Source organism: Tiliqua scincoides, chromosome 1 (assembly GCF_035046505.1).
Source record: "Tiliqua scincoides isolate rTilSci1 chromosome 1, rTilSci1.hap2, whole genome shotgun sequence".
NCBI lineage: Eukaryota > Metazoa > Chordata > Lepidosauria > Squamata > Scincidae > Tiliqua > Tiliqua scincoides.
Window position 1 is genome coordinate 211443570 of NC_089821.1, and position 142497 is coordinate 211586066.

General features: G+C 43.5%; 1 protein-coding gene across 6 annotated transcripts; it reads left to right on the forward strand.

Annotated features, from left to right (window-relative positions):
• Positions 1–3055: 3055 nt before the first annotated feature.
• AIG1 (androgen induced 1) lies at positions 3056–105702 on the forward strand. 6 transcript variants are annotated; one of them, XM_066611254.1, is made up of 6 exons: positions 3068–3418; positions 31383–31538; positions 39985–40086; positions 91399–91514; positions 98321–98484; positions 104701–105702. In XM_066611254.1, exons 1-6 carry the CDS (start codon positions 3278–3280, stop codon positions 104736–104738), a joined length of 717 nt encoding a protein of 238 aa, XP_066467351.1. In that variant the 5' UTR covers positions 3068–3277; the 3' UTR covers positions 104739–105702. The 6 variants fall into 6 exon arrangements, with proteins under 6 accessions (XP_066467355.1, XP_066467356.1, XP_066467352.1 ...); XM_066611256.1 differs by lacking the exon at positions 3068–3418 and adding an exon at positions 30270–30350; XM_066611255.1 differs by lacking the exons at positions 91399–91514; positions 98321–98484; positions 104701–105702 and adding an exon at positions 77663–77824 and having other exon boundaries at positions 3061–3418.
• Positions 105703–142497: the final 36795 nt, after the last annotated feature.

Sequence of the window (142497 nt, forward strand, 5' to 3'; positions counted from 1 at the left end):
GATTGCGAGCATCCGGAAGTCTGACTTGGAAACCAATCGGAATGCTCATAGAGATAGGAAAAAACTAGAGTGACAGCTAACCTTACCTGGAGATAAAACATCCTAATGCCATTTAACGCTATTTGCCCCCTTCCCCTCCCTTAAATTGGAATTGAACAGAGTGGATCAGCGGAGAATACAGTGGAAAGATTCAGGATTTTTGCACAGCTGTGCTTTGGGGCTGAAGTGTGACAGCAAAAGCAGCAGAAGTTTCAAGCTCTTTCAGGGCTTGTTCCATGTGAAAAATAGTCCCAAGGCTACTATTGATATCACCATATTGGGGAAGGGCTGAAGGAGAGTGGCTCGATCAGCTTGGCAACGTAGTGCACACTGTCAGTTGTGCAGGTTATCAGGCTAGTTTGGCTCTTCAGCCAAAAATCCCTGATAAGTAGAGGTGTTTGGAAACGGTGTTGTTTACCTTTCTCAGAAGTCAGCTCATTGAGTTCAGTAAGACTTAGGATGTAAACCTCTTACTCACCAGAAACAAATACTTCTGCAGATAAGATACAAAACACCCCCCCCCCCTTTTTCAGGCTGCAATCAACGTTAAGGTCAATCATTGTTAATACTGTGCTTAGGTTGCAATCCTAGCCACACTTACCAGAGAGTAAGACCCTTTGACTATAATGGAGCTTACTTCTGAGTAGACATGCATAGGCTTGGGCTCTTGTACACTGTTTTTCTGCATTAAAAAAAAGGTGCCCAAAGCAGTACAAAAGTAAAACAAATGGTTGTCTTTGCTGCATGTCTACTCATGATAGTCAATGGGGCCCACTCCCAGGAAACTGTGGACAGGACTGGACACACCATGTATGTCTACTCAGACGTATACCCCCATTATAGTCAATGGGGTTTACTCCCAAGAAAGTGTGGATAGGACTGCAGCCTGACAGCCCAATCCTATGCATGTCTACTCAGAAGTGAGTCTTATCAGAGTCAATGGGGCTTACTCCCAGGAAAGGGTGGCTAGGACTGCAGCCTGACAGCCCAATCCTATGCATGTCTACTCACTTCTGAGTAGTCTTGGGTGGATGCCATCAGTAAGTCACCAGGTCCTGATGGCATCTACCCAAGAATTATTAAGGAATTGAAGAATGAAGTTGCTGATCTCTTGACTAAAATATGCAACTTGTCCCTAAAAACTGCCACAGTGCCAGAAGATTGGAGGATAGCAAATGTCATTCCAATCTTTAAAACAGGAAAGAGGGGGGACCTGGGAAACTATAGGCTGGTCAGCCTAACATCTATACCGGGTAAGATGGTGGAATGCCTTATCAAAGATAGAATCTCAAAACACATAGATGAACAAGCCTTGCTGAGAGAGAATCAGCATGGCTTCTGTAAGGATAAGTCTTGCCTCACAAACCCTTTAGAATTCTTTGAAAAGGTCAACAGCCATGTGGATGTGGGAGAACCCATGGAGATTATATTATCTGGACTTTCAGAAGGTGTACGACACGGTCCCTGACCAAAGGCTACTGAAAAAACTCCACAGTCAGGGAATTAGAGGGCAGGTCCTCTCCTGGATTGAGAACTAGTTGAAGGAAACAGAGAGTGGGTGTCAATGGGCAACTTTCACAATGGAGAGAGGTGAGAGTGGTGTGCCCCAAGGATCTGTCCTGGGACTGATGCTTTTCAACCTCTTCATAAATGACCTGAAGACAGGGTTGAGCAGTGAGATGGCTAAATTTGCAGGCGACACCAAACTTTTCTGAGTGGTGAAGACCAGAAGTGATTGTGAGGAGCTCCAGAAGGATCTCTCCAAACTGGCAGAATGGACAGCAAAATGGCAGATGCGCTTCAATGTCAGTAAGTGTAAAGTCATGCACATTGGGGCAAAAAATCAAAACTTCACATATAGGCTAATGGGTTCTGAGCCGTCTGTGACAGATCAGGAGAGAGATCTTGGGGTGGTGGTGGACAGGTCGATGAAAGTGTCGACCCAATGTGCGGCGGCAGTGAAGAAGGCCAATTCTATGCTTGGGATTATTAGGAAAGGTATTGAGAACAAAACGGCTAATATTATAATGCCGTTGTACAAATCTATGGTAAAGCCACACCTGGAGTATTGCGTCTAGTTCTTGTCACCACATCTCAGAAAGGACATAATGGAAATGGAAAAGTTGCAAAAGAGAGCAACTAAGATGATTACGGGGCTGGGGCACCTTCCTTATGAGGAAAGGCTACGGCGTTTGGGCCTCTTCAGCCTAGAAAAGAGATGCCTGAGGGGGACATGATCGAGACATACAAAGTTATGCACGGGAAGGATAAAGTGGTTAGAGGAATGCTCTTTACACTCTCACATAACACCAGAACCAGGGGACATCCACTAAAATTGAGTGTTGGGAGAGTTAGAACAGACAAAAGAAAATATTTCTTTACTCAGTGTGTGGTTGGTCTGTGGAACTCCTTGCCGCAGGATGTGGTGATGGCATCTGGCCTGGATGCCTTTAAAAGGGGATTGGACAAGTTTCTGGAGGAAAAATCCATTACGGGTTACAAGCCATGATGTGTATGTGCAACCTCCTGATTTTAGAAATGGGCTATGTCAGAATGCCAGAAGCAAGGGAGGGCACCAGGATGAGGTTATCTGGTGTGCTCCCTGGGGCATTTGGTGGGCCGCTGTGAGATACAGGAAGCTGGACTAGATGGGCCTGTGGCCTGATCCAGTGGGGCTGTTCTTATGTCTACTCAGACGTAGACCCCCTTTATAGTCAATGGGGCTTCCTCCCAGGAGAGTGTGGCTGGGATCGGAGCCTCAGAAAGATCCCAGCCAGCCCAAATGCTGCCTGCAGAGCAGCTGGTGCTCTGAAGTGTTCAACCTCTGACAAGAAATAATGGTCAGGTGAATCCACGGGGGGAAGGAAGCCTGACCTCCTGCTGCCTTTCTGGGTGCTGTGGGGCAGGGAGGGAGTTCTGCCAAGATCCCGGCTCTCCTTTCTTTCCCCCCACGTGTTCTTACGTGCACGGGAAGAAAGAGGAGGAGCAGAGCCAGCAGCGTCGGGTCAACCCGAGAGCCTGCACCGCGTGTGAGTCTAGGCGGCATCTCTGCTTCCAGGTCCCTAGAGAGCGCGAGGCGGTGCAGGAGGCGCGCGCCCTGCTGCTGCCGGTCCCCGCTCCTGGGAGGCGCGCGCCCGAGAACCCCCCGCGCGCCCCTCCGAGGCCCCGCCGGCGCTTGCCCCTCCAGCCGCCCCGGCGCTTGCAGCCGATTGCTACAGTAGCCTTGCAAAGTGGCAACATGGCGCTGGTGCCCTGCCAGGTGCTGCGCGTGGCCATCCTGCTGTCCTACTTCTCCATCCTGTGCAATTACAAGGCGCTTGACATGCCCGCGCACCAGACCTACGGAGGCAGCTGGAAATTCCTCACGTTCATTAACCTGGTAAGTCTCCTCCGCCTCCTTCTCTCGCTTGCAGCGCGGGGGCGCCCGTCCTTCCAGCGGCCTCCCCAGGCCTGGCTTCTCCTCCAGGGCATTCCTTTCCCCGGCTCGCCCCCCTCTGCAACCCCAGAAAGAGGCGACCTTGACAAGGGGCACGTCGTGCCCTCCTCATTCAAGGGGTTGCGCATCACTAGCTAGAGGAAGGAAGGAAAACTTCATGTACATAGCAGTACAGGTGTGTGCCACTTAACAAGGATGCCTTCTCTTATCCATGTTGTTAAGCGATTAGGTCATTAAGTGAACATTCAGGCCAATCTAGTGCCTTTGTTGTGTCAGCAGGCACTAGCTGGCTGCACAGGCTACTGCAAATAGACTGGAGCTTCTTTGCCTTAAGAGCCTCTTTGTTGTGTAAACAGACACTCCACAATTGCCTCATTAAGAGCATCTTTATTGTGCTTTGACCACCAAAATATATGCGGTCCATCGTTAAACAAACAGTTGTTAAGCGGCGCATGCCTGTATTAGAAATTATGTTGATATGAATATACATAATTCCTAATATAATCAGTTTTCATGGCCAGTAATGATCCAACCATTTAATATATCTTTGTTTGGGTGAGAAGACCATGGTTGGGTGAATTAGAATCCATTGCTGGACATTTTAACAAACTGTGGTCTTCTCATTCGTATAAAGATCTATTAAATTATATTAGGAATTATTAGTATTATTAGGCTCATACCATCACTAAGGGCCTAACACGACTGAATGGCTAATTCAGTTTGATTATTAGGAATAGAAACAGGCCTTTGCACACAAGGAGTATTTCTTCTGAAGATGTTTCTTTGTGGTTCAACCATCTCCACAAATAGGACAAAAAAAACTGCAGTGTAGAAAAATCTGTCGGAATTATTCATATTTTTTTTAATTTTCTTGGCATTTAAACTTGAATCCAAGACACACTTCCAAGAGCACAAATCCTACTTTGTACTCCTACCCACCAGTAAATGTGGAGGGTAGTCTTGCTGGAATCTTGTTCCTCAGTTTTTAAGTGTAGTTTGTTTTTTTTAAAGAATTGTTACTCCTGGACCCTCTTCATAATCACTGGCACGTAAGTGCCACAAAAGCACATGTTTTAAACTGTAGTTATTCTATCTTAATGGTTCTCAATGGTTCAGAGTACATTTTCACCCTCATGTTGCGAAAGGCTAAAAAATCACAGGTAACCTGCACCAGCATGGTTTCATTTAAAATCTGTTGAGCCTGAATAATAGTAGAGTTTAAATTAACCAAAACTACTCAGGGACTTTGACATTCAAACTCTAAATCCAGGTGTCTTTTAGCATGCAGATGCCTGTACAGTTCATCAGAGAGTGGCCACAACTGTGATCTTGGCACCTTGCTCAGCAAATTCACAGTGTGACATCAAAACAAAGATTGAGATAGGGAGATTCAGTAGGTGACAAAGGTATTTCAACATGTTTTCTACAATTTATTATTGTGACACACTCAGAGCGCAATCCTATCTGTGACTTCCACCAGCACAGTGGCCATTGTGCTGGCTGAAGGTGTCACAAATGTGCCATAAGGCTCTTCCTTTTATTTAAAGTTTTTTCTTTTATCTTGTCAGGGGTCGAGCCCTTGTCCGACCCCTGGCTGCAGGCCAGGGGCAGAACTGCTCGGCCACAGAGCTGCTGCTACCTCTGCCTCTCCAGCTGACCAGGCAAGATGCAGGGCAGCTGGGTGGGAGAAACTGCCCCCCTAGCTCACCTGACCAGAGCAGTGAGCAGGGCCAGGTTACCATTAACCACCAGAGAGGAGGGAAGTAGGCCAGGGTCCTGGCCCCTTTAAGCTTAGAGAGGGAGGAAGTGGAGGAGCTGAGGGTGTGGCTAGGTAGGATAAAAGCAAGGAAGTCTGTGATGACAGGCAGTTCTAAAGAGAGAAGGCAGGAGGCTGGAGCTCCTGCCTGAAGACCAAGGGTCTCAGGCCCTGCCTCCAGGGAGGAGGACAAGGGTGTTGTGAACCCCCTCCCCTTGGTTTGGTTTGGTTTGAGGCTTCCCCTGCAAGGAATGCCATGGAGGTGGACACCCCACCCAGGGGCCCCAAGAGGCCATCCAGCTGACCCTCGGCACCCTGCTCGTTGACCCCCAAAGACCCCCCCTTTAGGGGCACCCCACATATCTAATAGTCATTATGATGATGATGATGAATGTCATTACAATGTTTTGTCAAAACATCATTTGCGACTTCAGATGCATGTAATTTGCTTAATGCTAACTATTGTCCAGTGTGATGTTTCATTCACTGTTGATCAACATATAATAACTGAAGCAGCTCTCTTTTAATATAAACAGGAGTCTTGCTATTGATTGCAGCAGGAATTGTTGATGTATCATCTATTTTTTCTCAATTTGTTTATTTTTACTATTGTTCCAAGTATTAAATGAAGAGATCAATTTATGCCACTTGGAAAACATTATTGTAATTAAAAGTAACTGTTTTTCACTGAATTATGGACCATTGTTTGAGTACTCAAGGAGTTATACCTCCATCTTTTGTTCATGATGTAATCAAAAAGTGTCTGCTGACTGCATTATACTTAAAAAGTCATTGAGGTTGTTGACTGTAACTGCATTTATCTTTTGTCAATTTTAACCAATTTCTGTCCAGCCCATAGGTGTACACGTTTGATCCCTGTTGCAGATATGCAGTATTGGGCAGAAATGGCTTAAAGGGATCACCTTTCAATCCTGGCCACATCCACTTTAGATGAACATTCCCAAAGAATGCTTTTCTACCTGGCAAATTGGTAATATTCATGTACATATAAATTGATTATTCAGAGAAACAGTTCTGGAATAGAGGTATGGCCCCTAGTGCTCCTTCTCACTGTTAAGCCCTCTATCAGTAAGATCATGATGAAAACAAGTGTCTTACACCAAAGAAGAGGGAGAGAGAGAGATATCTATACCAGGGATGTCCAAAGTTTTTGGCAGGAGGGCCGTATCATCTCTCTGTGTCGGGGGCCGGGGGAAAAAAAGAATTAATTTACATTTAAAATTTGAATAAATTTACAAAAGTGTACATAAATTAATATACTAGAGGTGGAACTTATATGAATGAATGAAGGTCTTGCAATAGCTCAAGGCCTATAAAACGCCTTGCACAAAGCAAGGCTGGCCTTTCCTTTGCTGCTGCTACTGCATCACAGACGTGAAACAGCAAGCAGTGGAGGAAGCCCTCTTCCCACAGCTCATGCGAGTGGTCAAACAGTCGCCCTCACGCTGAGAGCAGCTGTGTCAGGCCAGTGCGGGCTCCAACAAACCTCCGGAGGGCCAGAGGCTCATTGGAGACTGGGGGCTCCTTGAGGGCCACATTGAGAGGCCCTGAGGGCCACATGTGGCCCCAGGGCTGGGGTTTGGGCATTCCTGATCTATACCATAGCTCAAGCCAGTACATGTTTACTCAGAAGTAAGGCCCATTGTGTTCAGTGGTCTTGCTTCCAGGAAAGTATGTTTACAACTGCAACCATAGTGAATTAAAAGTGTTGTTAAGCAACTGGGTAAAGAGGCATCCAAAAAGTAGTAGTTTGGTAGTGTTGGCTCTCTTGTGTTTTGCCAGGGGGAGAGCGATTGTGTCACTTCATTCAATCATTGCACCTGTTCCAGTGACTGTTTGCTGCTGTGTCTTTTTGATATAGATTGTGAATTCCTTTGGGATAGGGAAACTTCTTTTATTCTGTTTTAACTTCTTTGTTCACAGCAGTATATAAATATTCTTAACAATAATAATAAATGTTCAGTAAACATCAGGATCGCCAACTTTTGGGAGGCTCCCATTCCTTTAATGTCTGCACAACAAGCAAAAATTCAACAATGGAACCATATATGTGAAGACAGAAATGCTTAACATTGTAGTCCATAAAGTCATAGGAGCCTTGCCCAAAAAAGAGTCAGCAATCTAGTGAGTATAACCGCAATTTTGGAAACAAACAGTTGGATATGTTTTGAATTCCTGATTAGTAAACAGGAAACATGTTTTTTTTAAATGAGATTTACTAATATCCAGATGGCAATTACTTATATGAAACCCATCATTTGCCATCCTGTTAGTATTATTCAGGGTACAACTCTAGATAAACAAAGATCCAGAAAGAAATGATACGGGCAATTGAACATTGACTGCAGCGGTTTTCAAACTCTAGGGGAGAGTTAGAGCTGCTCTAAGTTCTTGCGGTGGGGGTGAAGCAGCGGGGGCGGGGGGAAGGCAATGGTGCTGTCCCCAGGATTGTGCCGCTCGGGGGCTGCAGGGGCTTGGGTCCACTTACCCCAGCGTCCTGCAGCCCCCCGGGGGTGCAGGGAGCCTGGCGCGACCTTCTGCAGGGCTCCCCACAGCTTTAGAAGTGAAAGTGGAGCGATTGCACTCCACTTCTGCTTTAGTGGAGGCAGGGCATGATCGCTCCACTTTTGCTTTCAAAGCTGGGGGGAGCCCTGCAGAAGGTTGCGCAGGGCTCCCTGCACCCCTGGGAGGCTGCAAGAGGCTCAGGTAAGTGGACCCAAGCCCCTGCAGCCCCCTTGAGCGGCGCGATCCTGGGGATCGCGCTGCTGCCTCCTCCCTGCCTCCAGGCTGCCCCCGCCCCTTAAGGTAAAAGTGGCCAGGGCCCACAGGCTGAGGTGTCACAACGCCCCAGTCTGAAAAGCCCTGATTTACTGGCTTTTACTTCCAGTGAATTGGCAGTTGAATTTAAGACTTGCAGGTTTATTTTAATTTTCCTCATGAATTTTACTTTTCTATCCATTTCTAGTCTTTGTGCACCATCTTGCCTAATAAAGACAACAGCAGTTTACTTCCAGTTTTGCTTCTGAGAATAGATGCTCATCAGTAATGAGGTTTCAATCTTTGGCACCTCACAGGCATACAGCTTAGGCACAACACTTTTGAAGAACACCGGTAATTTGCAGTCAGTGTGATATTGGCCAATATGGTTAGTTGCTGAGATACAGGCTTCTGAGCAAGTGGGCATAGGATCATATCCCAAAGCAGGGGATCATCACCCAAGCAGCTGCCTCACACACTTTCGCACCCATGCTCAGAGAAGCAAACAGATTTCAATTAAAAATATTACTATGTAATAAAAAAATAAAAAAGATTAAGTTGACCACCACTGGAGAGATGTATTGAATAGCTATTAGCATCCTCCTATACACACCTTCCCATGGGCAAGTCCCATTGAACTTCTTCCCTTTCACATCAACCCTGAGGGGGTCTTGGAGACAAGGAGTGACAGCACTTGTGATCCTGGCCCATGTGCCACCTGGTGCCAGGACTGCAGAATGCTGCCCCCTCCCCGAGATTGCTGTTCCTCTCCTTACCGTCATATCTGGTGCCTCACGTGGTGTCCTTTAGCTCTCCAAAAGCCTTCTGAAGCCTCCTGAGGGCCTATAAGCATTGCTTCTGGTTTTCATTGAAAAACCAGGAGTAATGTTTAACAACCGTCTGGAGGCCTCAGAAGGTTTTTGGAGGGGGAGAGGACACCATTCAAGGCTTCCCCTGCCCTCAGAAGGGCTCGGAGGGCAGTCTCACAGGTGTGGCACCAGTGGCGTAGCTAAGGAGGTGCAGGGTGTAGCAATCGCACCAGGCAACAAGCTTTAAGGGGGCAACAAACTTAGGCTGAATCCTGACACACAAAATTGTGAAAAAATTTGGTATGTACGAATAATACCATCATATATCATTGGAAAGGTAATTCAATGCAGAATGCAGTGAGACAAACCCCATTGGAATATCTGTGTTCTACCAAAAGTTATGTCCAATTAACCAGAAAATGAAAACACAACTACCTTATGGAACAAGAAGTGGATTTTCTAAACTCAAAACTGACCTACGAGACTGATTGTTCTGAGAGCCAATTAGATGTTGTTATGATACCGCATGGAATCAATAAGGTATTAATATGAGTCAGCTCTCATTTCCGTGTATCATAATGCAGCTATTCCTCCTAACTGGTAAAGAGGCACTTTTTCAGGTGGTATTCCTCTTATATTTAGCAGAGGAGAATAACCATCCCTCTTCACCCCAGCACAGTGTCTCTAACCTGTAAGGGACACACTTTTTATTTATTTACTTAATTAAATTTGATTTTGTCGTGGAGAGGTGGATACACAATCTTCTTTGATCCCAGGTAGCATATAGATGCCTTAGCTATGCCACTGGCTGTAGATGGCAAGTAGGTGGCAAATAGGAGCAAGTAGATGGCAAGCTGCTGGGGAGAGGAAGCAGGTTCCCTCCAAATTTTCACTTTTTAAAAAGCCTGGGTGTGACGTCACTTCCGGTTGCGACATTACTTCCGGGGCATCTTTTTGAGCTCTGCTCCAGGCTACACATTCATTAGCTACGCCACTGTGTGGCACCCTGAACCATTTGACCCCTTGACCCCCCTGCCCAGGATTGCTACTGAGTAACAGGACAATCCTAAATACACTTTTCAGGAGTAAGCCCGATTGAACTCTTCTGAGTAGGAATGCATAATATAAATGTTGGCAGCACCACCTTTCCACCCTTCTCTATCCAACATTGATGAGAGGGATTCCATTGGCTTCCTTCTCCAAGATTCAAACCAGACTCACAAACAAAAGATGCAAAAGCCGCTTTCGTTTCTGTCACTCCAATGCCATAAGCAACATGGAGGAGGCAATTGCCCTTTAAAACAAAAAACAAGAGGAGGACAAGGTCTGGGGAAGGAGGGCTCTGCCAGGAGATATTCTAGGATGCCATCTCACCTCCTCTGAGGACTCATGAATTACAGATATTGACAACCATGTGAGTTTTCCTAGCATGTATTCAAAACCCACATGTAAGATTCAGAAATCACAGAGTAAAAAGTGAAAAAGGTATTTAGTTTTTTCCATGAGAAAAAACACAGATAAGGAAACCAACATGGGTTTTGCATCCATATATGCAGTTATTCCATGGGAAATGCTGATTGTTTTTTACACATCTGGACTGCAAAAAATAATTATTTATTGCATTTCTGATCCATCTTTCTAAGTTACCAGTGGGCTGCAAAGCTAATGAAACTTCAGTCAGTTGAAATAATAAAGTCATATATAGTAAAGCCATTATAATCAGCAATTTCTGTAGTACATGTAGATGTAGTTGGTGCATTCTGCTGGAGTTCAGAGTTCCACAGGAAGTCATCTAAAAGGGCTGAAGGACTTCCCTTGTCTACTGGGTTATTGCAGAAATACTCATATATTAGGCATTTGTATCCAGTTTAGGAAGCAAGAATCAACACAAGGACACACATTGTGCCTTAATCTGAAAATGAAGACATTAAAACCAATCCAGTGCATGGATCCTTAGCAGCATGGAACCAAAGAATTGCACTGGCTTGTCAATTTTAGAGAGCTATACGTCATGCTACCCTCTTTATATTTTGATTCTAAACGTTCTGCACAACGAGTTTGCTTTGGTCACATTAAATCAGCCCTAAACCATTTGGCTTCATGCTGCCCTCCCCCAAACAGCATAGTTTTAAACATTTGACCATTGGTATTTTGATTTCATCTGCAGAAGGGATTTACTAATTTTAACAGCTCTTTTGGAAATTGTCTTTGAAAAGGAATTGGTTGGTTTTGGCGAATTGCCTCTTCCAGCGTGGCAGTGGCATACTATGTGTCTGCATGACTTTCCCAAACCTGGTAACGCTTTGTTCCTCCATATTATTTTCCTCAAATTGCCAGCGGTATCTGCTTCCTGAAGTGAACTAGATCACCATGATCCTACTTGAAAATATGCTGGTGCTGAAGTGTCTGGAAATTGGCTTATTCTGAATTTTTCTAGATTCAGTTTACATAAATAACAGAAAACAGAATCCTCAAATGACGGTGTTAAGATGAAAGGAATTTTTAAGCAAGCATAATAATAAAGTCCTTATGTATGCATGTGCTCTGTCCATTGTTTTATCTTCTGAGCTTTAACATGGCATGTACATACTAGTTAAATCTAATGGGGAAGCTAGTAAACTTCCGCAACCATTGCTTGAGTTTCTGTGCTACCATGGAGGGTCTGTAAACAGTCTAACTACTCACAGATGCTGTTGTCCATAACAAAATGTTAATAAAATACTGCTTCTGTGAGAACGTGAAAGGTCTATTTGGCTGGGAGACTTTTTTTTTTTGCACAGGATGTAAAGCAATAAAAGGTAAGTCCTATTAACAGAAAGTAAGAACAGGGGCATAGTTGCTCTATGTGGAGCTGTTTTGAAAACTGTTATTTATTTTACTCAGAAGTAAACCCATTGTGTTCAGTTAGGCTGTAATCCTATCTTATTCACCGGAAACACACACTTCTATTATTGGCCAGTGAGGCAAGGCTTGATAGTGACTGACTAGATAGAGAACTAACAGCCCAATCCTGAGTTTCCTGGTGCCTGCTGGAGCAGCGGTACCAAAGTAGCTGCTGCTGTATCCAGCAGTATCCTTCTGGCCTGACACAGAGTTCAGGATACGGTGGAGCAGAGCTCTGCCAATCCCACTCCCCTCCCACTCTGGTTCTTCCCCCCACCAACCCTAGTTTTCCCCTCCCCCTTCCCCTAGAGGCCACACCACCGCCCGCTGGTAGCACTTATCCCCAGCGGTGATACATTCTCTTCCTGCCAGCGCTGGGCCTCTTTGGGATTGGACCCTAAGGCAGAGAACAAGGGAGGCTGATGGAAGAGAACAGGGAAGAGTATGTTTTGGGGTTTTTTTTGCTCAGTTCTGTTAAGGACATTACGTAATCAAACACAACTAAGAAGGTGGGCTTTGAGCTGCTGTAGCACTGTTGGGAAAAAGACAGTCACCTGAATTTCCACTGGTAGGGAGTAACATCTTCAAAGTAATGTTTATGAATAAAAAACCTATATTATCTGACAGTGATGGGCGACAGTGACCTTGTGTGTAGAAAAAGAAGATAAGGAAGCTGTATATTGCTCAGAGTCAAGAGTAAATCAAGAAGAGTAAATCAGCCAGCTGGCTCCAATCATCTAAAGTACCCCTTCGCTCTCCTGGATAGCACCATTCAGTACCCTTTTCTACAAATGAGGAGAAGGGCCTAAAGTTCTAATTTTGATAAATTAGAAACCATATGCAGTGGCAGATGTACAGGACATTATTTGATGTTCATTTGACGAATAAAAACAAATTAAAACTCAATGTGTGAAAATATTTTTGACCTTTAATTTACTAGATATATCTATGATTGCTACTGCTGGAATGCACATGCATATTCAAAGCCTAAAATAAATTAATATATGTCTCTGGAGATACGTCTTTAAGAGCATCAATCCGAAAGGAAGCTGATATAGACTTCTGATGGCAAGGCTCCACCCACTTCAGCAAGTAATTGTAAACAGTCGGGAGACATGTGCAGGGTCTTAAATGGTGGCTTTTCTATGGGATCTGGAATGAAAGAAGTCTGGCAGAAGGAAATCTCTAGCTTGTGTTTTTGTATTCTGTTACCAAGTATTGTGATTCTTTTTTTAATAGTTGCAATTAGATGTTCACCCTGTTTGAGCAGCTGAAAGCTTCTGAGTGTACATCTCTTGCTGTATTCATTATTTATTTAAACACATGTTTCTCCTGCCTTTCCTCCTAAATAAATGCCCAAGGTGGTTCGCAACCATGGATTTTTAAAAATTGTATATTAAAATACAATATAAACCAGTGTTTCTCCAGCTGTGGGTCAGAACCCACTACGTGGGTCACTAACCAATTTCAGGTGGGTTCCCATTCATTTCAATATTTTATTTTTACTATATTTGAATTGATGCTACCATGGTATGTGACTGCATTTGGGGGAAATGATACAGATCTATACTTTTAACAGACTACTATGTACTATGGGCAGGAGGTCTGGTCTAGAGGGTTGAGCCTCCATTTGCCTGAAGATAACAACCGAAGGTCGCCAGTTCGAGGCCACTGGCACCTTGTGACCTTGAAGCAGCTGACAAGCTGAGCCGAGCTATTCCATCTGCTCTGAGCGTGGGAGGATGGAGGCCAGAATGTGCGGCCAGATCAAGAAAGAAACACCTGAATGTTGTGGTTTCTTGAAAGATAGAAACCTTCTTTCAAATTGTAAAAATCCCTACGGGGATTTAGATTGCCTGCCTATGTAAACCGCCTTGAATAAAGTCTAAGGAGAAATCTGAGGATCAAAAAAGGCGGTATAGAAATACCTGTATTATTGTTGTTGTTGTTGTTGTTGTTATTATTATAATATGCTTTTAACAACGATAGTAAATGGGACTTACTCCTGGGTAAATGTGGGTAGGATTGCAGCCTGGGATTGTTAAAAAATTTTCTGCTTGTTAATGGCACTTCTGGTCATGACATCACTTCCAGTGGGTCCCAACAGATTATCCATCTAAAAAGTGGATCCCAGTGCTAAGAACCATTGATATAAACAATGAAAATCAGGCAACCAATAAAAGACTCATAATAGTGGAGGCAGGTTAAAGCAATAAAGCACAATGAAAATGATCAAAACCAGCAACAGAGCACTGGGCAAAAAAAAAAAAAGATACTTTAGAAATAGTCATCATAGCACTGGCACAAGCAATGACTAATGGCCCAGTCCTGTCCCCTGTCAGTTCATAGCATGCAGATTGCATGCTGGGGGAGGGGGCGCCCCAGCAACCAGTGAGAGATAAATTTACTTCCCAATAGACACCTAATCTCCTATGGGTCTCCTCAGACCCATGCCAGCTATTCTGCTGGAATATGTCTGTAGAGAGGAAGGGGGTGTGTCAGGCTGCAAAAAAGGGGATAGCATCCCAGCACCTGTTGCTGGCACCAGGATCCACCACCGCCAGTTTGTGAACCACTCCTGCAATCCCCCAAACTGAACCATCCTCAGCCTACCCCCTTACCTATTCTGGCATGGGCTGGGTCCATCAGTGGCAGGCATGAGGAGTGCACCATTTAGGTGGTCAGGAGTTTACGACAGCAGGACGCAAGTTCTGCCCTTGTATTCATAGGACTGGGCTACAGAAAAATCTGAACTGGAAAAGCCAGATGAAACAGAAAAATCTTATAGCCCAATCCTATCTAAGACTAGTGCCAGCACATGTTCTGTCAGTGCAGGCTGCTGCAAAGCAGCCAAAAAGTGCTTTGTGGGAGGGCACTGTGACTGGTGGACATCAGGAGGTCTCTTGGAGCAGGTAAGTCTGGTCTAGGGGGTCGAACAGGGTGGGAGGGGTTGGAATGGGGAGATGGGGTGGAGGATAGATGAATCAGGCCTAGGAGGGGCAGGTTCGGCAGTGGCAGCACCCATCAAATCCAAACTCCCTTCCCAGGCCTGATCTACCTGCATGGGTCAATGCAGACTTGTGCCAGCGATATCGCTGGAGCAGGTCTGAGTTGACCCATAGCAGCTGCTGTGGCTTACCCCAGGGCAAGGGGACAAATGTCTCCTTTTCTCAAGAAGTCCTCCTAACTCAAACTCCCTCAGGCTGTGCAGGCATCGCTGCATCATCATTTGGGGATTTTGGAAGGAGTGTGCTATTAAGCCCCCACCAGAGGATTAACAGTGGGGTGCAGATCTCCAATTTGAAAGTGAGGTAATTCCAAAGATACTGGGGCTCCTTTACACAAACAGATGCTTTATAGTGGGTCCTACAGCTTGAACATCAGCAGCTAGGTTTGGTCTCCTGCATGGTTTCCATTGCTATTTTGGGAGAGGTACACAGATGGCTAGTGCTTCCCTGAACTGTGCTGTTAAAGCTGAATAGTTCTATCTTATGTACACGTATCCTATCCAACTTTTCCTATCCAACGTATCCTATCCAACTTTTCAGTGCTGATGCAGCTGTGATGCAGCTCTGAAGTCAGGGAACAAATGTTCCCTTACCTTGAGGGGGTCTCCGTGACTGCCCCCCCCACCTCACGATACAGTGCACACCCCATTGACATGGCTGCATCAGTGCTGGAAAGTTGGATAGGATTGGGCCCTCAGTGGCATACTCCTGAATTTTCCTCAGATTGATGTTTTGCAAATTACTGGCTTTCTGGTTTCTGAATTAAGCTCAACTGGAATCATTTGCAAACTGACTCCCTTCAGATCCAGTTAATTTTGAAAGTTAAATGATGATCTTTCTTGTCTATAGAACTGTTGGCTTATAGGAGTATCAAAATCTGCTTTGTACTTTCTGTATTCTGTCAGTCTGGAGGGCAGTGGAAGACCAAGGAATACATTGGCCACATGGTTGAAATGAGACCAAATAAAAATTGTTTGGGGAGAAAAATCTCTTACCTCATATTAAATTTCACCCCATGGCTTTGGACAGTAACAAGTTTGCACTTTATTTAATCCCATTCTAGGAATGTGATCCAGGGCCTCTATAAGACAGAGTTAAAAGTTGACTAACCTCAATAGCATGCCACATGTCTCAGAAAAAGTGCTCTTAAAAAACAAATTAAAATACTTTCTTTATATTTCCCAGTAAGGAATTGATTTTCATAGAAACATCTTGAAAAATGGCAGAATACCTTTCATTCCAATTACCTAAGAAAGTCTGTTTGTAATTTAGTTATACTTCTTTTAAAAATCTTATAAGCTTGCAATTGGAAAGTAAACGCAAAATAGATTGGAACATATATTATCCTGCAGGGCAGTCTAACGATAATTAAAATAAATCTCGATTTGCAATCAGAATGAGATGTATATGTTATTGCTTTGATGCCTAATAACTCCATAATATGGCAACAACACAGAACGAGACAACATATTTAGAATTTTGCCAGAATAATGATCTGATCCTTTCTGGGCATCCTGTCCTCTCTTTACCACACAACCATGTCATGGTTGCATTATAGGCCTGTTTTCCTTTCATATACAGAGCCTGGGACTCTTTCATATCGTGCTGTTCCATATGACTGTGATGTCTGCGTGAGTACAGTTGGACACAATGGCATCAGTAGGGTTCGCGTCACCCGGTGCGGGATGCCAGTGTGTCACACCCCCATGCAGTGGGTGGGGCAACACCCCAGGTGGTGGGCGTGGTGATGTACCATCACTCTGCCCCCACTGGTTTTTTGGCTGTACCTTTTGGTAGAACACATTCTGCATGAAATTACGCATTGATTGATATATAACAAGATGGTATTATTCCTCCAAACTGTGATTTTAATGATTTTGGTCACTAGTGGTGTCACGCGCACACCCCAGGTGTCAACTTACTAACACCTTATTGCAACAGTTCTCAATCTTTTAGCACTGGGACCCACTTTTTAGAATGACAGTCTGTCCAAGACCCACCAGAAGTGATGTCATGATGGAAGTGACATCATCAGGCAAATTAAAATAAATAAGTATAAATAATTAAAGTAAAACAAGTAATTAAATAAGCAGAAGCCAGTCCTTTTCCACCAAGTGAATTTCCTCTCTAGCCTGCCTGCAATAACACCCCCTCCCCCAAAATCAGTAAGGTTTTCAGCCCTGCCAAGTGCCCAGTTGAATTTAAGGACTTCTGTTTAAACCAGGTCATTGTCAGGATCCACCTGGCTTTGCAAGTCTCAAAAAGGTTCACCTTATCAGTTGAAGCCTCTGTTTTGATCCTTTTTAGTGTGTGTGTGGGGGGGGGGAGGCTACCTTTTGGAACACTTCTTTGACTGCAGGTGCATAGGATCAGGACCATTCAGGTAGCCTTGCACTATCCTTCATCTGATGTACCACACCAGCCAAGGCACGTTTGCTTACTCATGAGTAAATGCGACCGTGAGGCTTAGTTTCACTTTCCATAGGGCTCAATACATTCATCTGCTTGGAGGGAGGGACTTCCTTCTCAGGTGTTTTGGGGGGCTGCATTTATTGGATCAGGACCATTCTGGTGTCATTGGATTCCTCTCAGCCTGCCCTTTCTGATGGACTAAGGCATGTTTGCCCACTCACGAGTAAACGCGCGATACGGTTCACTTTCCATAGGGATCCATGCATTTTTTGTTCTCCAGATTTTTGACCATAACTTTTGATAGAAAGGAGATATTTCACTCTGTTTTTTTGCATTGCATTCCACTCGAAATTCCACATCTAACGGTATATAATATGTTGGGATTACTCCTAATCACCACAATTTTAGTGTGTCATCCCCCAGTGCACGTCACCCCCCCTGTGCGCATCACCCGGTGCAGCCCACACACCCCTAGCGACACTACTGGTCAGACATCGGTAGTCCAGAACCCCTCGTGGACACCAGAAATCAAATTTTAATCCCTATAAAAATAAAAAAGTGCCAAAATTGGGGTTCCTACTTTTTCACTGCCAAACCATGCTGTTTCCAAGCCTTTAGAGCAGTTTTTAGCACTAAGATCCACTGCTGGGTTGCATAAAGGTTTCTTCTCCACCCCAGAATGCATCGTGGAGAAGCAAGGATGCTTTGTGTGACCCGGAAGTGAGTCTCAGATCTAGAAGTTGCTATAGAATCTTGGAAATGGTGTGGTTTGGCCACAATACAGTAGGAAACCCAAGTTTTGTACTTTTTTTGTTTTAAAGGGATTTAAAATTGGACCCTAATATATGCTGGACCAGTGGTTCCCATACACTTAGCACTTTTTAAAAATGAGAACCTGTCAGGATCCACTGGAGGTGATGTCATGACTGGGTGACATCATCGAGCAAGAAAATTTGTAACAATCCTAGGCTGCTATCCTACCCACACTAACCCAGGAGTAAGTCCCATCTACTATCATTGTTAAAATAATATACATAGCAGCTTGTCAAAAGTACAGGTCTGTAACATTTCCCCAAATGCAGTCACATACCATGGGAACATCAAGTCTAATACATTAAAAATAAAATATTGAAATGAATGGGGACCCACCTGAAATTGGCTCATGACCCACCAAGTCAGTCCCAACCCACAACTTGAGAAACACTGTGCTGAACCCATGGATACTAGGGTCCCACTGTATCAAGTTTGTGTCACTGGAGTGCTCCTGGTTATTGGTTCTGGGGGCCCTTGGCATGAGAATGGATTTCATGGTATCCATGGCAACTGTGGCTCTATCTCAGTTAATTTCTGCCACAATGGATGTGGTGGGACCTAGTGTTTACTGCTGAGCATGTTGATGGTGATCTATGGGTGGAGAAAATTAAAAGAGCATTCTTTTGTCATGGTTTCAAAAAACTCATGACCAATCCAATGAAACATGTCAGAGGTCCTCTTAGGCCTGCTCTGTGGCAGTGAACTTAGCAAAGAAAGCTTTCTTCTCTGCCATTATTGCATCCACTGAAAATCATCCATCTAAATTGTTCTGGGTTGTTCAGAGTCTGCCCCATTTGGTCTCCTTGGGAGGGTCAAGGACAATTTGGTGTGCGAGGCATTTTGTGGGTAAAATTGCTCGCATCTGTCACAACTTGGAAATCATATTAAACAGATCCAGTCGATTTTCCTGTTTGTCCTTTATTATGAATTCTTTTCAGTTTTAACAACCTGAGGATATGGACAGGATCCTGTAGAGTGTGAGGCCATCTGCCTGCTTGCTTGACCCTTGCTTAGCATGACTCATTAGATTGGCCTGGGGGGAGTGGCCAAGGCGGGTTGTAAATTCATCTTTGAAGGAAGAGTAGTTCCAGTGATTTTGAAGTTGGCAGTGATCTGCCCCTTTGTGAAGAAATCCTAAGGAGACATTACTGTACTAGAGAATTACTGACTGATCCCAAACCTCTAATTTTTGGTCAAGAGGGTAGTGGCCTCTCAGCTCCAGGGTATCCTGGATGAAATTGGTTTTCTGTTCCCTACATGAAGGGAAAATGCTTGGTCACTGGTAGATTATTTACACCGGGGACTAGATGGGGAGTATGTCCCTTTTGGTCCTGGTGGACCTCTCAGCAGTGTTCTGCACCATTGAACATGGTGTCCTTTTAGGGTGGCTGGCTAGGTAGGAACTTGGAACCACAGTTTTACTGTTTCCATCAGTCCTTCCTGCTGTTAGATCACAGAAGGTGGAATCTGGGTGCTCCTACACCTGGCCTTTGGTTTGTGGGGTGCCACACGGGTCCATCTTGTCCATCATTTTGTTCCACATCTACATGAAACTACCAGGGGAAATAATCTAGGAGTTCAGAGTTGGGTACCATCAATATGTTTTTGATACCCAGCTTTATACCATCAAATTGTAGGGTGGCTGTAGAAGTCCTAGAGCAGAGGTTTTCAAAGTCCTACTTGGACTTTGGGAACACAGGAGTGTTTGCGAGGGTAGGGCCTGGGACAGGGGGGTGCCCCAATGGTGCTGCAGTGATAGCGACACTGCAGAAATCTAGGGGCTTTCCCCCTTACTGGGGGAGGGTCTGGGAAGCCCGCAGCCCCCTTTGCAGGCTTCCCCGATGCTGAAAATTTGGGGATTGGAGTTCACTTCTGGTTTTTGCACGAAAACTGGAAGTGCACTTTGATCCCCAAACGGAGCAATTTTTAGCATTAGAGAGGCCTGCGGAGGGGGCTTCAGGCTTCCTAGACTCTCCCCAAGGCCAGCAGGATCCCCCAGGTAAGGGGGAAAGCCCCTTGGTTCACATGATGCCATGATCACTATGGTGTTGTGGGAATACCCATTACTGGGCCACTCCCCTTAATGGGGAATGGCCCAGTTTTGTTTCTCAATGGAACTACCGTCCTAAAACATTTTCTGAGGATGGTTAGGGACTAGATAAGGGCCAAGAAGCTGAGATTAAATCCAGACAAAACAGAGATTCTCTTGATGTGAATTCTCTCTATGTGTAGATATTGGCTGCCAACCTGTTCTGAATTAGGTTACACTCCCTCTGCAGAAACAGATATGCCATTTGGGAAATGGTGGCAGAGAGTCTGTGAGAGGGGTGGATCTGGTGGCAATGGCATGCGCCAGATCCTGTCGCCTCCATCAGCAGTCTCCTCACCCCCTTTCTCTCCTCAGATTTGCAACAGCTATAGAGCTGGCACAGGTCTGAGGAGACCCATTGCATAGAGGTAGGCTTACAGTGGAGTAAGGGATTTCCCCTCCAAAGCCTCCTGATTGCCCCATCCCCTGATATAGCACGCTCTTTTTGGCACAGTTGCACCAGCAGGAGGGGAAAGGATAGGATTGGGCTCTCCATTTTGCATCTGAACCAGACCTGTGCTGTTAACGACAAAAAATGTCTAGCTCTTTATTAGTGCAGATAAAAGCTTTGTCTTATAATAACTACAATATCCATACCTTTATATGAGTGGTTTTCAGTCTGAACTGCAGTAAGTTCTTGTGGGGGTGGGGGGAAGCAGGGACACGATCCCCAGGATCTCGTTGCTAAGGAGGCTGCAGGAACTGGGATGCACTCACCAGTCCCTGCAGCAGCCTGTCGGGGGTGCGGGGAGCCCTACCTGACCTTCTGCAGGGCTCCCTGCAGCTGAAAAAGTGAAAGTGGAGCAATCGCACTCCGCTTCCACAAAACTGGAAGTGGAACACAATTGCTGCGCTTTCACTTTTTAAGCTGCGGGAAGCCCTGCAGACACTTGCGCCCCAGTTTGAAAAGCTCTTCTTTATATCATTCTACTGTTAGAGTGTGGTGGCAATACTGGGCCTTGACTTGCAGACAACAGATTGATGGATATTTCTTCTTTTTAAGCTGTATGAAGCAGCATTGTCCAGGAATGTTTGAGTGGGATGTGTCTTGACTGGAAGGAAGTCAGGTAGTTGACGCACTTGGATGGAATCTTTGAAATCTGCATGCTGGTGGCAGCTGTGTGTGGGAAGAATGACTTGAAGTGTGCTAAGGAGCAGGAGAAAGAGGAGGCTTGTTTACTGTGTGAGTGCCTTCACATAGCTATGGAGCCGAATAGAGCGACAATTTTGGGAAACAGGTTTCATGCCTCTTCTTAGAAGACCTCATTATTCTATATTAAGCTTAACTCTGTGTGTCTGTTCTAATGTGTTAAAAAGGACAATGCTAGGAAACACTTTCTCTAGAGAGTTTCATCTCCCAGATAGTGAGATCCTGTATTCATTTGGTTGCTTAATTTGTCCTATGCTTCTCCCCATAGTGGGATGAGTAAGGGAAGCAGTGTATAAGCCTGGGGGCAATCCTAGAAGGAAAAATGCTTTATGAACAAGCCCTTTTTCTTTTTCCAAAATCCTGAGTACAGGTGGGGTCTCGGTATCCATGTGGGAACTGTTCTCGGATTCCACACAGATAGCGAAAATTGCAGACAATTAAATCTACAATTGGCCCCTTTCTCCCTCTGAAGGGGATTGGAACTGTGCTCTAGTCCCCTCCGAAGGTCTTTCTGAAGCCCGCAGAAGCAGCCCGCATTCACCTGCTGTCTCTGCGGGCTTCAGAATGGCCTGGAGAGGGAAACGTCCAGTTTCCCTCGGGAAAGCAGAAGTGACTTTTTTGCCATATAAGGCATTTTGAGGCCCGGGGAAGCCCCATATAAGACATTCTGAGGCCCGGAGCTCAGGAAACCCTCAGGAAACTGGAAGTGTTTTTTGTCTCTCCAGGCTATTCTGAAACCTGCAGAGGCAGCTGGCAGACACACACTTCAGGCTTCAGAAAGCTCTCTGGAGGGGATTGGAGTGCAGCTCTGTCCCTTTCAGAGAGCTCAGGTGGAGCTGAGTCTGGCTCAACACGGATTCCTGGGGACCCGCATTGAGCCAGATCTGCGGATAAAGAATCCACAGATAAACAGGCTCGTGTAGTCTTAACATGAGATGAGGAGTTTATATTCATGAACATGAAAGGTGGAATACAAAATGTTTAAAATAATAAATAAATAAAACCCATGCAAACAATATACCTAATGGTGCAATGCAGCAGGTATGATTTTCTCATGGGGCATTTGAAGTATGATCATTTGCCAATGGATTTTTTTAGGAACACAAACAACAGTAGTGATGCTTGTGGTTATTCTGTTTCTGTTAAACAAATGTTTTATAGCATCATCCTTGACAGACGATTAGCATCAAGAGAGTCAAAGCCAGTCGTTACCTTGTATTTCTTCAGGACTAAGAGCCCAATCCTATCCAACTTTCCAGCACCGGTGCAGGGAACAAATGCTCTAATACCTAGAGGAGGCCTCTGTGACTACCTCCCCAACACAGGCAGCAGTGCATACCCCACAGACACAGCAGCACCGGCACTGGAAAATTGGATAGGATTGGGCTCTAACTAATTAAATAAATATATCAAAGTTTTACTTCCTGGAGCTATATAAAGAATTGATCAAAGACTTCAAGCTATCAAAAGCAAAATTTAAAAGTGCTTGTTTCTCTGTTGGGCAAAAACAACATCTTCAGAGTACTTCAAAGAAAATATGTTGCTGGAAGTGGTGTTAGAAAAAAAATTGCTGGCTTAATTAGTGGTAAACAATCATAGCAGAGGATAATGTTTAGTGGTTTAATAGTTTTGATGCATTGTAGTCCATAGTGCTTTGGGAGATTTCAAATATTTTATTGTCTTCCCAGATCCTCATAATAAGAAGGGTTTGAAAATTTAACTTCCTCAGTATTTCTTTCAGTTTCTAAAGTTGCTTTGATCCTAAGTCTCTGACATCAAAGTGATCTCCAGCTACATGGTTTCTTTGTTTTCCACCTGGTGGAGTTTTCTTAATTTTCTTGTTGTGTAGCTAGTGCAAACAGGATGCCATTGTTTTATCTATTTTTCATACATATTTCTGGCTGGTAGTTGATTAACCAGCATGTGGGGTTCTAATTGGGGGTAAGAGGAAGCATAGAAACACATTGACATGAAATTGCATGCTGGAGAAAGGAGTCAATAGCAGTCAACCTAGAAGAAGGGAGCCCTTTGCCTTCTGGGTGTGCGTCAGTGAGAGGCAACTGAGGTAGGAACTCTCTTGCAAAGTTCAGCTGGCACACTACTGGTGAATGGCCAATAGTTCCTCAGTGAGCATTATTGTATACATCTTCAGCTCCATTCCCAGTGGAGCTTTTAAAAGCAGACAATCATAGAAACAGAAAATAAACTGCAATTACAAGAATTAAGACAGCACCTAAAATATAAAAATCCTTAAAAGGAAAAATTTTTTAAAGTCTTCACCTACTGCTTGAAAAATTCTGTAACTACACTGGTACCAAGCAAGTTTCCCTAGGGGTTTCCATAAATGGAGAATCACCACCAAAAAGTTCTTTCTGTGTCACCATGGGCACCTGTGAGAGGGCCTCCACTAATAATCTTGATGCATGGGCAGGTTGATGTGGAAGTAAGCATTCTTTGGGTACTCAGGTCCCAAGCCACATATGGCTTTGAATAGCGCTCAGAAATTGAACCAGGAGTCAGTGAAGTTATCTGAAAACTGGCAAAATGTGTTCTTAACACACAGACCCAGTTAGTTCCATACAGCTGCCAAATTCTCTTCCAGAAATCTGTCCAAGGAGTTTGGGCAGATTTCTAGAAGAAAAGTCCATCACAGGTTACAAGCCAAGATGGATTTGTGCAACCTTCTGGTTTTACAAATAGGCTTCTTCAGAAGGCTATGTGCAAGGGAGCGCCACCAGGATGCAGGTCTCTTGTTATCTTGTGTGCTCCCAGAGGCATCTGGTGGGCCACTATGAGATACAGGAAGCTGGAATAGATGGGCCTTTGGCCTGATCCAGCAGGGCTCTTCTTATGTTCTTAAATTATTAACTACAATTTCTGGACAGTCTTCAAAGGCAGCCCTATGTACAGCCAATTATGGTAGTCAGTCCTGAAAGTTTCCAGAGTGTGAACAACAATGGGCAGGCCATCCTTGACCAGAGAGACCTCTGCTGGTGGATTCAGTTCATGCCATTCCATGCCACGAGAGAGCTGGTTCCAAGAGCATCCCCAAGCTGAAAATCTGATCCTTAATGAAGTGTAACCCCATCCAAACAAGCTGAAACCATCATCCTAAAAATAACAGTATACATGTTTCCCGTATGTGTGAACACTGTTTGTTAGCATGCAGGTAGGTGGTTTTTTGTGGCCACTGAACCTTTAGTGGTTGTATCTCCAGTGATCACAATGGAGAAAAGCCTAGGCAACAATTTTATTTTGAGGATACTTTTCATTATTGTGCTAAGGAACTTACATTTCTATCCATTGCAGATGGTTAGGCACACTCAAGCACTTTGATTTCAATGGGCATAGCTCTGGACAGGATTGGGGGTTATTAGAGTAACGTGCGCCAAAAAGGAGCCATGGGACAACATTATCAAAAGACCTGAGGTGAGAAGAAGCCATGTGTGAAGATAGTCCCAGTTTTCCTTCTCTGAGCAAGAAAGTCAAGCTTCTCTTCATAACCTTTTACTTACACACTTTCCCAATTTTTTTTTATTTTAAAGCTAGGAGTGAGTAGTTTTGTTGCTTTATTATTTTTTTTCTAGAAATAATACTATAATGACCTGGGGCCAGTGTCATCATTACTGCTCTGTTTTTGAGCTTTTCCTGCCAGTATATACTGCCGATATTGTGCCCCCACCCTGGTATTTCTTCCATTATGGTATCATATCTGTACCCAGTTGAGAATGAATTAAAAAAAACTATTTTGTCATAACTTTGTGATCAAATAGCATATGCAGTAGTCAGCAACAACAATTTTCAGAACAGGCTATTCTTCTACAACAAACAGATAGAAACAAATGATAGAGTATGCTGCTCTATAAATCTCAGGAAATTGGAGGTTCTGTCTGACTATAAAGTAACAATTTTTGCTCAGAGCCCATTCTGTATTTCTTTATATCCTGGGGTTGTATAAGGAAGGCACTTTTTTTTTTCTTTCTAAAATTACTTGTAAACCTTTGCAGGCAGCTTCCTGCTTGATCTTGAGGATTCTGGAAGACCTAACATTGCCCAGAGCAGTAGAGAATAAACTCTTGTACGTTCACTGGATATTCCACCCCTTCAGAGGAACAGAGCAAGGAAGAGTTGAAAATTAAGGGACTAGTGCTGGGAATGGAGGACAATATAGTAGGAGGGAACAGCACACATGCAGCAATTAATGACAGGCCTGCAGAGCCCTAGAAGAAACCAATCTTTCCAAGCTAAGCTTACAACTAGCCAGACTTATGCATTTTGGCAGGATCAAAGCCATTGTCTTAATCTTCTTTTACAATTTCTTGGATCTTCGTATCGATAATTTCATGCATCACTCTTTGTTTCATTATGTTTGTGTTTAAAACTATTATGACCAGCATTCCAGATGTATTGAGTCACCATTCTCAATCTTGTTACCTCTATTTACAAAACTCTGTTTCTCTTATATGTGTTCTCACAGATATTTATATGTGATTAAAGGCGCAATCCTAACCCCTTATGTCAGGTCTTTCCAGCACTGACATAAGGGCAATGCAGCTCCAAGGTAAGAGAACAAACATTTCCTTACTTTGAGGAGGCCTCTGTGAGTGACACCCAACTGCAGGATGCAGCACATGTCCCATTGGCACCGCTATGCCAGTGCTGGAAAGCACTGACATAATGGGTTAGGACTGCACCCTAAGTAAATGTTTCACTTTTTAAAAAAATCTTTCAAAGCAATTATTTTATAGGCAGCTATGTTTCAGAAATCATGATGGCACAATAGGTGGGTTTTGATCCTGCCAAAGGTTGGGCTGATCAATACATGTTTGTGCACAGTATATGAACAGTTCAGAAATAATGTTTGTTCAGGTCGAATTGGCTGGTGACCTTGATGGAATTTTGCTCCCCCCTGTAATATTCAACCTGGCTACCTTGCTATGTTAGCTGGAACTATTTACATGCATCACTGGGAAATATCTGTTATCTGCTTGTGGCATGCTGTGGCCTCTGTTCTGTGAGTTGATCATAGAGGTGGGGCTTGGAAAGTGAATGGTCCTGCCTTACAACTGAGATTTGAACTACAGTAGTTGGCTTTTTATTCTTTTCCAGTTTTATGATCCCCACATGTACATATACGTATTATATACTACAACCAAACCCAAGCAGTCTCCATAATATGGTAAAAACAATGGGAGTGCAATAAAAATTGCCCTACCCACCTATAATATGTGGGCACAATACAGTATGCTCTTCTACACTGAGAAGAGCCATAGTTCAGGGACAAAGCGCATATTTTGCATGCAAAGGTTTCTCTGTCTGAAACCTTGAAAATCCACTGCCAATCCGTATAGAATCTATAGATGATACTACAGCTAGATCAACTTGATATAAGACAGTTTTCATATATTCGAGGTAAATATTTACAGGTTTCGTATATTGAGAGGTAAAATAGTATCCCTTCCTCCACTCCAACCTTCCTGGGCTATTCCATGAAAGTCTTCTTCTATGTACACATTTATGTGATTTATCCATGAAGTAGTTCAGTGTCTTTTTGCAAAAACCTCTTGTAGTCATAACATGTTGATGTTACGCACGTCTTGCCACCATGATTATAGGTGAAGTTCTTCCTTTATTTATAAAGTATTAAAGAAGCTACTTGTCTTTGAATTAAATGTGTAGCATGCTTTGAGCATTATAGAAAGTTCACGCATGTGGAATGTATCTGCTACATATTAAGTTTTCACTAAGCTAATTTTATACAAATCGAACTCCCCCCCCCCTCCACATACACTAAGTAATTTGTTCAGAAAACATTAGGGGCTTTCCTCCCACTGGAAACCTGATCCTTAAGCCCAGTTTAGTTGAGACAGCTGCAATGCATGTCTTTCCCCCTACCAAACTAGCTATCCCAAATGTTATCTAGTCTGTTGCATGGCCTTTCTTACTGTTTGTTGAATGTTGGCACAGTGCCCAGGATATGTCACTGATCACATTTTGTAATAATGTGTGTAATATTAATTTTTAAGTAAAACTAATGGCATGGTCTGCCATGCTGAGTATGAGCCAAACAAAATTGAGAGTTAGAAAAGAAAAATATAAAAGTTGTAATCTAATAATATTATAAACATATATTTGCTGAATGGATGGTATAGATTTAATGAAATTATCCTGCCTTGTAAACAGGATATGAAAAGCAATAAAGGCAGATTTTGTATGAATGGCTGAACAGGAGGAAGGAATGGAATAGCAATTATTAAAAATGCACTTGCTCAGAGCTTTTTAAAATGAAAAGGTGCTACACAGTTTAGCAGGTGCCTAGGAAAGTGAACTTCATACATCTATTTTACAAGTGGCATTGGTTCACAAATAGTTACCAAGTGGTCACAAGTAGTTAAATTTTAATTTTAAGAGGGATGGTTTCCTTTATACCGCCCTCACAAAAATCACTAATTCACCCCTTGATGCAAAATCTAAAGGTCTACTCTGCTATCCTTCTCAACTTCTTGACTGCATCTGCTAGAGCTGATCACACACTGTTTTTTGGCTCTCTTCAACACTTAGGGTTGCGCCGCCTGCAATCCTATACACACTTTCCTGGCAATAAGCCCCACTGAACATTGGAACTTCCTTCTGAATAGACATGCATAAAATTCTGGTGTAATTTTCAGTGTAGTTTTCCCTTGAATTATGTGTAGAATCAAAATGCCTGATAGGAAATGTATTACATGCTGTGAGTTACCAGAGACAACTAGAAGGAAAATAACTGAATTTCAGCAGAGCCTTTGGCAAGCAAACACAGAGCTGCTAAATGTCAGAACCACTTAGTCATTCATGACTTATCCGAACCTAATACATTTGGACTTGATAGAACTGTGAAATGTTGTTCACTGACTGTCTGTGCTTTGCAGGTACAGTATACGGTTTGTTTCCAGTGAGAGCAGTTAAGTCAAGCACACGTCCAACAGTCAAAGAGACAAATAGTCTGACTTAAAATTTACTTGATAGTGTCTTCAACCACATTTACTGCTTAAGCTTAATATATGTTCACATCCCTACATCATGTCAGCAGATTGAAGAATGAATACAAGTAGTGCACAGAGGTGACAAGCAAAGTCATAACAGATAATCCGAGGGAATAAATCATATTCTGGTTGCTTCAAAGGAAAAAGCAGACTTGCGATCTGGCAGACTTGCAAGGTGAAGGTTATGTGATCTGGCAGGTTTTCAAGCAATTTGTTTTGCATGTTGATAGAACTTAATGCTTTTGCTGCCATTCCAGCTGCTGCCTGTTTTAGTAGATAGCATATTCCTCCACTCAAATCTGTCTTCTAAGATAGACATTGCTGTATATTTGTGTTCTCTCTAATGCCTGAAGTTTTATAGTAAATATCTATGTGTTATCACAGATGTTAATTGGAATCACACAACCATATTTGAACTAAATTTAAAGTGTATCAGTGGGCTATAACTTTGTGAAATTAACCTTAATGTTTTTTTTTTTAACACAAATATTCACAGTCATTTTATGATCAATTCACAACATCCAGCTTTTTCCAAGAACTGCTATCAGTTTCAATATCTAACCTGAGGCTTGTTAGTCCATTTTGTTTTAATGGACACTGACCAAGAGAAAAACCTTTAGGGCTATGCAGACATAGGCTAGGATCCAAGTATACCCTTCTGAATGCAGCAGCAGCTTCCATGCATGGAAGGAAAGTTGGACAAGCAGAACAGGTCCTTGCACAAGCACAACTTTTCTATTCACAAAAGGAGCTACCATGAACAGGGTCGTAAACTTGGGTCAAAGCATAATGTTTCACAGTCCATAGATAGAAACTAGTGATATCTAATTACGTGGTGAAATAATGCTGTTCTCTAACAATTTTCCTTCCACTTTTATAGATGCATTTAGCAACATAGATAGGAATTAGTAATCTAGAAAATGGTCCCTAGTATGCCACTTAAATGCGTTGTGGATTGGAATACTGATATTGTTACAATTCCACCATCCCCCCCCCTTCCTCTCTTGTGACCTTGTTGTAGCAGACTGGCTGATGGAGGCAAGCTCAGTTTATGATTGATTAGGAAAGGTACAACTTATACTCCCTTAGAGACTAGGTGTGTGAATTTTTTTTAGGTTATATTACTTGGGATAGATCTTATTTTCTTCTAGCTTGAAAATACCTCAGTACAGAAATGAAAACGCCTATTAGGTCATATCTCAAAATGTTGCCAATGCAGCATTATCCCCTGGTGCACATTCTACAGTGTTTTGTCCAATTTAACATTTAAAGGGATGTCATGACGCTTTCCACCACTTCCTACAGGATACCATTGCATATCCACTTCATAGTTAGGAAATATTTCCTAGTGATATATTAACATTTTCTTATTCTCAAATCAGTGATTATTTCTTCGAGTTCAACTATTACTTCCTTGGGTGCTCGTTTAGTGCATTGGACGTGTTGCCATATGATATTTAAGTCACGTCCATTTCCTTGGCCCACTGCAGATTTGATTTTGTATGCAAATGAGGAGTGTAACTTTCAGGAGCTCACCTATGTGTGTACTTCACCATCTCAGTTGACTTCAGGACAAGCTAGCAGGATTTTAATCACATAAATAGTGTGCAGGAAGCTGATTGGCATCACACCCACACTCCAGAAACAAAGCTCCCACTGGAGTCTATTGTCTTGGGTGGAAGAGATCTGGAATGTGGGGTAAGATTGAAGTCACCCCGCCCCATGGTTCAAATCCTCCATCCTTCTGCACACCCTGTTTACACAAAAAATAGCAAGTACAATGGTGTTACAGTCAGGTTTAGTTTGGCCATTACAGTGTATCCCTACTTAGAAGTAAATCTCACTGTACTATATTCAGTTGAGATTATGCACAGGGAAATGTGCATAAGATTACAACCCAAGAGCCCAATTCACAGTTGGGTGTGTTTTTAGTAACTATTTAGTGTGAATTTAATTGTGAAAACAACCTTCACAAATGTAGTCATCATTAAGTTACTGCAAAAAAACAACACAACTGTATGTTTCTTTTACATGTTCAGATGCTCAAGAAGGCCTCCTTATTCATCCGTGTAACCAGGTTTTTCATGCAAATTGCCTTTCTGTCTTCCACATTGCTGTACCCTAACATCTGAAGTTGAAACCGAACATCTAACTGGTTAAGCATAGTTATCTTAATCTAAGTGGGTGGTATTACAGAAAACCTGTTAATGGGTCTGCTTTGTCTTTGCCTGTTAAAAGAAGAATGGTGTTCAACTTTGCTGTAGTGGATTGACCTTATTAGGAGATCGCATGTATTTTATATGCTTGGGGAGCCACTAACTTAACTACAGACTTTGAGCCTAGGAAACTCAAATTTGTGTAAATTGTTTTTAGCAGATTTCACCAATTAATCCTAAGGTAGTCAGGGAATCTGTAACTTAGATAAATACCTGTTCTGATTGGAAAAGAGAGCCAGGGAAAACGGGATGGCATTTACGTAGTATCTCTCATCAGATAGATTGGCTATCAATTGACCGCAAACCATTATTAACTCAGACCCTGCTCAAGACCTTGTTATTTAGTTAGTGCAGATCTGAGTAGACCCCCCCCCCCCAGCCATGCCACAGAGTCTTATCCCTGGGTAACAATTGTTCCTTTACCCATCATAGGGTACCGTTTTGGTGCCATTGCATTGACGGGGGGGGGAAATAGATTTGGGCTGTAATCATATAATCAAAGGTTGACTGCACAACTCATGAATTTAAAAACAGCCCTAGTTCTGTCCTGTATTTTCCCAAGTTCTGTCCTGTATTTTCCCAAGTTTTACTTCTTCACTTTTGCACCATTGTGGTGTCTTGTTTGCACTTCCTCATTCCCATGTTGAAGAGTTTTCTGGTGTCTTCTGAATGCTGCTGCATACTCTTTCCTTGTGGTTTCCTTCCTGCCCTGTCTGTTGCATGGTGAGATTTCCCACACTGCACAATAATAACCCTTGGAATGTGGTTTGATATAACAAAATGTCTGATGGAACCACAGTATTCGACACACTTACAGATGTGCTCTGCAGTGATTTGTAGGCTTCCAATTTTTCTTAATCTACAATCAGGATGGAAGTTGGGAGATCCTGGCCATCTCCATCATCAGAATGAAGTATTGAGATTTGTATTGCATGTTGTACACTTCAAGTATTTATATATATTTAATGCAGGTTATTCAAGCAGTCTTTTTTGGGATCTGCGTATTGACTGACCTTTCCAGCCTTCTGACTAAGGGAAATGACAGCCAAGAGCATGAAAGGCAGCTAAGAAAACTCATTTCCCTCCGTGACTGGATGATGGCTGTCTTAGCTTTCCCTACTGGAGTTGTAAGTATTGGGCAAAATAATTACTTTTTCTTCTAGTTTGGTTCACTGTATTTTGTTTTTTATTTTGTAAGTTTGACTTAGACTTAATGAAATGGACTCAATGATTTTTACTGTATTCTTAATTTAATTTTTAAAAATATCTTATAATCATTTTCTCCCCCATAGCTTATATATCCTGGAAGAATGCGCCATTTACTTATTAGATTTCTAATGCCTTAGATTTGAAATTAAATATAATCACATTTATCTTTTTTTGGTCCAATCCTATCCTACCCCTGGGAAACATTAGCATACCACCAGGTACACCAAAGGAAAGACGTCCCCCTATTATGTCCATATAAATATAATGAGGCGGCAGGGAGAGGGATGGATATGTATTCCTCTCCCTGCTGCCTTGTTTCCAATCCATGATGGCAGCCATAGTAAACCTACCCTATCTGTCCCTTCAGCTAAAACAAAAAACGGGCCTAACTCACTTTTCAGAGTTTCCCTCTGAAGCACTTCAGTAATGCAGTGCGCTTCTGAGGGTCTTCTTCCCGGGTAACTACTCTTTAAATGGCAACCTTACTCCTCATCTAGGTCTTCTAATCCTATGCTTGCTTGTCTGAAAGCAAGCCTCATTCAATACAACAATACAACACAAGACGACTCCAGATGCAAGCAAACATACGTAGGATCAAGCTATGGCTATCACTGTCACTTCTACAAGGCCCCCCGAGTATGCTTTTCATTTCCCCTCCCCCCTCCCCATTTTCGATGAATATGTGAATATTGTTTCCAACTGCTACACCCTTCCTCTTCTGGGATCTTTGCCACCCTTAAGGCAAACTGGAAAGTATCTTTCTTCTTCCCAGTATACTGCCACCACAAATAATCACTAAACACACTGTTGCCCGTGATTTGCTTTATGGCTACATTTGCTTTACTGTGAACGGTGGTATGAAACGTAACCTGCCGTATTAGCAAGCTATCCTGTTTTGCCAAATTCCTGTTCCAAGCTTCATCTAGAGAACTTATGCTCACTTTATGTTAATTACCTCCCCTTTGTTCCCCAGCAATGACCCTAGTTCTTCACTGCAGCAGTGCTGAACCCCATCACCAGGGTAGTTCGCCTGTTCAATCTGCAGAGGTTCTCCTTCCTCCCCTCTCCCGCACCATTGCCTCCGATCACATGCTCCAGCCAGACCATTGTGTCATGAGGTTACAATCCTATACACTGGTGGTTTTCAAACTGGGGCATCATGATGCCCCAGCCTGGCCTCTGCCCCCTTAAGCGGCAGGGGCAGCGAGGAGGCAGGGAGAGGCAGTGATGCGATCCCAGGATCGCATTGCTAAGGGGAGCAGGGATTGTGTTGCTGATGGGGCTGCAGGACCTGGGATGCACTCACCAGTCCCTGCAGCAGCTGCCCTGGCGTGTGGGGAGCCCTGTGTGAGCGTCTTCTGGTTTTGCGGAAGTGGAGCACGATCGCTCCACTTTCACTTTTGGAACATCAGGGAGTCCTACAGACACTCGCACATGGCTCCCCGCACCCCAGGATGGCTGCTGCAGGGACTGGTGAGTGCATCCCACACCCTGCAGCCCCATTAGCAACATGGTCCTGGGGATAGCGTCGCTGCCTCCCTTCCGCCCCCTGAAGAACTTACAGTGGTGCAAACGCTCCATGAGAGTTTGAAAGCCGTTGCTATACTCACTTACTTGAGAGTAAATTCTGTTTTACCCAGTGGGGGTTAATTTTGACTAGATATGCATAAAATTGCACTTGGAGAGTTTGTTAATATAGGAAAGGATTTGTAAGTTAAATTTGTTTTAATAATAATTAACAGTTTTGAATTTCAACTCTCTCTGCTTTTTCTATAAAACACTAAGCAGTGTTTCTCAAACTGTGGGTTGGGATCCACTAGGTGGATCATGAGCCCATTTCAGGTGGGTCCCCATTCATTTCAATATTTAATTTTTAATATATTAGACTTGATGCTACCTTGGTATGTGACTGCATTTGGGGAAGTATTACGGATCTGTACTTTTAACAGACTACTAAGTCTATGCTTTAAATAATGATAATCAATGGGGCTTACTCCTGGGTAAGCATGGGTATGATTGCAGCCTAGAATTATTAAAACTCTTCCTAGTTGATGATAGTTGATAGTCATATGAGTTGATGATAGTTGATGATAGTTGATGAGTCATTACATCACTTCCAGTGGGTCTTGACAGATTCTCATTCTAAAAAGTGGATCCCAGTGCTAAAAGTTTGAGAACCAGTGGGCTAAAGCATTGACTCTGCCTGTTGCACAATCTAGGAGTCCAAAAATTGGGGGAGAAAGGAACTAACTGGTATAAGAATTGCATAAGCAGAATGTTACCATAAGAGTGACATGGATGATCAAATTCTCATATTTTTTAAAATCAGCTTCATTGCTCACAACAGCTCCATCTCCGGATGATTTGTCTGTTGTGTACAATGAAGATAAGATGGAATTCCATAAACCAAGAAAACAGAGTTGTGGTGGTGGGAGAGAGAAAGAGAGTGGTAGAGTGCAGACTGATGGAACTCTAGGCTTACTTCCCACCCACTCTTTCTTTTTACTCATCTCTCTGCTTTGCCTCTTGTTTTTGTTGTGCCTTATTACAGGAAGGGTCACCCCCTTCAAGAAAGGAAAGGGCAAATGCCTTCATCCCAATAGTGAAAAAAGCAATTGCTAGTCCCATGCTTACTTCCACAAAATCATGGAGTAAGCTAGTTGTGGCAACCCTGCAACAGATACAAGAAAGGGTTTTGCTTAATGTTGAAAATTTAAAACTGCCATAATACAGAGTCAGACCATTGGTCCTTCTAGCTTACTATTCACCCTGATCGGTAGCACCTCTCTTTAAGTTTCAGAAGGAGACTTTTTCAGCCTGAACATGCCAGTGAATGAATCATTGATCAGAGACCTTCTGCCTACAGCATGCGCTCTACACCTAAGCTACAATGTCATTCAAATCCATATAAAATTGGATGAATAGGTTAACAATGAAAGCAAGGCTTGGTAAATATCTTCACTACTTTAATTGGACATCATGTACACAGAAATGGAAAATTACAGTGGTACTGTTCACTGGTTGTGCCTTATGCACTCATCTTTGCTTTGATTTGCCGTATTGTTTCAAAAAGTCTTGCCTCTTCTACTTCTTGAATCACCAGTCGTTTCCTGATTTTCAACTCTTAGCAAGATGATAGTTTGTCATGTTGCTTTCCAAAGCTTTGAAGCAGGAGGAGGAAATGGAAAGATTTCTTCACCATGGAGGCAAAGCTGTGTTTGGTGGGTAGAATTTCAAGCACTGCTCATGCGGCTATGAAATTGGCTGGAATATTACGTTTCAGTTAGTTCTATCCATGCAAAGTATTTCCTAGGCACTATTTGTGGAGTGAGAAAAATGAAGATGGACCACAGTTGTGGATCTGAGCATTCTGTTCCTTCTGATATTAGAGTGTATTCACAGGAAATGCAGAAATTCACATTTTTACTATGCATGACTTGATGGTAATGACACAAACTCATGCAGTATTTCACAAGGCAGCATATTTCAAGAGCAGCTGGGCATGACCGTACAACTCCCTCACCTCATAAAGAAGAACTTGAGACACATGAATAGTCCCTTACAACTTCATGCATATAAAGTGAAAAATTCCAGTTAGTGCCATTGCTGAAAACAAAACTCATATCCTCTGTTTGCCATTTCTGGGTTCAACAATTGCGTGGGCAAGTCTGCAGAAAGCATTTTATGACTTCCTGATTTGCTTCATGGTAACTTCATCAATCAAAGGGAAGCCTGATGAAGTGACACCTTCTGACTACTGCTTTTCATTTTTGCTGACACACTAACATCCTGCAAAGTTAGAAATTGCAGAATTAGGTCTTATTTACCTGAAATAAGAAGTTGGGACTCAAATAAGCATATATCTGAAATCGGTAATATCACGTGCAAAAGAAAGAAAAAAGAAAAGTGATTTTTGTGATATCCAATTGGATGTGGGCTAAAATTAGAATGGTCCTCTTGTGCATGCTTTTTGTACCCCATACCTATCTGTGTTTTGGACGTTTGTTAAACAGTTCTTGCCACCTGGAGCACCAGATGGTTGCAGCCAATTTTGTTGAACCATTTCCATTTGTTGGCTGACTGGTTAGGAGACAGATGGAACTTCCTCTCTCTTTTTTCACTTTTACCTCATTGGCAAAGTCTACAAGTTTTCTTTGCTTCCCAAGATACTACATGTACTTGCCAGCTCTGTTGGATTCACTCTGTCATGGTCCAGTTAAACCCTTAATATCATCCATTAATATCAGACCTGTTCTTTGTAAGGCAGGACTGGGTCTGAATTTCTCAGTGCATATGTTTCACATGCCAATTGTGTTTGACAGGTTTGCTTTGACCTCTTGCAATTCAGCATGTCATTTTAGAAGAAATTGGAGACTGTTGTCATTTTCTCTATTATCCAGTTTTTAATTCAGTTCTGAGTCTACGGCATAAAAAAAGGAATACATTGCTAGTGCCAATGCAGGCACATATGAGAGAGAGAGAGAGAGAGAGAGAGAGAGAGAGAGAGAGAGAGAGAGAGAGAGAGAGAGTTCTTGAACAGCATTTTATACTTGCAGTGTTTTGCATCTCAGCCATCATAATTTATTTTTACTGAAACAATCTAAGTCTAGCATGAGCAGGTTTCAGTACTTATGGTGGAAACTAATAAACTATGTACAGAATATGCATTGAAAAGCAGTTTTCCAGTGTAGATAATCCAAACAACGCAATCCTATGCAGCTGCCACGCTGAGTCTGCCAGGCCACCAGCACAGTGGCTGCTGAATCCAACCCACCATTCCAGTGGAGAGGCTGGTCAAGAGGAATGAGACTTATTTTGCATCCTGGTTGTCTTATAGCACCCTATAGGACTCTTCAGGGCTCTGTTGCTGGCATAGCACTCAGGAGCCACTGGGGACAGGTCTGGCTCAGGAAGGGGGTTCATGATCCAACTCTGCCTCATCCTGCCCCGCTCTCCACTCCTCTTCCACCTCTCCTCTGCTGGCAGGGTTTTGCTGGTGGCCAGTCTGCACCCCACTGCTGGTGGTGCATCTTTCTGGCTGCTGCACTGATGTCTGTGCAATAAACTCAGAGGGACTTCTGCAATGGTGGAACCATCTCTGTGCTGGCAAACCTGGCAGTGCATCAGGGTTTGCCAGTGAAAGAATTGGGCTGAAATTAGTCTATGTTGTTCTGTTTGCAAAAGGAACACTCAATATTGGACTTTGCATTTCTCATAGGCACATATGTATGAAAAAATGATATTGCTACAGCTAACTTTCAGTTGAAAACGTTTCTTCTGCTATTTGTTTTTCACATGTATGTCCATTCTAGGTATTTATTTCATACTCACGACACATACAATCTAGTCATTATAAGCTAAAGCTGCACACTGGAGTGAGTCTGTAGAACTCAGTAGGACTGACTTCCAAGAAAGCATGCATAAGATTGGTCTGCACAAGAGGTTCTTTGCATCATCTCAAGTGGGCTTTTATGCTTTGTAACTTAACTTTTAGCATGCCTTCTCACTTGCAGGTATTGGTTTGCTTCTGGATCTTCCAGATGTCACACTTTTAAATTGTATTTATGTATTTGAAATATTTATACTCTGCTTTTCCCTTCCCAGTTGAAGATGTTGCCATTCTCCCCCTCCCCTCTGCTCCCTGCCAACTCATTTCTCCTCTAGATAGTATCTGAATCATTCTGCACAATTATCTTCACAGTAGAATTCATTCTTTTCTTGCATTTGACTTGAGCATAATAGGACATATTCCCATTGACATTCTTGGTTACAATTCCTGCTGTGTCTATAATGATGCGTAGAGCATTAGGCTTGTGCTTCTCTGGAATCAGTGCAAGACTTATTAACCCTTCAGCTGTGAAACAGACTCCATTGCAAAGTGGTGAATTTCACCATTGCAAACATAAACAATAGATTGAAGTTGAAAGGGATTGAAGGGATAATGTACTAACAACAACTTACAGCCTGATCCTAGCCTGGGCTGGTGCCGGTCTCTTGCCTGCTGACGAGAAGACGGCCATCGCAAACATGCCATAAGGCATGTCACAGTAACTAGAAGGATGGAGACACCATTGGGAAGGCATATGTGGGTGGGCATAAGAACATAAGAACAGCCCCACTGGATCAGGCCATAGGCCCATCTAGTCCAGCTTCCTGTATCTCACAGCAGCCCACCAAATGCCCCAGGGAGCACACCAGATAACAAGAGACCTCATCCTGGTGCCCTCCCTTGCATCTGGCATTCTGACATAGCCCGTTTCTAAAATCAGGAGGTTGCGCACACACATCATGGCTTGCACCCCGTAATGGATTTTTCCTCCAGAAACTGTCCAATCCCCTTTTAATGGCATCCAGGCTAGATGCCATCACCACATCCTGTGGCAAGGAATTCCATAGACCAACCACACACAGAGTAAAGAAATATTTTCTTTTGTCTATTCTAACTCTCCCAACACTCAATTTTAGCGGGTGTCCCCTGGTTCTGGTGTTATGTGAGAGTGTAAAGAGCATCTCCCTATCCACTCTGTCCATCCCCTGCATAATTTTGTATGTCTCAATCATGTCCCCCCTCAGGTGTCTCTTTTCTAGGCTGAAGAGGCCCAAACGCCGTAGCCTTTCCTTATAAAAAAGGTGCCCCAGCCCCGTAATTATCTTAGTCGCTCTCTTTTGCACCTTTTCCATTTCCACTATGTCTTTTTTGACATGCAGCGACCAGAACTCCAGGTGTGGCCTTACCATCGATTTATACAACAGCATTATAATATTAGCTGTTTTGTTCTCAATACCTTTCCTAATAATCCCAATCATAGAATTGGCCTTCTTCACTGCCGCCGCGCATTGGGTCGACACTTTCATCGACCTGTCCACCACCACCCCAAGATCTCTCTCCTGTTCTGTCACAGACAGCTCAGAACCCATCAGCCTATATCTAAAGTTTTGATTTTTTGCCCCAATGTGCATGACTTTACACTTACTGACATTGAAGCGCATCTGCCATTTTGTTGCCCATTCTGCCAGTCTGGAGAGATCCTTCTGGAGCTCCTCACAATCACTTCTTGTCTTCACCACTCGGAAAAGTTTGGTGTCATCTGCAAACTTTGCAACCTCACTGCTCACCCCTGTCTCCAGGTCATTTATGAGGAGGTTGAAAAGCACCGGTTCCAGGACAGATCCTTGGGGCACACCGCTTTTCAGTTCTCTCCATTGTGAAAATTGCCCATTGACACCCACTCTCTGTTTCCTGGCCTTCAACCAGTTCTCAATCCACGAGAGGACCTGTCCTCTAATTCCCTGACTGTGGCGTTCTTTCAGTAGCCTTTGGTGAGGGACCGTGTCAAACGCCTTCTGAAAGTCCAGATATATAATGTCCATGGGTTCTCCCGCATCCACATGCCTGTTGACCTTTTCAAAGAATTCTATAAGGTTCGTGAGGCAAGACTTACCCTTACAGAAGCCATGCTGATTCTCCCTCAGCAAGGCCTGTTCAAGGGCACTGGGCTTCTGTACCAGTCAGAGGACCGCCAGAAGCAATTGGTGATAAAGCGGTTCAGGCTGGGGGGGGGGGAAGTGGAGGGAAGGCAGTGTGGGGAAAAACAGGGGGGGCAGGTTTGGAAGGAGGGCATGTTAGGCCCAGAAGGGGGCGGGGACAGTGAAGGAGCCTGCCACCAGATCCTGCCCCTCCTCCTGTGCCTGAAAGTCTTACATGGGCCTACTCAAAACTGTGCCAGCTATTGAGCTGGTCCAGATCTAAGTAGAGCCGTTGAGGCTGCCAGGTCTACTAACTGTTCCCTTACACCTCAAGGAGACCTCCGGCTGCCTCCCTGGCATCACAAGATACAGCAGCGACTATTTTGGTGCTGCTGTACCACAGCACAGGCACCCTCGTTAAGATTGGGTTACCTGTTATGAAAAAGAATGCATGGCATGATGCATTCTTGTGTTCGTGAAGAAGCTTATGATCTTTACCTGACAAACAGCCCAGAGAATATATGTAGAAGTGCTAATTTAACTTGTATGTATAAAGGCTAACTTAAAGGCAGATGTTTTACTATGCCACCCCATTATTGAATTGGGAAATGTCTAAAGCATTTTGGCTGTAATCTTACTCTCTGTGCAAAATGAGCATAGTGTTGAATGGCTTCTCAAAAGAAACCAGGCTAGCACACTCTGCTCTTAAGAGGATGCAGAAATTGAACACTCCGATCTGAACTATACTTTGCATTAAAAGGAAACTGTTTTAGAGTTACAGCCACTTATTTGTTTTTGATGCTGTTAAAAAACAAAGTAAAATGCAATTCTTGTAATACGTTCACTTTTTAAATAAATTAAAACTGGGTTTTTTCTCTCTCTCTCTTTTCACCTCAGTTTGTTGTAACAATGTTTTGGAGCATCTATATCTATGACAGGGAACTGGTTTACCCAAAGCTGCTTGATAATTTTATACCACCTTGGCTGAATCATGGAATGGTGAGTAGAATTACCAACACATTTTCATATTTTTAGAGAACGTTGTTCATATTCTGATTTCATTATCAAGTCAGATCATATGCATGGAAATGTGTACCAAAACCCATGTAAGGAAGGAAATTCATGTGAGTTCTGCATCCTAATATGTACAGATTCTGTGGAAAATGGCCATTATTAGATGGATTTCTGCAAGTGTGGTTTGGGCCTTAGATTTGTTCCACACAATATGGGTGCACCTAAACCATTCACTAGGCCTCACATACTCACACATGGCAGATTGATCGATTGATCACAGAAGGACTTGTATGGCAAAGCCAGTCCCTGAACCCACTGTGACCCACAGTACTCAAGATAGCATTAGGAGTGCAGATGGAGGTGTCATGGGAGACCAGTGGAAGGTCTAATACTAGATACTTGATATCTCCTCACAGTCTGAATGTGTACTGCCTTAACATCCAGAGACTGGTCCAGCCCTAACCTGCTTTTCCCAGGCTTGGAGAATACCCAAGGAGAATCATGGCTAAGCATACATTAGAAAGAGTAAGAATGATTGAAATTGGTAAAGAGAGCTTATATACATAAAATGCCATGAGTAAAAGAAAGCACATACAACTGGTACCTCTTGATTAATGCTATCTTACTGTGCATGTTTTAGCACAATTTGCAAATTAATATTGGAAGTCTAATTTATGCTGGCAATTTTTGAAATAATATGGTCAATTAGCTGCTAATTAGTTGCTAACAAGCAACTCCATTAGACACTAGCAGCTTCCTGTGCCGGGAAGATCTCATCTAAACCCAGAAGATAAAAAAAGAGACAAAGAAAATTCACAAAGTTCACAATGCTGCTGCTTACTGTTTTCTCAGTTTCCTTACCAGCATCTTTGTTTTCCTCATTCGTCAACATCAGTAGCCATTCCCACTCCCAGAAGCCTCCCTCCTCAACCTGTCCCCTATGCCATCTTGGTCAAGCCACCAGTCATCAGCACAGATGTTAAATGACTTTTCCCCTGACAGCAAATTGTCTCAGCCTTTTCCTCTGACAACAGATCATCTCATTCATCAACATCAGCAGCCCCATTATCCAGTAAGATGCTTTTAAGAAAGGAAACACCAGCTGGAAGTTTATGGCACTCCAGCCTTGCAAAATGAGCAGGCAGACAGAAGTGAAATGTGAGTGCAGTGGTTTGGACCTTGTTAAAGCAAAAGGTGAACAGGTCAACCAGTGAAGTTCACCTGAACTCCAGGCTTCACTGAGCAGGCCAGCAGGACAAACTGTTCAAGCCCACTAACTTCTCATGTTTGCAGTAGTCTTCAGATATACGACAACAGTAACTTTTATTTTCAGCTCTAAATGTTGTAGAATGCCCTGTTAAAAGCATTTTTAAAAACCAAATTGTTAGTCTTGTCAATCTCTATTTATCTAACTGTCCCTGTAGTTCGGTCACTACAGAAGCATTTGGCTGTTGGGGGTTTTCACATTACTTTTGTCTAATGCCTTCTGATGCATTAGCTGTTGCATTATTTTCACTGCTAATCATCATTCTAATTCATTCTGATGCGTTGTCTATCATAGTATCGCATCTGTGAGAAGAGGGATGACTCTTTTGTGTGGTGGGGGTAAATCTCTTGATTTTTAGAATATCAAGAGGATATTAACACTTTATTGAGGAAGAGAGCCAACATTTTGGCACAGCAGACTTGAAGAGCTATCTTGGAGGGCTTTTGAGGTGAGGAGAACAGATGGAAGGAGAGCATAATTTGAGTGCATCCAAAATAGCAGGCACACATTCCACAGTCACAGTTAGAGTGAATGTTTGAGTGCTGAAGATACCAGCTGCAATTATTCCCCGTTAGCACAAAAAACCACTCATTCCAGGCTAAATCCTTTCAATCCTTTGAGTTACTCAGGAGTAAGTGGTTGGAGGATTTCATCCTTCTCTCTGGCATGGGTACAATAATAACACAGGCCAACACACATTTTGCTTCCTTAAACGTTACACCTATTCCTGGGTATATTTGGGGTGCTGATTCAAAAAAATGGCATCCGTTTTGCCCTATCATGTCTAGTTTTGGAGACACGGCATAGCTTCTTTAGTGAATGGTTCAAGCAGCTTCCTCATGAGGAAACTGCTTGAACCATTCACTAAAGAAGCTATGCTATATCTCCAAAACTAGATGTGATAGGGCAAAACATGCCATTTTTGGAAACTGCACCCCAAAATCATACCAAACCACCATAAAGTTTGGGAAAAACTTTTCTGACCCTCAATTTTGTAGGCCTGTGAAATCACAGTTCTTAATACTACTAGTATTTATACAGTACTTCTGGGATGTTCAGAAAGTTTCAGGTATGTCATTTCATCCTTTCAACAGATATGTAAGCAAAGTAAGTATTATTATCCTTATCTTACAGATTGGGAACCGTGGTTTAAAAATACAAGTTTCTTTAAAACTACATAATTGAGTTTGCGCTGAGGCAGGATTTATATTATTTTGTATTAAAATATTTATGTTCTGCCTTTCCATGATCATATGATGTCAAGGCAGCTAACAATCATCCTATAAACAATAATCAACAAAATAATTGAAAGCAAAATAAAATCCAGTAGCACTCAATGGAACTTCGCACAAATTAGAAATCCAAGAAAAATGCAGTTAAACATGGCTGTTATTAACTAAGAACATAAGAACAGCCCCACTGGATCAGGCCATAGGCCCATCTAGTCCAGCTTCCTGTATCTCAAAGCAGCCCACCAAATGCCCCAGGGAGCACACCAGATAACAAGAGACCTCATCCTGGTGCCCTCCCTTGCATCTGGCCTTCTGACATAGCCCATTTCTAAAATCAGGAGGTTGCGCATACGCAGACAGAGCCAGCAGTCTTCCACAACTAAAAAGTCTCTACTGCACATGCCCATCAACTGTACCTGGGATGGTAATGAAATAAAAAGCAAGATCCCCTCTCCGGACCATAATGTACAGGCAGGTTTATATGGGTAGAGTTGAATCGCATATGATTTTAAACTGAGGATTCCTAATTCGCATCTCAGAGCCCAATCCTGGGCTCGGTGCCGCGGCTTTGGGCTGCCATGCATTGTCGCAAATGTGCCGTAAATGTGCTAGTCCAGCGCCGGGCTAGTGTGGGGCGGGAACCCAGCCTCCGTGGCTCGGCGGTCTCACAGACCACAGAGTTGTGTCACGGTAAGTGGGGGTGGGGTGGGGAAGGGGGAGGCCGGTGGGGGCGGAGTGAGGGCAGGGGGAGGCAAGGCAGGGGTGGGGAGGGGGGCGGGCAGGAGGCGTGCTGGGGGAGGGATGGAGGCAGGTCCCGTGGAGCTCCGCTCCACTGGATCCAAGGCGTTCATGGAGGGCTCGGCGCCCTACACAAACGCCTTTACTTTACCACCGACCTTTTGGTCGGTGGTAAAGTAAGCAGCCCCATTGTGGGGCTGCTTCCCTTTCTCGGGAGAAGGGGATGAAAGTCCCCTTCTCCTAAGGTGTCGCCCACGGTAGCCTGGGGTGCACAGGACCGGCGGCAGCCGTTCTTGGTGTTGCTGAGGCTGGGCACCCCGGGCAGCTCAGGATTGGGCTGCCCGTCTCTTAGTCATTATCATACACTAAGGGCGCAATCCTAACCCTTATGTCAGTGCTTTCCAGCACTGACATAAGGGCAATGCAACTCTGAGGTAAGAGAACAAACATTCCCTTACTTTGAGGAGGCCTCTGTGAGTGACACCCAACTGCAGGATGCAGCACACTTCCCAAAGGCCCTGCAATGCCAGTACTGGAAAGCACTGACATAAGGGGTTAGGATTGCGCCCTAAGTCTACAGATTGAATATCATTTGTACCAGTGGACGTATTTCACTCTCTGTCTCCATAACATCTGCTTTCCTAAGAACATGGACTCATCAGGTGCCCTCACTGTTAATGCAGATGTGGCTTAACTGTCAACCTACCATCCACTCACCCATTAACCTCGAAAAACCCAAGCCAGCAATTTATATAATGCTTTTAACATTGTGCAGCATAATCATGCCATCTCCCAAATCATCAGTTGTTTCTTGCCAGTATTTTAATTGCAGGTCAAAAACAGAGAACATTTGTATGACAAGAGTCAGATGGGGTGACAGAGGGTAAAATAGCAACAGAGAATGGGTCCCTAAGGGTTTACTAAATATTTGTCCTTTAAAATATGTGGATTTCTTGGTTAATTTAAAACAAATGTAAGTTTGGAGTGCTATATTGGCTGGCATCCAAGAAGCTTTCAGAGTTTTGTGCTGATCCTAAACAATTTACTTGGTCTAAGTATAAGTTATTTCAACAGCATTCATTTCAAGTATGCAGCCTTACTACTCCATCCTCTCCACTTATAGGCCCCCAAACCTCAGGAGTGAATTATCAGGGGCCACGGAAACATACTGTGGGAAGGGGTGTGTGGCAAAATGGCCTTCTGGAATCTTACTGCCACACATTGTTCTACAACCAATATTTGCTGCAGTACAAGGAAGTGGAGTTTGGAGAAGACTTCATCATCAGTTTATACACCTGTACAATAGACCCAATGTCTTGAGCAAGATAAAAGCACATAAGATGGAATATTAAGAACATAAGAACAGTCCCACTGGATCAGCCATAGGCCCATCTAGTCCAGCTTCCTTATCTCACAGCGGCCCCACCAAATGCCCCAGGGAGCACACCTGATAACAAGAGACCTGCATCCTAAGTCTTGGGGCACATCGCTTTTCACTTTTCTCCATTGTGAAAATTGCCCATTGACACCCACTCTCTGTTTCCTGGTCTTCAACCACGTCTAAATCCAGGAGAGGACCTGCCCTCTAATTCCCTGACTGTGAAGTCTTTTCAGTAGCCTTTGGTGAGGGACCGTGTCGAATGCCTTCTGAAAGTCCAGATATATAATGTCCACGGGTTCTCCCACATCCACATGCCTGTTGAACTTTTCAAAGAATTCTAAAAGGTTCGTGAGGCAAGACTTACCCTTACAGAAGCCATGCTGATTCTCCCTCAGCAAGGCTTGTTCGTCTATGTGTTTTGAGATTCTATCTTTGATAAGGCATTCCACTATCTTACCTGGTATAGATGTTAGGCTGACCAGCCTATAGTTTCCTGGGTCCCCCCTCTTTCCCTTTTTAAAGATTGGTGTGACATTTGCTATCCTCCAATCCTCTGGCACTGTGGCCGTTTTGAGGGACAAGTTGCATATTTTAGTCAAGAGATCAGCAACTTCATTCTTCAATTCCTTAATAACTCTAGGGTGGATGCCATCAGGGCCCAGTGACTTATTGATCTTTAATTTATCAATGAGGTCTGAAGCATCTTTTCTTTAACCTCTATCTGACTTAATTCCTTGGTCAGGAGGGGCCGTTCGGGCAGCGGTATCTGCCCGAGGTCTTCTGCCGTGAAGACAGATGCAAAGAACTCATTTAATTTCTCTGCCATCTCTAAGTCTCTTTTATCTCCCCTTTCCCTCCCTCACCATCCAGAGGGCCAACTGCTTCTCTGGTGCTTTTAAAAATAAAAATAAAAATTTTATTTTTAAAAATAAAAATTCTGCTTTTATTAAGTGTGCACCTTTATTTATTTATTTATTTATTTATTTATTGCTCTTACCTAGATCCTGTGTCCTAATTTACTGAACCTTTAGATTATGTTCTAACTTAGATTAACTTTCACTTGGGTTCAGTATAGGGTTAATTTAAACCAAGTAGAAAAACTTGCTTTCCACTTTATCCTCCTCTGTTTTATTTATTTTTCCAAGTGCCTGTACTTTGGGCTCTTACTCAGAAGTAGGACTCTGCCCCTGCTCAGAGTAGACCTCTGTACGCACTTACGTATTTATTTTTATTGCCCTCAGCTAGGTCCTGTGCCCCAACTTGCTGGACCTTAGAATTCCTCCCTCAGGTTAGATTAGGTGCTAACTTAGGTAAAGCTTAGGTAAAGCTAAGCTAAAGGTAAAGCTAATTTTCAATGTTGATCTAAGGTTGATTTAAGGTTAGAAGACAAAGAGTTAGAAAGAGTACACTTACCTTCTTCTCTTCTTCCTCTCCTCTGCACAACTCAAGGAGACTTCCCTCTCCTTCTCCAAAACTCAGAGGTCCACTTGCCTTCCCCTTCTCCTCACACAGATGCTAAACTCACGGTGCCTTACCTGGCACTTTGTTCCTGAGGTACATGGTGTCCCAGGGGCCACATGTGCTTTCATATTTTTGATGAAAGGATCTCTGTGAGGCACACAGCACCAGATCTCAAAGCAGACAGTATTAAAAGCTGACAGGAAGGGGTACATAAAAATGCAACCATTTAGAAGTGTGAGATAGGGAAAGATGGACAGGACCTAGTAGAAGGGGGTAAAGAGGGTAATTTGTATTCAGGCCCAGGGTCAAAAAGGGGACCCAGGAACCAAAGGAGGAGACCCAGAAATTTCCTGGGATCTTATTTTCCTGTCTCCTCAGACTTGTTGCCCACATGGGATGCTGGGGACACTACCATGAGCATGCGGCTGCAGCTGCTGGCAAGCCATATATGCTGGGCTGAGGAAAGCATATGCGACAGCACAGTGTCAAATCTGGGATGAAACTGGCAGCTACAGTAGCTCTTTGGCTTGTGAATCTGCTTACAATGAAGAAGCGTATAGATCAGGGACACAGCTGCAAGACTACAGCTGCTGCAGAAGCAAGTTTTCGTACACACAGAACACTTCCCATTCTAGTGTGAGCCTAGATATGATTATGCTAATTTTCTGCATGATTTTCTATATTTAAAAGATTTTAGAGAGACTTCGGAGTGTGTTTGGTTTTCCATATTACTGTATCTAGCTGCCAATGCCACCTGGATGGGTAGACCTGGGCTCCAAAGTCTTTTCCAGCTGTTTCCACCTTCCCCCCATCCTGTTTCACCCTTCTCCCTTTGCAAAGGGGGGTTAAAAGAAACCCCTTTGTACCCCCTGATAAAATTCCTCTCAGAGGTCCTCTCAGAGGCCCTGATGATGGACTCAGATGGGTCATGGGCTGTTGTGCCTGTGAGATCAGAGAATAAAGTAATGGTAACTCCTTGAATTATGCATTATGCATTAAAGTGAGCTTCCTGACAATGCTTTAGGATTTCATCCTACCTACTAATTGTTAGATATGCCCTTGTTTTTATGGACAATTAGGATCTTGCATTGTGGGCCAAAATGAAACACAAGCAATGCCAGGACAATTTCCACATAAGGAATCCTCCATTGCATGCTTACTTGACATTCTAGGCATCAGAGAACCTTAAGGCCCAATCCTAACCTTGGCCAACCTTGTGTGATGCAAGGATGCTGATGCACTACATCCAACAGGCCAACATCGGACCAGGCTGGTGGGGAGAGATAAGTTTAAAATTTTTAACTTACCTCCTCTGTCATTGCTTGGTCCCCAATGGGCCTACTCAGTGTGACGCCAGCTGTTTTGCTGATGTATACCTGTTAAGTCTGAGGAGGCATATCAAGCCCAGGCCAAAGGCTCTGGATTTCACTGACACCGAGATCTGCCCCATATCTGGTCCTGGCCATGATCTGCCCCTACTGCCATGTTATATGCTCCAGTGACTGGTCTACTGCCCGCCGCTGCCAGGATAGAGCTTACTGGCTTCCTTGCTATCAGCCCATATGATGCAGTGGTGCATTGTGAGATCCACCATAGCATTACAACGATAGAATTGGTCCATGACTATCGTATTGTTCATTTTATGGCATTTTCAGCATTGAATTGTTCTTCTTATTGAAGTAGTCAGAAAGAAATGAGCTGGCTTTATGTTAAAAGAAAACAAAATCTTGTGTGGAAGCATGGCCTGCTTTTATGGAACTAGAAACTTGATAATTGTAGGAGTGATGTGCCAGTACGTTATAATTTAATACTTGTATAAGATTTTTCCTGTTACGTTTTTTTAAAGCAGAATAGTAACACACAGCCCAATTCTAACCAACTTTCCAGCATGAATACAACTGCAGTGCAACCCCAAGGTAAGGGAACAAACATCCCCTTACTTTGAGAAAGCCTCTGTGTCTGCTCCACCTCACAGAATGCAGTGTGTAACCCATTGGCATGGCTGCACTCGAGCTGGAAAGTTGGTTAGGATTGGGCTGTAGGAAGGAATCCGAAATCCTTGATTGGGGTTAACAAAATGTGAAAACAGACGTTTAAATGGTTATGTAATCTTGTTTTGTACAGAAGGGTAAATGGGGCAATCTTCTGCACACGTTGTTTTTCAGATGCTTGTCCTTAAGATGAAGATTTCAGAGTGTGTGATGCATCCAGCTTACACATGCAGTTACCATCTGTCCCAATGTTATTTTTAATAGTTAGCAAGTCTTGCACATTTAATAAATCAGGACAAACGTTGATCTAATGCCAAAGAAAGTACCAGGTCTCCAGAGCATCTTCATTGAAAAATGATTTAGACTAAATGGGATATAGTAAAGCGATATGAATGATGTTCTTGTGGAACACACCAGTGAAGCCAACATTTCTATTGATTTTTTTTTTATTTTTTTTGTGGTCAGGATTTAAGCAATAGTTCTTTGGTCTAATCATTTTAGGTGTTTTGCCTTGATTGCTAAAAGTTATTGGCAAACTGGCAGAATTGGAATGAGGAAATGGGAACTGAATAATTTACTGTGTTCCACCATGCATTCCCAATTAACTGATCTTCTTGGTTCAACCATAGCCATAAAGTCCTAGGCCAAACTGTTCATTTGCAGACCAGATTGTCTGGATACATTTCATGTAACAAGACTATCTCTTTCTAGACTGGTAAAAGTGGCAGCTGCTCATAGGAGAGAATAAAACCCTCCAGTGTAGATCATTGCAGTGATTTGGCTGCAAAGAAAAAAGGTAAGGGAACAAACATTCCCTTACTTTGAGGAGGCCTCCATGAGTGACACCCAACTGCAGAATGCAGCACACGTCCCATTGGAACCGCTTTGTCAGTGCTAGAAAGTACTGACATAGGGCGCAATCCTAACCCCTTATGTCAGCGGTGACAATGGGACATGTGCTGCATCCTGCAGTTGGGTGTCACTCACGGAGGCCTCCTCAAAGTAAGGGAATGTTTGTTCCCTTACCTCAAAGCTGCATTGCCCTTATGTCAGTGCTGGAAAGCCCATAAGGGATTAGGATTGCGCCCTAAGATGCAAAAGAACAATTGCATAGAATATACAAATATTTCAAGTGAACTCATTTCACTACTAAATATCCTTTAGAGAAAATGCTGTAATTCTAAATACTGCAAGTTTAAATAATGGTAACAGTTACATATGGGTATTCATTGCTGATTTGGACTCAGTTCTGTCCAACTTTCCTGCACTCTTGCAGCCTTGCCAATGGGGCACATGCTGCATCCTATCGTGGGGAAACAGTTACAAAAGCCTCTTCAAGGTGAGGGCTGCATTGCAGCTGCATGTGTGCTGGAAAGTTTGGTAGGATTGGGCCTTCTACCATTAATTTAAGGACAAATTCACATTTTAAATGCTTTTAAAAGTTAGTGGCACAAACTAATCAACCTGAGCTCACTTAAGTTGTATGGCTCAGATGCATGAGTATGTGGGATGTGGCCAAATAACTCAAAAGGCTGTCTCTGCAGAAAAAGAGAATAATAGGAGGGGGGGGCTGATACTGCTGATTACTGATAGTAAATGGCAATAGATAGACTTAGATTGCAGCCTTGAAAAAAATGGGACTTCTGAGAAGACATGCCTAGGCTTGTGCTGTTAGTGTTTCAAGCTCTTCCTCTTTCTTAAGGGCAATCTGTATATGAATGAGCTACTAGCATTTATATCTTCATTGTGATTGATGTCACCATTGCTCTGAGTAAGAGCAAGAACTTGAGTTGCATAGAGTAGGAATCCATACAATCAATATTTTATGTCTGTAATCAGCAATGCTTTTTTTATTCAGCAACAGGATGTGCTAGTTAGGTTTCCCATTCCCTGTAATGTCTTGTCATGCAGTCTTATAGTTCTGTACTTACATGGCCTATTTGTAAAAGCACCAACCACCGTTGTCCTGCATTTTCCATGCTGGGACTTCCCAGAGGCACTTTGTAAGCCCTTTTTTCAAATAAATGGATACTGCACAGTAACAGTGCTTAGTGGTTTGCACTTTTAGTAGATTTTACTCTACTTGTCAGACATTTCACACAATTATAGAAAAATGGCACTTTTCAAAAACGTCCATTCCAACAATTCCAGAAAGAAAATAACTTTTTTATGGTTAAGGTTTGCACTTGTAGCAAATAGCATTGTATTATCCTCAGATTCTTTATTGGTACACATCAGCTGAACGTACGAAGGTGTTTTCTACAAAGAAGGAATGTTCTCCTTTGCATGCATTGCAGCCTGCTTAGCCTGCCTATTTAAAATTCACAAAAATTGCGAATATGACTTAATCAGACCACAAATATTTTTTAGCATTCCAAGACATTTCATTTATTTGTGTAATTTGCTGCTATAGCAACTGGATTCCACCACTTGTCAAATTTTGCTGCTGGTGGTGGTGTTCGGTTTTTTTCCCCCTTGCAGACCTACTTGGTTTAAGCTTGGCAGGCAACCATTTTTTCAATTGAAGACATATGCACAGACTGAATGTCCAGCAATTCTACTCCCCCAAGATGTCCTTAAGAGAGTTACATTTATTTCACATAAGGGCACTACTGCACCAATTAACTTTGGCTACTATATGGTGATGGTGAGTTAGATAATGAATCCTTCTAATCTATGTACTATTCTCTTTGCACTTGAAAACAATTGGGAAAAGCAGTGCATTCAGATAATAAATACATAGGTAATATGGTTGCTACAGCGCTGATCTACACGTACATACAGTTTTTGGAGTACCAGTGGTCTTTCTTCAAAGGTTCTGGATACTCTTCCTCCTCACCTGATTCTTGCTTACCACCTGATTTCATGTACACCATGGTAAGTCTCCACTTACTAAATGGTTGTCACACCTGACAGTGTGAGCCAGGAAGTAGAGTATAGGTAAGATACCTGTGCAGGTGCTACCTAGGGCAGCTGCCTGCTCTTCAGAGGGTTTTGCTTCTGCACATCTTTTTCCCCCATGCTGTTTGCTGATGTGGTCCTTCTTGCTTTCTTTATTTGAACTGCTTGCTCCTGTGCAGTGGATCACAATGAATGGTGCCAAGTGCAAATGTCTAGTTAGTTTATGCTTGGAGAAGCTTAGGCAGTTATTATCTTGAACTGAGACATTCACTATCATGATGCTTGAAGACTCTGCCTAGGAGCTCACTTGCAAATAAAGCCAAAGGGGTTATTGACAGAGCAGTTTGTACTCTTCACTAAAATGTCAAATCAAGAAAAGTTGAATTTTGGAACTTGTATATATTATACAACTAGAACAGATGTGTAAATTTTCCATATTTTTTTCTGCCATTCAGGGCATTAGAAACTCTTCCCCTGGCACCACATTGAAACTCTTATTCATACACATTTCTGGTTTCTGAGACTTCACAAGACATTATTCATATATTTTCAAGCCTAATGGCTAGACACCTATTTTGTGTGTGTGTTTTTTTAAATAAAAAGTGAGATTTTTAGGGCCCAGTCCTATCTGACTTTCCAGCACTGATGCACCTGTGCCAGTGGGGCATGCACTGCATCCGGTGGTGGAGGAGAGGACCAGTCACAGAGGCCTCCTCGAGGTAAAGGTATGTTTGTTCCCTTACTGTAAAGCTGCTCTACAACTGAATCAATGCTGGAAAGTTGGTTAGAATTGTGCCCTCAGTAACTGAAGTCAGAATACTTGCTCTGCTTTTCCTGTGTATACATAGGAGGCTGCCTTATACTGAGCCAGATCATTTATCCATGTAGCTCAATATTTTCAACACTGATAGGTAGCAGCTCTCCAAGGGTTTAGAGAGGAAATTCTGTCTGCCCTACCTGAAGATGCCAGGGGTTGAAACTGGAACCTTCTGCAAGCAAAGCAGGTGCTTTTGCACTGAGCTTTTCCCCCTCCCCAGTCACAGAATGTTCATACAGACCTGCCTATCAGACCATCAAGAGTGTCAGCTCTGGCAGGAGCCTCAGGAAACTGGGTCCCATGGAAGTTACCAAGTTATGATACAAGTTATCAAGTTGCTCTTCTGTGCCTATTTCCCATTATTGTCCTCTGGCACAGATGGAGTCTCTCAGCTATCTATGCACAAATGGGCATGTCCCTGTGAGGCCCTTTCATTTTGTGTATGCGTGACACCAGGAAGAGGAGCAATGATGGTGGCAGACTCAAGACTCAGACTCAAGACTCTACCTGAACACAGGCTGGAGCTCATTTTAGGGCCTATTCTGTGGCAGTATCCTCAACTACCATCACATACACGGAGAGTCATCCAGCAGAAAGTACTGTGCTGCATGAGGTCTATTCTATCTGGCTCACCAGTAGATTGGAGAAAGTCCACAGTAGTCTGCTGTGATATGTTTGTATGACATTTTGCCAATAAAATCGCTTGAATCCATCACAACTTGGATTCCACATTGACAATTTCTAGGGCAAAAGCACCCTTTGGCATATTTCAGCCCTGATTTGTGGGATACTTTTCAGTTTGTAGATCATGAGGATGCAGACACACTCCTTTTGAGTGTCAGGCCATCTGCCCCCCGGCTTGCTTCTTGCCCAACATGGCCAATTAGAACTGCCTAGGAGAGGCTGGCCAAGTGGACAAGGGGATTGGTAAATTCATCTTTGAGGGAAGGGGTACTGCCATTGGTATTAAAATGGAGGGGGTGGTGATTTGCCCCCTCCTGAAGAAGCCCTCCCTGGAGTCCACCATGCGGGATAATTACCAGCCAGTTTCAAACCTTCCATTTCTGGACAAAGTGATCAGACAGGTGTTTCAGCTCCAGAGGGCCTTAGATGAAGTGGATTATCTAGATCCCTTTCAATCCAGCTCCTGGAAGGAGATGGCCTTGGTCACCTTGGTGGGGAATGTCGGAGACTAGACAGGGGAGTGTGTGCTGGACCTCTCAGCAGCTATTGATACTATTGACCATGGTATCCTTCTGGGCCCTTTGGCCTGGTTGGGGGCACCGTTTTGTGGTGGTTCCACTCCTTGGCCAAGAGATCCTAGTTGGTAATGCTGGGGGGACACTTGTTTGACACCTTGGCCCTTGGAGTGTGGATTGCCATAGTGTTCAATTTCGTCCCCCATGTTTTTCAATACCTACATGAAACTGCTGGGAGAGGTCATCAGGGATTTGGAGTAGGGTGCCATCTGTATACTGTTGACACTCTGCTCTATCTGTCATTTCCACCAGATACCAGGGTAGATGTCAAGGTCCTTGAATGGGATCTGGATGAAGACTAACAAACTGAAAGTAAATCTTTCCAGAGGTTCTCCTGTTTCTGGTTTGGGAAGCCATGATGCTTGAAACATCTGGTGAAACATCAATGAGGTGTTCAATTTATTAGAAAAGCAGTTCTTAAAAAATGCACTCAGGACAACATCTGAGGCCCTACTCCACATTCCCTTGCCATCAGAAGTGGGTTGGGTGAGGATATGGGTGAGGCCTTCTCGGTCATAGTACCATGACTCTAGAACAGAGATGGGCAAACTTTCAACATTAGGAATCCTGGACCTTTAACAGCTGTTCCTGATGAAATTTCCCCTCCTACACAATTGTTAAAGGTCTAGGATCCCTAAATTTGAAAGTCTGCCCACCCCACCTCTAGAAGGACTTCCCAGGGCAAACAGTCTGCAACAGTTAGTCTGCATTCGCAGTTGAATAGACGGGTCTGTGCCTGATGTTGGTTAGCTTATGAAGTACTTTACTAATACTTCTTCGTTCAGATGTTAGATGCTGCATCTTAACACTAATTCATCTTCCCCCTGGAACTAACAAATAAGGAACATTGTGATAACATAAAAACTCAGTTCTCCGTTATCTAGCATAGGCTAACATTTCAATGACATCATTAACTAAGCTTCCCACAGGACGTAATTGAATTTGTTCATTGGGATATTTTTAATTTTATGTTCCCTTGGACCTTTCTGTAAATTGGCCATACATCTAAATCTGCTAAATCATAGCCAAACAAATTTTTGTGGTATTTTCTGAACAGTTATGAGGTATTTGTGATGGAGATGAAATGTGCATAGCAATAATATTTCTGACAAAAAAGAACAGAATGTTGGGTTTAATGTTTTTGGTCATATTGTGTGTGTTCCCTGGGAGATAGCAAGGCTTCCTAAATCACCATGTTGCTGTGTCACATGGTAATATTCAGAAATACAAAACTACTAATGTAGTATCTTTCTCCAGAAGAGAGAGAAAAGCGTTCACAGCTGGTAGAGCCACAGATACACAGACTGACTCGCCTTTAAAGAGTAGTCAACTTGCTTCTTAGCACTGAGCGGATTCACTTACAGGAAAGCCACTCCGCTTGTGTAACCATTCATCTATAGAGAGCTCCAGTTCGAGGGATCACCTGGCACAAAGGCTTGTGACTTGTCCCCTGGAGAGGTTATAGCAGCAGCTCAAAATCAGGAGTGCCTCTTGCATTTTCTGAAGTGAAGAAGAAAGGCAATAAACAGCTGAACCTTATTTAAGAAGCTCCTTCTGTCATATATGAAATGGGGTCAATTTAAGGGAAAGATTTAAAAGAAGCGACAGAGGAAACCACATATTGAACTGAGGAGGTGATAATAGTAGTCAGTTGGAGAGAGCCAAAGAACACTGAGGTGCTAATTATATGTGCTATACATTGCTAGGAAGAAAGCTTAAAAGGGAAAAGAAAAATATTTCAAACTGTACAGAGAGCTTTGGAAGTCCGACCTTTCATTTATCCCAACCAGGCACTGAAACTTGCAGTTTCATTTGATTTCCTGTTAAGTTGCCATGAAGGTAATCATTTGTACAAAGAAATGTTTCTCCTTTTCTGTGCAGCTGCATGTTCAGATTAAGTGTTCTGAATATAAGTATTTTTTACCTTCCATTTATAAAACCTGTATGTCATATTATTTATTATACATTTTTCAGTATAAACACATACCCAAAGTACTCCTGTGAGGGGTCACAGGCCTTGACTGAATCTTATTTGTTCTTGGGTATCTGTTTGCTGGAAAGCTATATTATTATGCACCAGAAACATTTGATCACACTATCAAAGAAGATTCACCGGTCAGAACATTTTCATGGCACAGATCCAAAGGAGTCTGCAACTCGTTCTGAATGCCCAAGGGCCTAACATTGTATTACTTAGACAGCAGCATTCCAACATGCCACATAGTCTGTCGTTTGAAAATGGAGTGACTTCCAAGTTTGTGAGATGGCATGACAGAAACTACTGTTTAAAGGAAACTACTGTTCAAAGTCAGAAACCACTGTCCATATTCTGAAGCCCTTAGGCATTTCCAAAGTAACTTGTCATAGCCTAGAAGCTTTGCTTAATATTATTGATTGACATCATGATATAGTATACTCCATGTGGATATATCCTGAATACATACCATGTGACACCAACATTGTAACAAAATCAGGTGAGCAATGGGAGGAAAAAAGACAATATTCCCATTTTAATATAGAGGAAAGAGCAGAGATATGGAGACATTATATAATGTTTCTGGTCGGTCAACCTATTTGTATTTCATGGGGGCATATATTAATTCAGCTTTACTAAGTATCCCTGTCCATTCACTGAAAACAATATTTTGCCTTTATCATCAGGAAAAGAAGGCTTCATTCAGTGTGAAACAATGCAGGCACAGCGCCGATTGCCTGAAAACAATGTCTTGCCACTGGAGAGCCAGGGTCTCATTCTCAACACGTGCACCCCAATCTTGGATTTATTCCCCCACTGCCCTTCTTTTAACTGTGGCCTGTCATTAATTACAGTGTGGCTATTGTGCTCACCTTGGTTCTCATCTTCATTGGGGTTTTGCATTACCTTAAAAGTCTTCTGCAGACCGCTTGTGAATTTTGAAGAAATTAGTTGTGTTAGACTGTTCTATTGATCTTTGCAAGTCACAATTACGAGACATATCTCTGTCAATCGTTTGCAACTGATTTTCACTGAAGAAAAGTGCAGTGGCTTTTCAGCATTCACTTGTTTTGGAGAAAAATAAAATGAAATTGGAAGGGTTGCGAACACATTCATCTTAGACATCAAAGCTTGCATTTGCTTTTGAGAATAACCCCATTCCGATAAGAGAGCAGTGTTTACTAGTCATTTCCCTAATGCTGTGACTTAATTGGCAGTATTACAAATATTCACAGCTGTACAAATGGTGTTACTGAGCTCACAACAGCCATGGATACCTGCATACTTTCATTGCTCTTCCTATGTGCAATTCATTTTTTCTGGAAATAACATTACTATATATATAGTATCATATATATACTGCATTTGGAATATATTTCATGTGATCCATGATTTATATCACCTGTATGCTAGAAGAGCAGTGTGCCCAGTAAAGGCAAAAGAGGACCTTGAAAGTTTCAGCCTGTTTGTTTGATAACTTTTACCAATACAAAAATAGATTGCTTTAATTTTTTGGCACAAAAACAACCTATGATTGACATGTTTGGCTCCCTGCATCCTTGAGTGTCCTCTTATTTGGCTAGATTGCCCTTTCCCTCTATTTCCTTTGCACATGCTTTTCTTATTACTCTTTCACTCTCAGACACAGCTTTGAAAAAATGTCCTTATGGTAAAATTCATTTTTTTTTTTTAAATGAGCCTCATCCAGTGTTAGAATTCTAGTTCCTTACACAAAATGTGAAGAAAAGCTGTTTAAAATGTGCATGACAGATGGATCTATAGAAAGAAACCCAGAGTGGGGGGGAATCCTAGCAGTTTTGTTCAATAATGTAATATTTGCTTTCACAAAGTAACTTTGTTCTACAGCGCAGGTCTCCACCAGCAAAATCTTAACAGAATCACTGTCTTGATTGATTGATATTGTGGAACAGCGCCACTTATGGGCTGGATATCTTGCTTATACTATAGTATAATTATTACAATATGTCTGGTTTTTCTTGACAATGTCAATGGGCAAATAAAATTGTATTAAAAACATTTTAACTTGTTCTGAAAGGGAAACCACCCATGCTGTGGGAGACAAAAAGGATTTCTCAATCGCAAACTATTCCATTTTACATAAGAGGATACAGCTAATGTGTACCTAAGAATTTATTCACAGATTGCAAGAACTCTTCCAAAACAGATAATTTCATTTGCAACTTTATTTATAATTTAATAATCTGCATTTTATGGTTATGGTTGTGGAGCTGCCACCAATTCAAGGCAAAGCCCAATAATATTTTGAAGTCGCAAGTTGTAATCTGCTGAATCCCTCTTGTGACTGAAATTAGCATTTTACAGGATACTAGTGAGGCTTGAAATAAAGATTTATGAGAAGTAAACTTGTTGTAAACCATCTCAATTACAGTTCTCAGCTCATGCTTTTCTCTTAATGTTTAAAAGATTTTTAAGTATTTGCAGCGCAATCCTATCTTGCTCTGGAAGAGGCAGGCCATGAGGCCTGTGCTGTATCCATTGCAAGAAAGGGGCCCAAAGTGGCTCAGCTGGAGGTAAGGGGAAACTCTTCCCCTTATCCCTGGGTAAGCCACTGCGGCCTCAATGGGTCTCCTTGGACTTGCACCACCTCAGGAAGTGGCAAAAGTTCAAGGAGAGCGGAGCGGCTTGTAGCTGCTCCGTGCTGTTCGGGAATGGGGGCTAGGATTTGGCATATCTGCTGGGTTACAGCCCTGCCTCCCGCTCCCCACCTGCCCCCGGGATCACCTTCTGCCCTCCCTCCCCCCTTCCCCAAACTCCTCCCTGCTGCCTCCTCCCCACCCCAGAATGCCCTCCAAAGCTCAGCCGATGCAAGCCTCCCCTTCGAGGTGAGCACAGGGGCTGGATTCAGCCTCCACGGGCCGGCGTGCGTCCCAGCGCCTGCCCAGCCAAATCTCAAGGAGGCAAAAACGTGCCTTACGGCACATTTGTGACACTCCTGGACTGGCACAAGGGACTTGCGCCAGCCCAAAGGCACCTTAGTTTTGGCCCTTAAAGAATTAAATTTTCCAAAAAAAAAAAATTTTTTTCTTTTATATTTACTTGTTAGTATAACAACAAGATGCAGCCATCTCAATTGTTCAGCACATTTACTCAGTTGTTCTCAGTTCATGCTTTTCTTTTAATTTAGATTTGCTTGTTAGTGTAACAATCCTGCATACAATTAACCCTTGATTAGGGCCAGTGAACACAACCATTTTCTTCTATGCTACTTACTGATAGTCTTGACCCGTTGGCTTAGTTAATGTGGTGCGTGCATAAAACCTGCAGAAATTCTTGCAATCAAAGCCTCTGGAAAATGTTTCTGCCTGTATATGCCAGTCCAAAAGCTGCTGCATCTTGAAAAAGGTAGACTGCTGCAGCTCTTAGCATAAAATAGATCCAGTCCATCTGTTAGAAAACATGATAAGGAGAAATCTGGCCTTATTTTCAACATGACAAATTTGGCACTCACAAAGAGACACTGAAGACAATTTGTGCCTGCTCTTGTCTGGTAAAGTGGACTGTTTATGCTAGGAAGAAGTTTCCTTCGTATTTCTTGACAGTTCAACATTTTAACAGTTCTAAATACTTTTCTGTGCTACGCGTTGATCCAACTGTCAGCCAATTCACAGTCTTTGATATTATATACTGTTAAGGCTTCTGTTTCACAAGACTATGGAATAATGGGTAGCGATTGAACTGCCCTTGCAATATGTTGGGATTAAATGTTAGTTCCACCAGTGCTGGGAGTCATAAGTTGGCCACAAAGCAGACTCTGACAGCATACACTGCCAGAGTGCCAGCAGGAAGGTCTAAGTCTTATTTGATTCTCCTTATCCACAGCTTCCCTCAGGGATGATCCCTGTCCCCTTTCTCTCTTCAGACTTGTGCCAGAAAAATAGCTTGCACATGTCCAAGGAGACCCATTGCTAGGTGGGAGGCTTACGAAGGGGTTTAAATCCCCTTTCCTTCCAAAACCTCCTGCTCTGCCCTCCCCTGACTGGATATAGCATGTGCCTTTTTTGTGCAGCTGCACCAACAGGGGGGTAGGGTAGGATCGGGCTATAAATGTAGCTAATATGCTAGTAAGATGCTAATGTAATTGCATTTGTATTATTTATTATGATAATCTGAGGACCAACATTTTTAAAAGTAAGCTATTGGTTCTTGTAGTGTTCATGAGATTATTTTCTCCGCGCCCTTTTCTGGTAATTAACGGCCCTATTCTATGTAGGTCTACTCAGAAGTAAGTCCCACTGTATACATTGGGGCTTACTCCCAGGAAAGTGTGCATAGAATTATAGCCTAAGGGCCCAATCTTATACCCAGACTCAGAAGACCCTCGGGAGGCAAGGGGAGAGTAGGGGGCATTCCTTTGTATCAGAGGATTCAGCTGTCTGCAGGGGGTTCCAGAACGGAATCCCCCACGGATACGGGGGCACACCTGTACTCTTTAAATGGCACCCCTGCAACCAACAACGAGGTTTCTATTCCTTGTAGATGTTATATAAAGCAGCCAATCAAGCGATAAAGCAGTTAAAAGTGGTCCTGGATGTTCGGCTTGTAAGGCTTTATATGTCTACCTTATATTCAGAACATGTCCAGGAGTAACATGATAAATGTACTTATTTTAAAATTTTTGTAGGGAATTTATATCTGCCTTTAATAAAACACCACAAAATAAACACAAAGCAAAATATATGGAAGCAAGAGAAAAATCAAACCCTGGAGACAGCAGAGAAGCAATATGTCAATTGTATTGTTGATTCCCAAGACTGTTTCTGATAGTTGACTTTATCTGTGAGGGTTATGTGCAGAATGTTTTTTGTTATTGATCTGAATATTAAAATGTTAAAATAACCTAGGCCCCAAGAGAGGGCACTGAAAACTTGCTCAGGTAGGAATTTTTTTTAAGTCTCCACTATCAGTTGTGCTAAGAACGAAAGCAGTTTGCTGTTGGAGAATGAGGAACGTTGCTGAGTTTGACAATTTTGTGAGACATTTTTTAGTGCTGCTGCTGCTGTCTTTTCAGCACAGCTCCAATGACAATTCAAAGTTACTGTTCCAAGCCTCGCAACAGGACCAGTCTTTGTTTGCCTTTCACACTCAAACAAAAAAAGTCACACGTCAATTCATGATTGTGGCAATTCTCTGCTTTTTCACACTGAAGTGCTGTTTAAAAAAAAAAAGTGATGTGATGTCATATGCAATGAAGTTATCCACTTTCCAGAAGAGAAAGCAAGGCTAGCAGTCTGTCTTCACACTTCAAAATTAGAGCTTTGCAATGCAGTCTGAAATATGTGACCACCTGTCCATATTTCCCAAACATCTTGTGCAGCTGCTGGCAGTCAGTAGAGTAGGGGGAGGAAGGGAATTTCCTCTGAGATAATTGCTACTGAGGGTGGGTGGGTGGGTGGCAGTTGTGCCATTTTCTTCAGGCTCTCTTTTTTGATGTCTCAGTCATTATGCTGATATCTCACCTGAATCTTGCCTTATACACTGTATCTTCCCCTCTTTTTCCTATATATGTGCATAAACCCTCTACATTTTAAAAACTAATTGATTATTTGTAGTGGAACATTTATTCCAGTGAAAATTCTTTGAAAATATTCTAGGTTGCCCATGAGACTGTTTTTATTCCCTTTATTGTAGGAGTATTTGTTGAGTGAACTTCTGTTTTCTGAAATAACAGCACTTCGTTGCAGTGATTTCAATTTAGAATTATTCTATATGGGTGCTGTTTGTATGCCTTCCTATGCTTTTTACAGTTTAAAACCTGCTGATCTTGTTATATGATGATGTTATATGAGGATGCAGTAAAAGCACATTATCTTTGAAGTTGACAGTAACTGAATCCTAATATTGCAGGGAAACGCTGACCATAACAAAAAGAATTCAGTCAAAAAGAGGTGTATTAACAAACTTGTTGCAACACTGTCTGTGCTATACATTGTCAGGATATGGATTCAGAGGCAGACATGTGTAGAAGAACTCAGACCATGGTACAGACCCAAAAACAGGCAGCATGGGGATGAATGAAAAAACAAGGTAGCTTCTGCAGCAGCACTCTCAAAATGGCCCCTGATGGAGTGCTCTGTATAGTGTCGATGGCCATTATGCAACAGTGGAATTCGGTTCTGTTGTAGCAATGCACAGGATACTGCAAAGGTTTGGGCTGTTAGTGTACCGATGATTTTATGGGTGTTTTATGGCTTGCTTGATTTTTAAATTGTTGTACAGTGCTTTGAATACTCTGCTAAGCAATTGTTTTATTGTAAGAAAATATCTGAAAGTGTTTTATTAATAATAATCTGTAGCCCAGAGCATTTCTCATCAACTTCAGTTGGTGTGCCAGGAATCCCCTCTCCTGCAGTCAGAAGATCTTGCCATGCCTTGGGATCTTACTGTTGAAGTGCACTCAGGGCTGCAACGGAATTACCTCTGAAAAAACATTTGGTAACTACAGCTGGTGCAGAATGTGGCAGTCAGGTTGTTACAAGCATTCTTTTGATACAAGCATTCCACACTTGTACTTAAAAACTTAACTTAAAACGTTAGTTATCAGGCACAATTCAAAGTGCTGGTGTAGACACTTAAAGCCCTAACAGTCTGAGACCAGAATACCTGAAGGATCACTTCTTTTCTATATGATCCTCTTTGTATGCTGAAGATCTGCATCCAAGACCCAGCTGCAAGTGTTCCTGCTACTGAAAGTCAGGCAAGCAGTGATTGCAGGTGGGACTCCAGTGGTTTCTAGACTTTTGAATACCTTCCCCATAGAAGTTCCTCTGTTCCCACTCTTCATTTGGACTGTGCATGAAAACGATTTTATTTAGGTGCACCTTTGACAAAGCAGGGAGATAACACCATCTGTCTTTGAGTAGGAGGAGAAAGAGGAAGGTGAGCAAGGCAGGAATCACCATCACCTCAGCCTGCTGCTGTGCCAAACTGTGTTTTTTGTGTGTGTGTGTGTGTGTGTTCAGACTTGTAGAATATACATATAAAACAGGGATGCCATTTAAATCATGGCCTGTTTGGCAGTTCATCATATTGAAACAGCTATCCAGTTTTCTTCAGTCTTTGCAAGATGTAAGTTCCTATTTGGTGTATCTATAATTTTGAAGTATGGTCATAGAAGCTTAGAGAAGTAGCAATCTTGACTCTTCTCAGCATTACACAGTTCTGCTTGTTGAATGTAATGTGCAAGCAGCCCATTAATAAGCCATTACTTGGAAAGGTGATAAATGACTGAACAATTAGGGAAGGAACCTTTTCCCCTTGTTTGTAAAAAGATAAGCTCTTTCCATTAAAAATCTAAGAGGAATAAGAAAAAAAATTCCATATAAAAAGGTTCGCTCGTCTTTCCCTTAATGGCCTGGGTGGCTGGTATTTCTGCTGGCCTCTAAAATATTTTACCAATCATAATCTGGAACAAAGTTCTAAAGCAGTTCCAAGTCTTCCCTGAATTTGGATCCGTTGCTGGGTCTTGCTCCCTGGCTCATCCTTAACAACTGACAAAATATTTACTCTGCTTAGTACAGAAAAGGGTAACTTTTTCCAAAATATTATACAAGGTTCGAGTCAGGAAACAGACAATGAGGTAAAAAAAAAGAGTGGAGTTTGAATTTATCCAGCGAGCAATGTTGTTGAATCATTTTCCAGAGAGCCATGAGACCAGGAAATTGGCAACTCAGTGGACACTGTAGAGCAGTTTCCTAAGGTATTGCAGCAGAAGAAAAAGGGGATGCAGATAAGGAAGAGGCACCAGAATACAGCCACAGAGTTTCTGTTCTGTACATGTATATATGAATACTCAGGTGAATATGAAGCTTAAAAGAGAGGGAGTTCACAGCTTCATTTTAAATCCTATACTGATCATTTTTTACCGATTGGTTTCTGCTGTGTCACAATATATAACTTGGGAATATGAGCAAAAGGAAGCATGTGATGTATAGTTAGATCTTCGGAAGGACACACATGCCACATAAATATCCACCCTATTAAACGTCTAGGCAGTGCATTCCTGTGCATTTTTACATGGTAGTGAGTCCCACTCTGTTTATCAGTCCTTACTCACAGATAAGTTCACATGTTCTTGCTACCTTAATGTGACTGTCATAGCTGGTCTAGTAGTATTGTGGCCAAGAGACTGGGTTAAAAATCAGGAAGTCCCTGGTTTGAATCTTACCTGTGCCATTAACACACTAGATGGCCTCAGAAAAGGACTCTCTCCCAGTCTCAGTCCAACCCCACCCATCTGCAAGGTGAGAAAAATATCAACAAGGTACAATGAACGTGAAGCACTTTGGACACTCAGAAGTGCTGTATAAATGCTAAGCAGTAAAAGCAAAAACAAAAATCTACCTGTTACTCTATGCATTGTGTACATTCTTTTATCTTAGTACTGTACCCTTTGTTTGGACTTTTTTTCTCTGTTAACAAACACATCTGTTCTCTGTTAACAAACACGTCTACATCAGTGCAAAATTAGTGAAAGAAAGGAGCTTTTATCCTCAGAGTGACTTTTGCAAACAGAAGATGTTCTGTTGTGGAAGGAGGGGGTTGATTTTTTTTTCCCTAATTTGTCTGTTCCTTTTTAGTCCCCTGCTGTCCCTGAAACTCTGCTCCTGAAGGTCTCCCAGTTTCTAGGAACAGATTTTCAGGGGACTGATGAAGGAAGGGATCCTTGAAAACTAGCCACCCCACTCCACACCTTCTTCTGTTAGTTTAAAATCTTTCTTCATATCCAATCTACTATCTCTAGGCTGTACCTCGTTATAGTCTAGTATGTCTGGTACAAGCATTTTGCACAATTTGTTTGCTATATATAGATGTTAAGTGTGTTTTTTCCAACCCTATAAAAGCACAGAAATAACAGTTATTTAAGTCATCTGGCTCACAGGCAAATTATGTTGTTGTTGTTTTAGTTAACAGTTTTTTTGGCCAAATGTAGTTACCGTTATCATTGCATTTGTATGCATTGATGTCATGAACTATTGTTTTTCTCTTTGTTTCAATAAAAAAAAGTTAAACTAAGAAACTAAAACTGAAAGTCAAGATGCTAAGACTGAAATGCTATTCTTACTTACCTGGCAGGAAACCCCATAAACTATAATGGTGCTTACCTCTGAGTAGACATCGATAGAATTGAGCTTTAAATATCACAGTTTGAACAGAGATTTATGAGTTCTTTTAGAAAAAATGCTAAAGAGATTGATGTGACTTTGCATGGCTAGAGCTGCTCACTGCAGTTTCTCATCTGGCTACAACACTTAAAGAAGTACCGTATTTTTCGCTCCATAAGACGCACCTGACCATAAGACGCACCTAGTTTTTAGAGGAGGAAAACAGGAAAAAAATATTCTGAACCAAACAGTGTAATAAAATATTTAATAAACTATAACAGAATAACATTTGAACCATGTAAAGTGAACAGCAGTCAACAGTGGCATTAAGAACCATTATCACTGTCATTAACAAATGGAGAGACTTAAAGGTTTGAGTACTCTAGTTTTCTGGAAACCCCAAGAACTCATCGCTAGAGTCAGAATTTATGAAGTTCACAAAAGCAGGTGCACACAAATAGGGGATCACATTATCTTTCTGCTACAATGATGTTCTGCCAAATTCCAATCCACTGGGCCTCGTGCCCGCTTAAGGCTGATCAGTCCCCCTTGTGCAACTCACCAGTGCAGCAAGCAAAAGTGAGTCCAGTTCCAGTCCACAGATGCCAAGTAAATCAGTCCCATCAATCAGAGTTGCCAAATCAGAGTCCAGAGCCAATAAGCCAAATTACAGTCCAAGGTCAGGTTCCAGGTAGGTTAGTCAAATCCATCAGGGTATCCAAGTCCAGTCACAATCCACAGTCAGATTCCAAATTCAATAAACCCAGTCAGTCTCCTCTCCTACCTCCAACCTGCACTCCTTCAAAACCCACAAACCCTTTCTGCCTCAGGTACTCCTTATATCCCTGAGGGCCCTATTGCCTTCCAGTGGCTGCAGCTGTGCAGCAATCTCTGCTGGATGCCCAGGCCTTACCCTTAAAGGGGCCACTGCTGACACCACATCTACCTCCTCGACAGTTCTTCCGTGATTCCAATACAAATGAACAAGTGCAAAGTCCAACCACAACTTGAATTCTCAAGACACAACAAACCTCTGGATTTATGGTGATACCTGGGGCTTGTGCAATAAGCAAACACTGGCATTCTGACCAAGGAGACAGTTTTTTCTTTGTGATGGGGGGGGGGCTTACATTCAGATGCTGGATGAGGTGAGTGAAAGCGCCCTTCCCCTGCTGTGTGAGTGTGTGTGTGGGGGGGGGGCAGAGCATCTGTGTGTGTAAGAGAAGAGGGCAGCCTGTGTGTGAGAGAGAGGGGGGAAAGTGTTTGTGTTGCAGAGACGTTGTGATGCTCCAGGCTTGGGGGGGGAAAGAGAGGCTGTGATGCTCCAGGCTTGGGGGGGGGGGAAGCAAGAGTCTGTGATGCTCCAGGCTTGGGGGGGGAAGAGAGAAGCTGTGATGCTCCAGGCTTGGGGGGGGGGAAGAGTCTGTGATGTTCTAGGCTTGGGGGGGGGAAGCAAGAGTCTGTGATGCTCCAGGCTTGGGGGGGGAAGAGAGAAGCTGTGATGCTCCAGGCTTGGGGGGGGGAAGAGAGAAGCTGTGATGCTCTAGGCTTGGGGGGGGGAGCAAGAGTCTGTGATGCTCCAGGCTTGGAGGGGAAGAGAGAAGCTGTGATGCTCCAGACTTGGGGGGGGGAGAAGAGAGAAGCTGTGATGCTCCAGGCTTTGGGGGGGGGAGAGAGAGAGGCTGTGATGCTCCAGGTTTGGGGGGGGGAGAGAGAGAGGCTGTGATGCTCCAGGCTTGGGGGGGGAGAGAGAGAGAGAGGCTGTGATGATCCAGGCTTTGGAGGGGGGGAGAGAGAGGCTGTGATGCTCCAGGCTTGGGGGGGGGAGAGAGAGAGAGGCTGTGATGCTCCAGGCTTTGGGGGGGGAGAGAGAGGCTGTGATGCTCCAGGCTTGGGGGGGGAGAGAGAAGCTGTGATGCTCCAGGCTTTGGGGGGGGGGGAGAGAGAGTCTGTGATGCTCCAGGTTTGGGGGGCAGAAGAGAGAGGCTGTGATGCTCCAGGCTTGGGGGGGGGGAGAAAGAGGCTTTCCTGGGAGTAAGCCCCCTGACTCTAATGGGACTTACTTCAGAGTAGGCATGCACAGGATTGGGCAACGAGACTGCCACCCCACCCACGCTTTCCTGGGAGTGAGCCCCACTGATTCTGAGACTTACTTCTGAGTAGACACGCAGGCCTGGGTGCCCTCCAGTGTTGCCACAGTCCGCACCAGCACGGAGGGAAGGCAGGAGCCCCCCAGCCAGCTCAGCCTCTGACTGCCCGGGGAAGCAGAACAGAGCAGAGCAAGCGGGCAGGGGGCGGGGCCAGGGCCAGGGCGGAGGTTTTTGTTTTTTTTTTAGTATTCGCTCCATAAGACGCACACACTTTCCCCCCCCCCCACTTTTTGGGGCGGAAAAAGTGCGTCTTATGGAGCGAAAAATACGGTAGATTCTTTGATACCCTCTTGCTTGCTAAGGACCAGAATCAAAGATATTGAGAAAGACAGACAAAATACAAATACGGGACCAGTATTTGAAAGTTCAGTGCAGAAATTGGTTGACAACAGAAAATAATGGCCAAATCCTATTCAGAACACAATCCTAATCTGTGGCTAAACCACTGCAGCAGCAACTGTGCCGGCAAGTCACAAACTTGCCATAAAACATGTTTGCAAGTACGAGTACTTGAAAGCCAGCCGTGCTGGCGGAAAGGCCTGTGCTGGCTCGTTGGCACTGCATCCCAACCAACGGCCACCAGCAGAGATGAGTATTCTACCATGCAGTGGAGGGACAAAGGGAGGATGGTGGGAGAGCAGAACAGAGCTGGGGAGGGGGTGTTTCTGAGTGAGGAAGTGTGGGAAGGTGCGGAGCAAGCCTAGGAGGAGTTCATTGGTGGAAGAGACCAGCAAGTCCAGGAGGATTGGTGGAAGAGACCTCAACCATATTCTGCCCTCCCAGGCTTGAATGCCCTACACGGTGCTGCTCGCATTTGCACCAGTGATTTAGATGGCGCAAATTTGAGTAGCCCCACTGGGCAGGCTGGAACAAAACCGGAAGTGGGTCACAATCTTTATTTTAAGACATTCAGAGGCTTGGGGAGCCCTGTAGATGCATCTGCAGGCTCCCTGCACCCCCTCCCCCCGGCAGGCTGGTCCTGCAAGTAGTAAATTTAAAAAAAAAAAAAACCTTTTCGTCCCCAGCAGCAGCATGATCCTGGCAATTGTGCCTTTGCCCCACCCCTGCAACAACTTATGTGGTCCCCTACTTCGCTGTAGAAGCTTGGGAACCACTGGTTTAGTGCCTTTCCAGCACTGGGGTCATGTCCATTGTCTGAAGGGGAGGTTGGGGGGAGATCCTATTCCCCATTTGTTAACCATCTGTGCTCCCCTTCCTCTCTTCAGACATAAACCAGCAAAATAGCTGGTGTAGGCCAAGACGACCCATAGGTGGTCAGAAGGCCTATTGAGAGGTAAGTAAAATAGTACTTACCTGTCATTGGACTTCAGGTCACCCCCTACTGTAGCATGCGGAGTGTGCTTGTTGACACTGCTGAATGCAAGTGGCACGGGATAGGATTGGTCTATGAGCCTTATTATGTAGAAATAGTATGATGGGAGAGGACTCACTCACTAACATAGCTCCATATTATGTACTGCCTACAGCAGTGAGATTGTATTATGTATGGTTCTGGGCTGCTATTGAGCCTTGTGCACATTTGGTGTACCAATCATCCTCAACTGACTCCGTTTTGCTCACATGTAAATAAACAAATCACTAGGTACTTATGTAGAGGTTATCCAAAGTTTGGTGTGAAAATTTTTCATATCACCAATTTATGAAGTGAGCCAGGAAATAATATATATTTGCAGGCCCCATGGAGTTCCCACCATGTTGACATGGCTTTAGGTAGCATTCATACCACACCCACAAGATATGAAGGAGTCCTCAGTGTAGTTACTTGTGAATAACCCAGATTTCATCTTGGCTATACTTCTTAGGTTTGATATGCATCTCATGATGGAGAGAGGCATTCTGGGAAGGAGAAGTTCAGTCCCTACTTCTGTAACATTCACATGAACAAATAGTGCCAGTTGCATTAATCCTCTTAAATCAGCATTCATAGTCCTACATCTTTCCTGTTAACACCTCTTTGTGTGAACTGTAAGAGTGTGTGAATTAATGTGAAAGGATTCCATGAACTTTGCTTCAAATATCTGTGCTAGTGCAGGTATGTCTAACAGCATAACACATATTTCCTCAGAAGCTTGCATACTCAAACAGAAATAAGCAAAAGACTTTCGGGCCCAATCCTATCCAGTTTTCCAGCACCGGTACAGCCGCAATGCATCCCCAAGGTAAGGGAACAAATGTTCCCATACCTTAAGGAGGCCTCTGTGGCTACTTCCCCACCACAGGATGACATGCACGTCCCATTGGCACAGCTGCACCAGCAGTGGAAAATTGGTTAGGATTGGGCCCTTAGTTACTTCATATGGCAAAAGGCACTTGCTAATTCATGTGTGGGATTTGTGTATTCTTTTTAGTTAAAATACCACTAAAATTATTAAATAGCTTGAACAACTACCCACAATACTTTTAAACAGAACAAAATGGTTTCATATTTGGTACTGCATAATGTGCTGGTGGCAACTGATAGCACCACTTCCACAAATCAGCAGACAAATTTCCTTGATATGACTTGTGCTGACTGTGTCCCGGTAAAGTCAGCCTTCACAATGCTACTTTTTCATTTCTCTTAGTTTTGCCTGGCGCAGGAGCGAGAGAGGTTCCAGGACTCTAACAGTCAGATAAAGCAGCATACCAAGGGCATGGTGGGGGTATGGTATCTTGAGGTAGAGGCCAGGTCTACCCTTCACTTAAATGGCTGGTAGCCCTGCCCTCTACGGGGAGGGGGATGTCAATGTTGAGACCATGTCTGCCTGTGACTTTGAATTGCCAAGGGCATAATGGTGGAAGCGTTCTGACCCAGGTATCAAATACTCTAGGTAAGCCACTATATGTACTTAATATAATGCATAATAGGTATCTCACAACACTTTTGTTTGAACAGGCAGATAAAGTGTTTAGTGGGTGAATATTTCTTGTCTCGTGCCCTTTGTGTATGTCCCTCCTAAACTCTCATTTCCTGAGCCACCATTATCCACCATCTCCTGAGCCCACTCAGGTACTTGTGCACAAGAGTGCCCCTACTTTTTCTGGGAATTGTTGGAGGGTGTGAGAATGCTATATTATTGCTAAAGCTTTTTTAGTGAAGAATATCAATACAAAGTAATTTTAAAAGAGTGTGATGCAACATTACAGATTTAACTGCATCCTGCAGTGGTTCTCACACATTTAGCACCAGGACCCACTTTTTAGAATGAGAATCTGTCAGGACCCACTGGAAGTGATGTCATGACTGGAAGTGACATCATCAAGCAGGAAAATTTTTAACTATCCTAGGCTGCAATCCTGCCCACACTTACCCAGGAGTAAGTTCCATTTACTATCATTGTTAAAAGAATATACATAGTAGCTTGCTAAAAGGACAGGTCTGTAACATTTCCCCAAATGCAGTCACATACCATGTTAGCATCAAGTATAATAGATTAAAAATAAAATATTGCAATGGGGACCCACCTGAAATTGGCTCACAACCCACCAAGTGGGTCCTGACCCACAGTCTGGCATACTGTATATTTACTAACACCCCCCCCCCAAACTTCACACACACACAAATATTCCCTTAATGGTCTTGTCAGGCAGGAAAATGCAACTACCGCAGACACCCACCCATAAGTCGATCCCACAGATAAGTCGAGGGCAGGTTTTGAGCCAATAACCATGGACTTTTCTATGACCCTCAGATAAGTCGGGGGTTAAACTTAGGGGGGTGTCTGACTATAGTTTTGTCTGATTTTACCCGAGGCCAGATCCTGAAAAATAACCTGCCACTAATTGTTATCTAAGAACTATAGTCTCTAATTTGTTAAAAACATAGTAAAAGATCATAAGATATATTTTTATTCTTTTTAAATTCTGGTCTTCACCACCTTTTTGTAAACACTATCAGAGTAAGTGCACTGTAAACTACATACCAGTAAAATAGTGGTTCCCAACCTGGTATTCATGTACTCCCAGGGACACTCAACAGGACCTTTAGGGGTACTTGAAAAAGAATGGAATAATGGCAGAAAAAGGCAGGTCCTGCTCCAGAATGCCATGCAAGGCAGGAAGGGAGGTAGCTAGTTGGCTGTGAGCCCCACCAATAGCTAGTTTTTGGTAATCAATTCATGTAGGAACCAGTGATTGAAAACCAGCGCAGTAAAAAAGCTGAAACATAATGTGGAAAGTGATCAATCACCCAGAATTTCTCATTCACACTTCTAGTGCAAAACAGTGCAAAGGCAGAGTCTTCAAACAGATGAAAAGAAAAAATATGTGATGAATACATGAAGTCTGGGTTTTCATAGAGAGGAGATTAGGGCTTATATTATTACAAACATTCTGCTAATATGAAGGGTACAATTTATGGAAATGGGCTGCCAAGGGATATGCAAGTGAAAAAGGTTGGGAACCACTGCAGGAGAACCATGAATCAAACCCACCTTTAAGGTGTCTGGTGCGTTAAGCCAGAAGCTCTACATACAACATACAACCCATAACACATAACTGGGAGTGTGCAATTCAATTCACAGCAGAGAGATGCAGCTGCATATATTTGCAATCCTTTTTAATCAGAAGTAGACCCACTGCTTTCCATGGGTGCTATTCTTAAATAATGGTGCACTATTTAATTGTAGCCTGGGACTTCATTTCAAATGGAAAGGAGGATCCCATCCTGGTGCTGAAAAAACAGACCTACTTTGCAAGCATTTGGGAAAGGGAATGAAGGAAGGAGAATAAAAGGTTAACTTTGGCTGGAATTTCCCAGTTGCTGTAGAAACAAATGATCTCTGCATTGGGTCTAATGATCGGTGCCTGCCTGCTGCTTGAGAAAGAAACTAAACTGTTCAGAGTTGAAAGGCTCTTCCCTCTGATTGACCCGGAGATAAGATGAAGTGAGGATTTGAGCTTGATTACTTGGCAAAAATTTTAGTACTAGGCGATCAGTACTAGGTAGATCATTCAGCTCACAGGAAGCTTCTCTCCCATATTAGCTGCCCTGTTCCTGGTATGACCAGGATGCTTGTCAGCATAAAAGCTGGTCCGAGACTTGTTCCAGAAATCTTCGTCCCCTGACATTCATTCACCTTCCCCCTTCTGTCACCCTCTAAAAATGAACAATAGAATTCAGGTTTTACAGCCACTTGAAAGTCTTTGCCATGACAATGTTCTGATTCCTCACAGAGTAAGTGCTGTTATAAATAATGAATCATGAATCTGCTGCTTAATACCACTGAGAAGACCACAGTGCGGCCAAATGTTCCACTTACTGTACCTACAGAGCAAAGCAGTTCTATATTTGGATTTTTTATAAATAGTCACTCAAATTAGAACCAAATCATATCCACTCTGTCTGCTGTCATCATCAACAATATAACCTATGTGAATCCTTGCTTTGTTCTGTTTTTAAGGAAAACTTGCTCCAAGGATCATGATCTTTTCCATCACTGTCTTGCTTTCTCCTGCAGGTCCATCTGCAAGAAGCAATCGTCACCTCAGGGAGGCAGAGATACAAGTATTCATTCAGCTTTGTGTGGCCAAAAGATTTATAGTAGTCATACATTGAACAGTGCCTTTCATCACTTCACTTGATATTGGTAGTCCTTCAAACAGTCCTATTTTTTAAACTAGGGGTGTCCAAACTTTTCCGCAGGAGGGCCACATCATCTCTCTGACACTGTGTCAGGGGCCAGGGGAAAAAAGAATTAATTTACATTTCAAATTTGAATAAATGTACATAAGTTTACATAAATTAGTATACTAGAGGTGGAACTTATATGAATGAATGAAGGTCTTGTAATAGCTCAAGGCCTATAAAAGGCCTTCCACAAAGCAAGGCTGGCCTTTTCTTTGCTGCCACTACTGCATCACAGACGTGCACCAGCAAGCAGTGGAGGGAGCCCTCATCCCACAGCTAATGCGAGTGGTCAAACAATTGCCCTCACGCTGAGAGCAGTTGCCAGTACAGGCTCCAGCAAGTTTCTGGAGGGCCAGAGGCTCATTGGAGACTGGGGTGTTCCTGAGGGCTGCATTGGGAGTCTCGAGGGCCGCAAGTGGCCCCAGGGCCAGGGTTTGGGCACCCCTGGTTTAGGCCAACAGTGTAATTCTCAGGACAGTTGAGGGGCTGAGACAATCCTGGCTGTCTTAAGTCTGCCTAAAGTAAATTTAGTGAACAGTGCAATCCTAACGTGCACTAGTAGAACCAGTTTAAGAGGCTGCTGGGGGTCTTCTCGGGGTTAGGAGCTTATTTTTTTCCCTTATCCCATGCTGAGCCCCAGCTATCCCTATGGGGCTTCTCAGCACCATGCCAGCAATTTAGTTAGTGCACATTCGAGAAGGTAGGTGTAATACCGGGCCAGCTGGGAGGCCTGTTCCACCAATCCTGTCCCCCTCTTGGGCCCAATCCACCTTCTATTCTGCCCTTCCCTGTCCAGAAATGCCCCCTCCCCACCTCCAATTGTCTCTCCCTCCATCCTCTCCCACCCCCTGTTCCATCCAGCACAGAAGGCAGATTCGACACTGGCAGGCCGGTTCCCATCTTTGTGTTGGCACTGCCAGCTACCAAGTAGGCACAAATGTGACTTACAGCATGTTTGCAACGGAGAGCTGGCGCAGGGAGGCCTGTGCCGACACAAAATTATGTTAGGATTGGTCTATTAATGTGAGAATTAAATTATAGATGTAAAGGTTCACAGCTCACACCCTTTGTCACTGTGGTGCACAATTCTCACTGAAAATAAAAGTAGACATGGCTACAGCAATGTAGATACTGGGAATAAGCAAAGCTGAGGGGACAAAAAGGAAAGAGGACTGGGAAACTATTATGAGGACAGGAGCATCGGAATGTCTGACTAGGGACATGTCCATCAAAAATAATCTATGGAGATTCCATACATGGCTATATTCACTTTGTAGCCTGGGGGCTCTTATCACTGAATGCCTGGGTTTGAATCCCTTGGATTCCATCATTTTTACAGTTGTTATGTGTCTGCTTGAAAGGATTCAGCACAGAGACATCAGTGAGCTGCGTTGCAAGCTTGTCAATGATTTATGTACTTCTCTACTATCCTGCCCTTTCTGAGTCAGTTTCATGGTTTGTAGGACATATCTCAAGCCAAGCCAAATTGGCAGCAATAAATATCCATCTCTGCAGTCACTAGCAGCAGTAGGCATCCATTTGTTCTGGCATTCTTGCACCATCTGCTTCAGGTTGTATACCTTTCACATACCTTTTTTTTAATCACCATGCATGAAAAAAAATTAATGAGATTGATTAATTATTTAATGTGCCAGATATGAGCTGCATTGTGACTCAGTTTTTGCACTGATCCTTTGGTAGCAATAGAAGCTGTGATGAACAACCTGTTTCCCCCTATTTTCTGCCTTTTTGTTTTGTTTTATTATTTTTGGACACTTCTAACTCCCCAGAAGCTCCAGTACAGGTTTATCAGTCTAAAAGGGTGGTGATGGCCCAATCCTATGGGCCAGTTCCAGCGGTGCAATGCACCTTTCAGCAGTCACAATGCACTGGAGTGCAAGGGCTGGCCACTGCTCCAAACACTGTATGGTTCGCTCTGTATGGTGACCGACACTGGATGCCTGCTGCCTCAAGTAGGACCATTCAGGAGGCAAGAGGGAGGCAAGCAGGGGATGGAACATGGTAGGAACAGGGAGGCGATGGGGAGGAGGAAGCGTTGGGCCTGGGAAGGGGGTGGGTTTGGTGGCAGCGATTAGTTTGATAGACCTTCACAGATCCACACAGACTTGCACCATTGATATCCTGCACCACCAGACTTGAGCCACCGGGCTAGCAGGGTCCTTCCCCAAGGCAAGGAAACAGATGTCCCCCCAGGGAGGCCTCTACAGGCCAAAGCCCCCCTACAGGATGTTGTGGATACAACGTTGATATCACTGCATTGCCATGTATAGAGGTAGGATTGGGCTGTGACACATCTTCCTACAGCAGTCTTTGTTGAAATGCCATTAAAAGCCAGCCATGTGTTCTTGAGGATCTGAATCATTTTTCCCTGTCTGGAGTAGCTAAGCTTCATTGATTGGGCAGCCAAGCCTGTCTGTCTACCTAAGGAACAGGATGAAGAGGCCTGTTGGGTTCCACTCTTCAGGTAACTGTATGACATTATCAAGCGAGGTTACTTAAATTCAAGCACATAGATGCTCGTGTGCGTTGTTGCCAGGACTGCCATTATAACTAATATTGGTTCGTGAAAGATACATCCACATTCTTGTCAGTAGTTGCAGGCACTGGGATTCTGTGGACAATGTAAATAGCTCGTGATAGGAGCTATAGCCCTAGCTAGACATGTCAAGGAATTTTTATTTTGCTTGCCGTTCTGTACTCCAAGACCAGCATTGTGCTGGGGTGTGTTTTTGTTATGTGCTTTATTCTTGTGAGGCATCCCAGTTCCATCTGCTGAGTATTACTAGTTAGCATTCTTAATTTGCTCAAGTTTTTCTTTGTGCCCATCCAGCTGAGTCCAGGTGTTTGCCATCAGCCTGCTTATAATGTTTTCTACCTTCCCATTTCCCATTGGGTTTAATTTTCTTTTGTTTGGATTTTTAATAACTAGTTACATTTCAACACTTTGCTTACCTAGTCCATATTCAAAGGTAATTCAGACTGCAATCCTAACCTCACTATCCTGGGAGTAAGACTCATTGAACACAATAGGACTTACTTCTTCGTATACCTGGTTAGGATTGTGCCCTCAGGGGGTTATCATGTCTAATTGCTCTTGCAGATGCAGCTGTGGTTTTGATTTTTAATAAGAACTTCTGGGGTTCTGTGCTTTCCTGGGAGGGGGGTTTCCCAGATGCCCCACTCTGCCTGATCTTTGTGGCATGGGATGGTAGCAGTGGATTGAAAATACCAGGTTCCCTTCCATTCAGCAGCTGATCCAGTTAAAAAAAATGGCAAATGGAAAGCAGGAAGGGGTTCTGTGACCACTAACCCCAGGCTACTCTTCTCAGTCAACCTGCAATTTCCTGGTACCTTTCCTGGCAGTAGCAAAATTGGCAACCTCTGTTATTAAGGTTTCTATTCTAATCTGTTTTTTAAGTCTTTTATTGCTTATTAATTTATCTGCTTGTAAGATTGGTGTTGGTTTCCTGGTTTGTTTCTTAAAACTTAAATTAATCCCCTGATCCATTTCTGGTAAATGAGGATGAAAATTGCCAGATCATTCCAGGATTTATTATTTATTTAGCTCAATGGTCAAACACGATTTTCAAAATGGGTTTTTGTTTGTTGCAGAAGTTGGCACTTTGGAAAAGCAGTTCATTTGGTTTGGCAATGGGGGAGGGTTAGGGTTAGGGTTAGGATCAAATGAAAATGCTGCTTGTATTTTATTTTATGCTTCTATGCCAGTGTCAGGTGTTTAACAGCCAATCCTAACTAAATCCCTGCACTGGATCCTGTGTGGAATTTTGGCTGCTGGAGGTCTCCCCAGGGAAACTGAACATTTGTCCCCTTGCCCCACAGTAAGCTGCAGCAGCCACAGTGGGTCAACTCGGACCTACAGCAGCGATATTACTAGAGCTAGTCCAAGTTGATCTGTGCAGGCGGATCAGACCCAGGAGGGGATTAGGATACAGGGTATGGCAGTGCCACCGATTTGGTCTCCTCCTAGGCCTGATCCACCCACCCCACTCCATCTCCTCCTTGTTCCACCCCTTCCTGCCCTCCACACCACCATCCCCCGACCCTTGCTCTGGGCGTACTTGGTCCAGTGGGTGTCCTTTGTCCCATCGGCATGCTCTATCCTCCATCCTTCCCACCCTGTGCTGGCTAGTAGTGCTGTCATAAAGTGTTTTACAGCCCTTTTGCAACAGTGCGCACCGGTGGAAAATGCATTCCACCAGCACAGCCTAAGCACTGGATTGGGCTGTATGTGTGTTATTTGCAAACAAAAAGCATCTACTCTGAGCTAGGAGTCAAGGAGAGGCGTGTGCTATTTGGGAGGAGTTGTTCTTACATAATTAAGCATTGGAATGTTTTCAAGCAACCTGGCCATGCCACCACTGCCATTACCAGTTGTTTCTTTCATGAAAAAAACCTGATTGATGCTGCCACAGTCATTTATTTCCTGTTTGCATCTCTAGAGATATTTCTTAGTTTTCACACTAGTTGGACAAATGGTTGTCCAACTAGTTTCACACTAGTTTCACACTAGTTGGACAAAGCCAGCTGCAGCGAATGCAAGATATGTCTAAACCAGCCATTTTCAACCACTGTGCTGTGGCACACTAGTGTCCCGCGAGTGGTCCACAGGTGCACCACAGGAATTTGGGGGAAGATCATTTATTAGTAGGGCCAATGGGGAAGTGAGCCCCCCACTGGCAGCATGGTGTGCCTTGTCAATTGTCAAAAACCTGATGCTGTGCCTTGACCATTTTAGTGCCTTGTCAGTGTGCCACGAGATGAAAAAAGCTGAAAATCACTGGTCTAGAGTGAGGAAGACTGTGTGGTTGATAAACCCCAGGGAGTTGTCATATTGGCATTGCACCTCATCTGCTTACGGGTTAGCATGCTCTCCAGTTTTTCTCTGTGACACTGCTATATATCTGTGATATCACCACATTAATGTAACAACAGCAGCCAACAATGGCAGATGGAGGATGTGGTGACAGGATGTGGTGTGGCATTCTTTCCCTGTCCGCAGATGGTCATGGGGAAGTTATGCTGGGCTGAAGCCAATATCAGTTCAAATACCACTTCTTTTCTACCATTTTACATTGCCATTCATCCTTGAAAACCTCTGTGAGTCATTGTCCCATTTTTTTCTAGTTTGGTGGCTTGTGTGCATGAAGAGGGTCTTTACAATATTTCCTGTTTTTGGACTCTTAAAAGATCATGGGCAAACAGGGTTGATCCTTCAAATCATTTCTCTAGTTTCAGGAGTTTATTTGAGGATCTTGCCCAGGAATGTATGCATGTGATGGCAACCTTAGTCACAAAGGGCTATTCCTGGGCATCTGAATTGAACAACTGCTCGACCCAACAGACTGTACATCTTAAGGGCATGAAGAATGAGGTCATGTGGGAAACTGGTGTAGCTGAGCTCAAAGGAATGTGAGATCAAGAAGAAGCCAAACCAGGATTATTGCTTGTACAGTCATCTGCACCTGTGAGTGAGGAGGTGGGGATTTGTGAGGCTATTGAAACAACTGTGTAATTCAAACACAAACATTTAGAAGAATTCTCTTTTGTTTTCTTTGTTCTTTCCCCCACCCCCCAGCAGTCAGTCATCCCTGTCCATGTGCATTTAATCATTGAGAAACCTGAAAAACATTTATAAGGAAGTAATCGGATGACCAACCTTGGATGCATATTGTGTATAAAATACAAGTTCTGAGGGACTGGGGAAGAGAGCAGATGTTTTATTGACCCTCTGGATTTCTTGGTAGGATCTCTCCATTGTTCACTACCCATCCTGTGATCCCAAAGCTGAATACTCTGTGCCATGTTCAACTGAATGGACTGAAACCTCCAGCACAGGCAAAATGTGCTGTCCTTAGTCAACCTTATGGTGATCTTTGGCTGCTCTGTTTTCTGTGGCAAGACCGCATTGCTATAAAATCAACCTAAGTGGCTGTTTCTGGCCTGAACTCTGTGAAGTTTTAGGAAGAGGAAATCCAATGTTTATTAAAATAACAGTTAGATTAACAATTTAGAATCATAGAGTTGAAAGGGCCAAGCACTGCTGGTTTCAAATCCTGGATCAGCTGCACCCGTTCCTTCTTCTCTATACACATGGGCGAGATGGTCAGAAGCGAGAATTGCATTCCAGCAAAATACTGCCTCTGGAGACTGAAAGATGGATTGCTGAGCCAGGAAGGACACAATCCTAACCAGGTCTACTCAGAAGTAAGTCCTATTTTGTTCAATGGGGTTTACTCCAGAAAGTGTGGTTATGATTGCAGCCAAAGTATAACTCCATTGACATGTCTCTCCTTCCTTGGGTGGTGAAGATAAACCACCAATATGTTAAATAGTATTAATAGTATAGAAACATTATAGACTAGTATGCTCGTGGATACAGTGTCAGGTCAGGACCTTAGAGATCCAGCCTCACATATGAGAATATGAAGGAGAATAAGTCATTCTCTTTCAGTGCAAAATATATGTAATCATTAGAAACAGAATCAACGTAACTTACATTGAAAACTGATGTGGCCTAGTGGCTAGGAGATGCGCAGCCTAATCCTATCCCCCACTACCTCTTCCACCATGCAACCATTCTGGCAGAGCGTGCACTGCATGCAGTGGTGGAAGAGGTAATTATAATTGTCCTTCTGTTCCAGTAAGTTGCCCTGTTGCCAGTGGGTCTCTCAAACCCATGACAGCTATTTTGCTGGCATAAGTGGATAGCATCCCAGCATATGCTGCTTCCACTGGAATCCACCCCTCCAGGAGGATATGTAAGAGAGACTGTATATGTGTGAGATAATTCTAGTGGAAAGTAAAAATGTAGCAATTTAGTACCAATGATATAATAGTACAATCCTAAAAGGCCAAGAAGATTGCAGGGTTTGTGATGTAGCCACATTTTCTCTTGCAGATGGTTGAGTGTCCTGAAACACCATCACTATAGCAAGAAGGAAGCAAATAACTTCTGATGAAGGCTGTGCATCCATTGTGTCTGGTCATGCAAGTCATTAAACTTCATTCAAGATGGGATTGTGATTTTATGTACACTTGGTCCTTAAATTACAGATATCTGAATTACAGACATCCACATCCTGGATGGCTGCATCTGCACTTTTGGGCAGGTGCAGTCTTCCATTGTGCTGCTTTTGTGCAGGCACAAAAGCCCTAGACTGGCAAGAGCCTGCTTATGTAGGTTCTCTTCCAGATAAACTTCCGGAATGGAACTGGTAAGTATTTTGGGAACTGCGATTATTATAGACTAGTACAAGTTATAAGATGAATGTAGATATCATATCTGAGTGATGCGGGTATGGGAATTTGGGTCAATTGGGAATTTGGGAATTTGGCTTTATATAATTAAGCCAAAAAGACATTTTTAGGCTTAATTATATAGTTAGTATTGTTACAGTTTTGATCTCACCCTCTATTAAAAAGATCAAGACCAGGGGTGTCAAACAGAAGGCCCGGGGGCCGGATGTGGCCTTGGAAGCTTTTTATCTGGCCCTCAGGCTCTCAGCTCCTGAGCAATGCTGAGGTGACATTGCTGAAAGGGTGGCCCACATGATAATTGAGCTCTCCCATATCTTGAAATATGATCAAGTTTTGTGTATTTTCTCTCCTGTCATTAGCAGTTAATGAGTTCCTGCATGAGAACAGAGTGTTTATTTCTGGTTTTGACCTGTGTGTTGTTTTTTTTTAATTATTTATTTTTATTAACACACACAGACATACAAACATATAACATACATTTAGGAATGCTAAATACCATATACCATTACTAATTAATCTTACTATATCTCCTAATCTACTTACTCATCTATTTCTACCTCTTATTGATTTATCCATTTATTTATATAATATACAATAAGTTTTCCCTAATGCCCTATACTATATTTTCTAAATATTCACTTTCTACCAAGCATAAACTAACTTCAATTGCTCATTAATATTAAAACAAAATAATCTAATTACCAAAATTATCACCTCAGCTATTTCATCTCCAATCTAATTCTCCAATCTAATTACTTTTTTCTTTGACATAATAACCACATATAAAACAATTCTTCCACACGTTTACATTTCCAGCTATTTTTTTTAATAACTTCAAATTCATATTTATCAATTTCATACGTATTCTTTTTTTTTTTCTTCAAATAAATTTGGGCCATTGTTATTAGCTGAATAAATCCTCCAATTTTCTTTAACCCTCAGATTACCCCTCAGGGTTCTTTTTCTTTCTTACTTTCCATTTTTTCTCCTGTAATATCTTTAATAATTTATCTCTATAACAGAATCTCAGAATGGGTTCTAAGCTGTGTGTGACAGATCAGGAGAGAGATCTTGGGGTGGTGGTGGACAGGTCGATGAAAGTATCGACCCAATGTGCGGCGGCAGTGAAGAAGGCCAATTCTATGCTTGGGATCTTTAGAAAAGGTATTGAGAACGAAACGGCTAACATTATAATGTCATTGTACAAATCGATGGTAAGGCCACACCTGGAGTATTGTGTCCAGTTCTGGTCGCCGCATCTCAAAAAAGACATAGTGGAAATGGAAAAGGTGCAAAAGAGAGCGACTAAGATGATTACGGGGCTGGGGCACCTTCCTTACGAGGAAAGGCTACGGCGTTTGGGCCTCTTCAGCCTAGAAAAGAGACGCCTGAGGGGGGACATGATTGAGACATACAAAATTATGCAGGGGGTGGACAGAGTGGATAGGGAGATGCTCTTTACACTCTCACATAACACCAGAACCAGAGGACGTCCACTGAAATTGAGTGTTGGGAGAGTTAGAACAGACAAAAGAAAATATTTCTTTACTCTGCATGTGGTTGGTCTGTGGAACTCCTTGCCACAGGATGTGGTGATGGCGTCTGGCCTGGACGCCTTTAAAAGGGGATTGGACAAGTTTCTGGAGGAAAAATCCATTGGATTGGACCAATCCAAGGATGAGGTCTCTTGTTATCTGGTGTGCTCCCTGGGGCATTTGGTGGGCCCTGTGGGATACAGGAAGCTGGACTAGATGGGCCTATGCCCTGATTTTAGAAATGGGTTATGTCAGAATGCCAGATGCAAGGGAGGACACCAGGATGCAGGTCTCTTGTTATCTGGTGTGCTCCTTGGGGCATTTGGTGGGCCGCTGTGAGATACAGGAAGCTGGACTAGATGGACCTGTGCCCTGATCCAGTGGGGCTGTTCTTATGTTCTTAATCTGATAAATTAACACACCCCTGGTGGCTGGGGGATAAGAATAGGCCCTCCATTTGGCTGTACTTGTCGTAAGAGGCGACTAAACAGCCACCGGGTAGATGGGACTTGTTAGCCTGGGAAGGCAGCTCATCTGCCTCTTGATCCCTGATCTCTGAATCTCTGAAAACTCTGATCCCAAACCTTCACTGCCTTGTGGCTACATCCAATTATGGAAAAGGCTTCAGGAGTCAACCTCGAGGCAAAATCTGGAGCTGGAATCCCTGAGGCAGTTCATGGCTGAACACAGTCATGTTCTGGCAACTCCTGCAACGCCGCTGGAACCAACCGTATTGGCTTCTGCCTTTCCATTGGACCATTTCAGCGAAGTGGAGAGGGGGGATTTGCTGCATGGATAACAGTCTATCCTCCATATCTACTTTACCCAGGCTTTGCGCACTGGAGAGGACACTCTGTTCCAGAACCACCATTCAGAGCGCAATACCATAGTCTTCCGAGACTGAAGGATGCCAACTAATCTGATAAATCCACACTTTCTTATGTAGGGTGTGTTCATTCTTCCAGTTAACTGGGATATATTTTCTCCTTCTTGTTCCAACAAATTTTGTGATTTGTGCACTCCTGTTACTCTGTCCATCTTATCTTTCTTGATCTCCATCAGTGCCTCTTCTTTATCCTGTTGATTTTCCTGCTTGTCCGCTTTTTCACTCCCTTGTTTATCTTCTGCTTGTTTCTTCACATCTTCCAATTGTTCCTTACAGACATCTATCTGTTGGGAAAGAGTCTCCAGACTGGCTTGAATCTGCGAGGACCAATTCAGCTGTTGTCACTCCATAACAAGCAGTCTCTCTGTATTAATCAAGATTTTCTGTATCCACATTTCTGGAACAGAGTACATTTTGCAATTTCTCTCTAGTCCACTAGATGTCCACAACATATTATTCTCCTCACTTCCACCACGTCATTACTACTTTGCCATCCGCATTCCTTACATACCTCTTGCAGATAACAGTCCAGTGCAGTTAATAGAGAGAAAAATAAAACGAAAGAAAACAGTGTCACCGTCTCTGGTGCAGAGAAAACAAAGCTCTTTCAAATCTAATGAAAATTATATTTACTCGTATATCCAATTATGTCCAAGAATAATTCTGGATTTTAGTTCACACCCAAGTTATAGTTGTAATTGTAATCCACCACCAATTTATTCCACAGCAGAGAAAAAAAGCACTTTCAACCTCCTTAAAAAGTCTCTCCTTAACACCTCCAATATATCCCGGGCTTTTAGCCAAATCAGTCAATCAGAGCTGGGGACAATATTAACGCTTAACTTAAATTTCCAGCTTAAACTTTACACTTCACGCTTTTTTTTTCTCCATCTGGCATATCAGCACGGAGCCAGCAGCTTGATTGCAGATCACTGCACCTCCCCCAATACTGTCACAAACGGTTAGATTCCTCTGAGAAGAAAGCCCACCCTGGTCGGGCTTTCAGTTTCCCAGATACCTGCACCGATGAAGATCTTGTCTCTCCTAACAAAGATCTTCAGGTCCTCTTCAGACCTGCAGTATTTTGGGGAAAACAAACTGTCTCCCAGGAGCTCCTGGGGACATGTCTGTTCATCCACTGTTGGCTCCTCCTCCTCCTGGTTTTGACTTGTTTAATGACATCACTTCCTGTGCAATGACATCACCTCCAGCCCTCAGCATGCATCATGAATGCTTTTCAGCCCTCTGTATGACATGAGTTTGACACCCCTGATCAAGACAGTCTAAAGCCCTTGTGACAATGATGAACCAAAAGATATTCCATCTGAATCTTGCACTGACCCATTTTCCACTTGGTCGATTTAGCAATGCCCTGTAAACTTTTAAAGTTTCCTCAGTACTGCTTTTCTTGAGATCAACTGCTTTGGCCTAGATCAAAATCGTTAATTCTGGAGGTGGTATATTGAGACTGCAACTTTCCTCTTTTGATGTCCTCAGGTGTTCCCAGGACTTCTGGCATCATATGAACTTGTTTTCAAGCTGCCTTCCTGTCCTGGGTGCCATTTACCTCTTCAAAGAGCTGCTTTGTGGCTGCTCAGTTACACATGGTGATCAAAACCCTGTAAAATTGTTTCTGTACAGCCTGTATTCAACATTTGAGGAGTGGGGGTGTCTCCTCACTTAACATGAATTATACACGTTCTATCTAAGTTATGAATCAAATCCACAAGTCAGATGAGAACACACACACCCCCTTTAAATTATTGCCTCCCTCTGAAGCAGTTCTTGTTCCCTGAATGAGACTAAAAGTTGGCAGCCTCCACAGTGTTCTTTTTAAATAACAAACAAGTACTTATCATGAGAATATAGACAGAAGAACTAACCTCTTCAGGAGCAGCAAATACCAAAAGTCTAGTTTGTGAGCAATCTGACAAACTAACCTATGGCTCAGTCTTACTCTTGTTGCTGTAAGTAAATTCCATTCAGTTCAATAAGGCTTACTCCCACATAAGTGTGTATGTAGGATTGCAGCTTTACTTTATTTACAGACAAATTCTAACTAAACCCCCCCCCCCCGGCTGATGCAACCACATCAACAAAGCACATGCTACATCCCAGAGGCCTCCTCAAGGCAAACCTCCAGGCAAGCCTCCATTGCCCAAATAGGTCTCCTTGGATCTGCGCCAGCCATTTTGCTTGGTGCAAGTCTGAGGAGAGTAAGGGAGAGGAATGGGGATAGGATCCTGGCACAAACTGGTGCTGCCAGGATCCACTCCCTCCCCCATTCCACCTCCTGTGGAAGGGGAAGAAAATTACTCAACCTTTGAATTAATAAGAGCATAAAAAGAGTCTTGCTGGATTGGGCGACGGGCCCATCTAATTCAGCTTCTTGTATCTTACAGTGGCCCACTAGATGCCTCACGGAGCACTCAAGACAACATGATACTTATGTCCTGTTACCACTTCCTTGCATCTAGCATTCAGAAACAGGCTGCCTTTAAAACCTGGAGGTTACATATAGTCATCATGGATTGTAACCTGTGGTGGACTTTTCCTCCATAAATCTATCCAATTCCCTTTTAAAGGCATCTAAGCCGGTTGCTATCACCATATCCTGTGGCAAGGAGTTCCACAGATTAATCATATGCTAGAGAAAGAAACATTTTCTTTTGCCTGTTCTGACTCTCTCGCCAGTCAGTTTCTCTGTATCCTCTCTATTTGGCTTTCTACCATATGTTGCATATGCTTATAAAATTGTGATGAGGTCAGTTGTGATGCTCCATGTTTCCCTTTTACTTGTTATACTTTTTCTAAATTGCAGTGACTACTCTGATAGTGTTCAGGTCCTCTGTGCACCAACTTCCACTAGACGCAAAACTAAAACTGGTTACCACTGATTGTCCAGTTTCATTTTTGTGTATACAAATGATATCAGTATTAAGGCACCATTGTCTTTGTTCCTGTACTGTCAAAGAGAAAGGTTTAAGAGCTGTTTTTTTTTTCTTTGCCACTGGCATCATATTCAAGACAGTACCTCCCCACCCCCACACAACAAGGTTGTTGTTTGTGAGACCTTCTCTGGGGTATATTTGACCCACACACTGGATTAGTAACATTCTTTTATTTTATTTTTTGGCTGAAGGCTTTAAATTGCCACAAAAGCCACCATGAAATGAGCAATAAATTCAGAAAACCAGTGCAGAACTAAAACCTGCCCTAAACCACAGCTCACCAAAAAGCTTTCCAAATTGAAAACAATGTTTTAACCAAACATCTGAAAGCCAGTAATGAATTTACCGCAACTCAGTTGTAGTTTTGGGGGTATGTGGTTGATTTACAACCTTACCATACACGGAGGCACATATCCATATGTGTCATTAACACTGCCCCCAAAAAAGAGTCCAACAGTGGGATGTTGGTAGTGCATAACTAGAAGTGTATTGCTATCAGTGATGCAAGCAGATGTGCACCTCTCTGCATGGAAGAGCCAGAATCTGTGTCCCATGTAAACAAAAAATGCAGCTGGAGATGAGAGGGTTGACTATTTGAAACCTTAACACTCAAGGTCTGTTCTAACACCCTGCAGTGATTGAAAATCTGAGCCATCTTTGGGATACATTCTTCTCCTAAAGTGCACTGGCTGACTGTGCCAAGGCGATTGTCATTGCTGATGATGTCTTAGGAAGGCATTTGACTTAAGCGTTTGCAAACGTCTCCCAAGCGGCTCGTATTATGAGGAACGTTAAACCTTTGGCAAAGTCCTTTGCTTTTTGCACGCCAAGGGGGTCTGAGAGAGAGAGATCGACTGAATTGTTCTCAGTGGGCTTTAGAGCTTGTGCTCTAAACCTACTAAAGCAGAGCTGGGTGTGGACCAAGGATGGGAGTGAGCAGCCCAGCAGGCCCTGTCATTGGATGGGATGTCCCAGGGAATAGTCGGAAAGCACATGAGATGACTCAACTGCTGAAGTTCGGCCATGAAAAGTGACGGGATGGGACACTACCTCAGAGTACTTGTAAACCATTCTAAGCTGCTGGAGAAAATACAGGGGTTGTCTGCCTGCCTGCCTATCCTGTGTTCTGTTTATCAGCCAGTTCCCAACATTCCATCACACTCTGGAGTGATGTCAGACCTCAGGATAGGGCTATGCAGGCAGAAGAAGTCTTCGTTCTTCACGTCTGGGGTCCCTGAGGAAGGGAGCAGGATAAGCACCATCCCAATGGTATTCCTAAGTATTGTAGATTCTTTTGCATTTCCCCAAATAAGTCAATGGCTGGCACTGTTTTTTTGCAGTGCATAGCAGTGCAATGCAATTGCAAGTCACTGCCATCTAATTTGCAGGGTTGGGGACTTGAGGCACGGAAGTGCATGTTTTTGGGTGACTTGGTGACTCATGAGTCACATGCATGGAAGACTCTGAAAAAGACTTGAGTCAGGGCCCCCCTGACTCGCACTTGTCCCCACACATGCTGACTTGAGTCTGCCTATGTCTGGGTGTTCTTGCTTACTGATTTTGCAGCATGAAAAACCTTGTGGGGCCAGCATTGCGGCAGGGTGAGCAGCAGGGAGGTCCAGCCGGGAGGTGAGAAAGGGGTAATGTTGCAATGAATGGGGGAAGTTGAGACTGGGCGCTCTTTTTCCCATCTCTGATAGGAAGGAAGGAATGGATTATCATTGGACAAAGGATGGGTATTCTGATATTTTCATTGGCTGAGGGAGGGCAGGAGGAGGACCCCAAGGGCATTCTTGCTTTACAATTGGCTGGAGCAAGGAAAAAGGAGGTGGGGAAGCGGGGGGGGGGGGAAGTGGTTCAGAGCAATCATGAACCTCATGGCTTCTATTGGCTTGTTGTTACTTGGGAGGAGGAAGCCTCATTGAATGACCAGCTACAGTGGGACTACATCTGAGTAGGGCTACAAAGAATCGGGTCGTCCTGGTAAGCCTCCCACTGCTGCATAATATTCATATTAACCTGAAAAGCAAAAAAAAAATAAAGGGAAATACTGATTGTGGCAACCATAAGCAAAACTATACCACCCCTGGCTGTGATGAACAGTCCTTGACTAGAAATGTTGAGAGGTGGGTCCCATAGGCATGCAATGAAATTGAATGAGTTGGAGGGACTTATGAATCATTTCAGAATAATGGCTGGGCTGTCCTATTGTCAAATCATGTTTCTGGAGCAAAGTATAGAAAATAATCGATTGGACTGAATGGTCCTCATGCCAGCTGTAGCCTTCGAGATGGTACTGGCTGTCCATCTTTCTTGCCTGGAATCTTAATAGGTTGTTAAATGTAGGGATAATATTGCCTCACTACTTTCTAGGTAAATTTTAGGGAACCATATACTGGAAAGCAGATCAAAGATATTTGTGCATTTTGGAACTTTACAGAAGAGTTAGGTTTTTGAATTTTTTGTGCAGCTATCATAGTATAATAGGTGTACATTTACACATACAGTTTAATAACAATATGGAAAACCAGATGAATAACAGGTCAACAGACCTACACAGGAAAATATATTTTGTCCCCTCCAAAAGTGTTGATCATGATGTGCTCAGCACCTGATAAATTATATACTATCCCAAGTGTAGTGCTGCTAAATTATGTTGTTATTAATTAAGCACATTTAATTGCTTCAAATGATATTCTACTTAATGCTGGAATCTTTCTCATCTTAAAAGTGTGTGTTTGTACAGTTTGCATGTACAAAGATGGGTAATTTTACATGATGCAATTTGTAAGAAGTCTATCGCCCTCCCCAAATCTATCCTTGTATGTATCTGCTTTCAGTTATGCTTAGGCTATTCAGAAAGTCTCCTGTACTAATCTTGTCCAACTTTGAAGCCACATAGTTCATGCATGAGACTGTCAGACGTGAGTAGTTGCAGATGTCAGTGCACCAGTGGCAGGAAGCCAAGAAGATGGATTAAGGCTTCATCATTGAAAAAAATACATGCCCGCACATCACTAGCATTGCCGCACCTCAAACAGCAAATGCATCATGTCAGGAAATTGATAACCTCTTGGAGGCAATTGGTTTCTGAATTTTTTTTAATTAATTATGCTGGCGCATGTTTGGCGATGTAGCTTAATCCAGCATTAGCCTAATGCTTTTTGCATGAAGCAGTGTAGTGGCCACTCTCATAAATCAAATATGATGGTTTAAGACAGTTTTGAAAGTTTCATTGCAGACTCTTACTCTTGGTAAATTACTTTAGGAAATAGGTGTAGGTTTGAAGCCTTAAGGCACAAACCTACCCAATATTCCAGTGCTAATGCAGCCGCAGTGCTGCTCCAAGGTCAGGGAATATTTGCTGTCTTATCTTGAGGAGTCCTCTATGACTGCCCCCCCCCACTGCAGGATGCAGTGCACCCCCCATTGTCACAAATGCATCAGTACAGGAAAGTTGGATAGGAATGGACCCTTATAGTGCAAGCCTATGCATGTTTACTCAGAAGTAAGTTCCATAGAGTCCAATGGGAACTACTCCTAGGTAAGTGTGTGTAGGATTACAGCGCAGTGGCTGAATCCTAAACCTGAATCCTAATCCTGCACCCCATTCTGCTGGCGCAGGCTGACACCAAAGCATTGTAAAGTACTGTACAGCCAGCAGACCAGCAGGAAGGCTGGAGCCTTCTCACATACAATGGCAGAGCAACTGAGGCCTGCTGGAGCAGGTAAACCCTAAGCTGGGGGGGGGGAGGAATGAAGCAGGGGGAGGGGGTTGAACAGGGAGGGGGAGGGCAAAGCAGAGAGGAGATGGGCGAGTTCAGGGGCAGTGTTGCTTGCCAAATCCAAACTCCCTTCCCAGGCCTAATCCACCTGCACGGATCAAATCAGACTTGTGCCAGTGACATCTGGTGCTTACCCTAGGACAGGGGTCTCCAAACCCCAGCCCGGGGGCCAGATACGACTCACAGCGAGCCTCTATCCGGCCCACGGCCAGCCTCTTGTCCCCTGAAAGCCTCTGGCCCACCCGACTGAACGTGACCAGAGCTGTGCTCTGATTTCATCTGAAGGGTGTTCTGAGGGCCGGAGAGGCTGAGTGAATGAGCCCACTCAATCATTTATTCATTCATCTAAGTTCCACCTCTTATTTATTTAAATTTTATATTTAAAAATTTTTCCAGCCCTCAGCACTGCACCAGACATTTCATGCGGCCCTCTGGCCAGGAAGTTTGGAGACCTCTGCCCTAGGAGAAGGGGACGAATGCCCCCTTATTCCAAGGAGACCTCTATCAGGTCTCATAGCCTGTACTAGCGCCATTTCATCATCACATGGAATTTAGTTAATGTATGTTAATGTATGCCAATATTGGTGCTTGCAGATTTTTACTGATCAGTCAGATAGCATTAATTTTAACATAAGTATTGGCAAACTAATACAAGTTTATTGTTTATTGAAGTGAAGCCATTGCAATACATCAGGCAAGATTTGGAAGGCTTTGTTACCATTCTCTTCACAGGAAGGAGATACTATTTAAAATATTCCATTACTTTAGATATTATCTAAAATAAATGTAGGTTTAAAATTGCTGTTTACACTGATACGGTGGAATTTACATATTTTGCATCCTTTATTTGTAATAAAAAAATATTCCTAGAGCTATATTATACATTTTTTCTGCTGAAATGCATTTATGTGCTATGTAGCTTAAATTGTGTTCCTGACCCAAAGATCCTCAAGCACAGCAGACTGTGTATATCCTGTTGCACACAAAGATCTCCTTGCACAAACAGATAAGATGAATTGCCCAGAGCGATGAGATCTTTCCTCCATGATGTTCCTAGCAATGCACTCGATGACACCAGGTCTCTTCTTCCCAACAAGCAGAGCCCGTAGCAACTGCATAGGACAAATGCCAATTGCTTGACTAGGTCAGAGATTCTTTCCTTATAAACCCATATTGTGTGTGTGTGTGTGTGTATGGCAACTGAAGATGCATTTGATGAAGCAGACTGCAATCCACCAATGCGTCAATAAAGTTGTGTGCCATAAGGTAATTTGATATGTTTGCTGCAACAGGCTTAACACAACTATCTTTCTGGAAGTTGTTGAACCACAAGGTAACAAGATACTCTGTAAAGTGCAATAAGTGTTCGTATTTTCTTTTTGTTCCCCATCACAAATGCTGGCATGGTTTCAGATTCTGAGGCAATAATTTTGACTCCTTGACCTGAAGACCAACTTTATCTGGGAAATCCTGACCCTGCTGTAAAAGTGAAGATTGTTTAGGAATAGTTTGAACAAGAATTGTAATGCTTTAGCCTCAAAGACAGCCGTGCAGAAGTTTAAGCTGGACTACCTAGACCAGGGGTGTCAATACTGTTCCATATAGCAGGTCAAATACCATTCATGCTTTGGGCTGGATGTGACATCATTAAGCAGGAAGTGACATCATGGTGAGTGATGACCAGAAATAAGCACTTTTTCATCACTTAGAGCTTATCAGCTTTAAAATACAGAAGAGAAAATATGCAAATCTTGATTATATTTTCAAGATATGAGAGCCCAATTATCACACTAGCCAGCCTTTCAGCACACCGCTTCTACTGAGGCATCACTCTGAGCTGAGAGCAGCTAATTGTGGTGCTGGGGGAGCCCAATCGTCAGGAGGCAAGATAAAGAGCTTCCACAGGTTTATGGGGCTTTATTTTTGACACCCCTGACTTAGATCTTTCCAGTCCTTCAACCACAATGGATGGCTGAGATTAGGAAGATTTTTTGAAGGGAGTATTAGCTAAGTAGGCAGGGAAGTGCAGAGTTCAGCAGAAGAGATTGTTTTTAAAATATCACATTGAGGGTTTGAGAGTCACTGACTAGACCAGGGGTGTCCAAAGTTTTTGGCAGGAGGGCCACATCATCTCTCTGACACTGTGTCGGGGGCCGGGGGGAAAAAAGAATTAATTTACATTTAAAATTTGAATAAATTTACATAAGTTTACATAAATGAATATATTAAAGATGAACTTATATGAATGAATGATGGTCTTGCGATAGCTCAAGGCCTATACAAGGCCTTGCACAAAGCAAGGCTGGCCTTTCCTTTGCTGCCGCTACTGCATCACAGACGTGAAACAACAAGCAGTGGAGGGAGCCCTCATCCCACAGCTCATGTGAGAAGTCAAACAGTCACCCTCACACTGAGAGCGGTTGTGTCGGGCCAGTGTGTGCTCCAGCAAATCTCTGGAGGGCCAGAGGCTCATTGGAGACTGGGGGCTCCCTGACGGCCACATTGAGAGGCCTCAAGGGCCGCAAGTGGCCCCAGGGCTGGGGTTTGGGCACCCCTGGACTAGATGAACCCAAAAGGTGAGGCTGGAGTGAGGAGAAAAGTAATTGTCAGAGGGGTGACAGTGGTTATACTAACAGCTCTCAGGAAAGGAAGGTAAGGTCATTTGGAAGGTGAGGTTGGTTTGCAGTCATTCATATTTTGCTGATTTTTCCACACTCCATATACCTGTCTTCCATCCAGGCAAGGAATCCTGCTTAGCTTTCTCAGACAAGGCAACAACACAAACCTCCAGACCACACCTCCTGCCCATATTATTCCTGATGAACTAATATGGTTTTTTATTAAGTTTTAAAAAGTGCTTGTATGAATTGTTTTCTGTGCTTTTGTTTTCCTTTTAGCATACAACAGTTTTGCCTTTTATATTAATTGAGATGAGGACAACACACCATAACTACCCCAGCAGGACCTGTGGACTGATTGCGGTGTGTGCTTTCTCTGTTGCCTACATATTGTGGTAAGGGATACAATTTCACAATGGGAATGCTGAACACCTATTTCATTATTGCTTTCATCAGTGATCTATGGCCCCCTTTGTTTGGTTTCTTGTCTCTCCTGCTTTGTCATGTTTCTTCTTACCGTTTGCCTTTTTCAAAAGGACATGCCTGGCTTCACAGAACAGGAACTACTGTGCAGTGTACTTTCTAGTATTATCGTTTTTACACTCTCCATGGTATTGCTCAGCCCCTTGAGTACTAGCGGGACTAGGACATTATTTAGGCATGTGTTTTAAGAAAACATAATCAAAAAGTAAGCATTTTTTTATCCTGAAGTTCAGTTGCAATGCATCAGTTCACTGATGCTGGTTCTATGATACCTATCTGAGATTCTTTGGGCGCAATCCTATCCTGCAATGGAACAGGCAAACCAAGAGGCTTGCGCTGTATCCAGCACTGGATAGGGGCCCAAAGCAGCTCAGCCAGAGGTAAGAGGAAACTTTTCCCCTTACCTCCAGGTAAGGCACAATGGTCCCTTTGTGTATGCTCGGACTTGCACCACCTCCTGAGGTGGCACAAGTCTGAGTAGTGTGGAGCAGCTTGATGCTGGATCCCAGTCCCACCTCCCGCTCCCCGCCCGCCCGCCCCCGGAGCCACTCACCACCCGCCCTTCCCCTGCCCCAGAACACCTCCCTCCCGCCTTTTCCCCACCCACCCCAAAGCCTTGCGTTGGCACAGCTGGGCTGACGAAAGGCTCGTTGCCTCTGTTGGCGCAGAGGCTGAAGTCATCCTCCACAGGCCAGCACACCTCTGCGCGCTGGCCTTGCAGACTCCCGAGGAAGTGCAAACATGCCTTATGGCACGTTTGTGACACTCCTCGGTTGGTGCAAGGGATCTGCCCCAGCCCAAGGGCGCCTCTGGATTGTGCCCTTCCTGTCATTCATCCAAAACATCCTTCCTAAGTATGTTATTTTGGAAGTACCGCTTCTGCTATTATACATGATAGGAAAAACATGTTACAAATCTAGAGAAACTCCTTCTGGAGTCTGTTCTTTTCCCCAAAGCTTACTCATTAATCTTGTTTAAGTAAAACTCCTCTGAGGGAGTTGGGAACTCTGTAAGTGGTTGCGGGAACAGGAGCAGGGTGCATGCGCTCCAACGGCGCTGCAGCACTTGTGGCATTGTGGGGACCTAGGGGCATTTAAACGTACCGGAGGGGGGTTGTGAAGCCTCCCAGACGATCCTGGAGGCTCGCAGCTCCCTCTGTTTACCGACGCTCACAGCTGCAGTGGGGAGGCTCGCAGAGAGGGCTGCGAGTCTCCAGTGCCCTTCAGGAGGATTCAGAAGCTTCATGACCTTCCCAGGTATGTTGAAATGTCCCTGGGTCCCCACAGCACCACAATTGCTGTGGTGCCATCAGAACACCATTCCTGGGCCTCTCCCTTAAAAGGAAATGACCCACTTCAGGTTCCAACGGTGGGTCGTGACCCATCACTTTGGGAACTGATGTTATAGAGTGTTTCAGAGTTGCAGCCTGTATTTGCAAAATTCTAAACTTGTAGAATGATGATTGCTCTGACCTACAATGACTGGATCCCAAAGAATTGGTTTTTCATTGTTTCCTGCTGAGGCCTTGAAGACTGACCAAAAGTGCCCTCCTGGCCATGAGCCCAATCCAGTTGGGAGCTGGATGCCTTAGATACTTGAGGATAGGTGGCACTGCATGAATGCTGCCTTCGGTGAACTGGCCCTTAGCTTGTCAACGTAAGAAGCCTCAAAGGGCTATAGATTTTGCAATAGGACCGTCTTCTGTATCTGTTTCCCATCGCCATGATAAACATCAAACATCTGGTGCATTTAAACTCCAGGCCCAATCCTATCCTAGACTGTGCAGCAGTGCCGGTGCAGCCTCTGCTGCATGCTGTGGGCCACCCGGGAACTAGGCAGCAACAGAGAGGTAAGTAAAAAATTTTTTTACTTATCTAGTCTGCCACACCATGGTCTCCAATGGAACTACTCAGATCTGCGCCAGCTTTTTGGCTAGTGTAAATCTGAGTGGGAGCAGGGGAGTGTGTGGTGGCTGGGCTGGGGACATAGGATATCAGTGGAGCTACTGCTGCCAATATCAGCCCCCAGCCTACCCTTGACACACCCCAGCTGGCCCTGGTCCTCCCTTGGAACGTTCTCCCTGGAATGTCCCTTCTGCCAAGTTATCTGCCCTGGCAGGAGCTGGGCAATTCATTGGCATGTGCCCAGTGCTGCCAGCCATTTGTGGTATTGGCTGTGGACCGTGAAACATTGCTATGGCTACTGCACTAGCAGCCCAGACCTTTTGCTGGCAGAACTCATGTTCCATCGCTCAAGGCCCCGATAGGATTGGACCACTAGTATACATTCTCCAAAGTTCTTTTAGCTCTTCCTTCCTCTTAGGCATCCTTACCACTAAACTATCTGCTTTCTTCTGAATCCTGCAAGTAGTCTCAAAATGACTCTGACACTGCACTCTAAAGGGTGCCTTAATGCATGTCCCCTTGTGCTTATCTAATAATGAGCTTGGCAGGAATTTTAATGTTGAAGGCATTCATTAGAGTTAATAACAAGTAATCTTGTATGGAAGCTTTATGCCTAAAGTTGATCAGCCCATTATTTTGCAGTATTGAGTTAGCATGTATTCAAGGAGGAACTCCTTAACAAAGGCCATCAGGTGATGTTTCCATGGTAGCAGTGCTACTTTTCCTACTCACATTTGTAATATAGACAATGCAGGAATAATCATAATGCCACTGTTCCAGAGAAAGGAATGGTAGCAGTAGTAATTCTAGTATAGTAAATGCAGAATCAAGTCCTTTTTCTCTAAATGAGGTCATCCTGGCTAGTGGTACGTAGTTTTACGAATACTTCAGTGACATTTAACGTGAGTTGTTCTTTCTCTATTAACTCTGGGAATGGCTTTCCATTTACTTGTACTGAAGCTCTAAGGTCAGCTTTGCCAAACCTAAATGAGAAACACAAGTTCATCATGCAATAGAAACTCCAAGCGGTGTAGTGTAGGCCCAACTGAAGGCCCAGTCCCGAACTTGCTCCTTTGAGGAGTACTGATGAGCCCTCCACTTCCAGTTCAGAACTGGAGATGAAGGTACATAGAACCAGTGATGGCTGTGACAGCATGATCTGCTAGTAGTCTCTCTTGGGGTCAATGAGCAGAACCCTTCAGTTCCGGCATCCCAAGACCCAGAGAGGTTTGTGCCATTAGATATTTTGTTGTACATCTGACAAAGTGGATAGCAGACCATGAAACCTTATGCCACAATAAAATAGTTGGTTGTCAAGATGATGCAAGATAAATTTAACTTGAGCAAACAAACTCAGCAACCCCTCTGAGATTAAAACATGAAGATCATGACTAGTTTTCTATTATTCATGTTCATTTGCCTTCAGGCATCATAGTCATGAATTAATGAAGTCGTCTCACCATGCTGATGACAGAATCTCCTATTCTTACATAAGACATCAGTATAATCTGTTGGTGAGAGGGACAACCATTTGGAAACAGAAAACAGCAGACTCTTTTCTTAGCCTTCCTATGAACATATGAAGATAAAGAATATATGTAATGGTCTGGTTCTGGGGTGTTTACCCCACTTTCCAGAAAGTTTACTTCCTACCATGATTTACTTGGTTTTAAAACCCTAGGAGATGTTTCTGGAAACAAGTAGGAAGCAAGGAGCACCTTCTTCCACATGTGTCTCCCCATCTGCTCAGGAAATCTGGTGAGGCCTTGTTCTAAGCACTTTTGCCTTCTGAAGATAGGCTTCTGGTCACAAGGAACAAGACTTTCTTTATGTAACACCCTTATGGAATCCTCTTCCTAGGGAGCCCCACTGGCTTCACTTCCATTTGGCCTTTCAAAGCTGATTATGACCAGTTTTCCTTTATAAATCTTTTAGGGCAGGGTGTGGTATGAAAGAGCCGGGTGCTGCAATTCTCTTCCAACAGTGTTTTTGTTCTTTTTTATATTGGCCCTATTATCATCAAGCCAGACTGCTGTGAACATGGGAGATCTGTGAACTGACCTCTGGATTTTTAAAAATTGTTTCTCTGAAGCATATACGCAAAAGCAATCCAAATTTGTGGTGGGGCAAGGAAGGAAGGGGTTTAATTTTTTCAACCTGGACTCCTAGGGCCCAATTCTATGGGCTCAATCCGATGGCACTTTAGCACCAGCACTAATGACACACCACCAGTGCTAAGCCCAACAGCAGTCGGTGCTGGGTCTCAGCACCCAAAGATGGATGCTGAGAGCTTCTGGTGGTGAGTATGGCTGGCAGCTGGCAGCAAGACTTTTCCGGGCAGGGGGAGAGTGGGCAGAACTAGGCAGGGAGAGGGTGGGAGGAGGGAAGGAGCAGGCCTAGGAAGGGGACAGAGACGGCAGCATGTTCTGCCACCATACCTTAACCTCCCTCCTGGGTCAGGAAACCTGACACAGGTCTCCTTGGTTCTGCACCCACTCAATAGTGGGCACAGATCCAAGGAAATGCATTTGGGCTGCCTGGGTGTGACACGCAGTAAGGGAATGTTTGTTCCCTTATGCTGAGCAGACCTAGCACTGCTTCCTGGGCCCCATAGGATACAACAGTCACCATTTTGGCACCACTGTAGCTCTGGGCGCTAGGAAAGCACAGGATTGGGCTGTTATTCCCCAATCAAAATTGCCCCACTCAAAGTTGTTATTAGGTAAACAAAGGAAAAAATAGAAGACCAGCTTGGGAGGAAGGTAATGTAGATTGGAGAATCAATGGCTGGAAAACAGAGATCTGGAGCGTCTTCCTTCCAAGGAAAGTTGACAATGTTTTAAGCTTGGATGACAATGTTTTGAGCTTGGAAAAAAGGCAACTAAAGGTGCTATCCTATGCTCCCCAAGTGCCAACACAGTGGTTGCTGCACCAGCTTAGGGTATCGCAAACGTGCCATAAAGCACGTTGCAACACCCAGAGAGCAAGCAGCACTGAGGGAAGGCCTGCACCATCCCGCCAGCACTGAATCCCAAAGGAGCACCCAATGGAGTAGGTAAGCTCCTGCTGTGTGGCACATGTGCAGGGGGAGGGTAGGGGAAGACAGAAAGGGAATGGGGAAGGTGGGGAGGGGGTGGATCAGGCCTGGGAGGGGAGCAGAATTGGTGGCAGCAGCACATATCATACCCTATTCCCCCACCAAGGCTTGAAAGCCCGACCCTGGGCTTCTTGGATTTGCGCCAGTGATTTTGCTGGCACAGATCCAAGTAGCCACATTGAGCCAACTGGGTCTTGATCGGGGGTAAGTGGACAAATATCCCCTTACCCCGAGGAGACCTCCAGCCTACTCTTTCCCAGCACTGAATATGAGCCATGTAGCCCAATGCTCCAGTGCTGGTTAGGATTGGGCATGGCTGAGATGCACAAAACTATGCATACTGTGAAGAGTGGATAGAGAGACATTTCTCTCACACACAATACTAGAACCAGGGTCACCCAGTGAAGTTAATTATTGGTGAGTTAATCTGGAAGAAGGAAGTATTTCACACAGGGCACAATCCTAACCCCTTATGTCAGTGCTTTCCAGCACTGATATAAGGGCAATGCACCTTCTAGGTCAGGGAACAAACATTCCCTTACTTTGAGGAGGGCTCTGTGTGTCACACCCAACTGTAGGATGCAGCACATGTCCCATTGGCACCACTATGCCAGTGCTGGAAAGCACTGACATAAGGGGTTAGGATTGCGCCTACAGTGTCTAATTAGTTTGTGGAGTTTGTTGCCACAATATGTGGTGTTGGCCACAAACTGGCCTGGCTTTAGAGGGGATTGGCCGAAGTCAAGGAGCACCAGACTATCAATCATGATGGTTATATGTATGATGGCTATATGTAGCAGTATGCCTCTGAATACCAAGTTGAAGGGAACAGTGGTGGGGAGAGAAGTGTGTGTTTCTCTCCTGCTAGTGCACTTCCTAGAGGCAGATGGTGGGCCACTGTGGAAAACAGGTTGCTGGACGAGAGTGTCCTTTGGCCTGATCCAGCAGGGCTCTTCTTATGTTCCTGTGATGCATGAGATTTTTTTTATTTTTTGCTTTTAACTCCTCCAGTGCTGCTACTCAAAGCAAATTCAGAGCTCCCTCCTTTCTGCTTGCTATAGATTAGAAAGAAAATGCTGAAACATCAAGAAATCTGGTCACAGATCTCCTTTATCAGGTGCAGTTTGGCCTGAGTTCCATGCAACAAGCCTGCAAGGCACATTGAGAGTACAGCTGCATCAAAGGATGATGTGTGCCTGAGTTTATCGATGCTTATATTTACCCATTAATCCTTAATATATACAGGGGACCCCCTCATTCACAGATTCTATATCCGTGGACTGACTTATCTGCAGATTGGGTCCTTAGGGCTTCCCTGGGCCTCCCAATGCCTTATAAGGCATCAAAAACATTTCACTGAGAAACCAGAAGTAGGGCTTTTTTGCTGTCTGAGCCCAGCAGAGGCCACGGACGGAGATCTGTGGCTCTGCTGGGCTCAGAAGACCATCTGGAGGTGAGAGGAGCAGAGCTTCCCTTGGCTCCAAAGGGTGGGGGGAGGTGTTCTCCCATATCTGTGGTTTCACTTAACCGCAGGGGGTTCAGGAACAGAACCTCTGTGTACAAAGGGTCACGCTTGCATATTAGGAATTCAGTAGTATTGCAGTAGTTGCATACATAAGTGTAATTGGGGGAATGGAGGAATCAATTACAGCTGACACCAAAAAAAAATCACATTCAATATTTTCTGTTCCTGGTATGTTTGTTTTTTCTATATTAGGGTCTGTTGGATTTATCATGTAACAGGGGTTTGGGTGTACCCTCTCCTGGATTACCTTGGCTCGGGTTCCAAAATTATCTTCTTTGCAACTGTAACTGCCATACTGAACATCTTCTATTTGCTGGGTGAGGTACTAAACAACTGCATCTGGGATACACAAAAATGTAAGTACTGTTTTGAGAACCAAAGATGTACCTGGGAAGTAAGAGATGATTCTCATGTTGTTGGCAGTGTTGTAAAAGACCTCAGAGACGGATCCCACCATGCCTTTTTCATGTGGCAAGCAAGGTGTTTAAATCCTTTCACATACTATCACCACATTAAAGAAAACACCAATTTTCAACTTTTTTATTTTTTTAAATCTAATACGGTAACCCTCAGTTATTTCATCAAGGTGTTATTTCACATCTTCACCTCATCATACACAAGAGTTGCTTTGAAATCAGTGCATAAAGTTAGGAAGCTGCTTTATACTGAGCTGGTCCATCTGGTTTAGTATTGTCAATACTGACTGGCAGCGGCTCCCTTAAGTTTTCAGACAGATGTTTTTTCTTTGCCCCATCTGGAGATAATGGGGATTCAATGTGGGATCTTGTGCAGGCAAAGCATATGCTCTACCACTGAGCTACAAGTCTCGAAAGTGACTCTGTGAGGTGCACTGTCTAATGGGTCACGCATCTCCACACTTTTAAGGCATATGCATCACATACTCCCTTTTACAGTGCATCTGTTTCTGTGCTGACTTTCTATAAACTATTGTGAATACGAATCCTAAAGAACAGAAGAAGAGTGGGAAAGAGAATGGAAAGAACAGGTAAAATGGAGTTAATTGCTCATAGTTTACAATTAAAACATGAGGTGCTAAAGTGCATTGAACGTGGTAAAATACAAAAAGACATGCAGTATCTTTTGCTTTAGGTTTATATGTACAGTGAACACAGGGTCTATCCAATTTTCCAGTGCTGGTGCAGTTGAGCCAGTGGGGTGTGCACTGCATCCTGTGGTGGAGGGGCAGTCATTGGGGTCTTCTCAAGATATGGGAACAGTTGTTCCCTTACCATAGGGCTGCATTGTGACTACACCTGAGCTGGAAAGTTGGATAGGATTGGGCCCACAACCCGTGTCTCAAGAGAACAAATTAAAGCAAGAGCTCAAAATGTGGTTTGTGGTGATAACCCCACAAAAGATACACATGGGAGACATTAAATTTATGGAAACATTTTTAGTGCAGTGGGTACACTCACATAGTGTACACTTCATAGTGTACACTTCCTTTGTCTATAGTTAAAGAGAAGGCTTGAATGCTTTGGGGGGGCCTCAAGATGAGGAGAGCGATGAGATTGTGAGTGAGATGGAGTGCAAGATAAGGTGCACGATTAAGAGCTCAACCAACAGGAACAAAGGGTGCAATCCTAACCCACTTTCCTACAGTGGCATAGCTGTGCCCGTGGGGCATGTGCTGCATCCTGCAGTTGCGGGGCAGTTACGGAGGCCTCCTCAAGGTAAGACAATGTTTGTTCCCCTACCTTGAAGTTGCATTGCCCTTATGTCAGTGCGGGAAAATGGGTTAGGATTGCACCCAAAAACTTGTAAAGCCAACAAAAGTACATGATTGACATTGTTTGAGAAACAATTGGAGGATAGCAAATGTCACGCCTATTTTTAAAAAGGGAAAGAGGGGGGACCCGGGAAACTATAGGCCGGTCAGCCTAACATCCATACCGGGTAAGATGGTGGAATGCCTCATCAAAGATAGGATCTCAAAACACATAGACGAACAGGCCTTGCTGAGGGAGAGTCAGCATGGCTTCTGTAAGGGTAAGTCTTGCCTCACGAACCTTATAGAATTCTTTGAAAAGGTCAACAGGCATGTGGATGCGGGAGAACCCGTGGACATTATATATCTGGACTTTCAGAAGGCGTTTGACACGGTCCCTCACCAAAGGCTACTGAAAAAACTCCACAATCAGGGAATTAGAGGACAGGTCCTCTCGTGGATTGAGAACTGGTTGGAGGCCAGGAAGCAGAGAGTGGGTGTCAATGGGCAATTTTCACAATGGAGAGAGGTGAAAAGCGGTGTGCCCCAAGGATCTGTCCTGGGACCGGTGCTTTTCAACCTCTTCATAAATGACCTGGAGACAGGGTTGAGCAGTGAAGTGGCTAAGTTTGCAGACGACACCAAACTTTTCCGAGTGGTAAAGACCAGAAGTGATTGTGAGGAGCTCCAGAAGGATCTCTCCAGACTGGCAGAATGGGCAGCAAAATGGCAGATGCGCTTCAATGTCAGTAAGTGTAAAGTCATGCACATTGGGGCAAAAAATCAAAACTTTAGATATAGGCTGATGGGTTCTGAGCTGTCTGTGACAGATCAGGAGAGAGATCTTGGGGTGGTGGTGGACAGGTCGATGAAAGTGTCGACCCAATGTGCGGTGGCAGTGAAGAAGGCCAATTCTATGCTTGGGATCATTAGGAAGGGTATTGAGAACAAAACGGCTAGTATTATAATGCCGTTGTACAAATCTATGGTAAGGCCACACCTGGAGTATTGTGTCTAGTTCTGGTCGCCGCATCTCAAAAAAGACATAGTGGAAATGGAAAAGGTGCAAAAGAGAGCGACTAAGATGATTAGTCTTAGTCTAATCTGGGCTACACCTTCCTTATGAGGAAAGGCTACGGCGTTTGGGCCTCTTCAGCCTAGAAAAGAGACGCTTGAGGGGGGACATGATTGAGACATACAAAATTATGCAGGGAATGGACAGAGTGGATAGGGAGATGCTCTTTACACTTTCACATAATACCAGAACCAGGGGACATCCACTAAAATTGAGTGTTGGGCGGGTTAGGACAGACAAAAGAAAATATTTCTTTACTCAGCGTGTGGTCGGTCTGTGGAACTCCTTGCCACAGGATGTGGTGCTGTCGTCTAGCCTAGACGCCTTTAAAAGGGGATTGGACAAGTTTCTGGAGGAAAAATCCATTATGGGGTACAAGCCATGATGTGTATGCGCAACCTCCTGATTTTAGGAATGGGTTAAGTCAGAATGCCAGATGTAGGGGAGGGCACCAGGATGAGGTCTCTTGTTATCTGGTGTGCTCCCTGGGGCATTTGGTGGGCCGCTGTGAGATACAGGAAGCTGGACTAGATGGGCCTATGGCCTGATCCAGTGGGGCTGTTCTTATGTTCTTAAAAGCAAAGGTCTCTAAATCTGACCAAAGTATATTGCCCATTGTCTCTTTGCTTTTGAAGTTCAGATTGCTAGTGATGCTAATTTCACTGTGATGTCTGATCATCCACTGAGTCAAGGGAGGAGTAGGAGAACAAAGGAGTATACAATATATGGAAGTTGGTCCCTGCTCTAAATAACATGCTCTGCCTTTTTGTTCCAAGACAAAATAAGCAATGTCAAAGATTCAGTGGGTTAAAAAAAAACAAGTCTATAACTTTTCAGATTTTTGTTTCTAAGTGCACAGAGGGAATCACAACAGTAGAACAGTGTCTCTGTGTTGTAAAATGACTGTCAATGGCACACGCAACTGGTGGCCATTTTGAGAGCGCTGCTGTAACAGGTGATGGAGCCACAGCCTCACAGCCAAAGCCTTCTGCCCACTCCACAGCCAGTAAGCTAGCAGTGGGGGTGGAACGTGGGCAAAATGGAATGGAGAGGGAAGGAGAACAGGGAAGATACTGGCAGTGGGCAGAACAGGACAGATATCAGGGGCAGCGACTTGCACCCATTTTTCCCGTTATCTCGAACCTGTGCCATCATCTCGAACACATCTCGAACCTGTGCCAGCAAAGTATAGTAGTTGGCGCAGATCCAAGCTGACCAATTTGTCTAATGGAAGATTACCCCGAGAGACTTCCATGACCTTCCCCTTCCACAGAATGCCTCATGCATCTTGGTGGCATGGCTGCATCAGCTGGAGGTGGGAGGGGGGAGGTTAGGTAGATTTGAGCTGCCCAGAATTTATAAAATATTGATTGATATTCTTGTAGCTCATGGGTTGTGAGCCAGCAAAGGCTACAGTGCTGTAACTTATGTAAATCAGATGTTGTTATAAAGGTTTGAAAGGTACACCACATATGACAACATTATGCAATAAGCATATATGCCTCCATGTAAAGGATGAGGTGGAAAGAATGAGACATCCACAAGTCTTATTATTATTATTATTATTATTATTATTATTATTATTATTATTATTATTATTATTATTATTATAACAGTATTTATATACCACTTTTCAACTAAAAGTTCACAAAGCGGTTTACAGAGAAAAATCAAATAACTAATGGCTCCCTGTCCCAAAAGGGCTCACAATCTAAAAAGATGCAAAAGAACACCAGCAGAGAGCCACTAGAAAAGACACTGTTGGGGGGAGGTGGGCCAGTTACTCTCCCCCTGCCAAAAAAAGGAGCACCCACTTGCAAAAGTGCCTCTTACCCAATTAGCAGGGGTCTTACAAGACATTCTAAGTCTGAAAGATTTTTCCCCCATTAGGAGGTGCATTAAATAAAACCCCACTACTGACAAAATAATTTGCAGTTAGTTTTCCCAGGCTAAACCACAAATGTGGTAGGCAAAGAAAAATCTTCCCATTCTAGAGGCCACAACCGACCCACGCGTCTGACGATGCCGGAGTATTTGATCCATTGGCTGTAAAATGCTTCTCAAGGAAGGATAGAGATTCTTTTATAAAGAAGAATAAAACAGTTCATCTTAAAACCACTGGAAAAGTTCTCTGTAGCAGCATAGGACGCAGGAGACCAGCAGTTGGCACCAGTGCAGAATACGAAGCCAAGATGCTTTTCTGGAGCCAAGCCATTGTTTTGTTTTCTTAAACCTTTGACTGGCTATCCAATTATTTTTGGTTTGTCAGCAACACCCAGTGCATTGTATTTAGACTATTGGCAATGTCCAGACCCAATTGTTTCCTTATTGCGCCTTTCAGTAAAATCACCACCACCAGATGCCTTTGCCCTCTACTGTAATCCAAGCACTAAAGGGTACATTTTTTCAAAGGGGCCCATGGTGAGAACTCCTAGCCAAGCAGATTTTCCATTTAAAGAGGAATAAGATTTATGATCAGATTTCCTTTAGAGCCACTTTCAGAAATTTTCCTCTCATCCCTGTCCACCCCCACCCAACCCCTGTCCCACTGAAAAGAAAAACCAGAAATCTTTCCTTGGGATATGCAGCAGCAGCACTAGAAGCATCCAAAAGAAACACTTTCAAGCAAATATCTGAGGTGTTTAGCAGGGAGGTTGAGTCAGAATAGGCTAAACAGACAAGGAACAGAACTTTTGCCAAAGTCTAATAATAGAACCTTGCACAGGAACACGCATTTGAAAGAGCTGAATGTTTCCATTGCCAGAAAAACACAAGGGCACGATCAAGTCATACTGTGGCATCCACATTCAGAGGACCCTCCCTCCCCCCACATGCCTGCATATGGGCATATATGCAGGCAGCAGGATATAGTCTTTGCACTGTGCACACTTCCTATATCACTGTCCAGACCTCCTTTTCTGTGCCTTGCAAATCACTCCTCTGGGCTCTCTACCTGGGTTACTCAGAAAGAAAGAGGCAGAAAATAAAGTCTATTGGCAGTAACCGGCACTTTTTCATGTATGAGCCTGTCAGTTTTGTCTTGTCAATACAAACAATGAAAAGAGGTCGGGGAACCCTCATAGAAGCACTAGAAGTGATTTTGTATTCTCCTTCCAAAACACTATCATCTTCTGTCTGTGTGTCAGAAAGTGCCATTAGTGACATGTTGTGTGGCAGGTTAGTGTTTGTTTGTTTTTGCGGTTGGAAATATAAATATATCTGGTTCAGGTCTTTGAAAGCATGAATTAATGTTGCCTGTATCAGCAGCAGCTAAACATTCTTGTGTGGGCATCTCTGTGTAGCATGGTGAACGAGTTTACTTCAAAAGAACAGCAGAATACCTCTCCAACATCAGTGAATGATATGGCAAAGAACATGATGGGTTTTTTCCTCATCTTTGGTAGGCAAATACAGTGTTTTGCAACCATTGATAAAATATATTTGTCTCATTCATAAAAAGGTGGCATCACAGGGAATTATATCCACCACTTCTCACAACAGTTCAGAAAGAGAAGTTTCTTGAAGGCCTTCAAGCTGATTTGCCAAGGGGAGGAAATATTAGCTAACCTATCACTATATAACAAAAAGCAGTAGGATTACAAGGTTTTGGTTTGTGTGTGTGAGACATTCTTTTGGTAGTATTCCAAATCTTGTTATGTTGTAGGGAAACACCACAGAAAAAGTGCCATTTCTTCAGAAGTTTTGCAAAAATACAATACCTTTATATTTACTCAAGTGTTTCAAATGCTGTTTTTTCTTTGTGCTCAGGTATGGAAGAAGAAAAGGGAAAGCCAAAATTGGATTGAATTTAGGAAGAAAGAAAGGAAATGACGCCTTGCTGCTACTGGAAGGCATCAAGAGATGTATCAAGTATCAAGAGATGTCACAAGAAAAGGCAATTTACATGGGACAATGCATCCAGGATCTTTTTATTTTTCTAAAAAGGGATATTGATTTGCGACCCACAGCTCCTTTCTATAGCTATAATCTGCCTATGGGAATGCATATGAGGGACATCTTCAGAGTTCTCAACACATGCCATTACTCATCAGTCTGTGTTAAGTGTCTTTCCTGTGGCAGTAAGAAGAATGAAGGGGTCTGTTCTCTCTCTGAATTGGAAATGTGATTAGACAAGCCAAAATTGAATCAGCAGGGAAATAATCTACATTGCTGGCTGTATCATAAAGTCACATCTGCCAAGTGATGGAGCAATCCCTATTAATCAAAGAGTTATGGAGAATTTTGATCCACAGATTGCCAGCCATAGATGTTGGGGACAATGAGGGTCAGCTGGGGTGGGATAGAAGAAGGGAGTGCCTTCATTTGCACGGTCCTTTTAAATAAAAGCCAAAGTCCCACATGGCTGGATTTGCGCAAAGAGTGTGGTAAGCAAGTGGATGACCCACTTCTTGCTTGAATGGGCAAGAAGCAGATCATTGTGGCTCATATCCATGGCAGGCTGGAGGGAAGTGGTGGCAGACTGTGGGGGAGGGGTACCCTGAATCCACGACCTCCTCATGCCCCTCCTACTCTGCCATATCACCTCGCCTCACGGCTGGACCACTCATGCACACATCCTTTTAAAACTTTGTTGTAATCATTCATGGAAAAATATAAACTTCTTAAAAAAAAAAACAGATGAAGTGTAAGGCTCCTTAAATCAGTGATACTAATAATTATATCAGTATCAGCAAGCTCAAATTGCAACTGAAACATATATTGTTTCTGAAAGTGTAAAGCCACGTGAATAAAGAACAAAATATCCACTCATCTTTCTGTTATTCAGCTTTCTGTATGGATCACTGGGCACCTCTCACAAACCACTCCCAGTTTGCTTCACATCAGCAGAGATTAAAGGATTTTCTTGTCTCGTACCCTTTTCAAAACCAGTTATGAAGAGCAAGGTGGACTCTTGCTAGCGTAACATTTATTTGGGACTAGGCTCACAAACTACATTAAATGAACAAGGCAGGAATGGGAGTTGACAAACAATCAGAACATAAGAACAGCCCCACTGGATCAGGCCGTAGGCCCATCTAGTCCAGCTTCCTATATCTCACAGCCCACCAAATGCCCCAGGGAGCACACTAGATAACAAGAGACCTCATTCTGGTGCCCTCCCTTGCATCTGGCATTCTGACATAGCCCATTTCTAAAATCAGGAGGTTGCACATACACATCATGGCTTGTAACCCGTACTGGATTTTTCCGCCAGAAACTTGTCCAATCCCCTTTTAAAGGTGTCCAGGCTAGACGCCATCACCACATCCTGCGGCAAGGAGTTCCACAGATGGATGGGATAGGGAAACATCTGGTGACAGGAGCTGAATGAAAATGCCAAATACTGTAGTAAGGTTTTCAGTACTATGTTCCAGGGACATGCTGTGGGTGGGGAGGCAGGTGAGGCTGAGCCTCCCTGCCAGAGTTCTTTGAAAAGTGCTGCCACAGTGTGAGGTGTGCAAGCACTTCCTCACTTCTGCCTCACCACCCCATGCATGTCCCTGCTGTGTTCTCTCAGAAGTGTTTTACAACACTAGCATGATCTGCCTGTCTCCCAATGGGGAGGGGGGGGCAGAATGATTTGTAGTTATAACATAGGGCACCGTGAGCTGAAATACCAAGAATTAATACCGCCTCTGCATCCAGAACACTCTTTTGCAAATAGTTGCCACTAGAAAATGCACCAAAGAGGCTTGATTTCAGCGCATACATACGAGTATGAAGAAATATTTATAGATAATGCTCAGATTTAATGCAAGATTTTTAAACACTTCAGCAGTGTAATGTAAATTAAATCTTCATTGTCAACAGTGAGATGTTCAATTTAGTTTAAAAAAAATAAGTGCCCATGGTTCTGTTAATAGCCATGGAGTGCCTTTTGTGTGGCAAAGCTTGCATAATCGTTCTCCGGTGTTGGAACTTGCATGTCTGAGTCTAAGCCTGCATTTCTCATTGACCTTCTTATTCATTAAACATTGGATGCTGGCCTTTGTCTGTACTTCTGCCCTATTCACTCTTCAAATGGCAAGTAGGGGGGGAAATAATAATATTGAAGCATTGCAGAGGAGTTTATGTTCTTCCTGGCAAAAGTGGCTGGTGTTGTTTTGGCCATGCTCCACTCTTAATGCTGGCACACTTTCTTGGATCCCTTTCTTCAGTTACCTTTGTGGCCTGGGAGCAGCTGCAATGCGGCTCTTTCTTCAGAAGCAAAAGTAATACCAGAAACCCCAGGCTGCGTGATAGGCAGTTTTTCCTCGCTTCAGTATTGCCCCACTTTCCAGGAATGGTAATGCTAGCATGGGTAGGAGCTGCAGTAAGGACTCCTCCCTTCTGCTCTGGAGGTTTCTGATAACTTTGCAGTGTGACCTCAGTTGACATGTGTGATAATTATATTTGCCAAACATGCAGTTACAATGTGTTCAAATGGCAATTGGCTTGTATGTTCCTGAAGAGGTTCTCCTCCTCCCCCCACAGAAAAAAATCGTAGGGTTATGATTGCTCGACATCTAGAACACAGCATCCATCTTAGGAGGAGGTCTTCTGTCTTATTAGGAGAGTCAGTGTTGCCATGAGAAGCATCCTTGGTCACTGCCATGGAGACCAAATCACTCCAAATTGTTGGGCAGGTATAGCATCAGTCTGTAAGAAGCATATGCAGGCTGGCTTGAGTGTACTTTGTTATTGACACAAGAAGTCGTGGACTCCTTGGACTTGAAGCTGGAAGGCCACCTACTCAAAATTCTCTGCACCAGGATCAAAGCCACTGTATCTAAATCTAGACCAGCCCACGGTATTCAGATTACATAAACTTCTAGTTACAGGCAGAGAGCACAGGCAGTAATGGGGATTTTCATCCCCTTCTCCAGGGTAAGGGAAGTAGCCCCACAATGGGGCTACTTGATTCACCGCTGACCAAAAGGTTGGCAGTGAAGTAAGAGAATTCGTGTCAGGCGCCAAGCCCTACATAAACACGCAGGATCTGGTGAAGTGGAGCTCTACCGGTCCCACCTCCCTCCCTCCCCACTCCTTCCCAGCATGCCTTCCTCCGCCCTCTCCCCGTCTCCCCGTCATGCCTCCTCCCCACCTTCTCCCTGCCCTCCACCCACCTCCCCAGAACACCTCCTCCCTCCCTGCCCCCACTTTCCTCTCCATGGCTTGGCGGTCCATGCAACCGCCAAGTGGTGGAGGCCGGTCACCTGCCTGGTGCTAGCCCAGCACCGGCCAGCATGTTTGTGACAGTGCGCACCGGCAGTAAGCCAGCGCGTCAAGCCGAGGATTGGGCTCTAAGGCCGCAATCCTAACCCACTTTCCAGTGTGAAGGAAAACAGACCACACTCCTTTATAGATGGGTAATCTTTTTATTACCCTTCGGGTGATCAAGTGGCCATAAACCCCTATGGTCACTTGGCACCCGCAGGTCTATCCCAGACCGGTTGCCAAATAGCTCTTAAACCACAGAGCTTCCACTCCTGGTAGCCAGGCCAAATTTTGGGGAACCTCCCCTGAGTCACACTCCAGCCTACACCCCCTTGGGCTCAGCTTAAACAGTGGAGCAGACTCCCACTATGGGTCTCCAGGGTCCACCTGCAGACACACTGGATTGCCTCCCACAACCAGTCCCTGTGACTTCTCCAATCCCAATAATCCAGTCAGTTGTAAAGAATAGGATTTATTGAATAAAGGTTTGAAACAAAGTTATACAGATAGCACTGCATCAGTCTAGGGTTTAGGAATTTAGGAAAAGAGCACACCAATACAATACAACACCCAGTCTAATAAAACAATAACAACTACCTCCTAACACTAACTATCACTCACCAAAGTCATCTAACCCATCTTGCTGCAGCCAAGTTGGGTCACTCCTGCCAAGGTGGTCACGGGTCTCAAGCCCCCTCAGCCAGAGACAAAGTCAGCCCAATGTAGACCCCCCTCTCTCCCCTTTATAGGTTCCCTGACCCATCCACCAATCAGAACTTGGTTCCAGCGAACATTCTAGGGGTGGACGTGCCACAAGCCTTCTTACTCATGGTGGATTCCCCCCTCCCCACTTGAGACACTCTCAGCTGAACCCGGTTGTTAATCACGCTGGCCTTGAAGCCCACTTGGTAGCTTGGTACGATATCAGAGGGCCCTGTGAAGTGGCCTCCTCCACAGTTCTCCCGGGCCTGGTATGCACTAATTAAAGTTGGTTCCAGCTGGGGTCTGACACTGGGGCCTAACAGCCTGTCTCCAGGCAGGACTTTCTTTATCCAGATGTTACCTGGTCCTTGATTTCTCCTTTTTTGTCACATCCAGCACTGATATAAGGGCAATACAGCTCTGAGGTAAGGGAACAAGCATTGCCTTACTTTGAGAAGGTCTCCGTGACTGCTTCCTGACTGCAGGATGCAGCACACATCCCATTGGCACAGCTATGCCAGTGCTGGAAATTGGGTTAGGATTGCACTCTAATACACTGATTACAAAGGCCTACTAAAAAAAACACACACACAGACTTTCCCCCCCTTTTTTAGTTGTGCAGGATGTTTGAACAAATTTAGGATATTTTGGGGGCTCTGAATAAAAAAAAATGACATTGGTTTTGCTCAACTGGAACTAGTTTTGGGGGTATTGCATAGCCACTTTCTATGCTGATTCAAACAGCTTCCTTATAAAGTGACTATGCCATACCCCAAAAACGAGATAAGGTGGCTGTGCCATTCCCGCTCCCCCCCCAATAGACCCAGTTGAGCAACACCAATGTCATTTTTGAATTCAGCATCCCAAATATATCCAAGAATAGGTCTAACTTAATAGCTAAGGAAAAGGAGCAATGCGGAGCTACTGGTGAGAAATGAGAACATGTTTCATGCACATGAATGCATTCATCTTGATTCAGATACTGCACACTAGAGATGAAGACATGTTCATAACACTTTCAATGCAGCAGAGCCACTCTGGACTTGCCCTCATTTGGGCCTCATTACATTCAGTGCAAACATAACTTTCCTCTCCAAAACTGTACACTGAAAAAGCCGTTCCATGGACTTGTGTCTTGAGCCACTTCATTTGGTCACTATACCTGCAATATATTTCCTCTATCTGCACATGTTACACATGTTTTAGAGTATGCCTGGTAACACTGCTCCTTGTGATGTCATCAAGAACCCTCCTACCCTTCCCAGTCAGTTTTGCACAGTCTAGAACACACACACATCAATGAACAGGAACATATCATATGGCTCTTCAAACATGTTTAAAAGGCAGGTAGTCCACTTAAAGTATGGAGGAATGAGAAGACTGACTGACAGCTGAGTAAGTACTGATTATCTGGTATGCACATTTTAGTTATAAAGCCATGCTCATGCCATGGTTGACTGCCAGACTTTGAGCTCCCTTTTCATATTGCATCTACTTTCCCCTTAGTGATCATTTCACCTTAGAGTTATTACACCCGCATGGGGGTGAGATGGGCAGGAATGGAACGGGCACAACCCTAGACCAACAGCAATTTTTTTAAAGTGTCATCACACTATCACAGACTTACCATGTGCAGCACTATTGTCATTCAATTTGTGTAATCGGGACTCTTCACATCCAATCTGGCATGCTTTCAAGCGGGCAGCTCATTCCTATGCTGCACCGGAACAGGCAGGCCAAGTGGCCTGTGCTGTATGCAGTGTAGGTTACGGTGGATCCAGCACACCTCGGAGTAAGGGGATTTATTTCCCCTTAACATAGAACATAAGAACAGCCCCACTGGATCAGGCCATAGGCCCATCTAGTCCAGCTTCCTGTATCTCACAGCGGCCCACCAAATGCCCCAGGGAGCACACCAGATAACAAGAGACCTCATCCTGGTGCCCTCCCTTGCATCTGGCATTCTGACATTTCTAAAATTAGGAGGTTGCACATACACATCATAGCTTGTACCCCATAATGGATTTTTCATCCAGAAACTTGTCCAATCCCCTTTTAAAGGCATCTAGGCTAGACGACAGCACCACATCCTGTGGCAAGGAGTTCCACAGACCAACCACACGCTGAGTAAAGAAATATTTTCTTTTGTCTGTCCTAACCCGCCCAACACTCAATTTTAGTGGATGTCCCCTGGTTCTGGTATTATGTGAGAGTGTAAAGAGCATCTCCCTATTGTCTATCCCCTGCATAATTTTGTATGTCTCAATCATGTCCCCCCTCAGGCGTCTCTTTTCTAGGCTGAAGAGGCCCAAACACCATAGCCTTTCCTTGTAAAAAAGGTGCCCCAGCCCCGTAATCATCTTAGTCGCTCTCTTTTGCACCTTTTCCATTTCCACTATGTCTTTTTTGAGATGCGGCGACCAGAACTGGACACAATACTCCAGGTGTGGCCTTACCATAGATTTATACAACGGCATTATAATACTAGCCGTTTTGTTCTCAATACCCTTCCTAATGATCCTAAGCATAGAATTGGCCTTCTTCACTGCTGCCGCACATTGGGTCGATACTTTCATCGACCTGTCCACCACCACCCCAAGATCTCTCTCCTGATCTGTCACAGACAGCTCAGAACCCATCAGCCTATATCTAAAGTTTTGATTTTTTGCCCCAATGTGCATGACTTTACACTTACTGACATTGAAGCGCATCTGCCATTTTGCTGCCCATTCTGCCAGTCTGGAGAGATCCTTCTGGAGCTCCTCACAATCACTTCTGGTCTTCACCACTCGGAAAAATTGGTGTCGTCTGCAAACTTAGCCACTTCACTGCTAACCCCTGTCTCCAGGTCATTTATGAAGAGGTTGAAAAGCACCGGTCCCAGGTCAGATCCTCGGGGCACACTGCTTTTCACCTCTCTCCATTGAGAAAATTGCCCATTGACACCTACTCTCTGCTTCCTGGCCTCCAACCAGTTCTCAATCCATGAGAGGACCTGTCCTCTAATTCCCTGACTGTGGAGTTTTTTCAGTAGCCTTTGGTGAGGGACCGTGTCAAACGCCTTCTGAAAGTCCAGATATATAATGTCCACGGTTTCTCCCACATCCACATGCCTGTTGACCTTTTCAAAGAATTCTATAAGGTTTGTGAGGCAAGACTTACCCTTACAGAAGCCATACCCTTACTTAGCCTTACTTACCCTTACCCTTTGTTGGCAGGCACCTCAATGGGGCCACTCAGTTCTGTGCCAGCTAAATCTCTGGTGCAGATCTGAGCAGACCGGTGTAACACTGGGCTGCTTGGGAGGGTGATTAGGATTTGGCCTAAGTGCCGGAGACCAGTATCATGCCCCTCCTGGGTCAGGACCACCCACTGACCCACCTACCACCTGCCATCCCCCTGCTCCCTGCCCCTTACCTATTTCTGTAAGTCTGGGAAAGATGGAGTCCAACTATTTAGTCAAAGCTCCTACATCTCTGGTCAGTATTATGCATTTGGTCAAAGCCGGGCGTGGCATTTCCAATTGTCAAAATTTCATCAGTATTTATCAACCTCTTCAGCTGGTGAAGAGACACTCATTGCTTTGCTGGAAACACTTCACTGTTTTCGAGGATAGAATGATACATTATTTGCTCAGAACAGAATGATCTTTGAAGTGTACCAGAGCCATTTTCTTGGATGGTGGAAGAGACATCCAGTCAATGGACACTGGCCCTTCCAACCGTGCCAATTGTTAAAAGTCCTACATCTACTACAGAATTATGAGTATAATAAAGCTGAACAAACTGCGATTTGTATGAAAATAGTTACCTCTTGCTAATAAGAATTTCTAGAACACATGCTCCTGACTTCTCAATGCAGTGTCTTGAAATTAGAGCCCAAACCACACATTACACTTACCAGAGAGGATGCCGTTAAAGACGGTCATCCATCCTGTGAAGAGTGGCCCTCATTCTGACTATAATGTCTTTCTATATGGATCACTACTATTCAAAAGTTCTGAGTGAATACTGATTAACCAATCGGTTTGCAACTCAGCAGGATTCATATGCCTGAAGCTCTACTGTAGAAACTTTAAAAATCCACCAGCTTAATAAAATGTCATACATATACATCTCACAGTGAGCATCATTTGTACATGAATACATAAAATTGCCTTATAGGGTCAGACACTGGGCCATATGGCCAGCTCTCTTTGACAGAGAGGTATTTCCCTGTTCTGCTACCCATTTTTTTTTTAAGTGGCAATGCCAGAGTATGAGCCTCACTTATATATGCTTCAAGTATACTTGTGGTGATGTATACCAAGTTTTGTTTTTTTAAAGGGTATCTATATACACACACATCTTGCTGTGAGTCTCCACTACCATGTTCTTGATAGCTATTGTGGCTTATGTTGAGATTCTTATTATAAAGTTAAAAACAATCCTTACTTTCTCTTCAGCAGCACAAATTCCTTGTGCTGGCCCAGGACTGTCAAGAACCTGTCACAAAGCATGTCTGCACCTCCTTAAGAGTTGGCTGAGCCAGCATACAGATGTGCACTGGCTCGGGAGGCTGAATCCAGGAAAAGGTAGGGTTGTCCTGGCCGAGGGCGGCAAGCATGGGAGGGTGGAATGGGGTGCTTTGGGGAAGAGGAGGGCAGACCAGTGTGTGGACTGGGTCTGGGAGGGGGTGAGACCAGCTTGAACATCTTAGGCCAGATCCTAACCCCCTTCCCAGCCAGCCCGGCATTACACTGGGCTGCTTGGTTCTGTGCCAGTGATTTTGCTGATGCAGATCCGAGCAGCCCCATAGGGGTGGCTGGTGCACAACATTGGGTAAGGGGAGTGTAATGGAAATGCACAAGATACCTCAAGGAGATAGGGTGTGGTGTCTACAGTGGCCCCTTGCTCTGGCAGACAAGCATGGGGTTAACAGCAGGCCCTTACATTGCAGTGAGTGTGCTGAACAGCTGCACCTACTCAAAGGCAATAGAGCCCTCAGGGATAAAAGCCGGACTTGCAGGAAGAAAAGGGGTATGGGTAGTAGAAGGAGGAAAGCTGGAGGAAACAAACAAACTGAACTGCTGATGGACTAACTGGCTAAAGGACAGATGGGTATATGGACTTCTGAGAACTACCAGAGACTGCTAGAGACACTGAGATTGGTGTGTGACTGCCTCCAGGGCCTAGGAGAGGGGGGTAACGGGGGTAATTTGTACCCGGGCCAAGGTCAGAAAGAGGGCCCAGGAGCCAAAGGATGGGGCCCAGACATTTCCTGGGATTTTACTATCTCGCTCAGACTCACTGCCCACACGGAATGCTGGGGGCATTATGGTGGGCACATGGCAGCGACTACTGCCACAAGCCATGCATACCAGGCCCAGGAATGCATACATTCTTTAAAACATCTTGGAGGAAACTGACCTGCTACAGTAGCTCTTTGGTTTGTGGATCTGCTCCCCTTGAAAGAGTGTATAGGAGCTCAGGGACACAGCTGCTGCTGAAATCAGTTTTGGTGTACCCAGGACACTCCCCATTCTAGTGTGAGCCTAAATATGATGATGCTAATTTTCTGCAATGATTTCCTATTTAAAATGTTTTAGAGAGACTTAGAAGTGTGTTTGGTTTTCCATATTACTAGCTGCCAGCGCCAAGCAGGCAGATAGACCTGAGCTATTGCATTGGGAAGAATAGTAGACCTGGGCTCCAAAGATTATTCTGACTGTTGTCACTTTCTCCCTGCATGTTTTGCCCCCATTCTGCCCACCCCCATTGCCACCCCCTACTCTGTTTCACCCCCCTCCCTCTTTGGGAAGGGGTCCAAAAGAAACTTTGTATCCCCTGATAAAATTCCTCTCAGAGGCCCTGACTGCCTCACCCAAGACCTGCTGTGGCCCAAGGTGCTGCTGTACTGGCAGGAGGAGCTGATGGCAGGAGAGGGGAGGAAGGGGCACCTCTGCAGGTTGAACAGGCAAGCTGTGCTGTTGGTGGGGTCTAGCAGTTCTGCAGGGCAGAACTACAGCCACTGTTGGGGGGAAAGAGAGCTAATTAGCTAAAAGTGGGCATAGGTTCTCTAAGCAAAGTTTGGACTGGGGATCTGGCAAAACAGGGATAAATATATCTTTATTCTGAATTGCACAGCAGCAACCTCCTACCCTGCACTGGATACAGCACAGGCCAGTTGGCCTGCCTGTTCCAGTGCAGGATAGGATTGGGCCGTAAACCTACTGGTAGAAGCATAACGAAAAGACAACTGCAATCTCAACTTCTATGATATTCTGCATCCAAAACGCACATCAGAGATCAAATATGTTGCTGTGGCTTGGAACTATAAATAACAGCACAATGCAATCTCTACATTACATTCAGATCTGAATATGCTTTTGTAGTGATAATTCTTGTGTGTGCAAAACCCTGTTCTTGCAAAACCCAATTCTTGTGTGTGCAACTGTAAAACATAATGCAGGAACACAATCTAGGCATGATAACACTGAAATAACACAGAACTAGAAACTTGGGAGGGTGGATTGAAATTGGCTTGCTTTCTGTAAAATAAATAGTATGAATTAAGCCCTTTATTGGGACTGAAACCATAGCAGGACAGTGGGAGCTTTAAGTCTTACCCATCTTCCCTCAGCAGAGTCTTTCTGACCCAGATTGTTTCCTCATGCATGTGCTATTTATGTAAGAAAAAGTAAGCCCACAAGGGCCAATGATATGATTAAATGGCCCTGAGAGCCAAATTCATTCCGGGACTCTGAGGCTCTGAATGGAATTAAGCTGACCAATTAATTTGTAGCTAAGCACTTCCAATCTCTGAAATGCTTCTTTAGTTAGGTCTCATTTTAAATCTTCAGAAAACTGCTAACTTTCAAAAGACACACCAACTTAACCGTAGTTTGAAAGCCAAAAGATACAAGGATCTTGTGCAGTAGAATAATAAATATATAAACATTGGAGATTTGCATCCCCCTTAGCAATTTTACTTAGATGTCCAATTCCAACGGATATACTTAAAAATACAGTACTAAAAAAAGTGGATTTTGCAGTTTTCACATTTCCATAGCGTAGGATTACTGTCAAGAACTTATAGCGAAAGATCTGGAGGTGGTATGAGCCACTTCCAACATTTCAGTGGGAAGGAAATAAACCAATCTGAGCAAAGCAGAGAAAGGAAGGAAAAATATCTTTATATTACAGTCATATAAAATGACTAGAATGTGTAAATTACTTAAATTATTGTCCCTTGTTGTTACAAATTCTGTTCTTTGCAGGGTACAAATGTGTGAAATTTAAGTGTATGTGTGCATTTTCAGCTCCATGCTCCCCATTATGGGTGTCAGAAGAAAAATGTTGCCATGGTAATTGCTTCTTTTGCTGAATATTAAATTAATGAAAATGTTAGGCAAGTTAGGTTAAAAATAAATTAGATATTCAGAATATAATCCATCTGAAGTTAGTCATGATGAAGGGCCCAATCCTATTCAAATTTCCAGCACCGGAGCAACCTCAGTGCAGCCCCAAGTTAACAGAACAAATGTTCCCATACCTTAAGGAGGCCTCTGTGACTGCCTTCCCACCACAGGATGCAGTGCAAGTTCCATTGGCATGACTGCACCAGCACTGAAAAACTGGATAGGATTGGGCCCTAAAGTGGCACCTCTTTGCACAAACTTATGCACACTTCATGACTCAGCTAGGCCTCTGAGAGGTTTTTCTCCCCACAGAATTCCAAACTAACTATTTATTATATGACAATTCAGGTAACACAGTACGTACTAATAATGCTTTTTTAGAAAGAAAAACAGTCTTGGGAGGGGAAAGTTTGGAGCAGAGAGGAACAAGGGGTGCTTATCTCCTTCCCCACCTAATATTTCTCTGCCTCAAACCATCTCCCAGTGATCCTTCCCTGTGCTATCACATACTTTAGAACATCCACATTTTTTTTTTCCTGAACAGGTCAAGTATCTGTTTGCAGTGCATGATCTGGATAGGAGGTGCAGTATACGAGCAAAGGGTTAAACCACCCTATACCATGACCCCAACCAGGACTGGGTTACCCACAGCTGTTGTTTGAAAAAGAATCCATGTGAAAAGAACATGTAGAATGCCACAAAATGCCTAGTTTGGTCCCGAGACACAACAGATAGTTGCTGGATTATACCCTCAGAATGCCAGCCTAGTAACAATTCCCCTTGAGAAGGTTTTGTTACCTCCAATAGAGACTGTTTAAATTTACCTTTATTCTCAGATGTTGGGAGAGACAGAGGGGGCAGTAAAGGTCCTGCAAACCCAGTGGTCTTGGTTATGTTTCTCAGAGACCCAAATGTATGTTGGGCAAGAAGAGTCCTGCCTCTAACAGAGCTTAGAGTGGCCATAAACAGCAGTCATACATGCCTTCCACTTCCTTTACTACACTTCTCTGTCTCTGGAAACAGAATTTTTGCAGCTCTATCTGTGATGAGACATGTAAGACCCGACTGTGCAAATATTGTTTGCATTACGCTGCTGTAAGAACTGCTGAATTGCTATATTCCTGTTCTTTTATATACATATTTATATTATTATTTTAGTTATATAGCACATGGCCCAATTGTGCTGCCAGAACACTTCAGAGTCGCAAGACCCTTCATGGCTGTCGCAATGGGCAACAAAAGATGAATCAATTACTTTTGGCATGGCTGCTGCCGCCTCAAATGGCCAACTCCACACACCAGTGGACTGGGAACACCTGTTGGCACCAGAAGGTTCATGCAAGGGGTTGGAGGGAGATGGAAAGGGGCAGAATAGGGTGAACATGTGATGGGGAGGAGAGTAGACTGGGGCCAGGAAGGGGACAGTATTGATGACAAGGGTGCATGCCAATATCCTAACCTCCTTCTCAGCCTCAAACACCCAACCCACGCCCATGCAGATTTGTGCCAGCTATAGAGCTGGTACAGGTCCATGTAGACCCAGCAGGCCAGCATAGGCTTATCCTAGGACAAGGGAACAGATGTTCCCTTACCTCAAGGAGGCCTCTGAAGGATAAAACTCCCCCACAGGATTCAGAGGGCACCATGTTGGCACTGCTGCATTGCCATGTGGGAAATTAATTTGTATTGAACTGACAAGCAATATTACAGTTGCCAACTCTATCATCATTCCTGGAGATATCCCCTTTCCCAAGATAAATCAATTACCACAGCAATCCTAAAACATAATCCCATCAATTGGCAGAACAGACAGAAACATTGCCATTATGTGATTGTTAATTAATTAAACACTCACTCTTCTTTCTCATATAAGGAGAGATCAGCAATCTGGTTGGCCATGTAGATATCGTGGAGCCATTGGAAAAACTGAACATCATTATTTTCCAGAATACTTCTGCATCCAGAATATACCCTGTACAGGGAAAATACTGCAGGGATGATTACGGGGCTGGGGCACCTTCCTTATGAGGAAAGGCTACGGCGTTTGGGCCTCTTCAGCCTAGAAAAGAGATGCCCGAGGGGGGACATGATTGAGACATACAAAATTATGCAGGGGATGGACAGAGTGGATAGGGAGATGCTCTTTACACTCTCACATAACACCAGAACCAGGGGACATCCACTAAAATTGAGTGTTGGGAGAGTTAGAACAGACAAGAGAAAATATTTCTTTACTCAGCGTGTGGTTGGTCTGTGGAACTCTTTGCCACAGAATGTGGTGATGGCGACTGGCCTGGACGCCTTTAAAAGGGGATTGGACAAGTTTCTGGAGGAAAAATCCATTACGGGGTACAAGCCATGATGTGTATGCGCAACCTCCTGATTTTAGAAATGGGCTATGTCAGAGTGCCAGATGCAAGGGAGGGCACCAGGATGAGTCTCTTGTTATCTGGTGTGCTCCCTGGGGCATTTGGTGGGGCCTGTGGGATACAGGAAGCTGGACTAGATGGGCCTATGGCCTGATCCAGTGGGGCTGTTCTTATGTTCTTATGTACTCCTCCCGTTTGCATTTTTAAAAAGATAACTCCACTCAGAACATTCTTGGTATTCTCATAGGCAGCAGTGACATCATGTGGCTTGGTAGCAGAGATCCAACACAGCAGGATCTATGAGTTTGCACATAGTCATTTCCTCATTTTTGTTTCTCGCCCCCCCCCAATAGTCTCTTTCACCCAGCTTCACACACACTGTCTTTTCTCTGTTCGTGACAGGCCCATCTTGTTAGCTGAAGGCACAGATAAGGCAATCCATAGACAGAAAAACAAACTTCTTGCTGGTCAGGTGAACAAGCAAGCAAGCTTCAAGACTGAACAAGAAGCAGAAAGAACAGGGAGAATCACCAAACTCATTCAGGCCTGTCGGTGTAAAGAAACTTCCTTGCTGGTGTGCTCGCTCTCCCTACAGGACTCTCCCATGGATGGTCACACTCCATCTAACCCTTACTTGACATCCCTCAGGTTGCTAGTTCAAGCTGAGAGAGTTTCAGAGAGGGGTTTTTCTCTGCTATAGAAGCCAGGGGTTGAATCTGAGACTTTCTGCATGAGAAGCATGTGCTGTACCACTGAGCAAGGGCCTCTCCCAAAATAGTTTCAAGACTGTAGGCTAGTGCTCTTTGTAGACATCTCCCCTGATTTTGTGTGCACGCATGTGTGCAAGCAGAGGACACAAGTACAGCTATCTCCCTGCACCAAGCTAAGTGTGTGAGGATGGTTGATTACACCACCAGTGCTGGACACAGGTTAGTGTAAAGTTAGTGCAAAAGGAAAAATCCAGAGAAGGGGAGGTATCCTCTGGAAAAAGTCCTGTTAGTAGTCCCATGTTTTAACGTTTAATTTCCCATCATGTTTCTGACTGAAAGCTTACATATTCAGATGCCACCTTGTCAGAATAATATGAATAACTGAATAAAGCCCAAGCAGTCGTCATGGCAACTTGGGAACATTTATTTTGAGGGAAAGAACTTGAGGGTGGTTGAAGCCAACAATTGACTACAAAGTGAGACCTGAGAAGACAGCTGTGTATCATGAAGGAAGTTAAGACAATATCTGTCCGGTTTCTGAATGACACAAAGAAAAAAATATTTGCTGTTCTAACATCATACATATGGTTGTTTACTTGACAGATGAGGTGACAGAGCCAAAGAATTTCAAGTGGCCAAGGAAATAACTGAGAAAATGCCTTGCAGGTTGTGACACCATAAGACACCCAAGGTTATCCAGCCGCAGTTACTGCTCACATTTAATTTTACCTTCTTTGAGGTAATCGCAGCAGTCTGAAACTCTTTAAATATCACTTGACTGCTGAATAAGAGCCATTAGCCTTAAACTGAAAGACATTTTTATGAGATACTCGTTCCAGGGCATGTGGTTTGGCAGAAAGAACATATTATCCATGCACAAAACAACAGCATTAACGTAACATCAAGAATCTGGCTTAAACTGACAAAAGGAAAAAGGAAAAAAAACCCGGCCCCTAGGAAACTCAGAGTTTAGGCTGAGAATGTGTCCTCAGTTCACCCTCAGCATGCCTCACTATAGCAGACTGTATAGTTTGGTAAACTTGGGCCTGGCTGAGATCCATCTGACACAGGACTTTCAGGGAAGTGAAAAGGATGGCTTTATGCCACTTTCAGATTGTCTCCATTGCCATGGTGACTATATTGTGTTCCAGCCCTTGAGAAAGGAAGCTGCTTAAATCAGAGGTTCCAAACTTTATTTTTTTTTAATCTAGAAAATGTGAGGGATGGAAGCTTTTTCTAGCAAAATTACAAAACATTTTGAGTGCAAGGAAGTGTCACTTTCACCCACCTATCACAGTCATACTGTGAAGGTTAGATTACACTCTCTGGGTATAACCTCACAGCCAAATTTACATCAGTTTAGCAATCATTCTTTCTCCCTGGAGAACCATTTAGGAGCTTTTTTTCTGGAAGTCGGGGCTACAGTCTCAAAAACAGAATTCTCAGCACCAAACTTCTAGAGTTCTGAAGCCCTTGGTCGTGATCTAAAGGGTGTCTTTAGGTCAGTCGATGCAATTCTGCGTAAACACTAGAAGCTTCATTTCTCCCACCCTGCCACTTCAGCTTCTTACACTGCATTAGAGCCTCCTCTGATGTTCCTACAATTCAAGAACAGGCAGCACTGCATGGGGGTTGCTTTGGCAGTGGAAGTCTCGTTTGGCACATGGAGTCTATTGCCCTGTTAATGCCCCAAATTCCTAGTGTGTAATATTCTAGGCCCTTACTCCTGATAAGAATGCAAGCATCCTTTGCCCTTGAAACAATTTGCCAGCCACTATAACTTTCCAACTAACACTGGAACATATTTTGGAAAAGAAGGTACATGAGAAATTCTCAAATTAAGATCTTTTAGAAAACATGTTTCAAATTTACACTCTGTTTCATCTGAGTTCTGAAAAGCCTTGTTGCCTCCACATCTGCCATCCAGAAGCATCTTTGCAGGGATTTGCAAGAAACTTCTCCTAACCTTACAGTGCTTGGAGGTATGCAATGGAGGACAGGGCATTCTTTTTGCCTTGAATAGTTGTAGAAGAGAGACAGCTTGAGAGAAAAGTTGCACACACCTGCTGAAGTACTTACAGTCCTACCCAGGATAAATGAAGGTTCATTAGCCTCATAGAGTTGGAAAGGGCTTACAAGATCCCTTGCAGGCTGTCCACAACTACAACATCCACAACAGATGACTATCCAGCCTCTGTTTAAAGACCTCCAAACATGGAGCGTCCAGCATGCTCTGAGACAGACTGCCCCCTGCTGAGTTCATACCATCAGAAAGTTCTTTCTAACATTTAATGAAAATCTCCTTTGTAATTACAATCTCCTTTGTAATTTAACCCATTTTGTCCTGGTCAAATTGGGAGGTTTTCTCCACAACAACCTCTTTTTGTCTGGGCTTCCTAGTCTTGGGTAGTGGCAGCAAAGAGACTATCATTTTCCCAGTAAATCCCAGTCTCCCCAGTACAAGGGTGAACAGAGAGTGTGCCTGTTTTGCCCTTCAGTCTTTTCCTTCATGGGAACTTCCTACATTAAGCAGTTAAAGGCAAAACTTTTTCACATAACATAAAGCATTTAAAAGCCATTGCCAACCTCAACTTTGCTTCTCAGTTGCTATACTTAGGGTGCAATCCAAACCTGCGCTGGAACAGGCAAGCCAGGAGGCTTGTGCTGTACCAAGTGCAGGATTGTGGCCAGAAGCGGCTTAGCCAGAGGCAAGGGAAAACTCTTCCCCTCACCCCTGGGTAAGGGCTGCTAGCCCCAATGGGTCTCCTTGGACTTGCGCCACCTCCTGAGATGGCATAAGTCCGAGGAGAACGGAGCTGGGATCCAGCATAACTGCCGAATTCCAGCCCCGCCTCCAGCTCCCTGCGCGCCCGCCCCTGGGGCCGCCCGTCGCCCTCCCTCCCACCACCCAGGAACGCCTCCCTACCTCCTCCTCCCCGCCCCCCCCTACGCCTACCTTTGCTGCTTGTGTCAGCACAGGCAGGCCGACACAAGCAGCTGCAGGGAAGCCGGCACAGAGGCTTATGTCAGCCTCCGTGCGTCCATGCATCTGGATGCGCTGACATGGCTTCCCCATAAGGAGATGCAAATGTGCTTTACATCACGTTTGCGGCCCTCCTGGGCCGGCCCAAGGGACTTGGTTTGCATTGCGCCCTTTGATTGTTAAAGTAAAAAGAATGGGTTTTAAAATATCATCTATCACTTCATTAGTGCGTTAACATTAAAATGAGGTATTAAGGGCGCAATCCTACTCTGCACTGGAACAGGCAAGCCAAGAGGCTTGCGCTGCATCCAGCGCAGGGTAGGGACCCAAGGTGACTCAGCCAGAAATAAAATTGCTGTGTTTGTTAACCTATGGTAGTTTACACACCTGTTTTTTACAAGCACTGTCCTGTGTGCTATTAATTCCTATAGAAATCATGCAAAAAAGCCGAACAGAAAATCTGGACAAAAAACCCAGAAAAATTGCTAAAGTAAAATAAAAAACACATTGTTTTACTGATCATAAACCTTAGCTACTGCAGGATCTTGCAAAGGAAGGCCCCAGGGTGGGCCTCCTGGAGTGAGAAGTACCTTGTTGAAAAACCGTTCTTTTTTTTTTTTTAAACATTGATCTGGCTGCAGCAACAGCAAGATTTGGTGAATTGTAGGCTTGTAATATAGCCTGCTGTTTATCTTCCCTCCCCACTAAAGGGCCAATTTAAAAAAAAACAAAAAAACCCTGTATTAAGCAATTTTGCATAAAGCACCTCCAATAGAAAACTCAAGTCTCAAAGTGGGGGTGCATCTGTGGCCCCTGAATACCCAGTGAACCATTTGAAGGAAAAAAAATTATATCTTGCACTGAGCTGGCTTCTGCAGCAGCTCAGCCAACTCAATGTTACAGCAACCTGAGAAGGGGGGGGGGGGTCCAAAACAAGAAAGTACCCCCGGCCTGACACCAGAATAAAAGAAAAGACCCTGAACACAGGTTAGTAGACATGTATTTTGGTAAAGAAGCTGTTTGGCAACCTGGAGAACAGTTTGGCATAAATGGGTATGATAACAGAATTAGGTACATTTGTGCATCAAATTTCTTCAAACAATAATTATAGGTGTTTATTTGTACCTGAAAGCTTTAAATTTGACTCACTGTCACTGGTTAGCCCCTGGTCTGACATAAGAAGCCAAAATTGCAACTTTCATTTCAGTTGCGGGAGGGAGGGGGGAGCTTATCAATGAATAAAACTACAGTGCCATAAGACCCCAAAACAAAAAACTCTGCCTCCTTTCTTACGTGATGTCATGGGTGGACAAACAAAACAACTGTAGCTCTATCCTTACACTGTTCACAGTGCAAATTACAGGTCTTTTTTGTGGGGCCAATTTTTTAAAATCCCTGTATCAAAAACTGGTGCATGAACTCATCCGCAGTAGAATATGGGTTTTAAATAAAATGAGTGTGTGCATGGCAGAGCAATGTTAAAGATGTCTGTTGAAGGCATCTGCAAAAACAATACATATTCTGGTATTTGACGCATTAGTGGACTGCCTAGTTTGGAGGGGGAGTAGCTAGCGCTCCTCAGGCAAGGAGAAATTTCCCAAGTGCCTGCCCTCATTATACAGATCAGTCAGGGAAACAGAAAGAGGAACAATCCGGTGAAGTACTTGATCAAAAGGCAAAGACGGAAGGAGACGACCAGAGGCAAGAGCAGCAGCTGTGTGCTCTGTGTTGTCCTTGAGATGAGGCAGGAGACATTTGTCAAAACACTGCCCACAGGAGCTTCAGAGGATGGTGTTTATGACTTATTTCTGTATACAGGCTGTCTAGGATATAACCACAGGCAGGGCTGCCATAAGGAACCCTCCAGCCTTCTCCAGATGGGCTCCCTGTGTTCCATAGTTGCACAGGGCCAAGTGAGGCTGCATACATTGTATTCCACTTCTCCCTTTTTCACAGAGACAGACCCTATTTTCTGATATCTGCACCTGACTCCTATTTTTTTTAATTTTGAGAGCATTTTGGGCTGTCATTTAAATGTTTTACATTAATGTTTATTAGGGAAAGTTGCTGTACAGCTTCAGGTTTTAAACCTGATCACCTGGGTTTCTAGAAATAAAATATCAGTGGAGGCATCTTTGCACAACTTTTGCAGGCTCTTGCACACAAAAGGCCAGTAGACAGCCTCTTTTAAAGCCCATCTAGACAGAAAATGTTGCGGGATATGAGTTGTAGTAGCTATTCGACAATCACAAGCAGACCCACTGTGGGATGAAAAAATTAAATGGAACATTAATTTATTTTTAAGTAAAATATAATCCATTTACTAACAGTCTGAGTCAGAAGCCAGGGCCGGTTACTGCAGAGGAAATGAATGGCAGGCAGAAAGAACAGAAGGGTAAGGGCGCAGGCAACTGGCAAGAATGGGGTACCCCTACCATGTCCCTATTTACATTTTTGAAAACTTGTATAAATTACATCCCTGTCCACAGACTGAGCAGGAATCATTCATATTTGTTTCCCCCAGAATGCATATTCCAGTGTACTACCATGACATCCAGGGATATAATATGGGAATGGTTCAAGCATAAGAAATTATCTGCAGCAAGAAAAACAAAACAATCATGAAGTTCTTGTGCCTGAACTGCTCCCATAACAGATTTTCATAGGATTGTTCTCATAGGATGTTTTCATAGGATTGTTCATAGGATTGTTAGTTTGACATCACCCTGCTCTAGAACCTCTAGTCATATGAACGCTCGGCTTCAGGGAACAAAGCGGGATAAGAAGAAAAGCAGAAGCAGAAGGGAGGCCTATAAATTATATGGTGTCCACAGACAGAAATCTGGCTTGCAGTTAGCGGTAGTGACTCCTTAGCAACCATTCCTTAACTTCTCATGCTCACTGGAATGCAGCTTTCCCCTTTGTACAAGTGTTCCCCACAGCAGTTGAAGGATCCAAGCAAAAAAGATGATGCAATTATATTTATAACAAGTTACCAGTATAATTGTACACAGTGTTTCTGAAGCACTGAAATAACCTCTCTGTCCCAGATAACCACCAAAAGCCAGATTTTTTTTTTTTTTTAAGGCTAGGATCATTTTTGGTGGTTGTACGCTTCTCCATCTCACAAGAGTGCACATCTAATCTGGCAGATTCTTTACAGTATTAGCCCAGGGCAGCTCTGAAAAGCTGCAGCTAAGAAAAAACAACAACAAAAACAGCAACAAAAAGAGGAGGCAAAAGTCTCAAAATGATCATGGAAATATTTATTGGAAAATACATGTTCAGTGTGTGTTGTGTTTTCTTCTAGAGCATAAAGATGACTTTTCCACTTGCCGAGGTGATCCACTGAAAGTGTGTTGTCTCCAAAGCAAAGACAAGGCTTGATTTGATCCCAATTACAGTGAATGGAACATTGAATGCACATTTATTTCAAGTGAATTCCAGATATAAACAAGAAGTTCTCTTTTTTTGTGTGTGTGTCCTCATTTGGAGAGGTGGCAGGCCTAGTCTCATATGTTGATATTGGAGGGATGGAGCAAGTGAGCCCACCAAGAATCCATTCTGAAATGCTTAAGAAGCCAAACGCCAACCTAATTGCAGCCTGTCATCCATTTCCTCATATGCACTCCAAAGCTTTAATCCTAGTGGCATCCATAGGAATGAGTGTGGGCAGAGGATGAGATGTGGGCCGGCCTTCCCGGGTTCTTTGTGCCAAGGAAGGCTGGCCCACATCTCATCCTCTGCCCACGCTCATTCCTGCGGATGCCAGGAAGTGTTGATATTCATGCGTAGCCATGTGCTCCAGATATCAAGATCAGGCAGTTAATTTTTTGGGCTGTTGCTCTTGTATACACAATAAATATATTCTGCTATGATACTTTTGCTGGTTGGTCTTGAGAGGGATAGGCTGTTAGGCCAGACAGAGATGAAGTCTTGGGAGCACAATCAAGAGTGTTTCTTTTTCCTTGCCTTGCTTTCCGGAACAAAGTTGTATCCTATCATTCCTGCTTACCTTCCCTGAGCGATTATATGCCTTGCCTAAGTGATTATGGCTGTGATCCTATACACACTTACTTGGGAGTAAGCCCTAATGAATATGGGAGTTAATTAGACATGCATAGGCTTGCACTTCAAATGAGTTAGAATGCCATCAGACGTGCATAACAAAACAGTCTATTTAACTCCTAACTGAATCACATTTCACTGACTTGAATCAAATGGAACTTCTCATGGGCACATGGCACTCCTGTTACTAACAGCCACCTAGCCGCCTTGAATGCTCCTTTCTGGAGTGGAAAGGCGGGATATAAATTCTACTAAGAAATGAAATAACACTGCTACTGCTATTATGGACAGATGATGTGGCTTTTTCCCATCACAGCATGATGGAAATAGTTTCAGCAACCTGGCGCCATTAAAGAGACAGTGCTCATAAAAAGTTAGCTTATGCAAATCAACCTTTGTCAATTAGTTGTAATTGATCAGAACTCAATTTTTCAGGCTGGATATATAAATACAGCAAAATAAGTGGAATTAACTGAACCATTACAGAAAGGATATTCCAGTGATGCTTTCCCACATTAAAACAAAAACAAAAACTTCTATAACAGAGCGAAAAGTTCTGGCTGAGCAGTTTGCCTCATATGTCAGTTTTCTCTTTGCTGAACATTGATTACCTACCAGCAGTATGTCCATTATAACACCTTTGCATTTTACCACATATGTAGATCAGATCTGTATGTTTATCTTTTGCATTTCTTTATGATGCCCTTCTTTCAAGGAGCTCAGGCTGGTGTACATAGTCCCTCTCCTCTTTTTGTCCTCACAACAACCCTATGAGATAGGTGAGGCTAGGAGATAGTGACTGGCCCAAGTTCACCCATATTATTTATGCATAATATAGCTCTCTGGTTGACATTTCCACTTCTCACAGAAACTGGACTGGTAGAGTACTGTTTTTTACGGCTGCTTGGAAACCCTTTGCTAGCAGTGCTGCATCTGCTCAGTTGGTTGGGGTTGATCTGAATCACTTCTTTCTCTTGCAAATAAACACATATCAGGTCAGGTATGGAAATTTGGAGCCAATCTGAACTACAAGTATATATTGGCTGGATGGATGCCAGGGGTTGGTCAGTTAAGCACTGCCAATGACCCACAGCCATTAGGGGCCCACCCAGGAAAGCCATACTCACAATCCTTGGTACCACTGGTAGTAGCAGCACTCTGTGACTATGGCCCTGGGAGGACACCGTGCAATGCTTCGAAAACCCCAGCAAACTGGTACCAACATTGCATATTGGTTTGATGCTGGTTTAATTGTAATGGATTCCTCCTATTGCCAAGAACAAATTCTGAGAATGCTTTGTGAGTGTTTTGAGAGGTCCTGGGCCAAAGCCTTCCGTCACAGAAGTGCAGCTCTCAGGACTAAAGTACCTTGAGTCTAGAATATAACCAGAGCCCCCTTGGCATTTGAAGAATGCCAAATTTGGAGGCTCTCATCTAGTGCAATCAATGGAAGCAAGGCCTGTCTAACTGATTTACATGGAGAGTACAAATCCATGTTCAAGGCAAAACCATCTGTCCCAACAAGTGATTCGCAGATCAGTTTGCAAACACAATCCAGACCACAGTGCGCCACAAGCAGAAGTAAATGCACCACAGAATGGTGTTTGCCAAGCAAATACGCAAAGCACTTGACTCAAACAAGGGAGCCAAGCCATGTACACAGGGATCTAAATTAATAAAAGAAACCAGAAATTCAAATCTGCCCTCTGATATAAATACTGCAGGTGAAACCCTTGTGCTAGTCCAGCGTTTCTCAACATTGGTCCCCTGCTGTACCACTTTGCATGGTCCACCTATTGGAAGTACTGCTGGACGTAACTGATGACAATGTCATCGCCAGTTACTTTGGGACTGAGAGGCAGATGCGATGCAACAAAGACTAGTAAGAGGCTCAACGTGGATCGGAGGGCTTTTTCAAGCATGTTAAAAGTCTGCTTTGTAGTTCTGCCCAACATGCCAAGACTCCTACCACTGTTCATCATGTTGCATCACTGGCCTCATTGCCAGATGGCAGATGTCCTGGGGTCCCATGAGTGCCAACAGTCACCACCTCAAAACACCACCAGTGGTACCCATACCACTAGTTGAGAAACACTGTGCTAGACTGTAAAGTGTCGTCTATTTTGTTCTGTACTGAAATAAGAGATGGGAGACTGTTCTACTTTAAAAGGAAATAAAAAACCATGTGGTTTAAGAGCCCCCAAACAGGCGTCATTGATTTATCACAGAACTGGCTCACCCCTCAGTGTGCACCACTTGGTCTTTCTCCACTTGATTGTTCATCACTAGACCTGCATCTGAATGTGTGAAGAGCCTCCTTGAAATATTGTGTTTCTGTGATATAGAAACTTGACCTGTGCTGGTTGATCTATGATGGGTCTTTGAAAAAGGCAAGTAATCCCTGAATATTACTGTCATGAGGTGATAAATGCACGTGCATGAACAGGGCATGTTCATGTTTTCTGTGCAGCATCAGTCTACCCTGGGCACCAGTGTGCCATTCAGCAATATCAGTGAGAACTGACACCCAATTGAAGTACAATTGGTAGGGACAAAGCTTGTCTCCATTTCACAAGGGATGGGAAAAGATGTCTGTCGTTTACTGTCTACACAAATTTAAAACTGCTTAGCAGTCAGGCTCAGCTCAGAAAAAATAAATGCCAGAAAGGAAACAGACATGATACAACATGATCCTGTCCACTGAGAATTACTCCAGTGGCAGTCCTAAGTTTTCATCAGGCAGTGGAGTCTTTGCTTCATTGCTTTATAGTACAGTGCTTCTTAAACTTTTTAGCACTGAGACCCACTTTTTAAAATGACAATTTATTAAAACCCACTTAATTTTAAAAATCTAGAAATATTTTTATTTGTCATAAATAATAATTCATAATAATCAGGTTCCTGTGCCCCCAAGGTTGCTACTTACATATAGTATGTGTGTACCTGTATAGACATTTAATAGATTCTTCTCAGAAATGGAGTTCAAGAACTGTTGCCCCAAACATTTACCATCATTCCAGGGTACTCAGAAGGCTGATCTGGAGAGCAAGACATACAGTTAGTGACTTTCAGGCTAGGCAAAAGGCTGAAACCGGGTTCACACATGATCCACTGCATGCTAATTACTAGAGAAAATAGAAAAATGTGACCTTTTAATTTGGGGTATGGAGGTTAACATTCCAGTCGACAATTTTCTTCTGCAAATAGGGCAACGATGCTTGCAAAGCAGTGTATAATGTTTCAAAAACTTTTTTGCGACCCACCAAAAATCAGCTCGCAACCCACTGGTGGGTTCCGATCCACAGTTTGGGAAACAGTGTATAGTACATTAAGGGCCCAATCCTATCAACTTTCCAGTACTGATGTAGCTGGAATGCTGCCCAAGGCAAGAGAACAAACGTTCCCTTACCTTGGAGAGGCCTCTGGAACCGCCCACCACCACCACAGGACGGAGCGCACGCTGTTGGCACAGCTACATCAGCACAGGCAAATTGGATAGGATTGGGCCCTAAAGACTGTGCAGCCTGTAGGGGTGTGCAATGACTACATTCGTTTTGCTTGGCAAAGATGATTCAGAAAACAAGACTGAGGTGACTTTACTAAGTTAGGCAAATAGTGAATGGCTTAATTTTGTCATTGTCCATCTTCATTTTGTTCTCCAGACTAATGTGTGTTGTCAGACACAAAACAATGTAGAAGGGAAATTAATTTAATTTTGCACTGGTTACATTTTTCCCCCAGTGCAGCTGGGATATTGCTGTTTGATATAGATGCTAGGTCACATGGGCTGTAGAAAGAAGGGGGTGCTGTGTTTCAGAAATTCTATATACAACAAAAGGAAGCTATTTTTGAAAAGGCTAGTCAAATCCTGTCTCTTCTTCAGATAACATGACATGGGAGGGCAAACTGGGTAAATGGCTCTGCCCTGAGGAAGGGATCTGGACTTATTGACCTTTTGATTCTTCCTTGCATTTCTGCCTGTCAGTTTCACATGTGTCCACAAAGGTAGTCCAGAGATCAGCCCACCAATATCATGACTAAAAATCATTTGGTGTTTCATTTTCTCTGCAAGTCTTTACAAGATAAGAGTCCTTTGGAATCCAGATAACTCCAGATTAAATAAATCACATGCTACAGAGGTGGGTACTCCTCCTCTCCATCCCAGTTTCCTGTCAACATGATCTGGGAAACATTCCTCTCTGTCTCTAACTATATCAAGTAGTCAGAACCTAAGCATGAGCAAAATACACTTCCACAAGCTTCTAAGAAGAAATTATACTGAAATGCACAATTATACTGAAGCAAAATAGATTTGGTGAAGCACTACTTGAAGAAGATCTAAGGACTATGAATGAAGTCCTTTGCTGATGGACAGTGGCTCTGGCACTTCATCACAAAGTAAAGAGAAGCAACTCTGACTGGATAGCCCCAAGGGTCACACTAAGTAGATGCCACATGGAATACTGGATGTGATTCTGTGCTTTTTTTTGTAAGTACAATGCAGGAGGGTGAAACAGGGTTAAAATGTGGTAGGGGCTTGAGGACTTTGCTGTCACCACAGTTTTAATCCTGTGCTATTTTAGATAGAAAAAAACACTTCCAACTGCAAATTTTTTCCCCCCTGAATACATATCACACCAGGGGAGGGGGGAACCACAACCAGAATCAGAGCCATGGCAGTGGCAGAATCCTAAAGCCTCTCTGCTCCTCCAGTTTCACCCTGTTTCAACCCTGCTCCCCAAGAACAAACACAAGCATAGGTTCCACATTCCATACAATGTCCAGTTTCATCCCAACAGGGAGAAGTAGCACCAAAATCTTATTTTCCCTACAGTGGATGCATCTGCTCCTGATGCTGCAATGTTGCATACAGAATAAGATTCTGCTTTTATTAAACTGAATGAGATGGCTTATAAGAATAACAAGATATTATAAGTATTATACTGTTAATATAATAAACATATGTAACAAGGAGGTTTGCATTTTAGATGTGTGGCTTGATGCCTTCCTTTTCTTATTTGCAGCAGTTATTTTTCTTTTACAATTTATCTGGCCTTAGCCTTTATTCATAGCGAGGTATGGTTCGTCATCTTGATGGTTAAAATATTTATTTCTTTTTTTGTCACATTAACTTCTATTCTGTTCAACAAATCATAGGTAGCTAACACTATTTTCAAAGGTTAGATATAGGGGAATAGAGAACAGTCATTTGTGTAGTATTGAAGCCATGTTTTGCTTTTAAATTATTTTATCTATACCAAATGCTGGCACAAATACTAAGAAAGGACAGTCGCCTTCAAGCCCTGTTTGAAAACTTTCCAGAAGTTATGCACAGGAAGGAAAGAGTGAATAGAGAGATGCTCTTTACACTCTCACATAACACCAGAACCAGGGGACATCCACTAAAATTGAGTGTTGGGAGAGTTAGAACAGACAAAAGAAAATATTTCTTTACTCAGCGTGTGGTTGGTCTGTGGAACTCCTTGCCACAGAATGTGTTGATGGCGTCTGGCCTGGACGCCTTTAAAAGGGGATTGGACAAGTTTCTGGAAGAAAAATCCATTACGGGTTACAAGCCATGATGTGCATGTGCAACCTCCTGATTTTAGGAATAGGCTATGTCACAATGCCAGATACAAGGGAAGGCACCAGGATGCAGGTCTCTTGTTATCTGGTGTGCTCCCTGGGGCATTTGGTGGGCCGCTGTGAGATACAGGAAGCTGGGCTAGATGGGCCTATGGCCTGATGCAGTGGGGCTGTTCTTATGTTCTTAGAGGCAGTTGCTGGAGAGAAAATGCTGGGTTTGGCAGCCCTTGGTTTGCTCCAACAAGGCCATTTTTGTGAAAGAGAAAGAAGCAAAGGAGATCTATGGGGACAACTGAGGTAGCAGAGGGTAGACAGAACCAAATAAATCAGAAACAGCCAGAGAAAAGCGATGAGAGGAAGGAGACCAGTGCAGAGCCAGCCTTACCATTACACAAGCTGAGGTAGTCCATTTAAATGTCAGATATCAATTATTGACTGCATTATTATAGTTTAAACTCCACAGGGGAGCCATTTGAATGATTCAACTTCAAATATCAAAATGTCTTGGGCCATCTCTTCAACGATAGATTAGAGATGAAAGAACAGGGCCCAGAAAACATTGCCAGCTCAGGCGAGGAAGAGACCAGAAAAAACCAGAAAGATAAAATAGTGTCAGAGAGAGATCCCATCACCATCTAATAAATTGATAAATAAGCCTATCAAAACTATTAAAATACTGTATGTATATGCCGCATTTCCGCTCTTATTCAAAGCAGCTTATAATAACAAAAGCAATTTCAAACAATGTAATATTAACATAGTGATACTCAACATGCCAGACTTTGCCATCATGGAAGTTTCATTTCTTTGGGTTGTTTCAACTGTTACAAAGTTTAAGACAAAAAGCACAGATTTTCATTTGATTGGTGACACCGTGAAACACACATATGGAAGAAAGGAGATGGTATGTGGATCAGTGGCATCACTAGATGCAGTGGTACCCATGGCTGAGATGTCACAGCATCACCTGACATTGTGATATCATGTGACACCACCAGATCACTTCTGGGTTCTCTTGTTGGGCTGGCAAAGGAAGAGGAGGCAGCCCAATTGCAAAGCTGCTACTGCCTCCTCTTCCTCGTGTTTCCAAAACATAAGGAGGAGGCCTCCGAAACAGGAGGAGAAGGAGGAGGAAGTAGCTTTGCAATCAGGTTGCTACCCCCAGTTCCTTCTCCTTTGGAGTCTCTTATTGAGCCTCCAAAGGAGAAGGAACAAGGGCAACAGCCCAATCGCAAAGCCAAAACACTAGGAGGTGGAGGAGGCAGTTGTGGCTAGTGCTGCTTCAGCAGTGCTATTACGTCCCCCTCCATGCTGCCACATGAGCTGGGCCTCATGCAGCACACCCTTCTGGGCCTTGCACCCAAGGTGGATTCCCTCCCCATATCCCTCTTGCTACACTACTGGTGTGGATCTATGTATGATTGTAAGGTGTTTTTCTACACAAAACCATTTCTGCATAGGAAACTATAATGTTTGAAGTCACCTTCATAATTGCAGTCAAAAAGGATTGCATTCTTCCTCCACTACAGCAAATATAGGCACCAATAAATATCTAGGATGTTTCTGGCAACCCAGTTTAAGACTTTTATTTCATTAAAAAAAACAAAGAACTATTATGTAATATAACCCCATGCATGGTCATCTGGTATTTGAACATAGTCAATGGTCTATCCTGAATTGGAGGAGGGACAACAATTTTTCAATTAATCCACATAACAGATATTAGACTTTTTAAACATATTGGTTTAAACATACTGCAAGCCTGTAATTCCTCAGGAAATTAGATCTCATAGCAAAGGAAGAAATAAAAAGAGGCTATAAAATCCTTGAATTCTGGGTGAAGATGACTTTCTGATAGGATCTGATGAACTCTTTTAGCTCCCTCCAGCTTCTATTTTGCTAAAATACTTTTAAAGAAGCATAAGAAAAAATGTTCCATTGCAAGCTGGGTTTTCTCTTGCCTCCCAAGGCTGAAAAAGAATGGGGGGGGGGGAAGAATAAATCACAAACCAATTTCTCAGATTCACGTGGCTCTGCTATTATCCAGACAACCCCTATTGCTGCAGTCTTTGCTGACAGTAATTCAGCATATGCCCTTCGAGATCACATCAATGAGAAAGGAGTCAACAGAGTCCTGGGGGCCTTGAATTAAAATTGGCTTTAATATTGTAAACATTCTTGTAGGGAAAGGGTTGCCTTCCACTCCACTCTGTAGCTGAATTCATATGGACCTCCAAATATTTGGGACTGTCTACCAATTATACCAAGCAGCACATGGTACTACCTGTTATCATGTGTATAGCATTCGTCTGGGACTTTCTGAAAAAGTGAACAGGAACATTCTGCTGAAAATATTCTCTTATCAAATAGGCACCCTTGAGAAAAATGTTGGATTATAGGGGAGCACTGTTCAACATTAGCCCATTCACTAACATCTCTTGGGCCTCTTCATTGGCAGTGGGTGAAGCTGATGGTGCCGGTGTGTGTGTGTGTGTGGGGGGGTGCATTTGGTCCAATCTTCACAGACCAATCAACATGTTCTAGTGAGTCTCTTGTTAGGTTCTCATGAGCATGTTGTTGTGAGGGCTTGTTTGCGTGTCCACATGGTCATGGCAAGAAAGAACAGCAAGGAGGCCATTATGCTGTGTTTAGCTGTACAGAATAGAGTTTTGTGGATGCTCTGAATTGGAGCACAAGTCTCCTGAAATTTACTTTTTCATTTTTACCCCATATTCAAGTTATGGTGGCTGGGGACCTGTGGAAATTTCATTTCTCTTAGCCCAAGACTTACACCCTGCTTCTTAGTAAGCAGTTTTCCATTGCTGCCCTTCACTGTAAAGATCCAAGTTGAACAAGGAGCTGGTATTGCTTACAGAATCACTCTGTTATATTTACCTGAAGAAATTCTCACCAAGGTCAATCGGATTTACTCCCAAGTACCTGTGCACAGGACTGCGGCCTTGGCCTTCTTTGTCTCAGCTGTGGGTGAAACTAAACAACAGTAGTGTTGTGTTTTCCTGGATGAGCTTAAACTTCTGTTATCTCCTTTTTGCAGGTGGGATGCATGACTTTGGCGAGGTAGGCTTATACACTCATTCGTGCGTTCTTAACAGATTGGCAAAGGAGCTTGCTTGGCATGTGTACCTTTTACAAGGAAAATGGAATGATGCAACCCTTTGCAAACCTGGGCATGTAAAGCATATGCAGAACAGAATCAAAATTACAGTCTAAAACTGTGATGCCTGACTTTTAGATTATTAAGGAGCCCTCTATTCACCTTACAGTATATTAAAGAGCCTGTTTGCTTGTAAGTGACCAAGTGTCGTCCGTTACCAGCAGTCAGACTCCATAATAAATTTGGTGCCTTCTAGCAGCAAGACCTTAACAGCTACAGAGGACTCAACCATAGGACTGTTTACAAATATGAAGTTATAGTATGTATACCATTTTCATCATGTTACGGTCGCCTGCTCCTTAGTCTTTAACAACAGCAGAGCAGCAGGCATCATCTTTGTCTAACGCTTGAAGCAGGCATGATGCCACTCTATGCCTTTACAGACAGAGCTAAAACCATCCCACTTCTTTTTAACAGACATCATTGAGCCTGGCCTAATTTGAAACAAAATTGTCCCATTTCCATTTTACCCCCTCTGAGCAATGTTGACACAGTAAAAAGCTTCATCCCCAGATTTTTGCACATCAAGTTACTATTTAACACACAGGAGTAGACCAGACTAGGCCAGGCCATCTATCGATCCACTAACAGTGCAATCCAAACTGTGCCTTGGGCTGAGCACTGGCTCAGGAGAGTTTGTGCCTTCTTGGGCTAGGCTGGCGAAATGAGGCACACTGGCCTGCAGGGGCTAACATAAGCCTCCGCACCAATGGAAGCACCAAGCCTTGTGTTGACCGAGCTGGCTGACACAAGACTCTGGGGTGAGCGGGGAGAGGGAGAAGGGAGACATTCCAAGCAGGGGGAGGGAGGACAGTGGGTGACCCCGGTGGCAGGCGGGTGGGGAGCAGGAGGCAGGGTTGGGTTCTGGCAGTTATCCTGGATCCCAACCCCCATTCCCAAGGAGTCACTTCAAGCCGCTCTGCTCTCCTGGGACTTGCACCACCTCAGGAGGTAAAAGTTTCCCCTTACCTCTGGCTGAGCCACTTAGGGCCCCTATCCTGCACTGGATACAGCACAAGCCTCTTGGTTTGCCTGTTCCAGAGCAAGATAGGATTGCACCCTTAGATAATCAAGTGAGGCCCCAGCCTGCCAGCTTTTGAAGTATTGTTGGTGGCATGCACAAAGGGCATTTTTCTTAGCTTTTTGTTATTGGTTGTGTAGACTTTATTTAATTCTGCAAGCCACGGTGAGCACTTCCTTTACTAAAAGGGGGATAGAAATTCCTTTGAAAAGGGGGATAGAAATTCCTAATAAATACTCACATACATACATAAACAGAAAACTAAAAAGAAAGTTTTAAAACTTGTAAGACTGCCAAGGATTAAATAAAATTAACACAAGAGGCATCAGAAAGTTATTTCAGGCTTAAACAAATTTTGTATAGTTTACATAAGTTGCTGAAGCCTTGAGGCCTCCCCAAATACAACACCAAAAAACTACTAGATGGCAATACAGTGCAACACATCATCACCATACATAACCCCTGGATATCCTCCCTCCCGTCCACTTTGGCTTTAAATTGAATTAAAATGCCACACATAAACTACACTGAAATAAGCAGCAAAGACAATCACTAGCATAGGAGAATCAGCAAGCAAAAGAAAATTAAAGAGGAATAGATTTTTTGCCCCAGTAAAAAGGCTGACAGGGAGGGTGAAGTTCTTGATCCCAAGGAAGAGAATTCCATTGCCATGAAAAAGGTCCTATAGTTACTGCCAACCTAGACTTAGTCAATGGTGGCAAACAGCCCCCTCCAGCTGACCACATTCAGGTCACAGACCATCTCATACAGGAAAAGAGAGATATCCAAGATATGCTCAGATCTCCAAGTCGCAAGCCCTAAGGGGCTTTCAAAGGTAAAACCAGCATCTTGAAGTGCACCCAGAAACAAGCAAGCAGCCAGTGCAGCTGCAGGAGCAGCAGTATGACAGAGACAAATGGCCAAGACCCCATAACCACATGGGCTGCTATGTTCTTTACCACCTCCATTTTCCAAATGGTTTTCAAGGGCAGTTCCACATAGTATGCTACAGCAATTGAGTCCTGATGACCCAATGCATGGACCTCTACAGGCAGGTCTAACCAATTCCTGTCAGACTGCAGTTGGTGTACCAACCTAAGGTAGACAAAAAATTCCCTGCCTGTGCTGCCACTTGGTTATCCAAGGGCAGCACTCCAAGAGGTGCACACCCCCATACTCATACACCCTCCCCCCACACACACACACAGAGGGTGGGAAAGGCAGCTGAAGAATGCTTTCTTGACTCCCTTCAAGTTGCAGTCATATCAGAAGGCAGTGGAGAGAATATGTCCTTCTAGGTTAACACACAGTGCCTTCCTGATATGCAAAAGGAAGGTTAAATCATCCAGCAGTCTAGTCTGCAGAGTTTCAAGCCAGTATTTGCTCTCAAATATTTTTAATCCCACATTCTAAACAGCAAAGAAAAAAGCAGCACAGCACTGAAAAACATCCTGTGCCGCTATGGAAACATGTATTTTCTCTCAAATGAGAGTTTTTCTAAGCATGCTCTTCTTGGGTCATGTAAAAAACCTCGCATAAATCTTTTGGGCTAATTTCTACAGCACAAGGCATGAAACAAAGTGCTTCACAATTCTTACCTCCTTTATACTCACAGCAACTTTTGTGATGCAGATTAGACTAATGGCCTGATCCAAACCTCAGGCTGAACCAGTACAGACCCCCTGAGCCAGCTACCAAATGTCTCAAACATGCCGTAAAGCACATTTGTGCTGACCTGGGAGTTGACTGGGCCAGCATGAAGGCCCACCCTGCCATACTGGGGCTAGATCCAGCCCCTGCACTGGCCAGAGGAGGTAAGTTTTTGCCGGGTGGTGCAGGGATGGGAGAGGGTGGTGGAAAGGCATTCCAGGGGTGGGGAGGGAGCATTATTAGGTGGAGGAGGGTGGAACAGGAAGTGGATCGGGCCCAGGTGGGGGGCAGGATTGGCCGCATTAGTGCACACCGGATCCAAACCTCTGTCCTAGGCCCAGGCGACTCGTAGACACAGGCTGCTCATATTTGCACCAGTTAAATATTTGGAATGTGAACTCAGATCTTCTGTGTTCAAACAACATTTTATCCACTACAGCACAATGGTTTCCAGTATCAAATGAAGCACGTGAACATGTTCATTTTTGCCATGACTTGCCAAAGTCTGCATCAAAGAAATCTTGAGGGGGGAAAATCAGAAGAACAAAGTCTTGATGTTTCTTGAGAAGCTAGCAAACACACAAAAACTTGCTCTAATTCAGCTTAGGCACCATGTACATGCAGAAACCGACTTCCATGCGCATACCTTTCTCAGGATAGTTCAGGAACCACAAATGCATGCAGCTGCTGTGCATGTCATTCCTCAGCCCAGTTATTAAGGCTGCATATGTAGAACCTGGCTAGAAACCAACTCTTTGAGAGGAGGAAGAAGGACTCCAATACAGTTGCCCTTGCTTTCCTCTGTCATTAAACAGCTGATAGAAAATGGAAGGTGTGCCTAACAAAGGGTGCAATCCTAACCAACTTTCCAGCATTGGCATAGCTGTGCCAGTGGGGCATGTGATGCATCCTCCAGTTGGGGGGCAGTCACAGAGGCCTCCTCAAGGTAAAGCAATGTTTGTTCCCTTAGCTCAGAGTTGTACTGCCCTTACGTCAGTGCTAGAAAGTAGGATTGCGGCCAAAGTAAAATGTGACCACACAGGAAAACTGCACAACTGTACGGAGTTGCAATTCTCTGCCCAAGGACTTGCACAGATTGAGTTCTTATGGGACTGTTTAGAATTTTTCCCTGAGAGTACAGGTCCCAACAGGATTTATTGATTTGCTGGAACATGGTGATATGCTATTGACACTGTAGTTATGTATTTGAGGGCAGCTAAGAAAATTAGACCCTATGTTAAATCTAATGATACAGTATGTCCTTCCAAAGTGATCATTTGGTTTATTGCTATCCTACAAAGCAGTGTTTCTCAAACTGTGGGTCAGGACCCACTAGGTGGGTCACAAGCCAATTTCGGGTAGGTGCTCATTCATTTCAATATTTTATTTTTAATTTATTAGACTTGATGCTACCATGGTATGCGACTGCATTTGGGGAAATACTATAGATCTGTACTTTTAACTACTATGGCTACTATGTATATGCTTTTAGGCTACTATGTATATGCTTTTAACAATGATAGTCAATGGAACTTACTCCTGAGTAAGTGTGGGTAGGATTGCGGCCTGGGATTGTTAAAAATTTCCTCTTGATGATGTCATTTCCTGTCATGTCATTACTTCTGGTGGGTCCTGACAGATTCTCATTCTAAAAAGTGGGTCCCTAAAAGTGGGTGCTAAAAGTTTGAGAACCACTGCAGTGTAAAGAATGATGTGAATGTTTTTGATTTAGGGTTTAATTAGAAATACACAGCTTGGAGTGTTGGATTCAAATTCCCCCCCCCTCAGTTTTTTTCCTGGCTTAAATTGGCCTTTTGGAGGGAGGGGTGATGACTTTCAATTTCTGCCAATAAAGTATGAACTGATGGTCAATGCTGGCCATGTCATACATTGCTTTTGTAACTTCCCTCCATTTCAGGTTTGTCATTATGTTTGGAATGCACAAGGCCAAATCTTCCTTGGGTATGCACAAATAGTACTGTGATTTTTGACTTCTGAACAATATTTCTTGACAACTTTATTTAAAAAATTTTTTCCAAGATAATATCTTTTCTCTGGAAACAGTCTGAAAATGAAAGTCATGTTGGTGAACACATTTCAGTGGGAATGACCCATTTTCAGATGTACTTTGGTGATAAAATTGAATGTTGGCAGCCAACATAAAGTAAATTAATAAACCAGCTGCTACAAGAACTCTAAGCATTAATTGTCCTTTGTTTGTGTGGAAGACATTTTCTTTTCAACCCACAACAGTTTATACTGTCTACACTTTGGCTGCAAATTTTCCTGCTAGTCTTGCTCCAAATACAATACAGGCATGGATTGACTGCCAACCACTGGAAAAATTTTTTGAAGATCTTATGTTTTAAACTATAATTTTTTATCTATCCTCAAAACCTGCCAAGGTAATTAAAGGCCACATTGTATATACATTACTGAAAAGAGAGCCCTGCAGACTCTCAAATGCTTAAATTATATGGAGCTACTCTGTGGGTTTAAAATAAATAAATAAATAACTGCCTTGTAAAAGTATCACTTAATTGCACATAAAGGAAGGAACTCCTAATGAGTCTGAAATGGCTCAATAAATCTTTCATTCCTCCCAGCTGTAATTTAAGTTCATGCCTCTTTTGTTGCAGCAGGCACAAGGTAGATATACTCTATATGTCTTTGGTCTGTCAAATACAACAAATCACTTAGCCGGGAGATGTTTAAGTTTTGTTCTGTTGCCCTCCTAGCAAGTTAATACATTCAGATGTCAAGATGATTGACCAATAGGCCAGCAGTGGAGATATATGGCTTCATAATACTGTGATTCAAGTTACCAGTAATAGGTATGTAATCTATATAATTATGCTGATCAAAGGGTATGGCATTCCATGCAGAGCACCTGACAATTTAAACCAAACCAATATAAGAAATTCACATTAAAATATATGTTTGGCATTAAATAACTTTGAGATGGTAAAAAAATATAGGAATTACAGAACAAGGACTCATCTTTTAAGGATGCAATTCTGTGCACAATCCTAGAAAGCAAGTCTCACTGAACTCAACAGAACATTATTTCTGAGTAAACATACATGAGATCAAGCTGCATGCTATTCATAGTTTTCATCTCCACGTAGACTGCTGCCAAGGTGATTAAGAATCCAATCCTGAGCTCTTTATTGCTGGTGATACAAGTGTACAGCCAGTGCTGGGTGTCACAAACATGCCGTAAGACATGCCTGCGACACCCTGTGCCGAGTTGGTGCCCACCCAGCGCCAGCCTGCAGTGAGAGCTCTGCTCTGTCAGATCATGAAATCCATGTTAGGCCAGCAGGATCAACACGGTCTCCCAGAGGAAAAAAAGTCACAGTCTACAGCTAGATTACTAATCTTTAATGCAAGGAGGAACTAAGAAAATCCCATTTTCTCCTAACAGTGGTGAGCCATGATTAGCTCATATTATGTGTATCTTAAATTAATATGTGTTTTCTGTACATGCTCAGATGGCTAGAGGCACTTCTGCTAACTCTTAAGGAAGCTGCTAGGATAGTAGAAAGATAACTGTAAAAAAGCATTTCAGAATGAAATGTGCCTCCAGTCAATCAGATTTTTGTTTAAAAATAAAACACCTGTTACTTATTTTGAATGCAGGTATTTATAAAACCAGTTGGCTGGCACCATCTCAGAAGAGGCATCCCCCTCTCTGACACAGAGGAGGGAATTCCTCTTCTAAAATAGTGACTTCTGTGACACATACAGTACCTACTTTCTTTTATTATTGTTTTATTCATACTTGGTTAAAGCTCATAAAATTAGTTGGCTAAGATTGCTTTAAGTGACACTCATATCAAGAATACATCTGGAACTTATCTCAAGTTCAGATAATTTCTTCATATTTAAAAATCAGCTCTATAGAATAACCACAGTAAGAATTTTGCCATGAATATATACCAAGATGGGGTCTGAAAATTCCTTTCTCAGTGTGGTGAACTGCAGAATTCTTCCAATACTCACTGAGCTTTCAGTTTAATTCTCTGAAGAAGCTTATTCTGGGGGGGCGGGGCGGAGACACCCCAAGGTCTTGCAATGTAAGACTGTGTAGTAGGTTTTATTCCCAAGAATCTATGGCTACAATTCATATAATGCAGTTTTAAATGTAATTGAACAAGGTTGGTCTTCCTTCCAAATGAACATGGATAAGGTTAGGATTCAAGACACTCTCAAGATAGTTCTCTTGTGGAGGAATATTCCTATGATCCACTGGGCCAGTACTAAGAAACTGGTAGATACAGCCTAAGTGGCTTGTAGAATGGATTGCCCATGGCTAACAGGAACAAAGGACAAGCTTATAAGATACACCCAAGACACTTAGGAATCTATTTCACTGTGTGTAGGTGTGATAGACAAGCACAGGAAAGCTGAAGCCAACCAGCAGTGTGTGGTGAGGTCCAGGGACGCACAACATCAATACTCTCTATCTCACACACATACACACACACCACCTCAGATCAGACTCTCTGTGTCAGCCAGGCAATACTCACAACCAAAGATATGCACAAGTCTCTTTGCCAACTGCCAGTCAAGGCCTAGTAAGATCAACACCTTTAACGATCAGCATTCTCTTTCCCCCCTGTGTCTGCACTCTGCACATGCTCAATGTCTACAGATCTTACCTCCCTTTAATGTCCCTCCCCCCCTGCTATGCAGGACTGCA

Coding starts and splice junctions, on each gene's coding strand:
- AIG1 (XM_066611254.1), top strand. CDS start 3,278: ATGGCGCTGGTGCCCTGCCAGGTGCTGCGCGTGGCCATCCTGCTGTCC. Junction 31,539..39,984: donor TAGCTTTCCCTACTGGAGTT/GTAAGTATTGGG, acceptor TTTTCACCTCAG/TTTGTTGTAACAATGTTTTG. Junction 98,485..104,700: donor CATCTGGGATACACAAAAAT/GTAAGTACTGTT, acceptor CTTTGTGCTCAG/GTATGGAAGAAGAAAAGGGA.